This window comes from Hippoglossus stenolepis, chromosome 20, assembly GCF_022539355.2.
Source record: "Hippoglossus stenolepis isolate QCI-W04-F060 chromosome 20, HSTE1.2, whole genome shotgun sequence".
NCBI lineage: Eukaryota > Metazoa > Chordata > Actinopteri > Pleuronectiformes > Pleuronectidae > Hippoglossus > Hippoglossus stenolepis.
The window spans coordinates 10,702,473-10,814,664 of record NC_061502.1 but is presented as its reverse complement, the minus strand read 5'-3'; the positions used below and the strand labels follow the sequence as shown (position 1 = coordinate 10,814,664).

Sequence of the window (112,192 nt, the reverse complement as noted above, 5' to 3'; positions counted from 1 at the left end):
AACCTTTTCTGCTGAGGGCGTGAGGAGATCTTCAGAATCACATCTTCATAATACAAAACGTTTAAAGTTGATCCAAAAGAGAAAAAAAAGAATGCAGCTGTATACGTCCATAGCTGAGATATCAGTGTGATGTGAATGTGCAGACAGCCGCAGAGAGAGGGGTCGGAATGTACAGTGTAAACTGTCGATTGAAGCCCCTGTGATATCACACTGGAGTGACCACATCAGCCCTGGTAAACAGTGATGCCAATATAAAGTAGTGTCAGTAATAAGGGAACAATGAGGGCCGACATGATGGGATCAGCTGGAACACAGTGTGATTTCTGTCCTCCCCTCCGTCTCCGGACCTTTTTCACATCACAGTTTTGGGCAGTTGTCCAACAAAACAATTAGCAAGTATGGGAATCCCGGCCCTGCTCTCATACAGAGGCCCTCCCTCCTTTCTCTCTATCTCTCCTCCTCTCTCTCTTTCTCTCTCTCTCTCCTCCTCTCTCTCTCTCTCTCTGTTTTCTCTCTCTCTGCAGCTGGCCCCAGGGGAGAGGCGGCCAAGTTTATTTTCACCACGGTGGTCCCTTTGGGGTGGCGGCGAGGCCTCTGCCACGCCGTCGCTGATGTATTAGGTGCGGGTCCTTGAAGAGATGTCGGTGGGACTCTTTTATTACAACAGCACTCAATCTTATTGTTGCTGTTGAAGGATACTTGGTAGTGTCCTTTAAGCACGAAGTAAACAAGTGTGTATAAAAGTCCAACATGCAAAATCATCCTTCCTATTGTCGGTGAAGAGAAGCTTTAATGAGTAAAGCAACAGTACAACTTGACTGGTGAATATTAATGTGAATATCATAATTGCAACTGATGGGAAATCTGTGGGCGAAGACCATGATGTCAAAAGGCTAAAAACAAACTAGTTAGAGGACCTTGAGGGACTATTTTCCATAGTCACAAATGAAATGTCAGGAAATGTGAATGGCTGTCAGCTCAATATGGAAACATTTATTCAACTGATCTTCTTGTGCTTCTTTTTTCTGTTTCAATAACCTGATAAAAAAAGTGCAGGATTATCACCTTTACTAAGGAGGTTATTTTTCCATCTGTATTTGTTAGTTTATTTGATTGTAAGCAAGATTATGCAAAAAATACCTGATACGAATTATCCCAAAAAACTAAAGATACGGTATAGGACAAAGAAGAACGATCCTTGGTGGAGGTCTGTGCTCCACTGAGTGCAAGAAAGTGTGTTTAAAGTCTCAAAAGCAAATACTAATTTGCTCAAATCAATGTTAGATTGTTGTATAATTGGATTATCATTACTGAAGCATTACTATAAGCAACATTTTCATGTTTTTCCAGGGCAAACAGTTTCCCTGGGCTGTTACCGAAGTGACCTGAGGCAAGTTTGCTACAAAATAGCTTGACTCTTGGAATATGTGAGCTAATTATGGGTTAAAGATACAATCCCAAATATAGAATAAAAGTATCACAAAAGAACTTGAGGAAAGTAACTTAAGCAATAAGCAATTCGACATCTTGGTGCTACATGCATGCATATACTGCAAAGAAGAAGCTCTTAGCTACTCCCTTAAACGTGGTAAATGTATGTGTTTTGGAGGATGAGCTCTGGATGTAAGAATGAATAATAAACTGTAGCCAGGTCAAGGGATGGAGTGACAGAGTGTGGGAGGGATAGAGCAAAGATCTGGACCAAAAAAATGTTGATCCATGTGCAGTCCAAGGTCCACACATCTTCAGCAGTGTCCTTTACCTCCATCCCAATAAACCACATTGAGAGGGGAGAGAGAGAGGGGGGGAGGGGGGGGGGGGGGGGGCGTGTGTCAGACTGCATAAATAACTGTCTGCATGATGTAAACACAGCGGTCATAACCCGAGCGAATTAAAACAACTGGTCTGGGCGGGATTAAAGCTCAGCGCGCACTTTTTCTACCACTTTTTTAAAAAAAATGGTCCCGGGACAATAACTCACACTGCTCCTCACAACAAGGCTCAACTCTGATTGGCTTAGTATTAAATATAAACTGTCCAATCAGCACTAAATAGATTATGTGTATACCTAATGTTTTTTAGTTTTCTTTTAAATAAAAATATGAAGTTATTGTTTTAATCAGATAGGCCTAAAAATCGTCTGACATTCTTAAACATTAAATTAAATTGCTCCAGGATTACCAAATTACATCTCCAACTTTTTTGGGGACTTGTTTAAATCATTCGAGAACTTTAGTTGCATTTCAGGGTCCCAGATAATCTCTGAAGGCAAATGTTTGTTTGCGTAAGGACCACGGCGTCTACTGTTATCTATTAGAAACAACAGAGGGAGACTTATCTGCGCTTTGTTGGTGCTCAGGTTCTGCTGATTCTGACGGAGTGGACTGACGAGAGAGGTCAGGTCAGAGCGTCGGCCCACACACAGAAATAAAAACAACACTAAGAGAAAGGTGGGAACAAAAGACATGCCGCACACAAGGTGTAAAAGTGGTACAAATATATATTTATACACATGGAATCTGTACAACCATATGGAAATTCGCGCGTAATTGCGCACAGCCATCGTCCATCTCAATGCAGCTGCCAGAACAGGTCTGCACCGGTAAAAATGCATCTGCAGAGTATTAACAACAACAACAAAAAAGCAATTTAATGCACGTTAATCTTTGAACCAGCAAAGACAACAATGAGAGACGTAATGCATTTAAATAAATTCATCTTGGTTTTATACGGGAACGAAGGAGAGAGAGGACGCACTCTCTCCGTGTTATTCCCACTCAGAGTCTGCAGAGATGAGACGTGTTTCAGTCAATGTTCTGTCCTTTGTTTTCTTTTCTTTCTTTCTCTTGGAAAAATCATCGTTCCTTTAACCAAACGTGGCCCGTGGAGGTGTCCGTCTTTCTGCATCAGGAGGCCGTGGTTCCACATAACCTCGTCGCGTTCAGCATCTCCTTCAACTCGTTCTCTGGTTTGCCTGCGACCATGAAAGGCCACGTCTGCGGAGGAGAACGCAACCAGGTTAGGTCAAACACGAAAAAAGAGAAAAGGGTAAAAGAATAAAGGAATAAAAGAATAAAAAGTAATTGTCCCAATAATTTACTTGAATTCTGGGTATTGCTTTTTGGAGCTATATCACCAGTACTACATTGTTTATGCAGAAATATACATAATATTAATATATATGTTCTAAATTACTTTATAATGGTGACACCTGGTTTAAAAAACATTTTCTATATCACAATAAAAGTTCTGCTGGGATATTTCAGATAGAATAAATCAACAAGACCTAGAGTTTTTCTATATTATTGTGTTTTTATTCGCTGCTTTACATTGGAGGCCTTTATTTCTTGGTCTGTGCATTGATTATTGATCATGCAAATCGAATATTGGTAAGTCTAAGTCTGTCTGTATAAATCAATCAGGATGAGGTGAAAAGGATTATTTTCTCCCATCCATGCACCTGCTTAGTGATCCCACACATTTCTCACCTTGGTGCTGAGACATGCGGAGGCCTTGTGTGAAGGCCACATTCCAACCCTGATAACTTTGAAACCTCTATTTGAAAATTAAACTGAGTAAATGAGATAAAGCCATAGAAGAAAAATAATTCAATCTTTCTTCAGAATATTGGGCCAAATCTAATGAATCTTAAAAAAAAAAACATTCTTATCATAAACTACCAGATGTGTTTCTCTGTGTCTCAGATGTGTTTCATCTCACCAGGTTTACAGGATGGATATATCCGTTTTCATATTTGTCGTTGGCCAGTATCTGCCGGAGGTGCGCGATGTAGCTGGACGCGAGGCGCAGCGTGTCCAGCTTGGAGAGCTTGGTGTCCGATGGCACCCAGGGCAGGGTGGTCTTCAGCCGGGAGAAGGCCTTGGACAGGACGCGCATCCTGGCTCTCTCCCGCGCGTTGGCCGCGTTCCTCTGCACCTGCTTGCCCTCCTGTTGCGGCGCCACACCCTTGGGCGCCGTTTTGCGCGACCCGGTCTTCCTCTTCTTGCCCGGCGCGTCTCTGCGCTCCTCGCTTGCGCAGGGCCCCTCGCAGTTGGAGCTGTCCTCCGTGCTCTCGTTGGAGTCTTTGCCGGAGGAGGCGAACTTGAGGATGCCGTCCAGGAGCTCGTCGTCGACATCGCTGAGGGAGCCGGTGGACATGGTGAGCTGTCTCCGACCGGAGCGGACTCAAAGCATGGGAGCTAAGGCTGCTGCAGGGTTATGGACAGGGTGGGACGACGCACGCCTGCGGGGGCGATGATGTGTTCGTGGACTCCTGACCGTGCGAGGAGAGGAGCAGGACTTTTTATCTCCAGGAGCAGAGAGGGCGTTACCTCATGCTGGGAGGAGACATGGGTGCTGGTCTCTCTGGTTTTCCAGGGCCCCAAAGGAACCCAAAACACAGAACATGCGGTTTATTTCCAGCACAAATGTGACCTTAGCCAGACCCTTGATTATTTTTGAAGAGATAACATGGCTTCGTCACTGTGATTTCTTATTTTTAGACCCACTTCAACTTTTTCAAAAAGTCAGGGGTCCTTGAATTTTACTATTAGAGGATTTGTGTGAATGATCTATAGGCTATTAGAAAAGAAGGAATTAAAAAAGAAGTAAAGAAGTATTGGTTTTACAGATTAGCCTCTAAAAACCATTCAACCATGGAGCGTAAACACGACAAAGCAAAAATCACATTAGGGTTCAAAATAAAACCATTTTAATTTTTTCTGTGTATTATCTTGTTTCTCTAAGTTGTCTTATATTATCATAGATTTTTATATAAAATTAGAAAATTCCAACATTTCATTTACTATTATATTAGGTTGCATTGCTTCTTAATGTCAAAGTTATAATCGTTAAAAAATAGGAAAATCTAGTATTTTTACTTTTAAATGAATCGATTCATAACAGTACAATCGTATTTTAGACTTTATCTTATAACAACATATCAGAGTATTCAGTAGCCTCACAGGAATCATGCAACTTTCAGCACATCTCTCCACTTCAACAGGATAAAGTGCAAGCACAGGGGGGTGTCATGTCTCAAATCACAAAGTGGCGCCTCGGTCCCCTCTGATGTAATGGATACCCGGCACCCACAATCCCCTGTTTGGCCTTCCACATCATTCCACACTGATGCTCAATGCACTGGGCCACTCAGGGCCAAGTCCAAACAACACGGCCTCCGCATGGAGCTGCCTGAAGTGGAGAAGGTTGAGGGGCAACAGGAGAACACGGTTCTTAGTCGTGTGCATCTTGTTCACTATATTAATTATTGTAAGCGATGAGACATATAGTGGGTCTCTGAGTAACATGAAGCTGCAGATTGTACTTGCTGCGATGCAGGATGGTGTGTGTGTGTGTGTGTGTGTGTGTGTGTGTGTGTGTGTGTGTGTGTGTGTGTGTGTGTGTGTGTGTGTGTGTGTGTGTGTGTGTGTGTGTGTGTGTGTGTGTGTGTGTGTGTGTGAACACGCTGCCTTCTCCTGCACAGCTGAAGCATGTGCAAGGATAAGAGGTGTGTCTCTTGAGTGTTCACCTCTAACCCCTTTGCTTCCGGTGTCACAGTGGATTTAATCAGGCACCACTGCTACGTTTTATCCACCACAATGACCCGAGGAAATGCAGCAATGTTTAAAAGTGTTGATGAAGGCCTTTTAATCCGACTATCGTGTTCGCCTCCTTGCTGATCCAGCGACTCATTTTGTGCAGTCAAAAAAGCAAGCAGGCCCCCTTCAGTTATTCAGTGGCTTCAGGAGGTTCTGTGCTGAAAGTGGAAAACATTGAAGTGCTGTGAGTGGATCGTACCATAAATCTGATGGATCATGGTCTCCGTTTATCACACATGTAGAAGTTCATTTATTTCCTGTGAATTCATAATCTGTTACTATAATACATATAAACTGGTTGACTGAAACTGATATATAAGACTGCATTACTCTGGATGTAGAATTTATTAAGTCATATATCATCATTATTATTAGTTTTCTTTTATAATTACTCTACAATCTTCAAATTGTACTCATATTTTTAATATTTTACTTTTTTTGTATGTATATCTGTGTATTTGTATGTTTATTTCTATTACCATCTTCTTTGTTATGACTAATTTTGTATTTGTGTGACCATGGAAGGGGGTAGGGGCGTGGGATCTGGTCAGTGTTGTGAATTATTATTAATAATAACAATAACAATATTAAAACATGTATCCTCATGCTAAAATGTAGGTGGTTTGCACCTTGGAAAATCCTAATAAAAAGTGTTGACAAGAATAGAGGAGCCGTAAAATCTGAAAGAACAAGACGTTCACATGAATGTGCTGCAAAAAGAGAGAGGGGAGAGAGAGAGCGAGAGATCGTGCTACACTGAGCTGAGAGAAAGAGCGAGGGAGAGAGAGAGAGACAGAAAGGTGAGGCCATGGTGGGAGAGGGAAGAGAGGAAGACAGCGCTTAATCTCCTGGGTGGGCTGGAAATCAAAGCACTTAGTGGAAAAGTAATAATAGAGTCTGGTAGATTGATGATCACCTCTGAGATACATGGATACACCAGAGAGTCACAGAGAGAGTGAGGGAGAGGGAGGTGAACTAAAATAGCTCATGAAAAGACTCTGCACAGGCCTCGTTTTCTCTCTCTCTCTCTCTCTCTCTCTCTCTCTCTCTCTCTCTCTCTCCCACATGTGTCGATAAAACACAGGCCCTGGCGTAATAAAGCCATTACTATTATTTGTACTCACAAAGGTTTTAAATCTCATATTTTAACGTCCTAACTGAGCCAAACCTGTTTAGGCCCCAGACGTGTTTCAGCTCTTTGTGTGAACGATAACAAATGTAGCACAAGTGTTGAGGAAACTTCCCCGTTGACCGTTTTCTGCCTCGGTCACACACACAGTGACATGAGGCAACAGGTGGAGAGAGGACGAGGGAGAGAAATGGGCAGCGAGGGGGAGAAAGAAAGAGGGGACCCTGGCAGTTATGGAGGGACGTGCTGCTAATTAGCCGGTTTGGGGTCAAAGGCTAGGCCGGTTGTGTGATGTCACCATGAAGGGACGGGTTCCAGATGTTGCTCGCAGGGCCACCGAGGGGGACACCTGACTCCTCGGGGTCATTATCATTTCTCACACACACACAAACACCTTTTGAACATGTGAAGTAACTGCATGCGCTGAGACAAAGACATTTGAAAACCACGTGAGAATGGCAACAATTATCTGTTTGATTTGGACACTATTATTACACTTTTGCTAAGAAAACTGTGTATTTGTGCTTGAAGAAGGAAACTTCTGAGACAGCGCCCCCTTCATTAGTGCTTTCAAGGCGCTGCTCAAATGTCAGTGTTGGTAATTTGTTTAGTGCTACAGCATGTGTGTGTTTTTGTGTATTTGTCATAGACTGTATTCAAAGATGTGCCCCTCAAAAGTGAAGCGAAAACCTCTTGACTGGCCCGTAGTGGCTGGCTGCAGTATAGGTCATAACACCGGCCTCCACCATGTTAGTGGATGGACATTAACTAAAAAGTACATGTTGTATACATTTTTAGGTTGTTCTTATCTCACTGGTGTCTGTTCAGTGCGTATGTTTAGTTTTAATTATTTATTTGATGCTATAAAAATGGGGTACAAGGTAACGATTGACAGTTGAGACTCACTCATGATTGGCAGAGCGTGCGTATTGGTGGGACCTTGATACCACTTGCTCCACTCCTCGATCCCGACTGTGGCTCCAAATAATGACAAAGGTGCAAGATGGCGGTAGCCTACCCATACCTGGGAGATTTTAGCTTATAGCTAGCTATACCCCCCTTTTTCTGTAACGAGTGTGCAAAAGCTGTTGATTAAAAAGATGTCAGGTAGAGCACTGGGCTGTGTTGGGTTTTTTAAATGATGGCCATCTTTGGTATTGCAACTTCCGGCAACATTACATGACTAAAGGATTCATAGTTCAGCGTATCCACTTCTCATAAGACGTCCAAGCTGATGAGTTATCAGGAGTTAAAATAACAAAAGTAATGTCTAGTGTGATTAAAACTGTGCACAACAGCTGCAATATCGTTTTATTTCCTCACAAGAAAAGTGAAGAGAATTTCAGCTTGACTGTAAAATGTAAAAAGAGTCCACACTTTAAAGTTGAGATCGAGGGGAATTATTCTTTGGAGCAAAAAAATGGAAAATAAAAACAGCTGTGTTTCAAATGAACAATATTAAACGTGGTTACAGAGGAAAAAGATTCAATCTTCTTCTTTATCCTTTTTCCTCACCCATAGTTTTTTACCACCTTGTAAGTGTTTTTCTGAAAAAGGCAAATAAACGAGAGAAGGAAACATTTAACTGTGGAACAACTGACTAATGTGAGAAATTGGGGGAGGAATGAAACTAATGACACTAAACTAAATAGAGTTTTATTTACTGGAAAAACATTCCACATGTATTTCTCCGTGACTCAAAGAATGAAAGAACAAACAACACTAAAGTTTCTTGGTTGCGGCACAGAAACAGACTGAGGAACTAATCTTGGAGTGAGGCTTGGGGTGAGAAAAACATCATCCATCTTTGTCTAAGTGCGGCAGTTCCCTGTCCCTTATCACAGCCGTACTCCCCCAGCACACGCACACATGCACTCACCCACGTTTGCACAAATTGCTTTTCACCTCAGTTCAAGTGGCTCTAAACTAAAGGAGGAAGAATCAAAGCAAAATAACTAAAACAGAGGTTGTGGAGAGTGCAAACACACAGCGGGGAGAGGAGAAAGTCATTGCGAAAGGATGTGGCAGACAATAAGGGAGAATTATGAACATGTTTATGGGAGTGGAAATATCATTATTATATTTCAAAAAGACTACGCTCCTTTGATATTCTGTGACAGGAACATCCGGGGGAACAAGGGATCCTCCACAATGAGACTGATATTCTGTCAAAGTGTAGGCTAATGACCTGGAAGTCTTGTCCTTACAGAGTGAGGGAGTTGGAGTGTATTGGTCTCTGGACTACGTGCACACATGCGCACTTATCCGTGTGCATCTGTGTTAAATGTACTGGATTTCACAATGTGTGTGACGGATGGATATGGATCATACAGAATTAAAGTGGAATGGTGGAATCTGGGAAATGCCTACACGGGATTGGCTGAATGTCCGTCTCTTCCATCACCCTGACAACCAACCACATGACTCAAGACCAAATCTGGGATTCTTTCACTGTGCTCAAGGAAATTGTGTTGTACTTCTGGACTGTATACAAAATGAATATAGACTCCAGGCCAGGAGAGTAAAGCCAAAGAGGAAAAATGCCTGAAACCTGTATAATGACCAGCAGGGGGCAACTCCACTGGTTGGAAAACTAGTACATTTCTACGGAGGTCTATGAGAAACATTACCTTGATTCTCTCTTGATTGATAACGTCAGTAAACATTGTCATAGCTCCAAGTCTTCTTCAATGCAGCATGAAGTTCATTTTGTAAATTATGGTCCCATTTAAAGTAAAACAGACGATAAAGTATGGTATGGGGTGTGGATACCCTGTGACTGACACATAGCACCGTCCAGTGGGTGAGGTTTGCAGGTGTAGGTGGGTGTGTTATGTCCTCATGCTCTCAGTCAGGCTCCACCCCCTGCTCCTCCAAATATGGTTACTTTCGGCCAAAATGCTGAACCCGAGAATTCAAAACGGCAGCTCGCGAACCAATTGAAAGTGTTCATCAGCAGGTATGATAAAGTACAAGCCAGTTTTGATGTATTTTCAGATTTAGCCAGATGAGTGCGTGCAAAGTTTTAAGTCGCTGTTCCTGTCGATACAGATCAGTTGCCGTGCAGCTTGTTGTTAAAGATAAAAATGATAACCAGACAGATGGAGATGAATAACAGCCCTGCAGGAGATGAGGCCTGAGAAACAGACAAACGAGTGCAGACAGCCGCAAAAACAATAACTTTACAAGGAGAAAGATTCACAGTAGCAACCTGAACTAAGTTGGTTGCTGAAATATCCATTGGCACTGCTGTCTTAGTGGTTCTATACCCAAAATACACACACACACACACACTTAAGCTGTGTTGGCTGGAGGTTGAATTGGCTGCGCGCCCAAAGTGTCCTGTCGGAAGTAAGTGAGATGTGATGCAGCTGCAGTTTGAGTGTGTTTGTGTGAGTGTGTGTGTGTGTGTGTGTGTGTGTGTGTGTGTGTGTGTGTGTGTGTGTGTGTGTGTGTGTGTGTGTGTGTGTGTGTGTGTGTGTGTGTGTGTGTTCTACGGCAGTATATGGCACTTTTTAAACCTCCGCTGCAACCTCTGGACTAACTTGTGGCCTGGTGATCGGATGCAGAGATAAAAGCTCTGTGTGTGAGTGTGTGTGTGTGTGTGTGTGTGTGTGTGTGTGTGTGTGTGTGTGGCTTCCCTTTGCAGGAGTGGGCAGCGGGGCAGTGTGGGACAGTGCTGGGTTTCAGAGTCAGAGGTCTGGTCTCTGTCATTGTGACTGAGGCTACAGTTTATAAACAGAGAGGGAGAGGGACACTGCTCAGTTTTCCATCTCACACAGTGGTATGGTTTAGACGTGTGTGTGTGGTTTGATCCTCTAACAGGCCAGAGCTCCCAGCACCCAGCTAAACCCTTCGCAGCAGCCATCCGTGCTTCCTCTCCTTCAGCCAGACCCCACTCCTCAACCGCGCGCCCCCAGTGTCCCCGCTGCTGTTGTTGGATGTCTGGTCAGTCCCGTGCAGCCAAAACAAATACAGTCAAAATTGTTGAGGGAAAAAAACAAGCTATTTAGCCAAGATGCATTCGCGCACTTCATTCTGTTTAAACACTAACATGTATTACAAAGTGGTATTCACCTTCATGTCTACAGACCAGGTTAAACAGACTCTTCAGTGTCACACAAACATGAGTAAAACTTAACATCAATAATGTTAAATACATTCATCTCCCCTCCTAACCAAGGTTGTGAGAAACTGCATATGTCTGCCACTGATGCCATGGACAAACATCAGGTCTTACCCAAATCAGTGGACGTGGTTATTTCTTGTCTGATTACTGCGATGCCCCTCAAGAGGGCCTCCCTTCACTGTAAACAGTGCATAGTTAAAATCCTTTCAGATGGCCCAGAATGCAGCAGCACATCTGCCCTTCAATTTGTCATGTTGCTCCGCTGCTCATCAACCTCCGCTGGCTGCCCATGGCTGCCCATGGCTGCCCAAATCAGATCGCTTACTGACGTCTTCTCTCAATCATGCATGTTTATGCTACTTGTCGACCATTGCATTCATCCAAGGAACATCATCTGGTCACTCCTGCACACAAGATAATCGCAGTCCAGACTTCCCCTTGTTTGTGGTTCCCCGATGGTGGAACAAGGAACCTGGTGCGATCAGATCAGGGGAGTCCCTCGATCTTCAAGGACCTCTTTCAATGTATGTGTATGGTCATCTAAACTAGAGAAGGTATCGCTTCTCTTTATCACAGGCAAATTTCACAAAATCATGAGAGGACACAAACTATCTGACTGATCTCTGTAGATGAACGGAGATAAAATGTCAGGATCATCCGTACACACACCTAATTATCAGTGTAACGCTGGACGGTCGCTGATATTATTCACACCTGATCAGTCAGACTGTTGTTATAATGGAGGCCGATGATGGAGAGGGATGATAAACAGAGCTGCGCTCTCATTGGCTGGATCAGGTTCTACGCTTTGATCTTCTTTCTCCTCATTACTCAAGGGGGAGCGACAGTGTGTGTGTGTGTGTGTGTGTGTGTGTGTGTGTGTGTGTGTGTGTGTGTCTGTCTGTGTGTGTTTATATATGTAGAGATTATTGTAATATGTTAAATAAGATGTGCAAATTCCTGAGTTGCTATCAAGAGGGGAACATCTATTAATGAAGGAGCCTGTATTTATATTTATTATCAACATTTATACTCCCTGCAGATGCTTGAATTGCTGCATCTCTTTTGAAAAATGAACTGTTTACCACCCCTCTCCGGAAAAAAAAGGAAGAATAGAAGTAATGACCTCATCCCATCATATCTCGAGACTGTCTCAGCAGTCTGGGTTGCTCACGCCTGCACACTCACAAACAGGCCACTGATACAGTGTGAAACACACACTGATTATCTGTAACTTTGCTGGTAATTACTGCAGCCTCTGGTGCAGAGGGAGACAGACAGAATATTATCCGACCCCAGGAAGAGAGATAGGAGCAGTCCCTAAAGACACCACAGTTTTGAACAGTTATGCATTTCTTTGGGTCAGCGTTCTCTTGTGTGCACGAACAAACTCCAGGCTTGAGTGCGATACACCCACGTAGCCTGCCGATATCTCTGGATAAACCATCCAGAACCGCTGATAGCCGGGGAACGTGTTGACTGCCCCCAAACGCAGGGAAACCTCTGCCTTCCTGGGCGAAGAGATTACGCATGTTAGCTGCTTCCCTCCAGTCCAGCATTCCCCCACCCCCAGGTCCCACAGGGAGCCGTCACCCCCACCGGTCCGAAGATGGAGGCTCCTCCTGGGCTACTCCGCTGATACTCCCTTCATACTCGGTGTGGGTCTGATGCACAGGGAGGGAACTTGTACAAACATTGCACATTTGACGTACAATCCCTTATACACACCCTCACACACTAATATACTGTACACACACACACACACACACACACACACACACACACACACACACACACACACACACACACACACACACACACACACACACACACAGACCGGCAGGCTTATAATATATAGCAACATATCTCCTACACTTGTAATATAAACATGAAAAGCCATTGGTTTTATACATGAGAGAAAAATAGAAAAATAGGATTGCAGAAATCAAAAAAGCACGACAAAGAAAGGAATGTGAAATTATGAAATGGAGCAGACGTGCAGGGATGTTCAAGGGATTTTGTTTTGGCGTATCAGTAACTCTAGGGTGTGTGTTTGTGTGTGTTACGATAGCACCTTCTTTTATGTATCATTTCAACCCTAATCTGTGTTTGTGCCAGTGTGTGTGTGTTTCAGTTCTCCCACTGGACACAGACGTTATGCTACCGGAGGCTAACAGGAGATGACAAAGAGGTGAGATGGGAACTGTGATAAAAAAAGTGCCCCTCACACACACACACACACACACACACACACACACACACACACACACACACACACACACACACACACACACACACACATTCACAACATTAAATCTCATGAGACCCCTGATATCCCCTGAACCCCAAGTCCCAGGGCAGGAAGCGCGTGTGTGAATTAGCTCATTAGTGTGTGCACGTGTTTGTTTGTGTGTGTGCATGTGTGTGTGCATCTCCAGCTCCGGTGCATCTAACAGACAGGCCCACTTAGTAGCAGAGGACAGACACAACAGCACCTCACCAACCCTGTAATCACAAACAGATGTCGGCTTACCTCTTTGCTAAATGTTAGCTGTAGCATTTCATTATTGGATTTTGATTTGACCATGTGATTCTAAATCTTAACACTGAGTGCAAGTGCACGTCCGTGCATATTTCTCTGATGACAAAACTCGGCGCAAAGATATCAGTGCAATATTTATAAACTGACCTCCGTAGCAACTGAGAGTTACGTGAAATGCTGCACATCCATTCAGAAACAACAGTTTGAGGGATACTGAAATTGATTGTTTAAAGTTGTCTAAACAGATGACAAGATTTAACCGATATCTTTGAACTGTACGAAAGTAAATCTAATAGTTTAAGTACATGTTTGTACACAATCAGAGGATCAATGTGCAGTAATTCAGAGAGACGTCCATGTATATGTAAAACAACATAAATGTAATTGAGAGAGAAATTTACAGTGGAAATTTGTAATAAATAGTGTGAGAAACACAGGAAGAATCACTTACTAACTGTGAAAGGCATTATTATTAAGACATAAACTGGATTATGGGAAGGTCTGAGTACAAAAATAAGATTCATATTCCTTTATCGCAAAATGACACTGGCAGTGCTGAAAGTAAAATGTTACTTCCAACCAAAGAATTACTATTGTTTTTAAGTGTAAATACTATTTAAATAGGTGTATATTTAGAGCTTGATGAAGGGCAAACCATCAGTTCTCTTGATGATCACACGTATACCTTACACTCATGGCTGACTTTGCACCAAACTTTTATTTTACTCTCGCTGTTCTGCACTTTTGTTGTTTTCGGTTAAAGTCGTACGCGAAAGAAGCGTTGCTGCTTCTGAAACTCACAAGCAAACACAACATGCACAATATGTGAATCTTTCTTTTTCTCACTCATCTTCTTAGTTTATTTCTTAGAAACACTCACTCACACACACACGTGCACACCATTTGGTTGTGCAAAAGGCGACGTGTCCCTGTGGGGAATCAGCTGTTGTCCAGCTGTTTTATGCATACATACTCATTGGCTTATTTATTTGACATCGGCGATGTGCATCTTCAGAGGTGAGAAGTGTGGCTGTGTATACACAACTAAACATCCTTAATGCCATCATGATGTAACACACACACACTTGATGAAAAGTGTTTCGTCTTCCAATATTGGCAAAATGTCTAAATGGCTCTTGGAAAGAAAGTTCTCGTTTAATCCAAAATCTTTTCTGCTAAAAGCCGGACCGCACATTATTTACAACGAAAACAATACAATGCCAAAGAATGTCTTTTGAGTTCATTTGTCTTGAATCACTTCTTAACGTGTGCTACGTTAGTTTCACATTAGAGGAAATACACTAAAGGCCTGACTTTTCCAGGACTGATCATACCTTGGTGAGTGTTTCCTGCTTTTTTACTGCACACTTTGGTTTGGATTTTTTTTTTTTAAACACAGAGTAGATCAGTCAGCGAAGTGGTGGTCCTTATCTATCTCTTTCCCCCTGGATACTAATTAAAGACAATAAACCTCGCAGATCATTTCTCTGCTGCTCCAAACTCTCCGTCACCTCTGCTCTTCTCGCACCCAGACACACATGGTCGGATTGGCTGAGAGCTCACACACACACACACACACACACACACACACACACACACACACACACACACACACACACACACACACACACACACACACACACACACACCAACACACGTATGGCTTTCCCTCAGGCTGCAGGTGTGTGTAAATTCTGCTTGTGTCTCTGTACGTGACAAATTTGCATTATATGTTAAAAACAGTGTCGAAGGCTTTTAAATACACATAAAGCTACATCTTTCAAACATGTGCCTGCACACACACACACACAAGATTCATCTCTCTGTGTGTCCAAGTTTAAACCCCTCGTTTATCTTCAGTCTACGCCTTAAACACAGGTGTTTGGAGAGTTTACAGATGATGATATCATGCGACTATATTCAAGTCCACTCTTTCTCTCTCTTTTCACACACATAATTGTTTCCCACAGAAAATCCCCCTGTTCGCCTCACTTATCACAAACACACAGACCCTCTCCAACATTTGTTTCGAACCCACTCACCAGCTCGGTCAGCACACACAGATATTTATCTAGCTCAGAGACAGAGAGTCTCATGAGCCGACGGCGGACGTAAGATTTTTATTGAGCAAGAAGATAAAAAGGCCGGTTCTGCTCTGTGTCCATTAGGGCTAAAATGGCCTTAGGAGCGTCTGATGAAATGGAATAAACTGTTGTGCTTATCTTCTTTGGCTGCTGCGGTGGAGGAGAGCCAGGGAGAACGAGGGAGATGACACGCTCACAAAAAAACTAGACATTGCTACACAGACGTAAAATCATTCACACACACAGACACACACAAAATCTAACCCTCCGTGGTATTGCCCTGGTCTGTATTTATCCCTAACCATAACAAAGCAGGCAGATAATGGCTGATGGGACAGTCGTAAAAATATCCTGGCACGGTTCTGTTTGGATTAACCTCCTCTCCTCACCCCTTCTCCATCCCTCCATCACATTTTATTGCTCTCTGCTTTTCCTTCCCCTCTACCAATCAATCAATCAATCAATCAATCTATCTATCTATCTATCTATCTATCTATCTATCTATCTATCTATCTATCTATCTATCTATCTATCTATCTATCTATCTATCTATCTATCCATCACCATAATTTCCATGAATACCACATTCTTTTCTTGCACTATTATTCATATTTTGTGTATTTATTTTGGAAGAGCAGGAGCAGCCTTATCAACATAAAGCAACAGCGGCTGTTTATTTTCCCTCCAAACTAACCTCTATGTTTGAGTAGGATATAAAATACTTGTTCAAATATGTTGAAAACAGAATCGGAAGGAAAGGTTATCGTCACATTTCAGGGGTTTGAACTCACAGACGTGCACCTGGTGCATATCCACGAGTTAAGTCAAGTTATCAGTTCTCTTTTTGCTCTATTTTTGGTCTCCTCCAGCTTTTGAGAAGAATATCGTTAACTGTTCCCCAGCTAGTCGGTAACTAGTCAGTACATTTTTAAAGAGCCAGTTCTGAAGTGACAAATATCCTTAAAACCTTTGTGTTACCCAGGATGCCCCTTTTCTTGGGAGGCATGTTGAATCAAAGCGGAAACAATAACGCTGAAACCCAATAACAAGAGAGGACATTGTGGGCCTGTAAAATGCTGATCCTCATGTCCGATGAGGATGGGAGGCAAATATTTTGTATCTCTGCGGAGAGCGTTGCAACAATATATCTGACACAGCTTTATTGCCTTATACTCTTTAATGACTTCCTGCAGCGAGCCTGGAGGAGGCCGAGGGAGTGAACTCGCTGAGAATTAAGATCTCTCTTTTCTTTTTTCTCTTTCTCTCTGTTTCTGGACTTGAACCATTTAAGGTCTTTACCTCCGTACCTGTGTCTGCTCCTCACACCAAAGTCCGACTCCACGTTTGCCTCTCTCCGTCCACCACTTTCACCACCATTTGCCGGGAGTGTAAATGCCTCATCAACATGATAAGTATGTGACCTTGTCTGTGTGTTGCTTGGTGCACCTCTCTCGCTCTCTGAATGGCTGAGATGGGGTTACTAATGAGGAAATGTTCAGATGATGAAGCCTTTTTCCAAGAATCTTTTCTCCCAAACGCTGTGGCCTTTGGATGACTCCCCGAGGAGACCATTAATTTAGATATCAGTGTGTGTGTCCGCGTGTGTGTGTGTGTGTGAGAGACAGTGTGTGTACATGTGCGTGGGCATGCCTTGTGTGTATGTGTGGATTTTTGTTGCTTTGTTTTATCACACACAAAAACAAGCATGAGCAAAGGCAGGTCAATAAGAGAGTGTGTGTTTGTGCACGTCTGAAAAAAGGCAACAATACCGAGCGCCGTACAAAAAATTACCCCTAACAACTCAACAAAAACACAACTCCCCCCCACCCCACCCCTCTTATCACACATCCCTCCTTCCTGTCATCATTCTACACCTTCACCCCGATTCGCTCCCCAAACACCACCCCAAAACATCCTTCTATGTCAACACTTCCCACCCCCGCTCCACCCCAATTCAGGCCTGCACCAGCAAAAAGTGGAGGGGACTCCTCACATACACACACACACACACATATATGGATACAGGAAACAAGTACCACTTTTGCCACCCACCCACCCTCCTCTCCTCCTATATCAAACAGTACCCACTAAGCCACACGATGACAAAGATGCATGAACGCACACTTTATCTCCGAGGGCAACCGGGTGTGTAATTGGAGTGATCTGTGATGAGCCTCCCCACCACGACGTTGGGTGCCCTTTACAGGCGGACGCCGCCGCGCTCTCACAGCAGCTCGTTTTTGGAGTGCTCTGTTTTCTAGTGAGAGAGGAAGAATCCACTCCACGGGGCTTACAGCAACTCCTTCTCTATCCAAACACTGTCTGTCTGAGGTGCTGACAACCCGACCAGCGGGCCCCAGTTCTGTGGCGAAAAAAAATACAGTGTTTGCTCTTCTTCGTGAACAAGGAGCCACAATGGAAGATTTCACAACCAGGGATTTTAATGTAAATCTAATCGCTTTCATTTTAAGGCAGCTGAAGCACATCCACATTTGAAAATGTAAATAATGGCCTTTGTTGTTATAATATTTTCTGACTCATCTTCTCATATGTGTATTTACAGTAGCTGACCACCCCTGAACAGGCTTTTACTTTGTTTTTCACTTATTATTTTTCATTGAGGATAGCAGGGGCTTCATGTTAAACAATCTCTCAAGCTCTTTAGGAAAACTTCTCATGTAAAACCCTTTAGATGTAAGAAATAAAGTGCTGAATTATATTTAGTAATACTGCTGATTGACGAAAATCTTATCTCCCAGATTAAGTATCAGAAATTTAGGGGGAAACTAATCTGTGAATGATCATCATGAATCTTCCATCCAAGTGAAAGCATTTGCGATCGAATTTTTCATTTTGCAGCATAAAAGAGTCAAATAGACAGGTCACAGAAATCAAAAGCAAAGATGAGATCTGACAAGTGAATAATTTAAAGACACCTACACTGCACAGTTTGCATATGAATATAAAAAAACAAGCTGCTGAGCTCCACTGCTTCAATACATCTGTCAACAAGAGAATTTGATTTCATCCTGCTGTGGCTTTATTTCAGTTGACTGATTCTGCAGATAGCTGGTGATTTCTCTGCAGACTGGAGCTGCACCAGATAATAATAATGGCAGCATTACCATTTCCAAAACCAGTCTAAACATGGCTATGGCAGGGAACTCCAAAACATCTGTGCAGGTGTGTTAATGTTAGTCCAGTAAATCAGACATAATGAGCGTCAGAGTGATCCTCTCTCTGTCTGGGTTCAGGCTCACGTCTGGAGAGAAGGTTTCACTTCTCAGAAACTCAAGTGAGAAACTGGACCGAGAGAATCAGCTGCCAAGATTCAGACTGTTAGAATCGAGGCACATAAACAGACTTCATATTGCACACAATCACCTTTCATTTTGTGACTTAAAGGTTCAGTGTGTAGAATTTAGTGACATCTAGTGGTGAAGTTGCACGTTGCAGCTGAACACCCCTCACCTCACCCTCCCCTGCCAAACACGAAAGAGAACCTGTGGTGGCCTTCAGTTGTCACAAAAACTCCAAAGTTGTTTAGTTTGTCCAGTTTGGGCTACTGTAAAAAATTACATCCGTCAAGGAAGTTAGGTTTTCACCACGGTTTGTTTTATTGTAAGCAAGATTTCACAAAAACTACCGGATGGAATGATGCATTATGGGTGAGCGAAGAACCCATTAAATTACAGTGCCGAACCTAATCATGGGGCCCATCCAGGATTATTTTTTAACTACTTGCATTTTTTCTTACATTTTCATTGATTTCCCATGAAAAATGAATGGATCTTGATGAAAAAATCTGGCATATTTAGGGAACTGATATATATGTGTGAAATTCAGTGTTCAGACTGTGGGGCCTCAGTGGAGGTTCAGTATCAAAAGCAAATGCTCATTTAAATCCAGTGCACACCATGATTCAAGTTATATCCCTGTTTTGATTATTATGTATATATTATATATTATTATAATATCTATTGATTGTTGTTATCTGCTGCATCATTTAAACTTGTAAAATGCAAAACATTAGATCGACAGCATTAATCGCTAAATCCAGGATTTTAAGGATATTATGCATGCGTCTACAAATCCTCTTTCAAGTACCTCCAGGTATCTGGATGAGTGTGTTTGCACACTGCCGTGCCCCTGAAGCCTGGCTGACTGGTCCCAGTAAGAATGGGGCTGATATAAACAGGCTTGGCCGTTCCCACGTCTCTGTTTACACTGGGAGACCCCGGAGCAGCACTACCAGAGCACTGGATTCCCTCTGCACGGCAAACTCACACACTATCTATCTCCGTCTCGTACAGAAACACTTACTCATAACTACATGCATTCAGTGTCATGGACTTGCAGATACGTTATTTTGCACATTTTTGCAACAATGCAGCCACACACAGACCTGTTCGATCCCAGAGGGGACTATAGCACACAGGGCTGCAGGATGCGTTCTTACGTTTTCAGTATTTCCTCTATGGTCTTTTCTTCTTCATCTCACTTTTATCTATTAGTTTCTTTTTACTTTTACTTTTGTTATTTCCAACCTGGTCAGTGCATCCCACCTGACCTCATCCCTGCTGAAGAGTTCCCACAAAAGCTCCTCAAACTAGCGCTGACCTCAGTTTTTACAACACTGCCGCAACGACTCTCAAAAGCTTAAACTCTGCTCTCTAAGTCCTTTTGAAAAGAGCCCGTGATGGACGCCCAACATAAACAGAACTCTGGGGTCCTGACAAATACGCCGAGTTTACAGGCAACAGTGAGGTCACCTCGACAGCGCATCTCGGCAAAAAGACGCATCTGCTGACAGGGACGTTTCCAGATTTTAAAAGAGATGGTCGGTGGTTTTGTAAAACAATGAGGAAAGATTAGGGCAGAGAGAGACTTTTTGAGAAGGATGTGTGAGAGTAATCCAGAGATTTTGGAGAAAGTTATGTGACCTTGTCAATTTTCTGTCAAAAAATATTAAACTGACCAGATCATCCCAATCAGGTTGCCTCATAATATATAGATATGCGGCCCCAATCTTCCCCTGGTAAATATTATTGTTCCACCCAATAACAAACCGTTTTATTAATTATTTCTGTGTCAAGTTTGATACATGTGAATATAAAACGTAGAATATAAAAGTTAATCAACAGCCAATCGAACACAAGTCAGATCAAAACTATCTTCACACACAAGCAAGCGCACAAACACAAAGATTCCCAGACACAAACAGAAGAAAGATTTATCTCTCACTTTCCCCCAGTCACTCTCTTTTTGACGCACACACACAACGGTTACAGTGATGGAGCGTCTATTTATTCTTAGTCATATCTAAATCTATTATGCCACAAGTGCTCACATCTGTGTGTTTACATGCTGCAATCTTATGACCTAATGAAATTAAGAGCATTGTTCCCCTGGGAAGCAACTTCCCCCAGTGATGTGGAGCCCAACAAACTGTAAACACACTCCTGTGCCCTGCGTCAGTCTCCTCGCAACACACACACACACACGCACGCCAACAATGCTTCGCGGCCTGACTCTTCTAACCTGCTCCAAATCTAAACCTTTATAGTAAACAACTTGGGACATCTGAACAAGGCTCTTGTGCCGGATGGATGTGAACTACAAGGCTATATTTCCCCCAGGAGGATTAAATGAGGGGAGGAAAGAGACAATTTGGTAACCAGGGGAGGAAGAACAATAACAACAGGGCTGAATCATAAAGAAGCTATGTTTCTGTTTTGCTTGGACGGGGGCCAGGAGGGAGAAGTGTTTGCAGCGGCCTCGACAGAAGATCTGGTTTACCAAGCGCAAATATATATAAGCAAGAAATAAGTCACTGATGTTACATGCACAGAGAAGAGTGTGTGTGTGTGTGTGTGTGTGTGTGTGTGTGTGTGTGTGTGTGTGTGTGTGTGTGTGTGTGTGTGTGTGTGTGTGTGTGTGTGTGTGTGTGTGTGTGCATGCGTGCGTAGACTCATACACATCCAAAGCTGTGTTTAGTTTCCACAACTTTATCTCATAAAGATTGTATGTCATTCTTATCAGTGACATGCAGCGTTGTGCAAATCCACATAAAGCAGAACGAATCAGATCAACTCAAAAACATGACAAACGGACATAAAGCTGTGATCACTCCATCTAAAGGTCACAATCATCACAGGACGTGGCAGCAACACCTCAGGGCAGCGCTCATTCACTAAATTCATTCATGAGCCACGGTAACGGCTGCAAATTCTCTCATTGATAACACAAACATTCCCCGGCCGCCTCCAAACTTTACTCCTCTCTTCTCTTTGTAAGCCCGTCCAGAATTCCCAGCGGAGCGCTTACTGACCAGATGTGCTCGTTTTCCTTGGAGATGTTACTAATCCAGATAGCGTAGATGTCAATACACCGTAAACATTGAAAGAAGTCACACATTGTTGTCTAGAAATGGTGTTAATATAAGCCTGTTAAGTGTAATATTGGCAGGCAGAGACGACGGCAAAGACAAATTTGTGGACAAAGATTTTGGTTGAAGTCAACGAACACTTTAACCCTCACTTGGACTATGATTTTTAACAACTCAAGGTTTATTGTTAACATTGAGTTAAAAGCCCTTTCAAATAATGTTGACATCCCCCATTCACATGGCAGCACAGGATACTAAACCTTACTTGTTGCTGTGCAAGGCCTTCTGGGTAGGCAGCTTCATCATATATCAATCATGTTCTGGATCACTTTGTATATAGTATGTCAATTGAAGAATTTATGCTTGTTTTTTTTTTCATTTGGTTTTATTGTTGTTGTTTTTTTCAACAAATATACATTTTTCACTTAAAGGACTCAAGTATCCAAACAGAGTGAAAAATTAAATCAAATAGGAAAAAAAGAACGGTAAAACCAATAACAAGTGGTGAGATGAGACTCCATAAGTATCCAGCCCTACAGCAATGCTGGGAATTTATGGTTAGTTTTGATTTCCTGCACCATTATATTTAAACAATAAGGAATGAGCTTCCACCTGATTTCATATTTTTATGGATTTAATGCAGTTAATTGAATGTCATCTTGAGAGAAGGGAAACTTTACCTCCCCTTCAGTTTAAGTCCTGCATTGATAACATTTGCCTAAAATGCATTTATAAATAGTTCTAACAAGCCACTTTAAACGTTTACATAAGACCTGTTCTTCTATGTGGGTTTTGGCCTACCTGAGATATTTTTTTTTAGATTTGGCGAGTGTCCAAAAGACGGCAATCTTTACAAGCATTTAAAATTTGCTATCTCTAAGCTGCAACGGATTTATTGCAGGATAATACTTTATTATGAAATCATTGGACATATATAGCTTTATTTTTTTTCTACAAACCTCTGATGTATTCTCTAAACATCTTAAATCCTGTATCTTTTGGCTGATGTGTTTATACTTTTGTGTTTTCTATATTCTATATGTATCACGATATAACGCCGTCTGTAGCTTATGTTTGTGCTGTTGTTCTTCTCTCGTTTTGCATCCATGTGAGCAGCGCACGTGTTCTGATATAAAAAACATTCACTTTTTAAATAGTCCCCTTAAATTCTGTTCGCATAGTTGTATTTTGAAAGTTGTGCCCGGAAGTTGTCGTCACCCTGAAGTTCACCAGGTCACCCGGCTTTATTGTGAAAGCTGAAGGCGGAAGTCCCCGGACGTGCGCTCTGTGTGAGGAGGAAGAGGTTTGTCCACAAAGATTCACCGTTAACTGGTTAGTTTTTTGTTTTGGTTTCACTACAATGAGCTGAAGAGGTAGCGAACCATGTAAAGATAACATTTCACACGCACACACCCGGGCAAACACGCACAACCGGCGGGCAACAGCGGAACTAGCTCGCCCTCGGTGGGACGGTAGACTGCTAGCCCGCTAAGCTAGCGAAGCTAACAACTTTTCGTTCATTATTGCTGGGGCACTTTTCTTTGTTGCTAGCTAGCGGGTAGCTTGTCTTCACAACAGCAGCAGTGTTGTGTGGTTGTTTATTGTTTGTCCCCCCCACCTCCCCCTCCCCCGCAGCCGTTTGTTGTCACCGAATCGGACACAAACACAGAGAGGAAGTTGATTCAGTTGTGCTAAATGAGTTTGTGAAACATGACTCGCAGACGCCGGGCAACATTAGCTAGCATCCTTTCCCCAAACACCTACATCGGATGCGTTGCTAAGCAGTACAGCACAGCCCCGGGAGTGGCTAACATATCCAACAATTTAAACACTTGCATTAGAGAGGGTTTTTATTTAAAGGTGATTCTGTGAAATGTTTGAAGCAATTGCTCGTATGTGTCTTTCAGATGCACGTGCGATTCGTGTTTTGAGCCCCACTTCCCGAAACCTCCAGTAAAGGAGACCCACAGAGTTGGAGAGACCAGATCAGCTGGTGCTGCAAGACCCGTCCCAGCATTTGTGTACTTTGATGCAGGTTTACTGTAAGTACAGCTGCTCTCACACAGGGACTGTCTCTGTGCTGGTTCATCACACTGCATGTGCATTTCTCAATGAAAAGACAAATCAAATGATTTTTTTATGATAAATATATTATTAAAATAGGTACTGGGCTGCACTAGAGCGGCTGCTGATAGACTGATGTCTAGGTCCCTCAGGTCTTATCACACTCATCTGATCATCCTTACACTGGCTTCCCATCAAATTCACATTTCATCTTAAGATACATGTTTTCACACACAGAGCACCACATGGTCCGGCCCCTGCTTCATCCATACAACCAGAGACTCGGGTCCTTTGACCAGGGCTTACTGGTTGTCCCACGTACCCAATTAAAGAAATATGGTTATCATGCTTTCAAAGTTGTGGCCTCAACACTGTTTTTACTGTCATTCCGTTGCATGTTGTTAACCGACTTTTATTGCATGTGTTTTTTGTGCATTACTAAATTCTGGTGTTATTTACATTAAATAAAATGTATTTAGCTGACACTTTTATCCAAAGCGACTTACAATTAGTGCATTCAACATCTATGAGGGGCCGTTTTTAGGGGTTCAGTATCTTGCCCAAGGACACTTCGGCATGCAGATGGGGAAGAGTGACGATCGAACCACCGACCTGGTCGGACGAACACTCTCCCCCTCTGCCACAGCAGCCTATTTAATTTATGTGCAGCACGTTGTGACTTTGGTCTTAGGAAGGTGCTATATTTAATAAACTATACTTATTGCTAACTAAATCGCTTTTGTATTCAGTGTGTTTAAAAATACTGACTGAAAAAAAAAGTTTGTCTAAAGCTGTCAAGTTGATTATTTCAAATCCCTAAAATACTAATCAAGCATGGGCCCTTTCCTTTTTAGAGCCAGTCTTGTCTCCCTGTCCGACCGTCCATGAAATGGTGGTTATGGTGGTGTTGCTGATGGATGCGTGAGGAGAAAGCCCCTGTGGTATCTTGGCTGCACCACACAACTTCCACATGGATTCCGGCAATGATGACGCACTTGATATCATTATCACTAATGTGGTGGCGACCTTCAGGACGAGGTGTCACCTCAACTTACGCACCATTGCCTTAGAGGGAGTCAATGTCATCTATAAGCCAGAATGTGGGGTAAGGAAGCTAAATGCTGCAATGGAGAGATTGTTCCTGTAAAAACTAGAGAAATGTAATATATTTAAATGTTTACAACTGCACTGTATTACCAAATCTTTTTTGCTCCGCTTAAGAATCGAAAAAATGGACCATGTCTTACTGTTTTCAGAAAGTCCTGATGAAGCTTCGTAAGCCCAAGATAACAGCCTCGATTTGGTCCTCAGGGAAAATCATCTGCACTGGAGCAACAAGGTAACACCTACCACACAAAATGCAATGGCTGCCAAAGGTTTGCCATTTCTCTCTGGACTTGTATTGTTGGTGCAGTTAATGGCGGTATTGGCACAAGAGGTAGAGAGGTCGCGCACTAACAGAGTTGTTGATTCGATCGCTCAAATGTCCAGTCCTTCCTTGGGCAAGATACTGAACCTCCACTCAGCACTGTTGGAATGTGTACGTGAATTTGACTTGTGCCACAAAGCACTTTGAGTGATTGATGAGACTAGAAAAGCAATACATAAATACAATCTATTTACCATTTAATGTTGACTTAACCGACTCATGAGATCCCCAATCAACTGCCAATAATGCAATGACATTATCATTTGACTTCCCATAGATGCAGTGCTGATATTAGAGCTAGTGATTACATCTACTGTAAATCAGCCACCACATAGTAGCACAGTGATGATTTTGTTTGCTGAACCTAAAATGATTCTAAATGTTGCAACTTGCTGTTTGTGTTTCATTTCTTGCATGTTTAGCTATATACATCATGTATACAATTCTGAATGTTGATTCTCACTCCTGGTCTTCTCTTTCAGTGAGGATGATGCGAAACGTGGTGCTCGCAGGTTAGCGCGCTGTCTCCAGAAGCTAGGCTTCAAGGTGAGGATGATCACATCGCTGTTTGTTAACAACATTAAAATAGTTTTAAAAAATGTTTATGTGCAGAAGCATAAATACGATGCTAACTAGACAATTATTTGAAATTTTTAAAGCTGATACAGAGTTTATTAAAATTACTGTTGATGTATTGCATTGCAAGAGTTAAATTGGGAACATTCTGAAAGAATAATTGTGAATAATATTTATAATAATTGTTTATTTACAATTCACAAAAATCTAAACCCCAAATAACACAATCTGTTATTAATGATATACAGTACATTGATTTCTAAATATTTATTTAAATCATAGGCCCTGTGATCAAGAATATGTCTCATTGTCATAGTAACATAAATTCGGTTTTTCGAGATCATCAGTTTTTACGAGGGAAACATTTTTCATGAAGAACAAAATCCTCTTTTTGCTTCATTGAACTCTGTTCAGCACTTTGTTTTGTTTTAACTCTCATTTGCTTAAATCCAGTCAAGTCTCATGACTCGCTGTTTAGAAAACAACAGCTTGTGACCAAGGCAACCTGCAGATTGCTCTACAATGTAAATGGCTGCTCTCTGAGATTTGCATTTGTTTAAGTTGAAGCTTTATTCAGTAAGTCACTTGTTAAGGCTAATCTTAAGAAATCTGAGCATCATTAAATCTTGAAGAAGTCTTTTAAGTTTTGGTGCTATAAAGTGTGCATCCATATCAAGTGTCACAGTGTGTGTTTTGTGTGTCCAGGTGAGGTTTTCAGCCTTCAAAGTCGTGAACGTGCTGGCAGTTTGCTCCATGCCCTTTTCAGTCCAGCTCATAGAGTTTACGCAGAACAACCGCCCCATTGCCAGGTAATCCAGTTCCTTCACATCACCACCACCCTTATATGATAGAATAAGAAAGTTATCACTATTATCTTCATCAACATTTTTATTCTTATTATCCAGATGTTTAAGTGTTAAGAAAGCTTAAGATTTAATTTAATGCACTGTGATTTTGCTTGTGTAGAGCACACAAGCAAAAATAGACTCTACCCCCTCAGTTATCAGTCCAGAATCTCCTGTGCTTCATGATGTTTACTTAAGTTCAAGTTTGAGTCATGAATTATGATTCAATAAAGTCAAAGAATAATAATTTCAGACACCCTCAGTACATGTCTTTAAGATCTTAGACTTTACTAGTGCTTCCATATTTACTTGTATAGGCTGACCTCTAGTGGTGAGAGCAGGAAGCCAGATGCCAGCCAAACGGCTGACAACTCGTTTAAGTCCAGTTATCTTTATTTACTCTGTGCTTTTCACAGTAGAGCCGTATCCAAGGCGCATTGGAAACTCACAGTAGAACAGGCAGTGTTGTAGGAGGAACAGGTCTCTGTCATGTGAGGGAAATGTCGCTATACCTCAGCCTTGCACTGTAATTTTACAGTATAAAATCTCGTTTGAGCAAACTAATGTCCAATACATAAAATCACTTTTTAGAAATGAATTACAATGTATTAGAACTTCCTACTGTACCATATTTGATCAAAATGACATGTTTTTCCACATCATGCATGATTTTTCTGCATGATGTTTGGTCACTGAGTAATTTCCTCCTGCTTTGAGTGTATTGAATGGAAAGATGGTTCAGGGAGAGGACGAGCAGCTCAGCAGGACTAGTTACCTGCTTTCTCTCCACTGGATGGCGAATCCATGTTGTTGCGGAAAGCCCTGATCGACATACTAGTGTAGAACAACCTAATTCTCTTGTTTACATGACAACAGATTGAATACTGCCATGTGACATGTTGTAAACAGACTTAAGTTTTTGGTGTCTTTGCTGTACTCATCCATGTGTGTGTTTTTTTTTTTGTGTTAGTTACGAACCAGAGCTCCATCCAGCTGCCACATACAGGATCAAACATATCAAGGCTACTATTCAAGTGTTCTCCACTGGCAGCATCACAGTTACAGGTATGAATTTCTCTCACCGCCCTTATAACACACAGCTAGAGGGCACACAAGCTTAAAGGATTGACGTCATGCAGTTGTAGCTTTTACAGTCTGCTATGCCCCTAAAAGCACTTTGTAAACAACCTAACCCCTCTTGGAATTTTGCCCTAGAGTGAAATAGTTTATTAATCATAACGTAACCCCCACAAGGTAGTTCTGTTCTTTTTTCTTTATGTGACCTTTCTGCTTTTTAATTGTGCTCAAAACCTTTTCTTATACCCACCCTACCCCCCCCCCCACCCCCGACCAAATGAAGGACCAAATGTGCAGAATGTGGCCACGGCTGTGGAGCAAGTCTACCCACTACTGTTTGAGTGTAAAAGGGCCCTCCGCAAATAAAGGAATTGCAGGCCCAACAAGACGGAAGACGGAAGTGAAAGAGAAGACAAGACCGAGGAAGCACCTTATCTGTGGAGATTATTTCCTTGATTTTATGACTACACGGCAACAGCCCATCCACAAATGTCTTAAACATAACCGACGGGTCATATTGAATTACCTGGAACCTCAGCAGCCCCACTTGAAATCTTAAACTCTCACAAAAATGTCAGTGTTGTTGTGGATTCTGTGGCTTTTGTGATTTTTTTTTTTTAACAGTCGACGTGCAAATGTCTTCCAATCCAGAGACTGCTCCTCTGAAGCTGACTCGCACTGGAGGGTGGTGGAAGTATTTTGCTCTCGCTCTTTACCTGCTCTGGGTGCTTCTGCATGGACACAGAAAGACCAACTTTTTAAATGCTTTAGTCTCAACTCTTACCCTATACACAGCAAGACGTCCAATTTACTGCTTTTTCAGGAAGAATCTCCGTCCACAATTTATTTGAAGAGGTGTTAACACTAATACAGGACATCACTGTATTGTGCACGTTAATGCATGAAGAGAAAACGGCAGTTATCACCACGGACTGATGGTGGGGGGGGATGTCCTTTTTTAAAGCTGCATATTTCTGCTCACAATGTGTTTTCATCTCTGATTTTAATTGTTGCACACTTCCTGATTTTCTTCGGTTGTCAGTTCCCTATTAATGCGTTCTTACTTCACAACTGTGGCGTTGGATCAGATTGCACACACATCATGTCGATATTTTAATTTCTTGTCATTTCCTGATCATTTTTAATATTTAACTGTTCTTTTAAGATTAGGTTTGGACACTGTACAGAATAAGATTGATGTCCTAAGTGTTGGAAGTTGTGAACAGTTTTTAAAAGGGTTTCGAATATTTTATTATGAAGCCGCAGACCTGCTCTCGCTAAACACAGCTTTGGAGTGGTTACTGAGGAATAAAGTGGCACTGAGAAAAAACCCTTCCAAAAAAAGCTATGGAAACTGTCCAGAATTGTTCAGGACGCAGGTCAAAGTGGAAACTCATTGTGAAAAAAGCATTTTAAAGTGATGGTGTCTGCTCTGGTCTGTCATACAAAGCTGTACAGCAGTTAGAAATGTCATCCGTCTGACCTGTGGTTTAAAAACTGCAACATCATGTATGATTACTAACAGTGTTTTAAAGAGGATGTGTTGATATCATGCTGATGCCAAACCTTCCATAGTATATCCTCCTTTTAAATGACAGTGAAACAAAATACTTCTCAGTGGAAACTACAGTCTTTGTTGTAACTTGGCTGCTGACACTTGTGCTGACATCCATCGAGGTAACATGCGTGTATATATATAATAATGCGAGCGATGAGAAAGATGTTGTAAAATATCTTTGTCATGTTGTTTGAAATATGTGGGATGGTGTCTTTTTGAACCAGTGTCAACCGAGGATTTGTGACACTTGTTCGGAGTTTTGTATTTTGTATAAATTAATAAAGGTTAATAAAAAAAAAGCCAAACTCTCTCCTAAGTCCTTTTAATCGTTATTTTTCCATTTATCCTTATTACAGGTTGTATTCACCAGTCTCAACAGAATACTCTTTAAAATGTGTTTTCAATGTGACAGACTTAAATACATCTCTACATTCAAAAGTACAGATTCAAATGTGCATTATTCTTTTCTCGCTGCAAGACATTCAACTTGTTGATTAACTAAGTTTCATTTTGGCATCAATGACAAAAGTGAAACAAAACTTTCTCGTACCACAACAGAACTTGTTGATAAATGATTTACCCTGATGGATTCAGTATGTTTTCTAGTTTGAGGATTCAGCAGTAAACCAGTGGAGCCTGTTGTGTTCATTCATTATCACGAGCTTGTTCCCATAAAATGTAAATGACACGCAGCTCTTCCTGAGACTAATGTGTACTTATCATACACTCACAGACACACACACGCACACACTACTGTGTCATTTCAGGTCACAATACATCCTTGTACATAAATGGTGTGACTCGTTTGAGCCTAAGGTGGAAAATCCCTATCAGCATTAAAGTATATTCAAATGGAATAGAGTTGTAAAAAAACATGTGAACCCTGAGCTACTTTTCCATTATCCTATTCCCTACTGAATTGTTTGTGTAATTTCCACCATCATTAATGTTCCTTATCTGAAGCTAGAAGCAACTACCTGTATATGACCGAGACAATACAGCTCTTTTCAGACATGAAGTTTGGAAAATGTCCATAAAATTGGGTCTAGACATTCTCTGGAGTTTTTATACATATGAAGAACATAGAAGGATTTTATCTTGCGTCACGTCAACAGGAAACTGTCCGGAACAATCAGGCGAAGGGCCGGCGTCTAGGTAGAACGTGCAGGAGGCAGGACATGATGTAGAAATTCGGATAGAGAAATCACATGTTTTTATTTACAGCACATCTACACCCGCTTCAGTTTTATTGTCTAAAAGCTCTAAAATCTTGTCTTTCCAAGTTGACACTGGCGTCTTCTACGTGTTTGGCACTTCTTTTTTCATCCTGAGATATTTGTATTCTTCCAGTTTTGCATCTCTTGCAGGTTTTCCGGACATTTTCCTGCTGTATTCTCACGCGGGATCTCTCGGACACTTTCCAGACATTTAACTGAAAAGTTCCGGGAAATATCCAGAGCAACTGACTCGTACAGCCCATCTGGAAAATGTCTGGAAAATGTCCGGAGTTCAGTGCATGTCTGAACAGCTCTACTTAAATGTTTGTTTTCCTCAATGCTTCAGCTCGACTGAGGTCCACAGTTGGTAAAAGGTCTCAGATGTTCACCGGCACCTCTGGCGACGTGGTGCCGCTGATCAGACTCTCCTTAGGCTGCACCTGCCGAAAGAGGTTCACCTGGAAAGGCTTCCTGACAAGGCCGAGGGAGGAGAGAGAGAGAAGATAAAAGAGATGGATTTCACAAACTTAGTTCACGAGAAAAAAAATGATAACGAGGTCACGTGACAGCTGATGCTCACTTCTTGGCCAGTTCCTTAGATATCTCCTCCAGAGTGCGACCTTTGGTTTCAGGCACGCAGAGGATGACGAACACCAGGAGAACAAAGCTCATGGCGGAGTAGAGGAACATCACATTGGGAACACCGATCCTTTCTGGAAAAACAGAAACAAAATGGCAGAGAATGTCTTTAAACGTCTGCTTATAATCTCATATGTGAAAACGTATATGTGTTTTGCTTGCTACAAACTTGCTTGCTTTTTTTGTGACACACAAGACAAAGAAAGATGACAAATATGACTGGTAAACAGTCACCTTCACTCTCTGGTGCTGCAAAATCTGACAAACTGTCAAATATCCCATGTTTCAATAGTGACGAACTTTTTAAACATATAAATCCCAAAGTGTTATGACTCAGCGTCAGATGCAAAGTGTGACTGATGTGACTACTTTTAATTTTAATTTTAATGTGACTAATCTAGTTTCCTGGCAGTTGTCATAAATGTGTTTAGTACATTCAACTTTTCTTTCACAGGTATTTGCCTGACCTGGATGAAAGATGAAAATACAAAAAATCGGTTGAATGGTTATTCAATGGGAATTGGTTGAGTAGCTTTTGCGCAATCATGCAAGATAAACTATTATTACCACACTGGGGTTGTATGCCTCCTCAACCAGTGCGAGTTTCCATGTACATATTTCTACATACTTTTGTATCAGATTCATATCAGGTCACTGTAACGTAATCACCTTATCTGGAATCTTAGTCCAAGTGAGTCAAGTATTTTACATTCAAGAGGCCAAAAACACATTTGTGTCTTTGACCTTCAACCATCAAATAATATACTAAATTAATCATTGAATCCAAGTGAATTGCAGCAGATTGAACACAGACACTCTGTGAGGCCACCGTGACCTTGCCCTTTAGCTACCAAAATCATAATAGTTATTCATTGCATCCAAGTGAATGTTTGTGCCAAATGTGAAAGGATTCCCTGAAGGTGTTCCAAAGATATCACCTTCACAAGGCAAAACAATGTGCTTGTGAGGTCATTGTGACCTTGACCTTTGACCACCAAAATCTAGTAGTTTTTTTTTAACCAAATTTGAAGAAATCCCCTAAAGGTAATCTTGAGACGCAGAGCACGAATGGGACAGACGGACGGACAGCCAGAAAACCTAATGCCTCTGGCGCTGAGGCATAAAAAGCCACGTACCAGTGAAGGTGAGGAAGGTCATGGAGATGAGCAGGTTGGTGGCCCAGTTCACTGCGGACACCACAGACACGGCCCTGCCTCTGACTCCCATCGGAAAGATCTCGCTGAGAACCACATACACCACTGGAAAAGAAATAGCATGAACCATTATACCACCATGTGTCTCATAGAGACAGTTTGAAGCTGTAAAGTCGGGGTTCACACTGAGTCATCTGGGGAACTGGAGCATTGTTATCGTGTGACAGCGACATGTTGTACTTTGTACTTAACAACACATGTTTGTGCAAATTCAGCAGACGAATGTTAACAGGTAAATAAATGGATATGGATCATAGCTGGACTTCTGCATCATCATCATCATTACTATTATAACTATTATGTTTTCACCCCGTTCGTATGTGTATTAGCAGGATTAAGCAAAAACTGCTAAACCAATTCAATTACATTTTGTGGAGGGGTGGGGAGTGACCTTAACATTGCCTAATAGGGCAATTATTACTTTAATTAGCAGTAATACCTCGGTGTGTGTTAAGCTTCAGTTACTTTCTTCCCTTGACACTTCCCTATTGGTTAACAACTGGTAATACAAGTCTGCCAAGTTACTATGGGCAAGGCAATTGTATTTATAAAGCACCTTTCATAGCACCTGCAGTGTAAGAGCTAATCATGCAAACCTTGTTTTTCGAACACAAGAGGCCTGAGGGCGTCTAACTTTAATGCGTTGTTTGTTACCAATTGCTAGTTTGATATCTGTGTGTGCTCTGATAGCAGTGTAAGTAAACCGAATGGGTGCTTACTTGGTCCGAGGCTAATGGAGAAAGCTGCCACATACACCAGCAAACTGATCAGTGACGCCCACTTCAGCGAGGGAGACACTTCTACTCGAGTCCTCCCTCCTCCCAGCTCCCCAATCCCATCATCCTCTCTGTTAGTCCTCTGCGCCTCCTCGCCGCTCCACTGGCCGGGGAGGCCGGTGGAGGAAAACTCAATGTCGTCCAAGTCTGTCGAGGTTCCGTTTAAATCCCACAGGGTGTGTGTGAGGTTTGGTGTCGTGTGACTTTTACACAGACTGGTGAGGTGAGTATGGCTTTGCAGCGTCAGTGTGCCGAGCACGGCCAGCGAAATTCCCATCGCAATGGCACCCACGCACAAAAAGCTCTTGGTTCCCAATCGGTCGACCAGCAGCACAGCGGGGATGGTGCCGATTACTTTGACCACTCCGAACCCTGTGGAGGCCAAGGTGGCTGCAGCGTCACTGTTGAAGCCCACACTGAGGAGGAGTGGTGAAGCGTAGGACAGGATGTTGGGCTGACCCGTGACCTGCTGGAGGAAAACTAAAGCTACACCCGTTAGCAGCCGGGAACGTAGGTTGGATTTGGCACTGAACAACTCCCAGAAAGAGTGTTCTGACTCCGCTTTTAGTCCAGATTGGATGTCTGTGAGCTCCGTCTCTATATGTTCCTTAAGCCCGCCCCTCATTCTGAGCAGCACTGCCTTGGCCTGCTCCACTTTGCCCTGAGTGACCAGGAAGCGCGGGCTGCACGGGAGGAAGAGGAGTGCACCTATTTGCAGCAGCGCAGGGGGGATCACTAGTCCAAACGTATACGCCCAGCCACGAGGCAGAGTGGCGAAGGCGTAACTGCAGCTGAATCCCAGCATGACGCCCACAACCAGCATCAGCTCATACAGTGTCACCAGCAGACCCCTCCTCTCACTCGGAGAGATCTCTGCAATGTACAGACACGCTGCCGTCCCCGACAGCGCCGTGCCCATGCCGACGATCACCCGGCCGAGTGTGATAGCGACAAGCGAAGGCACGGCGATGACCACGATGGTCCCTGCGACCACCAGGGCGTCGCTCAGCAGCAGAGAGCAGCGGCGGCCGTAGCGATCGAGCACAGGACCTCCGGCCAGGCAGATGAGGAGAGCGCCGAGCAGGTGGGAGCTGACCAGCAGTTCCTGTTCCCGGCAGGAGAGGGAGAGGAGTCCGCGCAGCTGCAGCAGGACCCCGGAGGTCAGGCCCATTTCATAACCCAGCATCAGGCCACTCAAAGAAGCGGCTACAGCTGCTACCACCACCAGCCAGCTGCAACCTGGAGACAGGGACAGAGACACAGAGTCAGAGGACACAATTACAGATATCACACTGTATAACCCCAACCAAGGAACAGTCTGGTGCCATTGTCCGTCCTCTGGGACTTAAAGAACAAGTTGGAAGGTTTAACACAACTATGTCAACTTTTGTCGTGTCATATCAGAATTTACATTTGTGTTTGCTTGAAGGGAAATTTCTAAGTAAATTCCAAGACCATGTAGGGAGACTTCCAGTTCCTTGTTACGACACAATACCCAGGAAGCGCAATCGAGTCGCTCAAGCATGACGTTTCTGACTTAGAGGAACTATAACAAAACGCGCGAGTGTTTTTTCCCCAGAGTTTTTGGGTTGGTAGACATGCCAGATACCCACATTAACCTGTAGAAGCACTAACAAAGTGGAATTTGCATGCTATGTCCCCTTTAATATATGTTTTTATATATATATATTTATTTGTATCAGAACTCTTTACTCCCTTATATCAATACATGAAGGTTCTGTATTTCTACTAGAGGCACCACAGACTAAGAAAATTTACATTTTTTGCTCTGGCGCCTTAAACCTAACCGCAGGTTTCGTAATTAAAAGGTAAACTTTTTTAATCTAATATTTTTTCTAAGAATAACACCCGTTATCTTCCAGATCAATCATGTTAACGTGTATGCTGAAGTACGGCTGACTCTATCCTACGACCTCTCTGGAATGGGGTCAACGAGATGATTAATTGTTCCTTCTGGTCAAACACGTGTTCTTGTTTACAGCAAGTCGACTTTTAAAAGCAGCTGATAATCTCACGTGCAGTTGTTGAAACCAGGGTGAGATAACATGCAGCAGAAAGGGGGGGACAGGCCACACGTGGAATTGGAATCAATCACAGAATCTCATTGGATGAAATGGAAGACTGCCATGTTTCAGCTTGGTGCACCCATGTGTCTTCGGGTTAAAAAGAGTCACAGAAAAATGTAGTGCACAGTAAAATGGAGGATTCGGCAAATGCCACTAACATGATGCATGATGAAAGAGGAGGAACGATGTAAAAGGCCAGATTGCTTTAATAAATAATTATAATATTAACAAATATATATTTAAAGAAGTGTATGACATAACGTTTGGCAGGAACACAGCTTTTCCCCCCCTGTAGGTTTCCCCCCTCAACCATGAAGTTGTCTTAAAGTGATGACTGTGTGGAATCAGAGGTCAGAAGTTCACAGAAAGAATGCTAAGGCTATCTTACAAGCAATTGTGTGTGTGTGTGTGTGTGTGTGTGTGTGTGTGTGTGTGTGTGTGTGTGTGTGTGTGTAGGGTCTTGCATGTATCACAGTGAACTAACAGATTCATTATCATTAGAGTGAGGCAGATAGAGGATGATAACTGATGAGCTCATCATATAGACGCTGATATGAAAAACGTTCCCGTAATATTCAAAAGATAGAAGAACACTCAACAGTGATAGGCCGAAGATTCAAATACTCGTGTGTTAAACTGCAATTGTGCTGATAACATGATAGGAACTCTTTTTCCTTTTCCTTCTAATTTAATTATTATGGTGCCACACACACACACACACACACACACACACACACACACACACACACACACACACACACACACGCCGCACACGCGCACGCACAGTTATTTGTCTTGACTGTTGCACTGCACACCCTCAAACTGTCTCTCTCCTTAAATGACATTTTCACAAAGTCTTTCGGCAAATGTCAGGTTTCTTAATCCTGAAACATTCAAATATGCTGTTTACACCAAACACTTTAAGAACACCTACACTTGCTTATTCATGCAAATCAGCCAATCATGTGGCAGCAGTGCCATGCATAAAACCTTGTAAATACAAGCCAGGAGCTTCAGTTAATGCTCACATCGAACATCAGGGGGGTAAAAATGTGACTTAGTATTTGTGAAACTACTGATCTCCTGGGATTTACATGCACAGCAGTCTCTAGTTTACTCAGACTGGTGTGGGTCAGCGTGAGCTGGTTGCATAAACTCTGTTGTGCGCTACTTATGCATTTCTCTCAAATGCTAAAGCACATTAACTAACTAACAGTGAGTCCACACACACAAATTGCAAATCCGGGTTAGATCACACATTGTACAACCACTGGGTGTACACAGTGTCAAGCATCGTGTGTATTTCTCAATAGCAGATCAACATTTATCAACCTTACACTCCGCGTTCACTTTAACGAAGAGAGGTTGGGCACAAATTTTAATTAGTACAAGTAATGCCAGGGTGAGGTTATATGACCTGTTGTTTTTAGCCAGTCTAACAATACAGATATGTCAGAATGTGTGTGTGTGTGTGTGTGTGTGTGTGTGTGTGTGTGTGTGTGTGTGTGTGTGTGTGTGTGTGTGTGTGTGTGTGTGTGTGTGTGTGTGTCGATGTGAGAAGGAGAGAGAGGGAGAGAATGGATCAAGGAGAAGCTTGGTCAATCAATGCTGATGTGCAACAAGATTTGAACCAATAAATCATTATGTGGTCTGTGTTGATATTGTGTCGGTGACCTCCAACATCCTGAGACAAATATGCCTGTATAAACCTGTGAAACATAATTTAATTAGATAACGATAGTTTACCCGTACAATGCACGACCGTAAGCGCCTGTGAGCATTCAACATAAGTTGTTTTCAAATTGTATTTGGTTCATTTCTGTCTAAATGGAAGTGAAAAACACCCCAACAAGAAATAAAGAGAATAAAGGAGCTTGGTCCCGACCGACCTAAAATACAGATTCAGCAGCAAGTGATGAAGACGAGCTTACACCCGGGGGCTCCTCTCGCTCCTGTTATGAAAAACAGAGTTGACAAACTGGATGTGGTGTCAGGAACGCCTTTTACTGCTTGCTGTTTCAAAGTGTCGGCACGGAGTCGCTGTGGACAACAACCTAAAACATCTCTCTGAAAAATACTAACGCCCTGAAAGTTGCCACAGCCACAATGAGGCTACATTTACAATGAAGGCTACAGGACTGGCACATTGCATGTTGTGTTGTTTTTGTTGAGTCTGGCTCCAGTTTGTGTCTTCACTTGTGATCAGACCTCACTTATACCCACTCTAATAAACATGCACATTATTTCTGCTCACAAAGACCAAGTGATGTAGTTGTTAGACATTAGTAGCTGTTTGTCCGATGTCGCTGTGTTAAGGTGTGGTGGTGTGAGAAGAAGAGAGAGAGGGAGAAAGAGAGCGGAGCCAAAATAAATTGAGTGAATCACCCACCACCCACTTCACCCCTACGGGCAATTTAGAGTCTCCACTCAACCTGAGCTGCACGTCTCTCGACTGTGGGAGAGAAAAGCCACCTCTGTCAGTGGCGTCTGCGTCATGTGAACAGGAAAATGTTTTAGTGTGAGGTGACATAGTTAATCTAACCATCCGGAACATCTCTTCAAGACAGGTTCAAGGTAAGTTATGTTTTCACACAGATGACTTGATACTCGGTCATGTGCAATGTCACATTTTTGGTTTTGTGCCACTCAGGTCAGAGTGACCAGCACACGACCATTAAACCATTAACAACTTCTGGTTTCAGGTTTCAGATTAATCAGAGCTCGAGAGACTTCAGTTTTTTTGTTGCAGTTGATTGATCTCTTATTTAAACACCTTATCCAGTTTCAGGAGAAAAGTTTACCGAGTTATCTCTGGATAAACTTTGCTGACTAAAACTCTTTATGCAGTAAATGCAGTCCAAGTTCCAGATGGGTGGGTGGTGTACTCAGTAAATTACTGAGATAACTCAAGTTAAGTAGATTCCTGGAACAGACCGAAGATTAGCGTTTGACAAACTGATCTTGAGGTTGATCGTGTTTTATAGAAGACTCACTAGTTTACGGAAGCTCAGTGGTGGAAGCCAAGGGATACAAAAACTCTAGTTGGGGGGCCCATTGAATCCAAATGAAATAATCAGAGCCACCCTCCTCTGACCATTACATTTGTTAGTTCTAAACAAAACACACACCTAAGAAGATGTTATTTTCTTTCAGTAAGAAATTGACGTGTTTACCTGGGCCTCTGGGTGGAGACAGTTTCTGGGTCTCAGAGGTGGAGCTGTCGGGGAGGTAAGAGGTAATCTTCCTGGTCTCAGTGTTGTGGTCCATTGTCGCCCACCACTAACAGTAGCCCTGCAACAGACACACACAGAAACACTGCACTGAGAAACAAACATTTTGTCATATGAGACCCGAGCTGGATTCTGCATCTTTCTCGAAGGAGGACATTTTCCATTTTTTTGGGGATGCCTACGGTGGATATCAACATCTTACCTTAGGATGGCAGTGCCATCGTTTATACTTACGTCCAACAAGACTTTCTTATTTAACCAAAGTAGCCAAAGTTCTCAAATGTTTAATATTATTTTAAATCAAGCACAAGATCTTTGCCTAAAAATAGTCCAAAATGGACAAATGTTACATTCAAATGCATTTTCCTGTTGACTAGATTAAATTTGATGCCATCTCTCAGTGGAGAGCAAACCTCAACTCAATTAGATAATTAAATATTCAGAAGGATCCAACAGAACAAGTTTCAGCTCCACCCTGTGCCACATGCTTGGTTAGTACCTCAGAGTACAAGCACGTCATGGGGGAAGCGTGTGCTGTTCAATTTTGGATTCAGAAAATCAGGCCTAATTTCTCTCACCCAAGAGTTCGCCCATATTTTCACTTTTTCCAAGTGTCAGTTTGTGCAGGAAAAAAGGTGAAAGACAAATAATAGTTCGAACCTCTTGGCCGTCCAGGATTCATCTTTACGGGGGTTGTTCTTTGTAAAATGACATGCCACAGGAACAAGCTACTTGCTGCACACTTGCTGCAATGTGATCAAACTGGGTTTTGTTCCCCGTCCTCAAGAAGGTACATCCCATTGTTTTGCCACTCGCAGTATAGATTGTAATTATGGGTGTGTGCCGACATATTTAATAGGATTCCCAAAGATACCAGACTCCCTTAACAGAAGAGTTAACCTGAGTCACACCCCGCCTCTCCCCCACTGTCAGCTGGAATTGTCTCCATAACCCTTAAGAGATCAGCAGTATAACAAATGAAAGTATTTAGATTTAACATTACAATTAAATAAAAAATGTATTTACAAATATTGTTGTAAATCTGGCAAGCGAAAAAACTTTGGTTAGCATTGATGAAATGTGGTGAGATGTCGCCGTTTATTCCAGCATGCCCCACTTTACAAAAGGTGCCCCATAAAACCAACGGATGCCTTTTGGATCTGGACTGCAGACAAGCCTCCAAATGAAAGCCACGTCATAAATACCAGCTCACAAAAGGACACTACTTGCAGCTCGTTCTGTGACACTGAGACGTTGAGTGAATTTAGAAATACTTTCCAAGACGGTGGTTTTGTAGTGTTTGGCACTGATCCTGTACTTCAACTGCTCAGCTCTAGATTTTTTAAACGTTCCTGTTTGGCGTATTGCTTCCACCACCCCTGTTAGTTCGCTTGTTGGTCTGTTGCTTTGTTCGATTGTCAGCATGATTACGCAAACACCATAGAACAAGATTCCGAGGAAATTTGGGGGAAGGATGGGCCAAGTAGGAACTCCTTTCATTTCAGGCACAGATCCGGACTAATGGAACATTTTAACCAATTTCCCCAAATAATAATAAATCATGAACCTTGATGAAAATATTTATATATCTATATTTAGATATCTATGAGTGTGTGTAATTTGGTGCGGATCCAAATAAAAATCTGTTTATTTGTTATTACGCTGCGATTACGCAAAAACTAGTGGACGGATTGCCCACGAACTTGGTAGAAGAGGTATATGGTGTGGGTCGGGGAAGAAGCCAGTACATTCTGGTGCGGATCCAGATCAGGGGGTGGATTCAAGAAATAGTTTTCAACATTTTTGTTGATTACTCAGAATAATCGAGGGATCTTAATTTTAAAACAATCAGGCGTGTTTAGGGGGACTGAAATGTATGAGTGTGTGCAATCTGGTGCAAATAAAAATCCAGATCTTGTGAAAGCAAATGTGGTTTTATAAAGGGGACTCTCGACTGTTGAGTGCCATCTGGTTTGTTTTGTGAATCAACCCATCATTCTTCCACATTGTTGATTATAATTTCATAATCTGCTTCTTTCTACGAGGCTTGCATTGAATGCTTTCATTGAATGTGTGGCCCTGGTGTTCGCTCTCCTGAGAGTCAGTCTAGCTTGTTGCATGTGTTCTGGACGCTGAACCCCAACAGTCCACCCATTGTCCTGCACCTGCAGTGGCATCTCATTGGTTGTTTCACCACTACAGAGTGGAGGAACTACTTTTCAAAAACAGATGTTTTAAAGTCCCCTGCTCAACTTTAAAAAAAGTTGCAGGGGTGGGTGGGGGGGCGGTTTCCTGGAGGCCAGAAACCACAGACCCCCCTGAACCGAAGGAGACAAAACAGAAGCACTTTAAAAGCAAAGGCCACAACACTGACTTTCAAGTTTGGGCTTGTCCACTATTTTACGTGCAAATGAAGCGTGTGTGGCTGCAATTAAAAGTCCGGATCGCCGTGGATATAAGCAGCAGGAGAGACTCGGTTCCTACCTGACAGCCCTGCCTTGTTTCTGCTGGAGGCTCAGGCCGGGGTCGGTGGCTCCATTCGGTCGAACTCTCGCTCTGCTCCCGGACTCTGGTGACGCTCGTCTCGGTGCAGGCATCCAGCTTGTTTTGGTGAGGACGCACGCTTAGGCCCCGCCCACGCCGGCTCACAGCACCAATAGGAAAACGCGCCTTGGCTTTCACTAGTCCCAACATGGAATCCCATTGGGCCAGTCCTGCCTGTCTTGTATTACCTGCGAGGAAACGCGTTTATGCAGAAGTAATGAACTCCCGTGCGTTCCTATGTCTTCATTATGCTCCATTAATAGTTTATAAAGAGCACGTGTCGACCTTTGCGTCCTGCTGCAGTGACACCAACTCACTGAAGTCAACCGGCATTGGCACACACACACACACACCTGCATCAATAGCGCCGTGTCACTACTTCTGCCTGTGAAAACAAATGGAGGAGCCCACCTGCTGGCTCAGCTGACCCTGCTGGTTCTGGGAAAGCTGCAGGCCCGAGCTGTCGCACCTAACCCCCGCCGCTGCGCACAGGACCGAACAGCGCCCGTGGAGCTGCCGCGATGTCTGTGCTCCACACGTCCACGCGTCCACCCAGATGTTCGGTCTCGACCTATAGGATCTATAGGAACCACTGTCATTTGAGCCTCAGGTTCACCAAAGGCGTGTGTGTGTGTGTGTGTGTGTGTGTGTGTGTGTGTGTGTGTGTGTGTGTGTGTGTGTGTGTGTGTTACGTAATGACTCAGTAACAGATAACTCCTATGCGGACTACTCGTCAGAAAACCAGACTTTCCCATGTCAACAAGTCTTCAACCAGACAAATCGCTCTTTGGAAAGTCACCACTTATCTTATCTGCTGTTATTAATGCTCTGGTTTAATGCTTAAGCACCACTTTTTTAAAACAGTGTTGCAATTGTAGATGACCCCCAAGCTTTCAAGCTGCTTCGCCTTGTTTCCGTTGTGATGAAGATAAATCTTCACATGAGCAGCATGAGAGACACAAATCGAGTTTATTTCAAGCCACTTTTTTTTTTTTTAAACTACTAAAAAGATGAGAGTTTCTAGACAGTTTGAACTCTCAAACAGTTCATGCTTGGGAGTCTGTTAATGTGCGAGCTTTCTTTATCTTAAAACTTGATTTAATGAGTTGAATCAGCTCATCATTTCAGCTTCAAGTTAGATTGATTCATGTTTTATAAGTTTGCTGAAAACTGGCCTTCGGGCTACGTGAAAAATGGAATCTAGAGCCTCCTTTTGGACTCATACCGGTCCTTGTAGAACTGACACCTGCTTAGCTATGATGGTCTTGAAACAATTCAGGCCACAGGGAGCTGTTGACGTATCCGACAACTTCCATCACAATTAGGAGATGTTTCTCCTCAACAGTCACGTCCAGACACATTTCCTTCTTGTTCACCTTTGATCTAAATACTAAAACTGTAGTTGTATGAATTAAATAAATGCTCCATCCAAACGTTTTTCACCGGCGCTGAACACTTCATACAAGAGGGTCAAACCTCACTAACCCAAACCCTCAGACTATGTACCATCCAAATGTCTGTTGAAACAAGTGTTGAAACATAAAAAAAACTATGTTTTTCTTAAACACATCATTTATCACTAGTTTTAACCTCAAGAGCTCAGGAGATATAAAAGTTTGGAGCGTCGTTCACATAAAACACAGGCTGTGAGTTGTATGGATTGACATCAGGCCACTGCACAATTGTCCACTCCTGACCTCTAGTGGCTGGACTTGGTATCACACGCTGTCTATTGCGTGAGAGGCTGGGAGTCGTTGAGAGTCGTTGACTCACTCACCTCTTGTGAGGCATGTGTCTGAAGGTGTGAATGTGTCTGAAGGTGTGAATTGACACAGGTAGCAGCACGAATCTCTGCCTGTCTGACTGACATCTCTCAGTGGATGTCTGCACACCACCTGAAAATTAACCTTGACAAGACTGAACTACTTTTCCTTCCAGGGAAAGACTCTCCCACCCATGACCTGACTATTAACGTTGACCACTCCGTGTTAACCCCCACTCAGACTGCTAGGAACCTGGGTGTGACACTCGACAGCCAACTCTCCCTTACTGCCAACATTACTGTAACAACACGTTCCTGTCGATTCATGCTGTACAACATCAGGAGAATACGCCACCTTCTCACTCAGAAGGCGATGCAGGTTCTGGTCCAGGCCCTGGTCATCTCACGCCTAGACTATTGTAACTCCCTCCTGGCAGGTCTACCTGCTAGTGCCATCCGACCTCTGCAGCTCATTCAGAATGCAGCAGCTCGACTGGTCTTTAACCTACCTAAATTCACTCACACTACTCCGCTCCTCCAATCCCTTCACTGGTTACCGGTGGCTGCCCGCATCCGTTTCAAAACATTAGTACTTGCGTACCGTGCTGCAAACGGATCGGGTCCAGTCTACATCCAGGACATGGTCAAACGTTACACCCCAGCCCGTTCACTCCACTCTGCTTCGCCAATCGGATTGTTGCCCTCACTGCGAGCTAAACACTCATCAAAATCACGACTGTTTGCTGTCCTGGCTCCTAAATGGTGGAATGAGCTCCCCATTGACATCCGGACATCAGAAAGTTTACACATCTTCCGCCGAAACTTAAAACACACCTCTTCCGACTTTACCTTGAATAACATTTTTAAACTAACAATTTAGTAGCACTTAAATGGCACTTACTTATAGCACTTTGTAGTTTTGCTTTTTTGAAGAAATTGTACTTTCTCTATTCTTGTTGTTCTGGGTTTGTACCCTCATGGTTGAATGCACTTATTGTAGCGTCAGCTAAATGAAATGTAATGTAATGTAATGATGAAACTTCCTGTGAATGGAAGTCAGGACTGTGTTGTATGGGGCTGATAGGTGGTGTCTTAAAGGGATAATTTAATTCAAAATGAAAATTCACTCATTATCCACTCAACACTATGCCGATGGAGGGACGGGTGAAGTGTTTGAGTCCACAAAACACTTTTGGAGTCTCAGGAGTAAACAGTGTTGCAGCCAAATCCAATCCAATAAGCCCCGACATTTAGACAAGTCATTACACCATGTTTTAAGTCTAAAAGGCCGCTTCCAAGAGGATCCCTACCACTTGGAGGACACCACAGGAGCAGCATGGAAGCATGTTGTGTTTTTTCCTGTTGTTTTATTACGTTTGAATAAGTGGTCACCAGTTACTTCAATTTTAAATATCCTCACACTGCATATATTTCTTCCTGTCTTTACACTGTATATACTAGTTTTATTACATGAATATTTCTATACATTTTTGTATATTCCTTAGCCTTAAGTATTGCATGTTACTTATTACTTGCTGATGTTTTTTTTTTACTCTTGCCTCTGTATTACTGCAAATTTTCCCATTGTGGGACTAATAAAGGAATTCTTATCTTATCTTATCTTATTGAATTTTGCTGCAACACTGTTTACCCCTGAAACTCCGAACGTGTTTTGTGGACTCAAAAACCTCACCCACCCCTCCATAGGCAAAGCGATGAGTAGATAATGAGTGAACTTTCATTTGTTGGTGAACTATCCCTTTAAACCTCCTCCTCTGTTCAGGGATGGTTTTTCCTCTTTGATGTAGATGGCTTCCTTCACTCCACTTGTGGTTGGTTCAGCCATATTTCTGACTCAATATGATTCAGTTTCTTTCCCCTCATGTCAGATGGTTTGAGGTTGTAGTAATATAAAAAGTGTCAGTGACTGTGGTCTGTTTTCATCTGTTTAAAGGTTAAATATTCATCATCCGTCTGCATCTCAACTCAGGCCTTCAAATTACTGTCCAGGCCACAAACACACTCATACTGATCACTTCAGTGCTTGACCAGCAGATGGCAGTGTATGACTGTGGCTGCTGAGCAGATCTGGAAACATCCTGCAGCTCAGCCCAAAGACACTATAAAGTACAGGAGATATCATAAGAATCTAATAGTCCACTGATGATATTCAAAGATGATGATGATTCTTACTTTTAATATTATTATTATTGCACATCTGCCCCATGGATTCATCTTTATTTTTTTTAGTTTACGTTTATTTTTTTAATAAATAAACAATAAGAAAGATGACAAGAGGAAAAAGTACTGTGACAGTTTTAATTTGGTGTTTAAATAATAGCAGTGCATCATGTTCGGTGAAGGGCAGTGATTAGAAGACTCTGTCATCTCAGGTACATAATGGCTCTGTGTATACTATCATTATAAAAAGGGAAATGGCCTTTTGTGTAATAATTGTTACACAACAACAGCATTATTTAGAACCAGATTGGCTGTATTTACAAGCAACTTCTTAGAGCAACAGTTTCAAACTGTTGAGTCCATTGAGTCAAATCTTCCTCACAGTCCTTTTTTATAATGCAAATCCTTATGGGACAGGAAGTAAGAGGTCAGAGCTCACGTACACAACAACCCACTGTTTCTGGCAAACAGTCAGGATTCACAGACACTATTAACCAAGAACACAACCTTGAACTTCAGCTGCTCTAATATTATACTGAGGACATTGTTTTTATAGGTATCTTTTATAATATATATATTCTGCATTAAAAAAACAATGCTCCATTAGTGCAGTGTAAAGCTTCTCTACTGAGGGTGGTTGCTTTATTTTTTGTCAAACAAAATTTTCCATTCACACACTTCGGACGTCACAATTGTTGTGCAAGTCTGCTGACGTATGGAGCGCGATTAAAGTCCATTCTACTCTGATTTGGGACGTTTAGCAGGGGTCAGTAGCTCAAGCCTCTTCCAACCAGGACTGGTAAATGTTTAATGTTTCTACCTGTACTCTTTATAAAAAATGCTTTGATGTGCTTATTTTCACTGGTAGATTTCCACTAGGTATTGTAAAAATGACCAGCATTTTTTTAAATAAAAGCATAAATAAAAAGAATATAAGTTAAAATAGAAATATAAATTAAGACAACATTAATAATTTATAAAAATCTGTATAAAGTAATTCAAATAAATAAAATCAAAATCAAATGAAAACAAAACAATCAAATCAATAAATCAGTAAAAAAAAATCTATGAAATGAATACAATTTGTGTTCATGTAGTTCAATTATCAGTCATAAAAAAATAAAATCACTTCTTAAGGTGTAATAAAGTTAAACTTTTATTGCAAACCGAACATGGTCACTTAAATTTTGAACAATTTTACAATTTACAGTACATTTAACATGGATTGTTACATATATATATATTTAAGCATACCTTTAGTCGTCTTTTGTTCAATATACATTAAAACTAGTACACAGAACTCCAAATATACAAACAAACTTAAATACCATCAAACTGCATTACAGCAATATTAACATGGAATGTTCAGTTTCAATGTTCGCCGGCCTGTCTGCATGCCGCCATTACATTGTTGTGAGGTGGATGGAAGACTACGTGAGGGGGACACAGTTGGCAAGCAGAACTACGCAAACACGTTTCTCTCTTTCTCACCTAGCAGCAGTGCTCTCTCGCTCTTTATCAGCATTATCCTCGTTGTTTCTATGTGCAAACTAAGACATGAAACGTCCGTCGAGTTCCTACGTCTCACGCGTTTAAAAAGACAGAACGGGTGCGGGTGAAATTTTAGTGCTACGTCGTCGTTCCTCTCCGGTGACGTTATAAGGTTGGACACTGACAAAACCTGTAAAGATGTGAGTTCTGATGGTGAGAAGAAAAATAAAGGCACCTCTGAGAAAATAAAATGTCCCCCTCTGTAACATTCAGCTGAAAACAGCTCCCTTTTTCTATCACCCAGACAGGAGATTAGAAGAAACTAAAGCACCAAAATGAATGTCATCTCCGAGCTACGCGTTCAGACTCAACAGGAGACGTCCCTGTGGGGGTGGGTAGGACAGAATCTAAAATCGGAGAAGATGTCTTCGCTACATAGATGAAGATGGTATTCATTTTCAGAGCTGGTGCAGTGCAGCCCAGCTTTTAAGAAAAGAGGGTGGTGTGTGCTTGTCAGTTGTGACTTCAGGGTTGAGGAGGGGGGGCTTTTAAGCTGCCTGAGCTATGTGCAAAGGACCTCCACTATCAGATTAAAGACGGGCAATCGAAAGGCTGGAGAGGGATGTTGGTTTGTGTCCGAGGCAGAAGGAGGAAGAATTTGTGCGTTGGTAAATCGTGGTAAAAATGGAGGATTACAACCCCGGTGAGTCATTTGAGCTACAGGGATCCTCTCCTAGCAAGTCATCTCAAAATGCATTCAAGAGTTGGAGAGATTATGGCAAGAACACATGTATACATTTCATTTTGTAGATGCAGAGCTGTTGCAGGGGTTGGTTTAAAAACATCCATCACCATGACGTTGAGGAAAAGTCGGGTGGGGTCAAGATGCAGGTCCGCGGACGCAGTTCATGCCCGGTAAATCTAAAACTGGTGTCCTTTTGATTGTCTTGTGTTTAAATCCTATAGGTAGGAGTCCATAGAGGGGGCGTAGGAGAAGCCCACGAAGGCCTCCGCCGCCTCTTTGATGCTGGCCGTGACGAGTGCGCTGTCCGGGGAGCAGCCGATGGAGCTGGGCACCGGCTCGTCTGTGAACTCGGGGTCAAAGTGCCGCAAGTCGTTGGGCCCTGTCTGTGGAGAGGAAGGCGAGATGGGACACGTGTCAAATAACAAGACATCACTGTTTTAATTCACAACATGGATGCTCCAAATACTGAGGGCTGTGACAAGAAATGGTTATTCTACTGTAGAAAATCATAAATCTGCCGTCATCAGCACAAAAAAAGGAACGTACCACGTTGGGGTTGAAGGGAGGGGTGATCTTCTTGGCATTGAGTTCATCCCAGCTGATGGGAGAGAAGAATATGTGGTTCTTGATTTCAATCTGGAAAAGACAAATCAGAAAACGATTAAATGATGAGTTTCAACAGGGTAAACAAGTGAATAAAGCACATAGATTCACACACATAACCGCATAACACTTACAAAGTCTTCTGTGCAGCCCAGCCTCTTGGTGCGGTCCTTCTGCAGCAGGCCCTCCAGCAAGTGTCTGGCCGCGTTGGAAATGTTGGGTTTCAGCTGCAGCGGCTTGTTCAGGATGTTGTCGTACATCTCTGCTGTGTTGCGGCTGTAGAACGGCGGCTGAGGAGGGACAAGAGGAAGTGATTGTGATCAATCAAACAACAAAGACAGAGGAATCCACGTGACGATCACTGATTGTATCTCTATTTGGACTTCTGTGCATTTTGTTCTTCCACGTGCTACATGCCTTTGTCCATGTGTTCATCCGTCACACAGTGATGTAATTGACTATTCATGCGTGTCGGTGCACGTGCGTCTGTGTTATTTGGATGTTTTAACTAAGAGATAAAAACTCGCATGCATGGCTAAACCTGGAATGAATCTAGGTTTTTCCGCAGTTTACAATATCATGCATTTGTAGTATTCATTACAGGATTCAAAGATTTTAATTCTTTCAAATGCACAGAAATGCAAGATAAAACATGCATGGAGCCTCGTGAAATTTGGGGAAGAATAAACTGAGGGTGACGTGTAACTTTATATAAAATGATGTAGCGAAACCTTGAATGTTACTCACCAGGCCATAGAGCATCTCGTAGAGAACAGCTCCTAAACACCACCAGTCCACCGTCCTGTCGTACGGCTGCTTGTGAAGCACCTCAGGAGCTAAATACTGCGGATCAGGAAAAGACAGGGGGACGTGGTAAGAGCTACTGAATCTTACAGAGTGACGTCAAAACACAGAAACCACAGGAGGTCAGCAATGCCGGAGATCTCATCCTCACCTCTGGCGTACCGCAGAAGGTCGACGTGGTCCCGTTGGGCTCGATGTTCTCCTTGCACAGGCCGAAATCTGTGAGGATGATGTGTCCCTGGGAGTCCAGCAGGATGTTCTCCGGCTTCAGGTCCCTGTAGACGATGTTGAGCGAGTGGAGGTAGCCCAGGGCGCTGGCGATCTCCGCAGAGTAGAACCTGGCTCTGGGCTCCAGGAAGCAGCGCTCTCTCTGTAGATGGTAGAACAACTGCAGGGAAGAGAAACATAACAGGAGAGCAGAGGTTATTCCTGAGTGTGCCATTTGTCTTACATTTATCTACAGGGGCTCTGTGATGACAGAGGCAGAAAGAAATAGGAAATTAGTACAAGAAAGACCAACAATAAAAGACGAGATAGAGAGACACAGAGGAAACCGGATGGGAGGAAAATAAAGAGGCAGGAAGGCAGCGGCTTAAAGAGTTTGACAAGGGAAGACAGATGAAATGATGGGCCAAAGGTGGAGTGGGAGACGAGTGGGATGGAGAGAAACAGAGGGGAAGAAAAGAGAAAGGGAAGGAGGGTAAATGCGTCCTGTTTCCTGACGAGGCCCCATATTTAATCAGCGCTGTCTCTGCTCGTGCAACAATCACAGGAAATTAGCGCGATTAGAGTCAGTGGGTCTGAAAGCCGCTGCTAAATTTGGCCCCCTGAGTTTCTCCCTCTGTCCCAGCCCCACCGCATGATTTCCTGAGAGCTGCTTCCTTTAGTGAAAGAACGATAGAAGAAGAAAAAAAGAGAACAGAGCGGCCTCCTGCTTAGAGCTTGTCATGACAGGAAATCCCCTCTGTCTGTCTCTGCCTCATCGTTATGTCTGATGATGCTGCATGTGTCTCCCCTTCTTCTTTCACCCATCTTAAGGATCCCCCCTTCCTCAGTATCCCTTCGGCTCTTTCATCTCTGCTTCCTATTTCTTTTCTGACTCACCTCTCCTCCATTGATGTAGTCCAGGATGAAGTAGAGTTTGTCCGCTGTTTGGAAAGAGTAGTGCAGTCCCACCAAGAACGGGTGCTTGACATTCTTCAGCAGCACATTCCTCTCTGACATGATGTGTTTTTCCTGCGGAGCACAAAGAGCAGAGGGTGAGACATGTCGATGAGGCCACAGCTCACGTGGTGTGAGCGCGTTCGAGTCTGTGTTTCTAGAGCGAATCCCTGCACGCGAGTTCCATTTACCTCCTTCTTCTTGAGGATGGCCTGCTTCTGTAAGACTTTGACGGCGTAGAACTGGTCGTCCGTGCGGTGGCGCGCCAGCAGGACCTTGCCGAAGCTGCCCTTGCCGATCACCTTGAGGAAGTGGAAGTCGCTGGGTTTGGCTGAGGGGTTGGAGGACGGACCGAGGTTGATCTGTTGGGATGGACTGGGCTGCGAGAGGGGAGGAGGACGAGGGCGAGGATGTCAGGAACCACAAAAATAACATTTCTGCATCTCTGCAAATGTCAAAGTGTAAACAAAGGAAGAAGCACACAATTCTTCTGTTTGATAGAAATATACTTACAGGGGGAGAGGGGTTTGTGTTCATGAGCTCAGCATCCTGAGGAGGACTCAAGTTCAGAATAGACTGAACCTCCGGGCTGAAAAACAAGGAGTTCAAACTTAGTTCATCTAACAATAAAGCACCAAATCTGTTTTTCTCAAATATGAAGTTGCTCATCTGTGAGTCACATTAAGCCACAAAGTTTCTCAAGAGGTGCAGTAACTGGTATTGCAGCTTTTGTTCCTGTCCTCCAGTGAACGCGGAACAATAACACGAGTCAGACTGTACTCACTGCTTGCAGGCGTAGGAGTTCGTGGCGAGCCTCTGAATGAAGTCGTTCAGACCCATCCTCCTCTGTTTCATGAAAGCTGCGATGCAAAAGAGAAAAACAAGAGAGGAAAATATTGAGTTTTTTTTTTTTAAATAATAAGTTGATCGTCCATCTGTGAGGAATCAGATTAAAATATCCGGTTGTGCTTCCATACCGATGACTAAAGTCACGAGCCCTCTGCATTTGGAGTAAGTCAACACAGGCTTCTCAGTTTCTGTCTGGATCGTCATGATGTGATGAGTTGTTCTCACCAAGAGCCAAAATATAACTCTTTTTGCTTTTGGCTCTTGTTTTATAACAAGCCAGGAAGGGGGAGGAGAGGCGGAGCTGCCCAACCCCCATACACGCCCACAACCCTCTTTGTGGGCGTGATCCTATGCAAACATTTAGATCCGGTAAATAGACCGGGGTAGGATGATCGATCTGGTTCTCCACCAATTAGAGGCAGTTGCGTCCCCTGCGCGTCACAGCCTCAAAACCTCAAACCGTGGTTGCATCAAAAACACAGGAGAAATTTGTGGGAGGGGAAATTTGTTTCTGTACAAACACTGGCATAAAGGATACCGTGTACTATTTGCACATATGTTTGCGCAATGCCATGGCAACCTTGCTTAACATGCCATGAGTCCCACACACACACTCACAGAGAGAAAATGGCACCAAGAAAATCAACACAAAGGAAGACAAATACATATGGGCCAGGGACATCCAGCTGTGTCCAGTATTCTATGTAACATATTGAATGACGTCCCTTAAAGATCCAGTGGTTCAGAATAAACTGCAGATTGTGCACATGAGGAGAAAATGCTCCTTAAATTGTTTTGTCTAAATCAGTGATCGTTATTGTGGCCCTGTGTCCACACTCCCTGCCCAAACCCCCCCTGGTGTCTGCAGGTTACACTCCTGTACAAATAACCTGAGAGCCTCCCACGACTGGGCCTATCAGCTCCACTGTTTGGCTTCGTCTAAATTAAATCGCTCGCGAGTGACGCACGTTGCGGAGCTTTACAAAAGACGAGAGGGGAGAGCCTGAGCCGAGGGGAGGCCAGATGCCAAGAAAAGCCGCGCCGGTATAGTGGAAAAGTACAGACTGGAGAGAAAGTCCTGCGAGTGCACCAGGCTCGAGTTTAAAAAAAAAAAAAATAGAAGAAGAGAAGAGCTCAGATCCACAATGTGTTTGAACCCAGCTCTAAACCTCTCAGAGCAGCCAAGAAAACCCTTGAATGTGAGGATTGAGAGATCTTGTGGGAAAACGCCGCTCTGCGCTGCGCTTTTGGACGCTGGCACACACACACACACACACACGCACACGCACACGGAGGAGCAGACGGGCTCCGCAGGGCACGGTTATGTAAGGCACCTGGTTTTATCAACACCCCTCAGTGGAATGAGAGAAGCCTGCGTGAGGCGATACCACCTTTGAACGCCAAATCCGCTGAGACGGAGCATTCATGACCGTGCATGCGTAAAAAGGAAGGAGCAAGGCGCAGGAAAATCCCCAAATTGAGTGATGGGGGGGTGGGGGGGAAATCACTTACTGGAATTGCCACAATGTGAAAATGGAAGCAGTAGTGGACTTCACTTTGGAGGATTGCTGTGCTGCACAATACAAACTGTATTTCACAAAAGAGCGTGCGTAAAATAAAAAGAAAAGAAACCTTAATCTTTATTCCCTATCCTAACCCCACAGCAGATTAGGTTTCCATGAGAAACAAACAGACCTCTCGGTTCTGAAGGAGTTCTCATGTTGCCAAAAAGCAAAAGAGAGTGGTCACGGTTTTCCTGGGCACTTTTAACAGACCCCCCCCACCCCACCCACCATAGATAAATCCAGGTCACAGGAGCATAAGGGTGAATGGGGCGCCCCTTGAAGAGGCGCCACAGGAAGTGGGCTAGGAGCTATAGCTTCACACTTACTTTATGGAAGTTTAATTATACATTTAGTAATAATAAGTTACTGCAGAAGTTTATAAATAAGGGTTATTATCTGCCTACAGTGTTCTCAGAGGATTAACAACATTTCTCATCCATCCCTTTCAGATCAACATGCAGTCTACTTACAAGTCAAAGCGGTGGTTCTGTCTTTCATAAGGATGCTGTATGTCCCAACAAGCAAGAGGGGCTGTAGGTTCCTCGGCAGGGAAGTAATCGAACTACACTGCACTTCTTCTTCTTCTTCTTGGGGAGTTTCATCAAACTGATTTTTTTTTTCCACTGCCTTCCTCTCAGGGCGGAGACGTCCCGCCTCTATTTCCTTCCACTCTCTCCACGGTTGGATGAGTGTTTTTTTCCCAGGGCGGGGGATAATGCTGCCTTCAAATCCTCCACATGAGCTCATGCTTTAGAGATCAGCCCCTGAAAACACTGCAGTAGACTTATACTTAATTTCAAATGAACAGATAACTGATTTATTTAGTTTTTCTTGTAGCTTCCTCCCAGTGCAAAGACATGGAACTGGTGGATTTTTTTAGCCAAATATTAGTTTTATGTGAAGCTGGTGAAACAAGGGGTTGGTTTTCACTGTTCGCACATAATACCAATAAATGCATCATCATTTTGGATAAACAGCTCCTCATTCATCTGTTTTTCACTAGAAACACCACTTCTCTTTAACTGTGATGTTACGCTGTAATATCACAGTTAAAGAGAAGTGGTAACTTCTGTCTTTTGTCTTTTCTGTGCAATGAGAATGGATACAAACGTCATTTACTCCAGAGTCACTTAACTCTGCAGTAGACACAGGTGATGGAAACATGACATGAATGTGAACACTTCTTCTTCTTCTTTGCTGATTCTGCAACATTTCTGCCGTAATGTTATGACATGCATTGAACATCTGGGCTTTGGTGCGTAAAGCCATTACGCCATTAAGTTTGCAACAATAATCTTTTCTTCGTATCCTGCAAAATGCAACACTGTTGGTTTTCCCACATGTTGGTTTCCCACATGTTGGTTTTCCCACAGAGTTGGAAACAGAGTTTACCTTAATTCAAAGTTGGCAGCAGCCAAGAAGTTAGGGCCTGTGAATTATCCCTGGAATTTCTCTCCCAACTATTCTGTGCATGAGCAGACCGTACACCCAGGTATTTTCTCAAAATCCTGTTTGGCAGACTTTATATTTGTTTTTGTCTTAGTCTCATTTTATATTGTATTTTTAAATGTTTTATAAACTGTTTTATCACGTTTTATATCTAAAGCTTAATTTTGTGGGTCTTTATTCTCCTGTTATGTTTTTATTATTAGATTGGAAGCACTAGGTTTATAGATGAATGAACTGAACCATTGAACCTTCCAGGTTTTTATGACAGACAGTACTGTTGTTATGAAACAGCCTCCGCTGTAACAGATTCTTTTTAAATCCTTCATTTACTCTGGGAACATTCATAGAGAGCAGTGCTCTCATTTTTAGGAATGCCTTGATCACACTCACACAGTTGCTCCCATTCAACCCTGGGAGCTGCCCAGTGCGACCACAGTTTGATCCAATGGCCACCGAGCAGGATGAGCGGGAGGGTCCCTCAAAGATGGTAAAAAGGGTCAAGTGCTTATTCTTTAATCTCATCAACTAGATTTATCCTGACAGTCTGGGTTCCAATCGGCAAGTTCAAAGGTGAGCACAGGCTAGTGTGTGATTTATAGCATCTGTCCGACAGCTAGCCTCTGTGTAATCGTTCTCAGAATGTGATAATGCAGAGCCAAAGACAAGCAGAGATTAAGGCTCATCCACGTGTGTGAGAGAGAGAGTGTGTATTCTTAACCTCCTGACCCCAGGACTCTCTCAGAGAAAATCTCTGTGAGGCTGAATGTATGACTTTTCAATTTTTAAATATAGCATCCTTTCCCCCCCACTATTGTCTCTTGTACTCCCTTGATGTACATTGAAAAAAGAAAATTGTTGGAGCAGCTTTAAAAAAAATCTTCTTTTCGTCACACACAAATGAATTTAGTTTGTCAAACGTAAAGGTTACAAGTTCAACTAACACAATTGCAAACTTTTAATTTGAAAAAAACGTAACTTGTGCATGACTGATTTAAGTTGGTCCGACAATTTTTGACTCAGATTTATCATCGATCTGACCCACACAACCATATGATGCACACACACTATCTACGGATACACACATGCAGAGCTGGAGGCGAAAGGGAGACAGAACACACACTCATTCACTCACACACACACACACACTGCTTTATATAACAGAGCGAAAAGGAACATCAGGTATTTCCCAAACTCCCTAAAGGTCTGAGCGCTGCAGTGACATCCTCCAGCAAGCATTTGTTATCTACAACATCCGACCACTGACTCTACAGTGGCAGCCTGGGTGTGACACAAACCGACATCTCTTGTCAGCACTTGAAAGCATCATGAGCCATAACAAGCGAAAACCTTGTCCATGGCATATTGCTTACCCAAAAGAGAGCAGTTAGACGTGGGGTCGTGAATCTGTAGCAATGGCGATGAAGAAGATGTTACGTTACCTCTGCAGGGATGTAAGCAGCGCTCTGCCTGCATCTGTGGTCATAACCCAGAGTTGAATGAAATGAGAGAGGGGTGCTGAGAGATGATCAGAGGAGAGGAAGAAAAGAGAGAGAGAGAGAGAGAGAGAGAGAGAGAGAGAGAGAGAGAGAGAGAGAGAGAGACACTAACAAAAGCTTCACTCAGTGTTTTTCCTCTCTGGCCCCATTTCCCTTCTGGATTTAGAGGCTGCTCGAGGCTCGGACCACGAACAAGAGGAGGCTCCACAATACTCAATCTGTCTGTGTGTGTGTGTGTGTGAGAGAGAGAGAGACATTACATTTCATACGTTATGTAACCTCCTAGTGGCACTGCCATCATTGCCAAAGACAGCACTGACTCATACACACACACATGCACTCCAGGGGCCATTTCACTATTCCATAAAAGTACAGGAGGGGGTTCACTGCACGATCAGAGGGGTAGGATTGCAGGATATTAGAGTTGTAGTATAAACACATACAAACAAACACAAACACACTCCCTCAGCCCCCTCTCAGTGTACCCACACATACACAAGGACCTACACATGCCCATTTCCACGCTGTCTCCGGCAGATGATATCCATCCATTAGGTCCGTCCAGGTCTGCCGTCCCGCTATGTTTTAGTGTCCATTCTCTGTGCCGGTGGTGATGCGCGTGTTTGCGGCTAAAGTTGATCTGGTGATGAATGTGAATGAGCCTCTGTAAGTGAGGAGCCAAATGACGCCGTTACATAAAGGCCTCGGCTATTCAGAGAGGACAGCCGGCCTTTTATTTATCAGTGTGGCCTGCTTGGCGAGCGAGGCTATGCCTAAAAGTGACACACTTATGGAGATGTTGTGAGAAAAAGACAAATTGCTTTCTGAAATCCAATCATCTTCTCTACGGCAGCCAGAATGGGAAACTTACAGGTATACCGTGTTGTCGACCTGAAGTAAGCAAGTGCACTGTTCATAAGACCTTCATCTGATGTGGCAGCAGGAAGGAGCAGATGCAGACAGAATAAGCATGTACAACAAGGATATCATGCAAATATAAGGACTTAATTACATGCACATAAGGTGAATTAGATTGCCATTTGTTTAGAAGTCGAGAAGAAGTCGGTGTTGTGAAACCAGTTGTGGCTTGTTCCCTATTACGTAGATGAGGTTCTGGTCTTGTTTGCCCAAAATAACAAAATGGTGCCAGGTGACAAGATCTCTGATTCTTATCCCTATACATCTACCTACCTGTACACAACTGGGCAAACTAAAATTGTGCATTGTGTGCAAGAACAGCAGCCTTCTTTGACATTTCAATATGCTGGCAAGTTTGCAAAACTCCCTGCAGCCTGTGTCGAGAGGATTCAGGACATGACAACTAAACAAAGGAACCAAACAAGTTTAATAAGCCGTTTAATGAGGAACCAGCTGATGTGTCCGACAACCAGCGACATGAAATCATTGAGCTGCGAAACGACCACAAACTCCGAGCTGAGCACAACAACCTCCCTCTGTTCAATAAACTGTACAACCACAAAGTACTGAAGTTTGCATCTGATCCTCATCTTCATCATCATCATCATCATCATCATCATCATCATCATCATCATCATCATCATCATCATCATCATCATCATCATCATCATCATCATCATCACTACCATCTGACTTCTTCTGACTTCGAATGGCCCTCCAAGGATTTTATGATGTTAAAATAATATCTTTTGTCTCTGTCATTTTCTCATGAATGAATTCTGAATTTCTGATCGTCCAGTGAAACACCACAGGTTTAGTGAATTTAGGATTTAGGGGTTTTGAAGATGAAGAATCACAAGCAACAGATGAATGAATGAACTTTATATACATAACACATACAGCTTCACAAACACAATGCTGCTGCAGATCATGGTCAACAGAGTCAAGTAAATATCTGAATAAATCTGTCTTTTTTTCCCTCCGAGGTCTGACTGAAAACTTTCAAGAATATCATTGTGAGAAATGTGTTTGTTTAATTGTGTAAAAAATGTTGATCTCAAAAACCTTTGCTCAGGAAAATCAGATGCAAGATGGAGTGGTAATTACTGGGAGAGGAGAGCTCTAAGTTCTGTGTTGCAGTTGTGGTCTGGAAAGGGTTAAAGGGAAATGTCAGATCCCGGGGAGGAATTGCTAATGAGGAGTGTATTTAAAGACATTGTATGAAAAGTGGTGTTGAAAAGGTCAGCTGGGATCCGGTCAGGAGAGCAGGAGGAGGGTTTCATTCTGGATTATGTCAAAGAGGACGAGGGGTGGCCAGTGTTTCCTGTTAAATGTTTAGCCTCACATTCTTACGTTTCTCTTTAAAGAACAAAACAAATTGTTTGCGTTTAGTGGAAGAGGCTTGGGCTAGTGGACGTCTGTATTCAAATGCTATTTTATGTGTTTTATTTATTAAGTATTAAGTAGTAGTTATTTTGGGCTTATTTCTCTGTCACAATGTTTACATTTGATCCGGTCAACTTCCTGTGGCCATCACCTATACGTTGGCTGCATCTACTTGACACTGATTGGTTTGTAGACGGCGTGTGTCTGTCGCGGGCGTGTTGCCAATCTGCCCGGTGGTCGTCTTTCTGTTTGAATGCAGAAAACGAATGAACCCGTTCATTATGCTAATTTCATTGCTACTGTGATGTTACAACCAGCATCACCAACTTCAGACACGGTACTTTTGAATGCACCAGATGAACGTCCTCATGGTTCCAACGTTACATCTGCAGAGGTAAAGACTACAAGAAACCCTGCGAGCCGACAGAACTCAGTTTCTGGAGAGACCACTAAGGCTTCTGCTTCCTTTTCTTCTTCTATTGTGCAATGCTGTCTCAACTTCCTGCAGTTGGTCCGAAAGGCTGAACTATTCCAAAAAAATGTCACGCTGCAAACGAATCGAACTAATGATTCAGTTTGATCTGGACCGAGACTGCACATTTGGTCCAACTTAATTTCAGTCCGAGGCACCTTTAACACCTGTTATTTTGGCTTGGACTAAATGGGAAAGTCAGAAGGACAGGACCAAACGAAATAGGTGGACTACTAGGTTGTGTATGCAATATTTTTGCATTTATACAGTTGCGTGTCTGTGCTAAGGTGTGTTTGTCCGTTAAGCTCTGAAGGACAGGTTGGCACAGGTGAGCGAAAAGTCATAAAGGATGACAATCAGGATCTTGGGATCACATTTCTTTTCTCTGAGAACAACAAGGATGAAGTTTGACACACATGCACAGACACAAGCAAACCGAGGCTAATCACATATTACATAAACCTGTTGGCGTCTGAGGGAAAGAACAGCTGAATAAGTCAGTGTGTAAATGCTGATTAGCGACACCGTAGCAAACTGATGATCATGCTAATGTGCTTTAATCAGGGAATCCGCAGCAGATGCTTTGTTGAGAAAGGCCACGCTGTAATTTTTTCTGAAGGAACACAAACATTCTTTGCTGTTTGTTGTTCATACTCCATACAATTATTGTTAGGGGATCCATACCTCGCTCTCTACTGCTCCCTGTGTCGCACACAGCTCACTGCATCACGACTGCGAGCCGCGGCGCTCGTCACGTTATCTGCTCCGAAAGCCAGTAATTGCTGAACTTGGAGCGGCGGGGTGTAGCGGCATCGCGGCCGAGGCTACAGGAACAGCTTGTCACCAGCTCGGCTAATTGCTCGGATTTCTCTCCGAAAACTCCCATAATTAACGGGGGCAGACTACTCCCAGTGAAAAACACGTTCGTCAGTAAAAGGGTTCCTGTCACTTTTCTCTCTTGGCGATGCTCCAGCAGCCATCAGGTACCTGCACAACTGCCAAGTGTCCAACTGTTCAGTACTTTGAATATCTCCATTTAATACCTGTATTTTACACATAAGCTGCGTCACAAACACATCGATTATCGTAAGGATATTTTGCTGAAAATAATTATGACTCCTACTTTTAAAGGGGCATTTTTAAATACAGTGTTTTACTTGTTATGGATGAGTCAAGGATCTGAATACTTCCTCAACCACAAAGCCATTGGATTTGTCCATAAGAAATGAATGGTTTCTATGTGAAAAAACAAACTAATGTTGCACTAAAGCAATGTAGGGGAAATTACAAGGTGTTAAATGTTAGTTTCCATTTGCAAAATGGGGTTTACAGGTTACAGTTTTTGCTTAAAATGATGTAACAGTGAGCTCTCACACACACTCCGACATATATTCATGGCACACACACACCAAGTTGTCCCAATATCGGACGAATAAAGTATTATCTTATCTTATACAGTCATGAGAAGAGCTCATGTCTGCAAGGTGCCCTGCAAAGGTAAAGGTGCCAATAAAAAAGGGAATACTGCAGATAGGCTCTCTGCCAAAATGTGACACACACACACACTGTGCCATTTGGACTGGACTCTGATTTGTGGAACAAATCATGAGCATGATGGAAAATTAAAGTACAGTCGTGTTGGCTATAAATCCATTCTGACCTCTCACCCAGTGCCACACATGCGAGCAACAAGTACAGAAACATTCACATGATGGTCAGTCCCGTATTTTCTGCTTGTAACCACTGTTTTACTGGTTTCTGCAAAACAACAAATAGTAATATTGGTTTGAAGACACTGGTCGTTATCCTGTGCAGAGGTTGGATTACAGGCCCATGTGGTGAGGTAAGTGTGTGTGTGTGTGTGTGAATCATTTCTGCTCCCACGGCCATCAGGTTTATACGGCAAGGAAAGGACAAACAAGAGTAATAGAGGAATAAACGACAGAGGATAAATTTGAATTGATGTGGAAAATAAACAAAGGTGCAGATAATGAAGAGAAATACGACCCGACAGTGACGTAGGGACGTGACGGAGAGCGAGTGAGTAGAGGACTCTCAATGTAAAGTAGCAGGAGAGACGAGAGGAAGTGGAGGAATACAAAACAACAAGCTTAGTTAGGCGGTGACTTACTGTTGTCGCCAGGGCAACAGTAGCTGTCTGGGTCTGACTCATTGTGGTAGTACAGGTCCATCGCCTGGGAAAGAAACACAGTTTTACTTAGTCAAAATAATTCACACTCTCAAACAACAAAAACAAATGAAAACTTTAATTCCATTTCACACTGTTAAATTGTGTCCCCTCCTTAACTTCCTGGTGTCCTGCAGTTTCCTCAACTCAGGAGTTATGTTCAATTAAATACAAGCCAATATGAAATAAAAACAATATAATTAAAAACTATACAACTTGTAGAAACCTACATAAATCACTTATTGATTCATTTTACAACGACATTAGAGTCTGTGCATCCAACCTTACAAATCCAGTTTGGGCAATTTTCCTGCTTGAATTCAGTTAAGTGGTCTAATAGACTTCTTGTGGAAACTGTAAAACCCTTTGGCTTTGAAGATTTGTTCAATTACGTGGCCATTAAAGTAAAATGATAAAGGCTAAACACAAGACACAAACAAATCTGAGGTGAATTAAAAAACATACTTTTGTTGCACTAAATTATATTTGATTTATTTGGTTTAATTTTATTCTATCTATTACCTCTCCAAGGAAAAGTTTGGAAAGCACGAATCTAAGCTGCTCTTTCTCAGCTCCTTCAAAGTTGTGGTGCCGCAGTGACCACATGAGACCTTTTTGAACAGAAGAACCCTAAATCAGCATTTCCCGACCCGGACTGGTCCGTGCCCCATTTTCAGTCGGTTCACCAGTGTGACGTGTTTTAATGTGACCGAGTTTCCAGGGTGAGTCTGTGTTAAATCACTCGGGGGCACTGTGCTGAGAGCGGTGAGAAACCTCTGCTCTATAACATGACGACACTGTGTGAGACCTAGCGCCAGTTTGAAAGATCAGCTCGGGCCAAATGTTGAAGAGGATCATCTGCCACAATGTGCTCATTTACCCCCTGTATACTAAATGTGCAGTATACATTATAAATCTATCATACAGCTTTAACATCACAAAAAAGTCACTTCAATATAAATAATTCTAGTTACACCATTTATATTACTTTCAAGTGTTTTCTATTATTATACTGTTTTGGTTTTAATGTTTTATTTCTGTATTGTTTTATTCCCTAATCTTATTTACCTTAGTCCTGAAATGTTTCGACCATCTAAAGCACTTTGTTTTGAAAAGTGCTATATAAATAAAGTTTATTATTATTATCATTATTATTAATTTGTTTTTTATTTTATTGTATTGTATGTTCCCAATTTACAAAATGTAATTTTGTATGTTAAATTTTCAACTGCAGCTGTTAAGTAGATGAAGTGAACTAAAAATAAATATTTCTCTTGACATATAATAGAACAGAAGTATCAACTCAAAATGTGCACTTGAGGGAATGTATGTACTTTGTATGGCTGCATGTATGCGTGTCATTGTGTGTGTTTGTGTTTGTGTGCAAGATCATTGCTCTTTCCGTGGCTAAATGACTCGGTAACATACAAGTAAACATGTCTCAACAGGAGCTACTTCAGTTTGCTCAACTTTTTCACTTCACAAACACTCACAGTGTGTTTGGCAGCTGTCACAGGACCAGCAGCATTAGCATCTCAGGACACTCACATGAAAATGCTCGGTCGTTTTTTTTAGGGGATTTCGTTGTCGGGCGTCAACTTTTCTAAGTGGCTCTGTCAAATACAGTCTTAGCCTAGTTTGCTGTTCCCCGTTGCAGCTCGGAAAACTTATCGCATCCCTCAGTGTTCTCCCAAGGGTGTTTACTGAGAGTGGTGCAAGCTGAGGCATGTGCGTGTGCGTCTGTGTTTGTCGGTTGTTTATTCATTCGGAGGCGCTGCTGTCAATAATCTGCCCATCATGCTGGCCATTCAATCTCTGTGTAAGTCATATAGCTGACAGTGGCCTCGTCTGTCCATCTTTTCCTCTCAGATACCCACACATAAACAGACACACACACACACACACACACACACACACACACACACACACACACACACACACACACTCAAAATCGTTTGTCCTTTCCCTTTGACTTTGCCTCTCCTCCGTCACTCCCTTCCTCTCTCTTACTCCAGGTTGTTTATCGATTCAGTAAAGAGACTGGATGAAGTTTTGATGGTGAATCTGTTCATTAATATTTCATGACGGATTTATTTTTCCAAAAGAAGAAGAAAGGACAGTTTGGGTTTTTCTGTCAGAGGCAAAGAGAGACAGAGGGAGGAATAGTTTTGTCTTTGTAAAGGTCAAGAGGAGGTAGAGGCCCGAATGACTGGACTGTGAGTCATAATATGAACATGAAGCTCTTTCAATTTAACCATAAAAGAAATTTGCACATTTCTCTGAGATTGTCATTGGTTTATGTCGATGGAAGCACAAGTTCAAAGAACGACAAAGAGGTGCAAATGTAAAGAGTAAGAGACAGGAAGGAAAGTAAGAAACCTTTGTTTAAAGTTATCAATGTGGAAATGTTCTTTTTTTTTATTAAGATCTTAAGATATTTCCAATATCCCGGAGTCATTAAGGTTTCTTACTTTGCATATATTGGTATTATATTTTAGGAAATAGTTAAATCACCATTGTTGAATGATTACACTTAACTTAATGATTTCTAATGTAATGACGCAAGAACGTATTTTCCCAGACACATTTTGGCTGTGTTGTTTGTTAAGAGAGCAACGAATGATTTATATTACCCCGTCCATCTGTTAGTCTGTCACACCTCATTTGCCTGCATTGTACTTAAAACGCACATTTTTCTTTGATTTGCTCAAATCAAATGATTTTCTGTCGTCCCTCAGGGCAATGTTAAAGAGTTATGTTAAGTTGAATGTCAGTGACCATTTTCAACTGATCTGTGGTGAAATCGTGGGTGAAACAGACAAAAACTGCCTTTAAAGTAGCGTTCTCTAAAACCAGGACACACAAACTGTACCATGCAAGAAGATCATGAGCTGAAATGAGTGTTTAGACATAAACACACAAAGGTCTGTGTCTAGTATTTGCGATAATTACAAAGTTGCTTCAAACTTATCATCCCGTGACGTGTTTCCATCCAACTTACCTTCAATATTTTGTCAACCGTCAGTTTGTGTTATCATATAAATTTTGGCTTCTTTACTCAACAATTTCTTTCAAAATATTATTATTTTATTTGTTTATTGTGCAATGTATCTGATTCATAATATTCATGTAACCAGACATTATAATGAGATCATTTCTCTGTGGATTCCCTGAAGTCCCCTGCTTCCCTGTGCTGTTTACAGTAATAAACGAGTGTTTGCTACCTGTAATTTAATTAGCAGCAGAGAGGGCGAACTTGCCTGTGTGCGTTGGCGCGGCTGCCAGATGTCCTCCATGGTGTAGCTGATGTAGGGTCCGCTGCAGATGGAGCACTCCAGCATGACGGGGCTGGCCAGGCGGGGCGAGGCGTGGAGCCCCCAGGACTGACAGCCCCCCAGGTGGCCGTCCGACTCGGCCTCCTTCTGCTTGGCTGTGCCGTCCTCGTGATGGCGACCCAGCATCTTCCACTTCCTGACCTGTGAGGACATGATGTGTGGAGAACACGACTCAATATCGCTGAGAAAGGTATCCAAACAAAACAATATGTAATCACATAAGCACATAGCCACAATCCACAGTGAGAGTTACTTCCAGCACAAACCCCCAAGTGGGAGTTTAGATTGAATTTAATGACGAGCTCATACTGTTTAACACTTACAACAAGAATCTTAATTATCATCGTTATCCATCTGCAAAACTGAACATCTACTGGAATCAGATCTCAACTTGCTATCAAATGAAAACACGTACAGATAAACTTCCTCCTGTATTTATTGTCACAACTTGTCCTTGAGCTGATTATGATCTGTTTTCCTCATGAAAAGTTGGCGTCTTTCCTAATCTTAACTTTCTCAGGTTATTCCCATGACCAAAATAACAAAAAACCCACACTTGACAGTTTTACAATCGGAAAAATACAGCCATACCCAATCCAGCTGTGTATTGTTAAAACAAAAGCCAAAAGCTAAACACCAAGACCTCTGTTGTAGTTTACAATTACCATTACATTGCCATAACATTACCATGAATCAAACCTGGCCTAAACAATCCCCCACAAATCTCCCCAATAAGCATACCGTCACACTGAATGAAAAAACTCAACTTTTTTAAAACATGATAAAATGGATGGTTTTTCTCTCCTTTCTCTCAATTTAATTTGCAGTTTTATTGTAGCTGCTTTTTCTACAAGCTAGTTGCTATTATCTGGCAAGTATGGCGTTTTAAATAGTATATTGGTGTATCAATATGAATCGATGTTAAATCCAAAGTCACGCCCCCAAATAAGACTGAAATTACCTAATTGTAGTTCAATCTCCATTTAAATTTTACAATATTGACAAAGGTCATTTTATTTAGAATCGCTGATGAACCAACCCAAAATATCAAGGACATAACAAAGAAGGAAGCAAATATGTTGCAGTAAGATGTGAAGCCGACTCACAAAGGTCTAATTTGATTTAAAGATCAGCAAACAAAATAACTAGCTTCAGTCAACATCATCACTTTATGATTGAGATAAACAAGGCTCATTGTTAAAGTGCACAGGAGGCAGAGAGTGAGTCAGTCTGAGCCTCAGCAGTAATCTCCTCTCATGTGACACACACACACACACACACACACACACACACACACACACACACACACACACACACACACACACACACACACACACACACACACACACACACACACACTCAGTCTTCATCATTATTTAGCATATGACTTGCAAAACTGACAAAATATTTATCGCAAGCATAAAAACACCCTCAAAGCACACACACACACACACACACATATGCACAGAGAGAGAGACAAATATAAGGAACAGGGAATAATGGAAGATAAGGTCAAGATGCACATAGTTCTTCAGGGAAGCCAGTTGCACAGATGGATGTGTTAGTGACCCAGAGTGGCTGTTAGGAAGGTAAATGGTGTCCTTGGCTCACAGAGCGGACAGGTTCAGTGTCTGCAGCCATTTTAAATGACTCTTATCAAGGCCTCTATCAGCGGCTGCTGCTCTGCCTTGATAGAGCTCTGCCGGGGCCTCGACATTACCACAACGCAGCATGCATGGGGAGAATGCAAGCAATGTTGTGTGTATTTTAAGATTGCGTGTGTGTGTATTTGAAATTGTGTCCCGTGTGCACGTGTTTGCATTTGAGTCCAAACCTGCAACTTGGCAAAAAGTCGCGTGAATAGTTGTTCCCTTGACTTTAAGTATAGCTCAGTGCTAGAAGGACAGAACGGTTTCAAGCAATTACAGAGGGCGGCTAGTACAACATGATACTATAACAGTGTGCGGTGAAAATCAAATTGTCTTTGTCATTGAGCCAAAGTTGAATATATTGTAATTATATTAATACATTTAACTATTCACGTGTTAAAAGGGTAGCTCCACATTCTAGGAAACCACAGCTCACTACTGTTCTTTTAATTTATTTATATGTTGGTTTTTGAATGAGAGAGGAGTGGCAATCCTAATTTCATTGTATAAAGCACTTACATGATAACTCTCTGTTATTTCTGTTATTTCATATCTCATTTGATTGTATGCCTTAGCTTGTAAAAAACGTTTATTTGTTTAAGCTTTATGTAACTAGTAAAAGTAAAAGGTTAAAGACTACAACCGGTAAACACACGTTAAAAATAACAATGACAACAATAAGACAGTGGCAGTTGAAAAGTATGTGGTTGTGCCGCACCCCTTCACAAAAAAAAAACCCACCAACAAACAAACGGACAGGGGTGAAAACATAACCTCCTCAGTGCAGGTAAGTACAGAAGAGGAAGTCATCAGGGCACAGTGATGGTGTCTGTGTGTGTTTATGTATACAGGTCATAAATGTATGTATATAACGTATGTACGGAGCCATAAACTGTTCTTTATTAAGATGAACTGCAGCTACAATACATCATCCTTCAGTCTGAGGCCTCTTTCTGAACCTTGCTCCAAAGAGGGAGCCATGTATTCTTTCAGTGGGTAAGAAATATGTGCACAGGAAGTACAACACTCACCCATTAACACACACAAACACACACACACATATATTTGCAAGCCATGTCCAGACTCCCCTTCCTCTTAACCCCTTTCCCTGCCCTTTGACCTAGTTTCATGCAGGGTATTATTTAGATTAACTAAGACCTCTCCTCAAGATCTGTCCTCTCCCCTCATTAAATCCGGATGTAATATAGCGCAGGGAAAGTCTCATACCCAGGCCAGGATGTACACATCAGCCACAGAGTCCCATAAATCAAGAAATGAAAACATCACATGCTCCGTATCCAGACTTAATCAGACCCCTTAATTCTGTCGTCTCCTCACTGACCTCTTTAACAGCTCTGTGCCTTTTTGATACCAATGTTTTAGTCGCCAACAAAGTTATGTAAAGCATGTAAAGAGTTGCACTTTGCTCTAATACAGTAGATTATAAACAGTAGGATAAAGCTAAACTCTAAATAGTGTAATCCTGTTTGACAGGGTTTTCTGTGAAATTAGGCACTAACCACAAAACAAAGTAGACAAACATGAAATCATGAAGTCTACTTATTTGATATAGAATTAGTTGAGTATTATTGAGTAAAGAGAGCCCTGATACCTAGGTCAAAGTTAGCAGCTGCTAATGTAGCCTCAAGTAAGGATAAAGTGTGAAATTCGTTTTTTTCTCAGACTCTTTGGCTTCAAGTGATGCTGACGCTGCCAATTAAGGCAGTTTGTCAAATAATTTGAATTCACCATTACTGTATTGAATAACACTTGTGTTACTTTTTCCATCCTACACGAGCAACACCCCTGCATGAGGCCTTAGTACAATAAACAGCAGATAAGGAAATCCTCCATGCAGAATGGCCCTCTATCCTGGTAACCTCATTTCAGTCTCGTCCTGCCTATCCCCCCGCCCGCCCTCCACCTGCTCCCCTCGATGCATAACTCTATACCTCCAGCACGATGTGTGATGTCCCACATATGTCTGAGCATCAAAGGGTGATGAAATGTGGGGGAGAAAGCGAGAGAGAGTATCTGTGGGGATTGATGAAGTAGAATGAGGGAATAGGGGTGCGAGCGGAGACGTGAGAGACAAAGAAAAATATGTTTGAGAGACAAAAAGATAAACGGAGAGAATGGAAGAGCAAGATAGTCTTACATACGCCGTCCTATTCTCTGTCAGAGATAAGACCTGTTCATTAACACCAAGGTCAGTCAGCTCCGTTCTTTTTCTTTTTCTGCTCTGCCTCTGTTCCTAGATCGCAAACGCAGCTCTTAAAATGAACGAGCAAGGGGAAAAGTCGGATTGCAAAGGTTGCGAGGCAAAGAGCTATGAGGCAGTGCAAATGGAACACAAACACCAAGTATACAGTATCTCCCATGAGAGATTAAGGGCCTGCCTCAATTCAGCCCTTCGCCCTCCCACTTAACCCTACCCCTTCGCTTTGAGCGTGGCCGTGAAGAGGGAGTGTTGTCCCGTTTCTCTATTTGATGTAGAGGTATTGGCCATCTAGCCCAGCAAACACCTCTTCAACTGTAGTGTATTCAGGACCAACCCTTAAAATGAAGGGGTAGAGGGAAATTCCTGAATGCTTCACGAATGACGAAGCAAATCAACATAGCGACTGCTGCGGGTAAATTGCTCATAAATATAAGTATTACATCTTGCAAAATAACCATGAAAAAATCTTGAAATCCAGCGGAAAATCTTATTTTAATCCAGAACTGGATGTGTCACTATATAATGTTGGTTGATAATGGTTTTTAATATAGTAATATCACATTTAATAATAATATTTATTTGTTGATGATGTAGAGAGTGGTGTCCCAACTCCTGGGGAAGATTTTCCAGCCCTACCCCTTGTTGCTCCGTTTGGAGGGGACGCTAACCCAGCCAGGGGCACTTCATATAGGGGTACAGCAAAGGGAGAGGAATATTTGTATTAATCATATTGGGATATGGACCCTAAGCTGCTTTTGGTTTTGCAGAGACATTCATCCCCCACTGTCAGACTCTGAATGTTTTCATCTTCAAACCCTGACTTTCTAGAGAAACATTAATATTCATGGTCGGCCACTGTGCCTCAACCCATGCAAGTCCTATTAGAAATTAAAAAGCCTCTGCCCTCTCCCTGGACTTCTTTTCCTCCATCCTCTCACACATTTCTCTCTCATCTCTATAAATAGAAAATGACTATATCTGCGTGGCATGGAGCCTATTTGCTCGCTGCAGGGGCTATTATGAGGTTTGTTTCGCTCTCCTTTGTTTTGACACTAAACCCTCTTCTTCCTGTCTCACTGAGATAGTCATAACAACCCAAACATTTCAAATGGCACAAGCACAGTTTGACTAAATTGAAAACATCAGATCACTGACTTAAAAAATAAAACCATTACAAAATACGCACACAGACCAGGCATTTGAGGATGTTTGAGGTTGAAATGATTTGTTACAGGAAATGAAACTTTCTCTTGAATAATAAAATTGTGTGTTAATGTCACAGATTTGCAATTGAGCTAAGAAATCAACAAGTCAAACAGTGGATTCACACACATGGAGTTGGCAGTATCTGGCCTCTCATGAATACAGTGCTGGGGGTAAATTACGTTTAATACGTAATTTACTCCAACCGCCAAGTTGTTTTCTGACGTATCTGCTGCTGCACAGACACAACAACAACAATGTCTGCAACTTGCTGGTGACGCTAGATACAAAACCAGGGCATCTTCAAAGTCTGTAGGATTCATCCTCTGGGGAACACGAATGTGATAGCGATCCTGCAGGTGATGAGCAATTTCAGTCTGGACCAAATCTAAACTTGAACCAAATCATGTATTTCTACAATTAACAGTTATATTTGTTTCAACACATCTTAAAACACAGATTTTAACACATTTGTTACCTATGTTATGATCATTTCTCCGTTTTTGTTGCTACATTGTAGCTTGTTCATGGTCTTGCAAAGACTTTGTGACCACATTATGTATCTATTATGTTACTGGAAATGGAATCCCAGTAAGTACCAACAGAGCCTTTTTACAGAACCACAGAATGCAGTGTGCAGAAACAAAGCTCAACCACAGTAGCCTTGTTGTTGTGCTTATTGTGAGTAAGCATATTATCCACGTGGAAGCAGATCAGGTCAGCTTAAAGCTCGATTGTCAAGTGTGTTCCATAAGCCTGAAAACCACAATGCACAAAGCAGTTTCAACAGAGACGAGTATGAGTATATGCACTGCAGAGTCCGGGTGCTGCTGAAGCTCGACCTGTGGTGCAGCGGTTTTAGAAGTTTTGGCTTCAGTTCAGGAACATCAAGATGGAAGATGGGATTAGCCGGGTTCTCAGGGTAGATTAGAGCGACAATAATTCCCAAATTCCCTCAGAATGAGACTTGGGACCGAGGGTGAGAGAGAGAGAGAGAGAGAGAGAGAGAGAGAGAGAGAGAGAGAGAGAGAGAGAGACAGCTTGGAGGTATCGATGCCAGTGGAAGGTTTAATCCACAGGATGTGTAAAAACTGATACAGCATTTTTTGTGCTTTGTGAACATTCAAGTCACTGATTAGACACTGAATATATCCTGTATTAACGTCCATTTTACATCAGTTAATATAATTTAGCTTATATTTCAACAAGTAAAAAGAAAATATGAATAGTCTCTAATGTCAAAATGATAATTCCTAACGTTTCTCTAATGTTTAACCTGTTTCTTCAATAACTCTAGCATTGAATTCTGAAATAATTGAACTTTTATTATTTCCTTAAAAAACCTTTCCTTATATTTCAACGCACAGCCATGCAGACATGTAGCTTCAGACAAATTATTTAGGATGGTTTTTATCATCTCAAAAAACCCCAAACCCTGTCTTACTTTCCCCTCCTCCGCTCTCCTCTGGCTTCTTACAGCTAATTCACACATCCGGCTGCATAACGATAAATAATCGGAGAAACTTCTGGCAGCAGAAAGAACCTGTGTAATCCTGCGGAAGCAATTTTGAAACAAAGGCACTGTGGCGTTTTGGGATGTATACGTAGACAGTATATCGACTGTGAGCAGAGAGGAGAGCTCAGGGAAGAGAAGCAATTCCAAGTGTATAACTCCAAACCACATTCTTCCACTGCCAGAGCACTTGGCTTCGAAACAAAAGCATAGCTAAAGGATTAGCGGTTTTCCATTGCTAAGTGTATGCTAAACAGTGGTAGCTTAGATCTGCTTTCCAGACCAGAGCCGAGTTCCCTCATGTAAACATGTTAAATCAGAGAAAGGTTGGGACAATAAAGAGGAGAAACAGCTGATTACAGGAAAATGTCAATATTGTAAAGGATATGAGGGACGATTGATTTTAAGCAACTGATACAAACTGATTTTGATAACACAAGAAGCTCACCAGTTTCATTGCTAAGCACAGAAACTGGAGGATATTCCGGCATCTACATGGAGAGAATGTGAACACCTGCTGAGGCCTTCAACAAAGAGAGAAGAAAGTTTGAAGTCAATTAGCTGATGGATCAAATGAGCACAAACAGACGTTAAGAGTGAGAGGCAGTCCTCCCTGGTATTGCTACAGTATGCATGACAAGCCTGGAAAGGGATTTTGGCTCCCTGTGCGCTCTGTGTAACTCTTTGTATAATTGGATCTTGTGGGTGGTTCCTCTTAATTCCGTTTTATTCCCAGTACTGGCTAAAAAACTGTTTTGACAGTAATGCGATTCATGGCAGATACTTTTTGCAAGGCTGTGTTACATGTTTAGCAAGTGTTCTCCACTTTATCAGCTATTCTGTTGACTGCAATTTGTGGTGTTGCACTAGATGTCATTATATTGAAATATCTTTCCACAATCTTGATCTAAACATTGGTTGAAAACCATTGACTGATGCGTTTTGCTGATCAAGATCTTTCCTCCAGTGTCCAACAGTTCAGATTTAAACAATCCATGTGGGAGACGGCTGAGGTCCAGAGTTCGTGGACTTGCCTTGAAAACGTCACCGGTAACCCGGCGCAATCTTTGACTCTGACGCGCAAGTCATTAACCATTAGCTCCATCAAGAGTTGAACTCCCTGAGATCTGTTGCTTCTCAGAAGACATCAGTCAGATAAGGTGACATCAGGGGTCAAAGACTGGAGAAGCCAAGGTCCAGCATCTATGCAATTCCTACAGCAGACTACAGAGAAAAACTGATGCACCTTGTGAGATGTATTTTTATAAGAACACAAAAGCTAAAATGTTAAGTTGTCTTAAGGTGTGGTCGACTCAGGGGTATTGCAACAGGGTAGGCAAAGTAGACAATTGCTTGAGACCCAAAGCTGAGAGGCCCCCCCCCTCCCACAAGAATATGCTGATCCACGGCAACAACAATTTTGTAAGAACCGCTTTCAAATCTATAATCGGCTTTTTACAGGCGACTGCAACAACACCAGGTCTCTCTTGCCTTCTGTTATGATGCACGTGATCTGTGTTTTATATTTGTAATGGTCTCGAAGTCTCATTTGACGGGATCTTTGTGGGACATTGGCTGAACAACACAACCCCTTCACCAACTCAGACGGACAGGTCGTCTCCTCCTGTTTTCTTTCAGTGGCCCACTCAAGAGAGGCATTTAAAACACTGCTGACCCACTGATCATCTGAGCGGAGGCCACTTTTACTGTCTGGACAAAGGTGTGATCGCCCTTTGGCTCGACGCTGACTCGGACAAAACATTAACGAGATGAGCTTAACCTAGCTGACAAATGAGGTGAAAGGTTATTTTCTGCGTACAAACCAATTTCCCAAGAATTCAGACTCAATTTTTCGTGCCACTCCTTTGAGCTGAGGTCTAATCAATAGTCGGCCACGTCTCGCAGGCTGCAGGGGGAGTAAATAAAACTCACTGTTCTTCTTGGACACGCTTGGCTTCTCCCATCTCTTTGGATTGCTTCACTCATCGTCTTCTCTGATTCACTTCCTACCGTCCCTCCTCCCTCTGTCCTGTCCTCTTTCTGTCCTTTTTCTCAGTAAACACACACAGGACCAGAGAGGGGCAGCTAAAGTTGGTGTTTAAACTAATACAGAAAACACTGACTGATTAACACTATCACCTGATCCACACCCAGAGCAGACCACAAGGAAATGGGATTACGCCAGTAAGCAACTTGTGTATTGGCTGTGAGCTTGTATAATGTATAATATAACTTACTGGTCCTATATTCCATTATAAAAGAAAAATAAATAAGGAGTAATTTAAAACATTTTAAATTGTATAAGTGAGGTTAATATCACAGCAGGTTAGGGATAGGTGTGTTTTAGTGTGAGGGTGTATGTGTGTGTGTGTATTGGTTAACTGCTTTGACGGCATGATGAAAATTAGTTATGTATCATTTACTTTTTAATCTATGAAGAGCTTAAAGGGGTCAGAGGGAAAACCTTTAGGCAAATATACAAAAAGTACAGGTGCACACGAGTGTTCTTCCAACATCAGGAAGTTAATAATTGTAGTTTGGTGGTTATTCAGCGCATCAACCTGGTCAGTGAGTTTGAGCAAATCCTCCACTTCCTCTCTGACTCCCAACCCGGTCAAATCTGAGCAGACGTGATCAGAAGAAACACATGTTCTGAGTCAGTGTGTTTGAGACCTCTGGAGGTTATCAGTGTCAGAGTAATCCAATCTGAGATGTCTGAGTCCAAACAGGACCGGCTGTAAACTTCCTGTTTAAGTCCGCCAAACCACAAAATTATTGGTGTAGTTTTAAAACTGAGAGTGGGAGTAGACCCCAAACCAAAATAAGACAAATAAGAATTAACACAATTTACACAAAATAAAGGTTTTAACGTGGGGGTGGAGGGTAGTTACCTCAGTTTTGCCTGATACGCAATGAATGATGTTTCTATATCTATTAGGTATATGTGCATGTCATTTCTGTGTTCTCTGTGAATAATGTCTCTACATGCAGAAAGCCCAGCTCAGGTAAAGGCTATTACTCTCAAGTACTTGGGGAGGAAGGCTGCGAGTCTGTCACACCGCTCCGCACTCTGCATGTGGTGAAACAACAAATGTGGAAGTGAGTGGTGTGTGGGTGGGCTGAAAAATAAAGCTGTCATTTTTGCACCATTTTTAGCTCCAGTTGGTATTTCGTTGGTGCCGTGTAAGTACAAAATAATTACACTGGTGGCCTGTAAGTGTTACTGAAGGTCCGGTAAGATTGCAGGATAAAAATATAAAGTATGACGACATATCTGGACAAGTAGCAGTCAGCAAAAGTTCATGTTCTTTTCATTTTCTGATTAAGTAGAACAAGAACAGAACAGGCTTGATGTGTGAGATTAGTGGTGAGTTTATGTTTGCATTAGCCATACGTGTGTGTGTGTGTGTGTGTGTGTGTGTGTGTGTGTGTGTGTGTGTGTGTGTGTGTGTGTGTGTGTGTGTGTGTGTGTGTGTGTGTGTGGGGTTAGGGTATCTGACAGTGTGTACATGGCACAGTACAGGACGTCCTTATCCAGAGGATTTATATGCTTTTGATTTCCTGGCGCAGCTCAGCCAAGGGGGCGGCAGATGCTCTCACCTCATCTCCTCTATCTTGTAATAAAACTGTCCTCTCAGCTCTTCTCCTCTCTCTCTCTCTCCCCCCACTGCTGCTGTTCCCTCTATTTATGTCTCTTCCCCCTCAGCTCTATCAATACCTAATTTCTCATGTCCAGCCATTATGTTTTTAATTATAATTTCCCCCAAACACTCTTGCCCTTTCCACCTAAACTTACAGTAAACCACTCTGTACACAACACTGTTATCATCACCCCCAGGATTAAAAAAAAAAGATGGTGTCATAAATGGAATACACCGATTTCATCATGAAATGACCAGTGCTATAAAGCTTGGCAAATACAGGCCTATATTTAGCTGTGGCTCTGATAGACTTATCGAAAGTGGCAGCGAGGTGAAGGCTGTGCAAAGCGCTGGGTCAAGGCTAAGCTAAAAGAAGAGGTGCTGTGATAGATTTTTAATAAGACGACGGCGGCAGAGGAGGAGGAGGAGGAGGAGGAGGAGAGGGAGGTGGGCAATCTGTCAAGGACTTTTTGGAAGGAGGACAACACTCAAGTGTGCAGGAGGGTTGAGCAAATGTCCTTGTATTAATTCAAGTATTGCCGAGTTCATATTTTATGCATGGCGTGCCTCTCAGGGAGAACTTTAATTTCAGTTCCGATGCAGCTCCTCTGGCAGCGAGCAACTGCAACAACGTTTCGCTGCCAAGTACAGATTAACAGTTTCTTGAACAAAAGCCCCTGCGCGCTGCGAGTGTAATGCGGGAACGCTACAGAGAGCAGGACAAAAGCTGAATGCTCAACAACACAGGGCACTTAAGGCGAGATGATATGCCTCTGCTTTAACGACAGTGAAAAAGGGAAAGAATAAAGAGCACCATATGAGACTGGGACACATATCCCCAGAGCTTTCAGAGTCTGACACTGTCTGTCATCATCTGACGTCTTCGTCATCTCCCCCTCCTCTGAAACGCGACAGCATCATCCCCGACACTTGCAAGTCCGAGACACTTGCTTGACAGCGACTGATGCGCTTCACTTTGACGCGGCTGACAAATATCCCAGTTTCGAGCATTGCTCATTTGCATTTGAGTCAGGTCGTGGGTGGCCTCCCCGGTGAACGGAGCGGCTCCTTCGGCGTGCAGTGCGAGGGAAAATGTTTGTGTGGCTGATCCATTTGTCGAACAAGTGTCAAGCCTGTTTGACAAACCAGCGTTGAGAGCTGTGAAGTGTTTGGACAGAGTGTGCCGAGATATGGTTCAGCACTGTGTGTAGGGGGGGGACACTGCGGAACATGACGTCTGAGCGCTGAACTTTGTCGTATTTTGCAACGCCACACAAGATCAAACACGGGAGGAATGTGTTTCGGGCCATGTTGCTGTCTCTGGTGTTGTAAGTTTCCACTTTAATCATTCATGGAGCCTTGGTTCACAAAACATAAGAGAAATGAGTCAGCTACTGTAGGTCAAGTCTGTTTAACTCCACATTGGATTTGTATTGACACACACACACACACACACTCTGCAGTGAAAAGCAGCTGTGACTCACCGCTGAGCCCCCTCCTCTTTAACCCGTCAGCCTGCTCCCACCGCTCCACAACGCCCATTAATTCTACACACACACACACACACACACAAACACACACACATCGGTTGTCTCCACTGAGACATTGGTGACAGATCTATTGGTTGGGAGGGCAAGAGGTGGAATTGATGGAGAGATAGAGCGATGCGGAGCAGCCAGGAAGAAAAACAGAGTCTTAATAACATGGAAGAAAAACTAAAAGGCTGCAGGGGAGAAAACAGAGTGACGGGCAACTACACGTCCCTGTTCTACATTCGTACCCACCTCAGTGTCGTTTCTCAGTACAGACACACACATGCAAACACACAGAGTAGACCGTGTGGCATTGTCTTGCCGGGCTGGTGATGACTCATTCTCTTCTGATGGCAGATTGGGACGGGATAAGTAAACACACACACACACACACACACACACACACACACACACACACACACACACACAAACACGAGTGGGGAACCCAACAGAAGGGTGTGATGATTGATAAGGAGTGGGATAGCTATTGTGTTTGCAGTTGCATAACCAAGGACAACTTGGACACCTGCAGCATTAGTTAGACTCTAGCGTGTGTGTGTGTGTGTGTGTGTGTGTGTGTGTGTGTGTGTGTGTGTGTGTGTGTGTGTGTGTGTGTGTGTGTGTGTGTGTGTGTGACAGCTCTGTCTTCCTGCCAGGTTCTTATGTTTTCTTTCTTTCTTATGTTTAATTCTTTAGAATTCTTATCTCCACTGACGATCTACCTCTGTCTCTAATTTCCAAAACACCAGCTCATGGTGAGCAGCAGCAACAACGGGATCTTTGAAAAAAATAACAAATAAAACCGCCCCAGTGGCTTTAATATTGTTACGCAACAACTGCACAGTCGGGTGTTAAAGGCAGAACAGAGGCAAAACGGCACCAGTGTCTATAGAGTCCTGTTTGTACCTAATTTACTTGGGCCAAGAAAATAACCCATTGAGATCCGGTGTGGATGTGATTAAGGGTGGATCCAGGATTTGTTTACTGTCAGAATGAAATCTGAGATCCCCGGTGTGAGGATTTATTGGATAGGAAAACATTAAGCTGCTCAAAATTGTATTTATTTCATTATTTCAATTGTCTTCGCTTTTCTTCTTGTGGATTGTTGATCATTTTGCATCTCTAGGCATCAAAAATAAGAACATAGGACTCAGGGGAATTCAGTGCAGTTCGATGTAGGGCCCCAATGACAAATTAGGTACAGGCAGTTGATTGTGTGCCACTGGTTAGAGTGTGACTTAATGAAAAGGTAGTAACACAAGTACACACTCATCGACACGCACACACTCTCTGTCGGCTTTTCCTTTTACCTTGCAGCCCTTGCTCTTGTCATGGCCGCTGGTTTGGCCACCGGCAGGGCACGGCGAGCACGGCTCATGGTGATAGTACTGGCCACCCTGCAGTCCGGCGTAGTGACAGCAGCCGTACGGCGAGGGAGTGTGCGTGTACCACAGGTCCTCGGCCAGCGGACACTTGGGACAGGGGTAGAAGAGGCCTTTCCCCTGGGCCTTCTCCACGCTCACCTTCGGGTTCCGCATCCATCTTCGTACCTGCGCGGGAAAGAGGCGTCCATGTCACCGTGGTTCAAAAAATATCTTTAAAGTGGAAAGATTTGATCTCATTCTTTCTCTTTATTCACGTGCACTCGCACAGGTGCTCCACAAACACACATATACACACACATACAGTACAGACTGTCAGCCCTGCCATCTGCAACCTTTGATCTGAGAAGGAGGAGGATTTTCTGTTATCCCTAATTACCTGTCAGTTTAAGTGGGGCACACACGCACACACACACACACACACACACACACAGTCGTGCACTTCAAAGAGCCACACACTTTGCACTGCCACACTTTGAACACATGAATCCGAGGGGGAACACGCGCAGAATGACACACACACACACTTGTCACATATGTTGATGACACAATAAAAACACTGATGGCACCTTCAAGACTGAGAGCAAAGTCTGTGTTATCTCACCTGATGTAAGTTCCTGTGAAATATTACCCTTTGACTGACTTTAATGTCAACGACACCACTTGTGGAAACTGGTGCAGAGAGCAGGCAGATCAATCTATATCTGTACCATGATGATAAATGATCACAAGGTAAACCCCCCCTACGATGTTAATGCTATAGCAGATGTTCACATTATGCAGCCATAAGGCAATAACAGTGAGTGAGACATCGTATTTAATGGTGTAATATCACCCACAAAGACACAAGTTGATGCACGCAGAGCACAATTCAAACTGTAGGCACATCACTCCTGTGGTGACTAAGACTCCCCAGTCACTCCCTACTGGCACAAACAGTAAAACCGAGCGTGTGAATGTGTGTGTGAGTGTGTGTGTGTGTGTGTGTGTGTGTGTGTGTGTGTGTGTGTGTGTGTGTGTGTGTGTGTGTGTGTGTTGGGAACATACAGGTACACACACAAACAGGTGTATTAATTATAACTGTTATTTATAATAAATTTATATAACATGGCCTCATGTTTTTGCCAGCAAGGGGAGAGGCCTTGGCGTTTGGGAGAATTTTTATAAGAAACAAAGCGAACCTAAGCCCAAACCCTGAACCCTCCTAACTAAGTCTAAACCCTCAAACAACCCTTTGACCTCCTCACTTTCCCAAAATGTCTGACCTCCATAAGGACTATCCTCAATGTTGTCCTCACAGAGATATAAGTACAAGTACAAGTACAAGAACACACACGCACACTGAGATTAACTGCCTGAATCGAAGGGCAGCCTGACGACACGTCGAGGCATGTCCCTTCCAAAGAAAAGCACACTTGTAAAAATGCTCCAACAGCTCAAAACAAAAACAAACCAGTCAGTGTCGACATCACATTGGTTCAGTGACACACACCTCAAATAAACTAACAACACTTCCACACATTTCCTCACATTGAACACGCACTGAGTGAATGTGTGATTGACGCATGGTCCAATTAGACGACTTTTCCTCCTGTTGTTTATCATTCGATTTAAAGACGGAGAACTCTGGAGTCATTATCTCGTGGATCAAACAGTGTGCCGTTATACAACTTGTTCATCGTGTCAGTCCAGCAATAAAACGAACGACAAAAAGCTCAACACTTACTCACCTCCTGCACAACAACACAAGTCACGCTGAGCTCACAGCGGCAGCACTGTGTTTTCTTTCTATCTGGCCCACTCTCAAATTTAATGACGAGCCATACGTTACCTCTGTGATTTCATTTAAGGAGGTCTGTTGCTTCCTTTTTATTTCTAACTATGCAGTTGTGCGTCTTCTAATGAGGCGCAGACAGAAGTAAGCGCTTGCCCTCGCGGAGCCATTGATTTTATATTTCCTCCCATCGTTTCCTTTACTCATTTATATGATACAGAGCTCAATCTGGTCCCGAGCGCTCCCCATTATGAGATTAGGTTTATTTAGACACAAATAGAGAGACGAATAAACCCTGAACAGCAGCACACATTCACTCGGATTTAAGTCTGTGTGCTGCTGTTCTGTTGGTTTTCTTTCCTCACAAGGGAGAAAAGTGAAGGGAAAGACAGATTTATATAGAGGAAGAATGGATGGATAGTGTGATGGATGAATGGATGGATGGATGGATGGATAGGTACAGAGGTAGGTAGGATTGGATGGTTGGTTGGTTGGTTGGTTGGTTGGTTGATTGATTGATTGATTGATTGATTGATTGATTGATTGATTGATTGATAAATAGAAGGATAGACCATAGTGAGATAGATAGATGGACAGATAGAAAAACAGAGTGTGCCTGCGGAGAACATGTGTGTATTTGCATGTGTTTGTGTGTGTCTTTGTGTGTGTTTGTGCGTGTGGGCGTTCACAATCTGCTCATATCCACCAGGCGCCTCATCAGTGATCCACACCATACTGTACGCCATCTGAGACCGACACTCGCACACACTCAACACAACACACACGTAACACAACGCACACTGAAGACATCCATACTGTGAGAAGCAACATATGGTAATACATCCACACTCTAAAACTTTTTTTTTAAATCTACCCAGCATCCCCTAAAGCAAAGAAATATTTAGCAAGTACGAACTAAAAACGATTGCTGGTTGTGGCCAGTTTGTTTTTATCCGGGAACATTTTCACTCCTTGAGGCTGAAAATGTGTTTTGCATGGACCTGTGCAATTAAACCCTTTATTTATTATCTGCTTTGTTTTATTAAATGTGTGTGTGTGTGTGTGTGTGTGTGTGTGTGTGTGTGTGTGTGTGTGTGTGTGTGTGTGTGTGTGTGTGTTAACAGAAAAATAATGTTCTGCTATATCTTCCAAGCATATATATTGATCAAAGATTGAACACATCAATCCGTCCTCTCCTCCACAAGCTGGAAGGTAATGTTACTCATTTCCTCTCAGGTGTTAAACCCTGCAGTCTTATTGTTCTGTGTTTTCTGTCATAAATCTACTCCAAATTTTTCTGATCGAAGGAAGCAGAGGTTTTTTAAGGCTCGCATGTTCTGAGTCAGTGTAACGAACTATGACTAAGTGTGAGTATTTAAAAAAATTAAATGGATTCCTGGATTGTTCACATTGTTTCAAAGCTACATAAGCTGACATACAGTTTCACATAGTTTTTAAGTGCATTGCCAATTATGTGCTATAACAATAATAATAAAGTAAACTCTTCTATTATAAAGTATTTAACAGTCTCGTATTAATTGGTTGTGTTTTTATTGATTCGTGTCTATTAAAGTTGTTAGGGTTAGGGCTAACCCTTTTTTTTACAAATTATTCTATTGTATTGTATTCTATTTGCACTTCTACTTAAAGAACGACATATGCAATCACGAAATCAATCAAACTTTATTTGTATAGCCTATATTAGCAAATCACAATTTTTCTCATTGTGCTTAATATGGTGCAACATCCTCTGCCCTTAACAAAATAGTTAAGCATCAATTGACTTTTTAATGTATCAATGTATTTTACATATGAATACACATGTAAAAACTCCTCAACAACATACTGTATGTGAACATATTATTGAGACATACAAGACTCTTGAAAGACTTTGCAAATTGCATTTAATTACATTTACCAATGTTGGTTATTGATTTATTGCTTTATAGAGCAGTAATAAGCAATTATTGATAACAACTTTTTGATGCCTGCCAGTGAAAACCTCCATATGGCTGCTGTGTATCACCCTCCAGCAACTCGTACCTTTCCCTCTTTGCTCACTCTTTGGTGTCTCATTTAAAAGAATGGAAGCCATTAATTACCCTTTATCTGAGACTTGAAAATAGCTGCCCCCTTGATGGGATGTTGGAAAGTGAGTAAGTCATTAATAAGGATTAATGAGTTTCTCGTTCAGAAAGAAGCCTCCGGGCGTGCAGTTAGAAAGGTTATTTGATCAATAAAGAAAGTGTTATTCCACTATAACAGTTCAGGAAGTCTGGAGTGTAATAATTTGGCCATAACTCTTCAACAGAAACATCTAGGATGTATAAAAACTGCAAAACTGATTCTAATATTAAAAGTATCACAATAGTAATGAAAGAAAATTCATCTTTTAAACAGTGTGATACGAGACAAAAAACTCTGCTACTGTTAAGAATACACTTTGCTTTGAGTATTCTGCAGCAGCATTAGTCAACTGCATATCGGTCGGATTTGATAACCAAATCATATTCTGTAATAAATTATACATTTGCCACTGATAAAACTATTAGTTCTAACTCCTACATCATGTTAAAAGTGGCACTTAACGAAACCTCAAGTGCAGTTTTGTCGTCCAGTTCATTGCTGCTTGGTACCTTTGTTTTGGAAAAGGCTGCACACACACATCTATCACACCAACACACCAACTAAGGAATCCATTTAATGCAAACCATTAACATTACACAGGAAACGAGCCTTGTGACAGCAATGCAGCATAATGCAGGATGTGCTGAGTAGATCCTGAACTAAAATGATGTCATGCTTTCTGCACAACAGACACTTGTAGGTCTTGTAATGTAAGTGCGTGTGGACACACACACACGGACACACACACACACACACACACACACACACACACACACACACACAAAGAGACAGTAAACACAGATTCACAGGCAGATACACAGGGAGCCGATTCTTGCGCCTGATTAGTGCAGCTTAGCTTCTACAATGACATCATCTCTGGCACACGCACACACATGCACACACGCACACAACACACGCACACACACACAGAGAAAGAGAGAGGGAACACTCCGGCTGTGTCACCTTCTCTCTCAGCCAATATACCTCTCCCTCTGTGTGTGTAGGTGCATGTGTAGGCACAGACTCGCAGATGCACCCATTGAATATTGTGTGTGTGTGTGTGTGTGTGTGTGTGTGTGTGTGTGTGTGTGTGTGTGTGTGTGTGTGTGTGTGTGACCCAAACTCACCTTCCTCTTGACAAACTGGAAAGCAGAGCACTTCTTAAAGGAAAAGGCAGTCTTCTCGCCACCTCCTCCCCCTCCTCCTCCCCCTCCTCCTCCTCCTCCGCCACCTCCTCCTCCTCCGCCACCTCCTCCTCCTCCCCCGTTCACCAGCTTCATGGCCGACACCGGCACTCCGCTTGCCTCTGTAGATCCCAGGATGACGGACAGACTGGCGGGGAGTTAAAAGAAGACAAGACAAGAGGTGGAGAGTTTTGTGTAAGGCATGAGGAGAAGGTCGTGGCTCCTGTGGAGACAAGTGCGGGACTGCGAATGAGGGAGGATGCTGCTTCTGTGTGGCAAAAAGAGGATGCAAGGAGGAGAGAGGGAGAGTGCGAAGAGGTGGAGTTGGAGGAGGCAGATGGACCCAAAATGTGGGGGAGAGAGAGGGAGGATGCTGCAATGAGAATGAGTCTACTGGAGTGACGAGGTGTCAGGGCAGAGATAAGGGTAGAAGTAAGGGAGGAAGTGAGAGAGAGACAGCAGAGAGCGAGAAAGATGCTCTCAAAAGATGAAGAGAGGAGGAGGAGGAGGAGGAGGAGGAGGAAGATGGAGGTAGGTGCTCGCTCCTGTTGCTGTGAGGAGGAAAGAGCTCTGTTTACAGCTCAGAGGTCTCAGAAGGCATCTCTTTGATGTGTGTGTGTGTGAAGTCTATCATTCACTTTGAGCCGATACAACCTGAAGAGTGAGGACATTTTGGTCGGTCCTCCCTTTCTGACCCACCTCAAATGGGCTGTTTGAGGGTTAAAGGGATAGTTCACCCAAAAATGAAAATTGACTCATTATCCACTCACCACTATGCTAATGAAACACTTTTGGAGTTTCAGGGGTAAACAGCGTTAGAGCCTAATCCAATCCAATTGAAGTAAATGGCGACCACTTCTTCGAATGTAAATGCCTCTATACTGCTCCTGTGGTGTCATCAAAGTGTGTGTAAGCCCCGACATTCGAATTCGACTCAAAGCAGAATCATTTACTCTATGTTTTTAGTTCTGAGTGACTAGGAGGAGGACAACATGGTGTAAATGACAACATTTCGAGTCAAATTTTTTGGTTAACTAGGGTTAGGGTTAGGCAATTAGTTTTGATGGTTTAGGTTAGGGTGGGGGGCTAGGGAATGCATTGTGACAATGAGTGTCCTGAGTAAGATAGATGTATAATGTGTGTGTGTGTGTATGAACTCATGCACTGTATGCACACATGCTCGCCTCCATCTGTACCTTTATGCCGGTGAGATGGTTGGTCCCACTGATTCTGCTGCAGCCTGTTTTTGTCCGAGCACTGATCCCGGATCAGAAGCGCCAAACCCCCACTCCTCAGTTACAGGTGTCCCCTTCCAAGTTTGCACTGAACTAAGCCCACGTTAATTGTTGGTGGGGATGATGATGATGATGTTGTTGTCCGAGAGCATGTCGCTGTGTGATTGTGGTGTGTGTGTCTGAGTGCCATTGATTTGTGAGTGAATGCTCTGTTGCCGCCGTGGTGTCAGCCTGTAAACAAACCAATGAAGTGTGCGTGCGTGTGTGTGTGTGTGTGTATGTGAGAGAGCATGATGAGGCATGTGTGCATGTGTCCAGTTCCAGCGCCACTTTATCAATGAAAGGCTCTGCAGTGAGCAGATGCCGCCTCCCCTCCCCTCCTCTCCTCTCTCCTTCCATCTTCCTCTCCGGCTGCCTCTCTGTCCCTCATCACCACTCTGCCCTCCCCCTTATCCTCCGCTCACTCATTTTTCCGCTGCAGATGATGGTGGCTCCTCCCTCCCTCACTCTCTCTCTCTCTGTCTCCCTCCTTCAATCTAATAACACAGCTCACCCCTCCTATGATTTCCTTCTCACTTCAATTGTCCCTATGAGGATGGCAGAAGACGGGGAACCCCAGAATATGTCTTGTCTACTCATTACACTGTGTTTATTGCAGTTAACCATTCCTGACAGCTTTAGTCCACCTGGAGTTGACACACAGACACACACACACACACACACACACACACACACACACACACACACACACACACACACACACACACACACACACACACACACACCTCATCATATCTGTGTGTGCCCTTGCCTCAGTACCTATAACACTGGGGCAGTTTAATTTCCTGATGTGACATCCAAACACGATAAAGCTGAATCATGATCCTGTTATCAATCCCTGCACATCACATGGGCAGTAAATGTGGCCACAAAAATAGAACAAATCTTCCATTTGCGAGCTAAAGGCTATATATCCTTGAAAATAAAAGATAGTAAATGAAATTTGAAGCCAAAGGAAATGACAGTTTACTTTTGGTTACAATACTTCAGTCCTTTTTTTGGTCTTTTCCATCGAAAATAAATATAATAGAGTTGATAGATGGAAGGATGATAAAACAATTGAAAGAACTGCAGCAGTTTTTCTTGTATCATCTGTCTGTCTTTATTAGAAGATCCGTTTATGCTTCTTCTCAATCAGATTTGACCTTAATTGGGGAGAAGTCTGGTACATTGAAATATATCTGGTCCATGTGCCACTTTATCTTACTCAGCATCATACAACTGTGCAGAAATTACATGTGCACAATTCGTCTGAAAAACATGTGGATGTTATTAAAGAAATCAGTTTGCTGGACTCTTTTATTTGTCGGAGAACAGTAGCACAATAGTCCAATTACACAGGCTGGTAATGTATTGATCACGCCAGAATCCAAAGTAAAGGTTAAGAAGCTGATAATTCAATGATAACAATCAACACAGTGCAAATTAAAAAGGTATTTGTGAAGAGCGCTCTGCTGCACATGTGTTGAACACCCAGTGAAATGAAAGTCTCATTACACAGCAAGCGAGTCAGTTTGCCCCATTCTCAAACAATGACTGTGCTGTGTTCACTGTAATCGGGATCAGTCAGAGGCCCAATCATCTGTGACTCAGCAGTAATGGCATGGGACAATGATTGGTGAAATCAGCTCTGCACGCAGCTGCTTGAAAACAGAGAGGAGGCTGTAATTTGCAAGAGAAAAGAAAAAAACGGTGCATTTGCTTCTTTGGGAAACCACAAGATTTGTTCATGGGCTTAGCAGCATCTCTTGTGCTTTATGCCTCCAAACTATTATTTCAAAGGAATTGTTTTTTATCCAGGATGATGACCAAGAACTCCATCCTCGGAGTAGTTTCATCTGAGGCCCTCAAAGGCTTTTTGGACAGAATATAGACCTATGGCAGGAATAGCAAAAAAGACATAGGTTTGAGCTTTTGAGTACATTATTTATATTTCCCTCACTGCTCCTTGTAAATACAATAAAGGACGCCAAAGTCTATTTTGACTGTTTGCATTTAAGCACCAGTGGCATGCTGCATTGAATCCAGTAAGTAAAAGAAGAAAATAAAGGCTATTTTTCCCCAAAACAATCTCGTCTTCGAGCTGTGAGGGCTCCAGGGTGCGATTACATTGTGTGACAGCGGTAACGCTTCTTACATAACCACAAAGAATTCCTGTCTTGAATATATAGCTCCACATCACATCAATTATTCTGTGATCTCCCAAAAGACCGCAAAGATTCTCCGCCGCTGCTCTTGTAAAAATCCAAATGCAGCCAATAAATAATTAATTAGAAAGTTTCTTAAATGGTTTCAGAGAATCGCCAAAATGATCCGAAAGTCAATAAATTATGGATTTTCTTCTGGCAGCTGGACACAGCGGAGTATTATATGTAACCAGCCCCCCTCCTCAAAAAAAAACTCTCCAACTGACATGAGATGTAGGGGTCGGTGCGTTCATGTATTTCCATGCTTTACATGTACATCAGAGACTGAGAACTTTTCATTTGGAGCCAAGTGAGGCTGTATTCCGCCTTTGTGATGGTCAGAGATGATGTGCTCTTACTATCTCAGACTGCTAATGAGGTCCACTGGGCATGTTTTGATCATATACCAAACAAGACCTGAAAAAAAAAGTTAGATTGAAAAAAAAGGTCATTACTTTAATCCACTCTAATATAATCCAGTGCATCTGAGAGATAACACAAAACTAATTTTACAGAGTGCATACATCTATGTCCAACAGTTCTCTTATACAACCACATTTAAATTCCCCACATCCAGACTTTTATGTAGATCTGCAGCAAATAGCCCAAACTTAAAAACACCAGTCCTCTAAATATACCAGATTGTTTTTCATCAACACCCATGAATTATTCTCTGAGAAATCAACGAAAAAATGCCAAAAGAAAAAAAGATTGCCTGTATCTGCAAAAACATTAAAAAGTATTTTCCATGACCCATATTTCATCCTTCTCCCAAGTTTTGTGGTAATCCATCAAGTAGTTTTTGTTTAATCTTGCATAAAAACAAACACAAGGACAGGGGTGAATACACAAACGCCCTGCCGGAGGTAAAAATACAAAAAACATCTAGTTTTCTATTCATAACATGAGCGATTCATTGTTATACGTGGACTCTTCTCTGCAGCCAAAAGTTGAATGGCAGTGTAAAGGGCAGTGAAGAATCATCAGTGGAAATCGATCATGGTTCTGTTCATCCTGAGTCATAATACTACTAAAAAGTATATCAAACATTATTCAGATTTTCACCTTTTCAAGAAAGGAGCTAATCAACCTTGCAGATGAGAAGATGATGAAAAGACGTCTTTTTTTTTCACTGTCTCTCTCTATTTTCGACTTCGCCCTCTGCCTCCATTGTATCAAACACAATCGATTCCCACTGTCCCTCCCTGCTGCTGTCTCAGGGACAGGCCGGCGACTGACGACCCAAATGTTTGCCACCACATGCGTCTGACTGTGTTGTGGGAAAGCGGTTCTCTGAGACAACTTCACACCCACAGCCTCTTCGCGCTCGCTTCCACTTTAAGGAACCTGCTCTTCACTCCGAGTCACTTTCATAAATTAACCATATTCCTGCTCTGCTTCCACCGGCTGCAGCAAAGAGCAACTATAGGGAAAAGTGTTTCTTCCTCACGGCTCCAACTTCTCTCCCACGCTGAAAATAGTAACTCTGACATGCACACGTGTTGCCGCAAAGCTCCAGATTTCTTCAAGTGTGGTTCACTGGGTTAGAAGGTGTCCATGTCTGTGTGTGTGTACAGGTGTGACGCATTGTGTTGGTGTGTATTTGCATGTAGGATTATTTGCATATAAACACAAATTGACTTTGTGGATGAGAAGAATGTGTCCGTCATACTTTCTCATTTGGTGCAGTTTACCTCAAGGCTCTCCCAGGACTCCCTAAAGTCAAGCTCACTGAATCTATCAGCTCCTAATGAGCACCACACACGTGCCTACTGTTGGTGCGTGTGCGTGTGCGTGTGCGTGTGCGTGTGCGCGTGTGTGTGTCTGATAGATGCGTGGGAGTTTGCAAAATGGAGGGAGGAGCTCTTCAAATTTTGTGGGGCGCACACACACCCTCCCGTGCCATATATGCGGTGCATTTGTGTGAGGTAGTTTACTTGTGTATTTCTGTTTGCCAGGGTACAGTATTGTGCTGGTGTGTGTGTGTGTGTGTGTGTGTGTGTGTGTGTGTGGGTGTGCGTGGGAGGGAGTGCAGCCACGACACAACTCCCAGTGGGACTGACAACACTGCACTGCTGAGCTAAGGAGACAGAGGGAAAGAAGTGGAGAGCAGAGAACCAATTACAAAGGCTCAGTGGCCGACTCTCATCACTGGGCTCAGTCAGCTGAACCGGGAGCAGCGATTGCGCCACGCGGCGAGCGAGGCTCACTCGCACGGGGCTTATTCTACACGTCTCATTTGGCGTGACGCTTCAAAGTAAACATTTTAGCTTCGCCACTTACCGGAGGCCTGGTGATGAGCCTCTTGACTTGGACTTGAGTCACAAATCAAGAAAAATGAAATGCAAATCAATTTTCAAGGTTAGGGGTTGTGAAATATCCTGACACACTGAGAAATGGCCTTTCTTTAAAGTTTGTAGGTCTTAAATCACATATATGACGATCGATCATTACTTTATAACAGGATTCTAGAACAATACAAGGACTGTTAAAAAAAAAAGTATCAGCACACATTAGGGTGATAAGATATTATTATTATCACCTTAGCAAATTGAATGTGATGTAGAGCTTCCAATTGTAGCACATGGTTTCATAAGGAGACAAGTTGGTCAGTTGCAAATGTTTTACATGATTCTGAGCAACACACTTGTGACCATGTGATATGGTCAAAAGCTTTGAGTTAAGATAGTTGGAAGTGGATGGACCACATGACAAAAGTAAAACCATATCTTTGTCTTTACCGCCCCCTGTGGCTGGCTTCAGTACAGGTCATTAACCGCGCCTCATCCACGTTAGTTGACGCAAAAAAATCAAAGTACAATTTTTCTTAAAGATGATTTCTGCCACTTTTGGTAGTTTGTATCACACAGATTTATGTTCAAGAGTTTCCAGTAAGTTTGATCTTAGTTATTTGATGCCATAAAAACGTTATGATTGACAGCTGAGACTAGCTTGCTATCGGCCGAATGTGTGTATCGATACCGCAGCTCCGTATCCAGAATATTTTAGCTCAACTTTTCGTGTAATGGAAGGAAGTGGAGATGCGATGTCCATTTAAGTTATGTATGAATGAACATATCAATGCATTTCACACTATTTACACTTCGAAGCTTCCCTTGCAGAGCCTTGTGTACAATGTAAAACCAAACTCACCCCAGATAGAACTGGGGCAAGTGAGACGAAGTTAAAAGAAGAAAAGCATTAGAAATTCATGGCAGTGAGGTACGGTGTGAAGTCTTGGATGGGTGACAGAAGTGTCAAGGTTGAGTCACCTGACGCCTACATACCTCGGGAATGTGACTTGGTTTGAGATATGTGGCGTGAGCAACAGAGCAAGTAGTTCACAGGGTTGATTTTGTCATATGAAGAGGGCGTCTGAATAAGGTTTTCATTGATAAGTACTTTTGTAGCTCCAATTACATGGAACACCTTGTTCCACTTCCTCCTTTTATTCTGCACATGTGCAAAGTGGATGTCAGGGATCTCAGCCAACACGTGGGGTGTGTGCTTGTGTTTGTGATAGAAGAGCTGCTCTACCCTGTGACTTGGCTCACCTGCCTGTTTACTACCTCTCCTGTCACCAACACGGGAATCTCGTGGCCAAATGGACGCAAGACATTGGTGGCGCTCGGCTGGTGCCACATACCTGAACACAGGTGACTCACGTGGTGGGCGGTCTGGATTAGAAATCCCAAAGGTACATTCTGTTCTCGGCAGACGCGATGTTAGACAAGCCAGAAATGTGGAGAAGCAGCTTGTGAAGTGTCGTCCGATGAGTTACAATCACAAGGGGACTGTTCTTTCAATTTTAAGGTCTTGATCTTATGTTAAGATTTGGCATTTAAAATTGAACTGAAGTGACTACCTTTTATTTTACCTTTACTTATATTTTTATTCAATTGCACCGTTTTTTAAGCCCAAATGTCCACTGTTATCCTCCTGAAAATAAACGTGCGCACGTGGATCACAGCGGACAAGATAAATGAGTAGATTTTAATTTTTGGGTGAACTATCCCTTCAAGACATCTGGACGAACTCAAGGAAGGAACTTTGTAATTCTGAAACAAAATGAAATTGGGTTAGATTTATTTATTCTTCTTTTTGTTGGAGGCGTTCATTCCTTTTCTTCTCTGTCTAATTAGGTTGCAAAAATATTTAAAATAGTTCTCTCAGTTTCTCCCTGACTGTGTTTAGCAGACACCATGTGACCTTTTCACTAATACAGTCTTCAATTGATGATTGACAGGAATGAGCCAGGGGACACAGGGACATATTACCTGCTCGTGCACACACACAGACACACACACACACACTCAAGTCTGTAAACCTGAGTCACGTGTCTCCAAGGACACAGTGTAAAGGGCATTTTATCATATCCTTTCATCTTTGGCTCGATGCAGATCTTATTTTGCCCAGAAAATACAAAAGAAGGAATGAGGTCATATATAAACACCTGTTGTTTGCACAACATGCAACTCCAGATTTGGGTTTTGAACCTTAACCGTGAAAAAAATTGTAAATGTTTATTTTTTCATCGTTTTTTTCATCTTGTGTAGTTTGGAAACAAGGCAAGAGCAAGAAAATCGGGGAAATACAGCGTCAGAAAACACACCAGCTCTACTTCTCCTCTTTAAGAGCAGCAGACTACTTCCTAATGAGTTGAGGAGAGAGTCCAGAGATTATATTACAGCCATATTTATAACATCTCAAGACCCTCTGAAAAAGTTATGAGGCTGGAAAAAGTTTCTCACCAGACATGAAAAAGTGTCTTTACTCAAGTGGCAGGGGAGTAGAAAAGCTCAGCCTGCGGTGTCTCCTCTTACAGTGAATATTAAATCTATGTGTTTGTCAGTATCTGGGCGTCACAAGTTCACTGCTCAATAGTGTCATGTGATTTATAAATAGCTGTGAAGTAAAAAATATTATAAGATGATCAATAATATTTTAAGTATTACTCCCATTGTCCTCTTTACATCATTGTTTTTGGCTTGTTTGATTTCAAAACAGGAATAGAATTATCACGTCATGTATTTCTTATTTATTATAGTGGATTCAGGTAAGTCTACACACACACACACGCAGGCTTGTGTCTAATGAAACCCTAACCTTTACTATAACCACATTCACATGTTACCTCTGACCTAAAGGACTTCAGAAATGAAGTTTTGCCTCATTAGGACCAGGCTTTGGTCCCCATGAGGTCTACTGGTCCTGACAAGGTCAGTGTTTATGCTGGAAAAGGTCCTAAAGAGGTAACAGAACGAGTACACACACATACGCCCATCTGGCTCATAGCTTGCTAAATATGGACCACAACACATGGCTACAATCAACCGTATTGAGCGCTCAATACTTCCCCTATTGTCTGCTCTCCTACCATATATGGCCCATATCAAACCTTAACTTTGCCCCGTGTCCCTGCTCTGTCAGTCCCATTGTACCCGCAGTGGAATTCCAGTCTTTCCAGGAACAATGGGAAGCGTTGACTTCAGAGGAGCAATCCACGTGATGCCTCTCAGATAAGGAAGTCTGCAGGAGCCACAGGCAGCACACAGACGTACGGCAGCACTATTTACAGACGCGCTTTGTTTCTGTCTTTTGTCATGGCATGCCAATCCTTTCCCCGAGCCCGCTCTGTGTCTCGGGTGAGAAATCCCAGTGGGTATTTACTCTGTTTCCTCTCAGTTCATCTGTGAAACTCTGCATGCACTCGTAAAAACGTCTATGATGATTGACAACTGATGTTAGTTAAATTGAAGTCAGGTTAAAATATTATGTTAAAGGTTTTAAGTAATTCTGAGCAGTTTAGATGCACATTGTGAATGAATGGCAACACCATGTTGGGATTCTCCCTATTTAGCATTTTAGCTCTATATGTATTTAAACATACTATAATTTGACAGTGAATAAATGGATACAGGAACAAGTCATTGGTCTGTTCTCATTAAGGTTGTGTTATTAGTTGTTTATACACCGAATAACATATTATATATAATAATATATTAATGAATCAAGAGACATTTTGCTGTGAAATACATGAATAAATAAACTTAAAATGTATTTATTATTATTACACTATAACCATATATTACTTTATCCAAAATGTGTAATTGTGTGACAGTAATAAAGTTGAGTTAGTTTTGCCCTTCACTGACTCCATAAATGGCACCAAAGAAAACAATGGTCTGCATATTAACACACTGTGACTCTCCCTCTCACACACACACACACACACTTCTCTTCTAGCCTGAGGTTCAGTGTGTCCTTTATTGTCCACTCCCTGCACAGCGGTCAGCTGCTTCCTATCTGGCGCCAGACCAATGAGGAACTGCCGACCCCCCATCGCCACGCTAACACCATGAGGAGGTCCAAAGCAGAGCGGGGACCAGATGAGAAATGTTGACAGGAAGTGAGGAGGGACATTCCCTAATTCAAAGTTGTGTAAGTTGCAGATATTGCCGGGGGATTTTTCATTGCAGCAGGTGCTTGGGCCCTGAAAGTTATTAGATCATGTCCGAGGATAGAAAATCCACACAAATTGGTGATTGTTGTGAGAATTTCCCTTTGTTAGTAGAAACAGGATCATTCAGTGATTCACCAGTCACACTCGGTGCCATCATTTATTAAAGCACACAGGTTATTAACTCATCTTCTACTTTCTGGTGTGATTTTTATTCGGTGTGAAAGATAAATCATAAGTCAGCGCATCTGTTCTAGCCACAGGGCAAGAATTTCAATTTCATCATGAATACCACAGACATGTACGGAGGGAGAGGGGAAACCAGTTCAAAGTGAAATCCTGATAGATTCGGAGGGAGAGATGCGGAGAGCCAGATGAATGAAATACAGGAGAGTGTGCTTGAGGGGCGAGTAGATGTGAAAGAAAATAAAAAAAAGACAAATATAAAGAGGAGAGAGAGATGAAGGCATGGGGGAGAAGAGAGATACAGAGATCTGACAGGGGAGACGAGCCTCTTTCATAAAGAGCATTGAATATGAGCCTCAGTCTGTCTCCCCGGGGGATGAAGCCTGGTTTTTCCTTTCACACACACACACACACACACACACACACACACACACACACACACACACACACACACACACACACACACGTATATAGTGAGCTGTCAGTTGAAGCCAACACTATATTAACTAAGAGAACACAAACAAAATATTTGTTGAGAACCTTCTGATTAATTCATGTATTTAAGCCCGGAGCCAAATTAGTTTCTCTTGCGCTTCTATACCCCACCTGACATATGGATTAACCAAACACTTCTACAAACTTAAGGCAGACAAACAAGCAGCAACAGTAAATGTCAGCCTTTGGTGCTTCACCACTTCAATAGGGTGGAGGTAGAGGTTGGGTGATGGAGGTGGTGGGTCAACGACACACACTTGGCTCGTTCCCATTGTCCTTCATTTATGTTCGTTACTTTCTTACCTGCTCATAACTCCGCCAAAGAACTTTGTGATGCTCTTCCTCAGCGACACCATCTGAGAAAAACTCTTCATCGTCCACGTCCGATCCCAGCGTCTCCATTTTATCCAGAGAATCTGCAAAACTGAATGAAACACATTACCTCAATATACAGGTTCCAACTTCAGTGTTAAAAGACCACTGCCAGAAATTCATGCTCTCAATTACTGAGCTACATGTACAGGACCAAAGCAACACTAATAGATATTTACAAACTCATTGAATCCCACCAGAAACACTGCATTTTACCAATACTTAATATATAAACTGAAAATGTACCATTATTATCATTTCTCATTATATTTTCTCTTAATAGTAATGTATCAGCACACACACTGGCCAGAGGAACTGCGTTTTTATTGTTTGAATGTTGATGAACATTAGGGCAACGGCTGCACCATTTATCCAGGGACTATCCTCCCTTGTAGCAACTAACAAATCACCTACTGAGATCGACACACCACATTGCCACATATACAAGTAGTGTGTTGTTATCAGTTCTGCTCTCTGTGGTCTGAATGACCCTTAAGAGTCGACCTAAAAGTTTTTTGTTCTGGTATTTCCTGTCCTTTAAATTCCTCTCAGGCTAAAAATTCTAGCTGAGCAGGACAAATCCACTGCCTGTCCCCGGGGGTCGACCGGACTGATTTATTATTGCCAGTGAGGTACATCCTGTAAAGTGCAAGGATTTCACCCGTTTCTTCTCTTTCTTCATCGCACATCAACTGAATTATTCATTTCAAAATAAAACACAGAAAATGAATACACAGCACACATAGGGAATGGCATCTACCACAATTAATAAAATAAGCTGAAAAGATAAACACAAATGTATTTTTCTGGGAAAAATTCAAGACGGAGAGAGTTGAGCTGCAGCCCCCCCAGCGGAAAACATTTCATCTCTTCCTGCTTCCTTATTCTCTCTCATCTTTCAGGATCACTGTTTTACTCCCTCTGTTTTACATGCATTTCTTATGTATGCAGTTTTTTGGGAGTATTGGGGAGGGGGTCTTATATAACACACACTCCTACCTCCGTTTCTCACACATATATTTCTTGTTCTGCTTCAGATCACGCACACACACACATTCATATTTATTTTGTCAACACCTTCACCATTCAATCATGTGTATTTTGGGATTTCCGCTGATGGAAAGAAAAGCTTTTAAGTGCTGGATTATTCACCATAAAGTTTTTTTTGTCTACTGAATTGAAAAAACTAAGCCATATATATATATATATATAAATATATATTTATTTATTTATTTGAATCATTAAACTCTTGCTGCATTTACAACAAGCAATTTCAGGTGACCTGGGCTCGACACATCGGGAAATGTGAATGTGATTTAGACTTTTAACCCTAAATAAACCTGACTGGTTTTCCACAGACGGACATATAGATATTTGTGGATTGAATCAATAAGTACATAGATGATGATGAAATAGGTTTTCCCAATCATGCTTGTGTGCCTCCACCAATCAGGAAATATGATCTCAAACAAACAACGTATTGTTTTATATGCAAAATTGACTCAAGCCTTACCAACAGGCAGAACAGGTCTTACTGTAGCATGGACAATGTAAAAAGATCACTGAAGCTGCTTTCAGACATGCACTGAACTCCCTAGAAGCTCCCAGGGCTGGAGGTGGGAACGCACATGTCCATGAGAGAAAACAACAGGAGATTCTCCACAGGATCCACGAGCGAGTGGCTGTTTTCATGACGTGTCTAACAAGTACCAGATGCAACAATATAAAAAAAACAAAAAAAACAAAATATCTCAAGAGGAAAAACTCAATTCTGTGGACATCCTCTAGAATTCATGTCTGTAAACGGCTTAATTTAAATAGATAAAGCTGGTCCCAAAATAAATAATCCCACTGAATCAAGCTTCCAGCTCTTTGTGATGGTTTCACTGCAAGAAAAGAAAAGCTGACTTGAAGAAAACATTTTTAAAAGTCTGGAAAATAAGTTGCTTTGGAGTAATAAAATAAATAACTATGAGAGAAAAGCATGAACAAAAGCAGATTTGTGACTTTGAGCTAAACATTTTATAGCCAGGGCATGTCCAATTTGTGTCATTAGCTCATAATCCGTTCATGGCTGAGAACGTAACCTTCTGCATTCGTCTTGGCCGAGCCATATAATGTGCATTTAAAGCACTAATTTCATGGCCATTCATACACATGGTTTGTTCCCAGGCCGTGAACCTGTGCTACTGTAATAACGCATGCAAGCGCCACTCACCTACAGAACTCCTGCAGACACTCGTTTACCTCTTCACCTTATTGACTCTCTCTCTCTGGGGGGAAAAGTGCATTTCCTCCTCCTGTTTCTTTGAAGAGTGCATAAAAGAAAACAGTTTTGCTTTTGGGGTAAGAGGCAAACAGAGATGTCACTTAACATTTGAGCAGGAAATTTTCCGAAAGCTGTCCTCGTCACGGAGTTCAGCCGTCTGACACACATGCATACTCGAGCACGGATGAGCACACACACACAGACACACACGGACTCACAAAGACTCACACAGACACACCGATATAGACACTCCACCGAGGCTTTGAAATGGAAATGTTTCGGCCGTGTTCCAGTGAATACGGAGCCGAGCAGGAGAAAAACACTCCCCTGACACAAGCGCTGGAAAACAAAAATACAAAAAAAAAGAAGGGAAATGAAATGACATGAGAAATTCTGGCACATGCAAAACAACTCCTGAAGTCACTTTGTGAATTTGTAAGATTTGCAAGATTTGTTTGTCAAAGTACAGTACGCATCAGGTTTGCGATGAATCATCAGGATATTTTTGCAGGATCTGCTGGTCTGAAATAAATAACTGAAAATGTCCGTGGGCCCTGAAGTGTCAATACAAACTCCAAAGCTGGTCATCCTCTCATTTCTCTAGCCGCTAATAGACCAGTGGGCAGTGCACTCTCCTGTAGTGGCAGAGACTTTTGGTGTGGTTGACTCCCCACAGCGTGAACAAAGTGAGAGTGTGACGGTTGTGTAACGCTGTTGTCCTCTCGCATTCTGAGAGAACTTTGAACAGAGCGGTCGAGACGTTGACCTGATCTTCCCCCAAACTCTGCTATTTCTCATGATGTTAATGTGAACTGAAATGCACTTTAAGTCCCGTATTATTTCAACGCTGCCTGAACAAATGAGACTCTTTATATACACATGTCAGGATCAAGAGATTACAGGTACTGTCCCTCAACAGCATATATATGTACAGTGTAAATTACTTTAATTTTCAATTGTTTGAGAAAAATACTTTTGAGGGAAAACACACAACACACCTTGAAGATGCTGAAATCTTTGAAAAGAACATTTTAAATTGGATATTCCAGCAGGTTAGCACCACCCTGACATGAACTTACTGTGCTGTGTACTTTGACTTTTTAGATTGGTCCATGTCCCATCCACTCACACGGAGGAGGTTTATGACCTCTACTGCAAAGACACTTTGGCCTCACCTTAGAGGAGCCGTTATGTCGTCCATATTTACATATAGTCTATGGTCTGAACATCTCAATGATGCAAATCTTGGCACACGGTAATAAAACTTCCAACAAGAGCAATTAGGAACTGATAACATATCTACTATGAAGTGTACGACTCTGATTCATATCTGTTGCACTCAACCTATAGCTTTTACATTTCATCCATTTGAAAAACTTGTTAAATTCATTTCTTGGAACCTGCAGAAACCCTGTTTTCATTTGCACACATTTGTTTTTCCTGTACTGAAAAGACTGCAAGGTGTATCAATGCAGCAAAAACATACTAACCACTGTCTTCATAACATCTGCCCACCTTATCTTACTGGCATAATTCTTAAGGTCTGCACTGGAAGAGCATTTGCCCCCTATTAACCCACAGAGACCCCACAAGTACAGTGAACAAAGCACCAGATACTGCCGACGTCTTTAAGCCCCGAGGTCAGTGGGACTCCGGAGGAGATTCTTTCTTCTCCTTCCACCATTAATAGGGAGGGAGGAGGGGGAGGTAGAGAGTCGGAGACAACTGCGTGCTGCTTGTTCCCGGTGCCTCAGTGGAAGCATTACATTGCTTCTAATGTCTCATTATGCAGAATATTATCTCTCTTTCTCACTCCGAGTGTCCACAGTGACACAAACAGAACATTTGGTACAAACACAGACCGGTTTAATAATGTTTGGACCATTATACTCTCCAGGCTCTCTCTCTCTCTCTTTCTCTTTCCACACGCCTAACTCGACTGCACACACACACACATACACACAAACACACACACACACCAATGTGGCCATAAAATCCTGCTGCAGTGTCATTGGCTGAAGCAGTACATCCCTGGAACCAATGAGGGCACTGAACAGGTCTGCGGACCGGTGGCCTGGTGAAACTACTCGGCGACTGAATCATCTTGGTATGCTGATGTGTGTGCATGTACACAGCACACACACACACACACACACACACAGGACAGATGAGGGGAAGTGGGATACGTCTTGCATGCAGATCAGCCACATTCATCTGAAAGAGGAAAAGCGATACAGATATTTCAAAAAGGATGAAGGAAATGTGGACATCACTATTATTACTACTGACTTCTTGACTCTATCTGCATGTGTGTGTGTGTGTGCATGTGTTTGCTCCCCGTCTCCTGTCTGCTCTGTCTCCTCCTGTTTTCCTCCTCCTCTCATCCCCCCTCACTAATTGACTCCTCAATGTCAGCAGCCATTTCTCTCCTTCCCCCTGCGTCGATCTCTATATTTCTCTCTCCCGGCCTCATTTTTCCTCCAAATAGTTTATTGTCTTGGCTTAAATCTCCCCTATGTTCTCCTCCAGCAGCACTCTCCTCCCAATAGTCATTAGCTTTTTTTCGGTATGATATATTAATTAAATCTGCTTTATCCTCCCCTATATCTCCTACCTACAAGTTTCCCTTTTCCCTCTCCTCCTCATACCCTCCTCTTCCTCCTCCCTGCGTCTTGCATGTTGCTTCCAACCGTCTGAGTAATGAGCGTCTCTGTTCTGGCGATCAGCCCATGTTCCCTGCGAGGATACACACGTTCATGATTCAGCTTGTGTGCCTAGATCTGCAGAGGAAACCCAGATAGGGGAGATGAAGCTGTAGAGGAGTAGATGTAGGATGTGAGGGGATGATAGAGGGAGAGAGGCTGAACGGGATTAATGTGTGTGTGTTTTATTTTGTCAAAAGGAAATGATGTAATCTAACTCTTCTTCTATTCATCACCTGTCTCTGTGTTTGTGTAAAATCCGATTGGATGCAAACAAATGCAGAAACGCCACTAAATTACAATGATATTCAAGTTGAATCATTTAGTCACTTTGTCTCTCTCCTTGTTAGTTAACACTGTGGGTTTTGAAAGAAATGGCTGCAGTTACTGTAGCATTACATCACTGCCCGCAGGGTTGCATCATGGGAGCAGGTTGGCTGGGTCTCGGGTCACAGAGATTGAGCCATGTGTCTGCATATGTCTGTGAGAAGACGGAACAGACACAGCGCAACAATTTGGCAATCGTGCCGTCTCCGTCTCCATTTGTCTTGGTGACACGCTGGTACCACTTTGTAATCAGACACCATTTCTGAAATATTTATAAATTTCAAAGCTCTTAACATCTACATGACAACAGTTTTTAATCTATTTATGGATGTCAATTTTCCGCAATAGCCAGAACACGCACTCTGATTCTACCATTAAATCAATTTGCACATTATTCTTTAGCTGAGATCAGGTATTTTACATTTGACTGGAAATTGGACAATACATTAATTGCAGACTATGCAGAAAATTTGTTTAATTTTGTTTCAGACTATCCCTTTTATTAACACCTGTTTTGTAAGATTTAGAAAAAATGATTCAGTGCTGCAAATATTGAGTTGGCTGTTAATTAATAACACTAGTCAGTTATCTGGAGAAAACCTGGGTGAAGAGAAACAAAAGCTTTTACATGTAAGAGTAAGTTTTTCTTTCCTTTTAGTGGGTGTCTTTTTCCCATGTTTTGTATAGAGTAAGTAATATGGGAAGTTATTATGAATGAGGGGTGTCTTGTAATCCCAAGGTGGGATGGGCCAAATGCATCGGCATGACACAGAACTAATACAAATATATGCAGACAAAAGCATATCTTCTTTGGCAAAGGTGTCATAGATGTATGTATGTTCTTCACCAATTGCTTTGCCTCAGTCGTATCACAGTATTTCCCATTGTTGCTTAATATTAAACGTATTATATCATCAAGAAGTTATGAAGCAGTCACATGAAACACAATCTATGTTACATGTCCTGCTTAATAACATTCAGCCTATTGAACAAGTCACCAATTATTGTCAACATTTCTCATGTTTGTTCAATCGTATCAGTCAAACAGTTAAAAAAAGAATTTCCTCCTGATAGGCGCGACCTGTTCCGTGTGTGTGTGTGAACGACTGTTTGACTACTGAGGTCATTTATAAACCAGCTGCCAAAAAGGGCACAGATGTTATTTTCATATTCTTTTACAAGCCTCCATTAATCCTCCTCGTGGTCCAGGTGGGGGACAGTTTGCTTCTCGGACATTAACAATGAGTCATAAAGACGAGACAATCGCAGGAAAGCGCTTAATAGTCGATTTATTTATCACACCTTTCTCTGTGCCGGCACTCAGAGGAGATTTTAAAAAACAACAAACAGAAATGAGTATTTGAAGTGGAGCTCGGTTCAAGTTTGAGTGGTTGGTTTCCAATGGCAGGATGACACCTCTGTCCGGCCGGTTGTCTTTTATCTAATCTCAGAGTGGGCGGCAGGCTTCTGGATGAAAACACACTTTTGTAACTCAGTCATCCCCCAACATTTTCTCTTTGGTATCTGCTGCTGCTTATGGAAAGATTAGAAGTGGTGGCGCACGCGCACGCACACACACACACACACACACACACACACACACACACACACACACACACACACACACACACACACACACACACACACACACACACACACACACACACACTGCATTTCGGATAGTGTGGGTGTTCTCCACAATCTTGCCACTTTTTATCTCTCACTCCGTTTTGCTATTGGCTTTTATGTAAAGATATAGAGCTGCAGTCACAGACCCACTGGACCTATGATCTATTAGTTATATCAGACCTGGGTCATATGAGTGTCAGTGTTTAGGTAAATCTTCGGGCTCAGAAAACTCTGCTCGGCTGAATTTTGAGTTGAGTTTTCTGCAACTGAAAAAACAACATCTCTTGCTGCTGCTGCTTTCGTCAAAAAAACTTTTTGACACAAACTTGTTCGTGGCCACAGGGCTATACAAGAGAGAACAGATTCCGAGACAAACGTACACAGATTCTAAAGGGAGAGAGAGAAAAGTCAGATAGCCGTCAGCACTTCTTCTCCATCCGTCACAAATGTCAGACGGAGAGCTGCAATATCTCAGCCGCTCAAAACTCAGAGCCTCCGATGGACAGAGGGTATTTTAAGGATTTACAGCTTCACAGCTGAACCAATGGGCCGGTGTCCTGCAAGTGTTTATATATATTGTGTTGTGCTCAAAAACGAATTTCAGATTTTGAAGAATTAAACTTAAGTAATATGATATGTATCACTGGGGCCCATATATAAGAATATTAAGTTGCTTATAAAACATCTACAAAGTTCATTTTTGGAAGAATTTGACACCAACATTGTTCGCTCCACTTTTCCACCACTTGCTTGGTTTGTGTGTTTGTTTGTAAGAAAGTTTATGCAAAAACTATTGGATGGATTACCACGAAACTTGGTGGATGGATGGAATGGATAGTCCCATACATTTTTGGTGCAGATCACGATCAGGGGCCGGATCCAAGATGTTTTTTCCTTTTTTTTGACATTGCAAGATTTTGGCAGGTATATTAAGAGAGCTAATATCTACGAGTGTGGGAAATTTGAGTTTTTTAAGGAGATTGTTGGGCGTTGGTTCAGGTGTGCCCATAGCGTGCCATTCTAGTTTTAATCTGTGTATGCTTAGTAGTTTTCCTCTGCCATGCCACATGTGACACATGAGATTAACGAGTGTGTGCTTGAGAAGATTCAAACAAAACTCACAGTAAATCTCAGTGGACAAACACGCAGGACGTCTCAGTATTTGAGCACTACGACTTAAAAAGGCATGTCCATTAAGGGGGAAATGTGTGTGAGTAATGACACTCAGCACTGTGACCGAGCCAGAAATCCTCTTACCTGCTGTATCAAAAGTTACAAAATAGTTTTGAGGCTGCAAATCTGTTTTTGTGCATGGGCTGTGTGTGCAGGTTATGTAAGCACTGACAATCCATGATGACTCCCGTGTAGAAGGTTGCAACTTCAAGTAGGAAAGGTCATTAGCATTCCTAACATGCCTCTGATGATGAGTCATCTTCAATGCTCCACGGGGGGAGAAGAGGTCAAACTTTGGACTGATGTTATTGAAAAAAAAAGATGCTGTATGTTGCACTTGTAATACACTGTTGCAGCACGGTTGAATGCAACAACACAGGTATAAAGACTGCAAGTACAATAACTATAGAGACTATATACTAGTTTGCATGATTTAAAACCTATTAAACATTATAAAACACAACAGAAATCTTGAGGTAGATAAAGACTAAGGAAGACTCAAGGAAGAAGACTGTCTATAAATTGAATCACCCTCCTATTGTCCTTTGCCAACGTCTTACAACAATAGCCATCCTCAAAGAATAGCGCGCAGCACAATAGCTTCCCCCCCTGGTGCCTGTGTGTCTGCTGTCCACTCGGTGTACTGCAGTGGTGTGGCGAGCAGGGGAGGGAGCAGTCCGCTGCAGGAAAAGAACAGACACTGGAACGGCTCAAACAATGGCTTTGGCCTGCATTTGCTATTTTAAAAGAGGCTTCCTCCACCTTTAGCCTCGCCCCAAACTTCACCCAGCCTCCGATGCTCGACTTGGGCGCTATCGCTTTTTGGTCTCGTGCGAGCAGGGGGTCTAATCTCGACATGTGGGTGAGTCACAGTGCGGCCTGTGGATTGAAACGGCTTCCCGGATGCTGTTTCTGTGTCCCCGACCTGCTGCCACGCGAACAATAGGGTGAAGAATTGACAGGGTGGTTTCTTGGATCAGATTTTATATTTAATCTACTGATGCATACGCTCCTTAATAACATTTAAGTTCCATAATGAGATTCATATATTTTTTTATTGTTTGTAAATGCCTACATTTCCCTTCTATGGTTCTGCAATGTCTCCAATGTGAAAAATCTACTGTACACACACCAAGTGTAACGGCACCCTCAGCACAGGAAGCCCAGCTTTCCGATGACAGGAAGCAGCCCTCGCCATGGAGACAGCAGTCTGAGCTGGTGTCCTGCAGGTCAAACACGAGCACACACATACACACGCAATCTGACGCCTTGTATGGTCGACGCAGCGAGGTAGAAATCTATGAAGCGAGAAGGATTCAGGAAAGAACTGATGCACAAATCCCTTCCCTGTTTATACAGACCATAACCTTTAACCAGTGGAGAACACACACACACACTTTCACTCTGACACACTCTCAACCCTGTGGTCAACGCGGGCGCTTTAAATAGACAGGAAGCACAGAGCCTCTGTCAGAGTATGAGGAGGTGATGACCCGTTCTCCATCCTCTGCTGTCTCATTGTCTTTTGATCTTCACTCTGTTAATCCTCACTTATTTTTATTCCATTTTAAGCTGACTGCATGAGGCCATGTGGCTTCTGTTGTTAGTCAGATGACAGTGCAGAACACGGACATGTTTCCCTCAGCATCTGGGATGACCGGCCAATTCAACTATGGACGTGTAAAACTCAAATAACGAAGTCAGTAGTGTGTCCTTCCAAAATTAAGATTTAATTAATGAGACAATAAGCTTTGATTGAGGTTGATATTACATTACCAGCCAGCACCATATACACCATACTACATACAAGCACACCAAACTCCACGGCCACAGCATATTACCATAGTACACTACCATGCTGTACAACAACATACTGTACAACACTATCATATATTATATTACACCTTCACAGACAATATAATAGTTTACTGTACCATGAATTACCATATTTTATTTATTCATGTGTTATTTATACCACAGTTATTATGCTACTTATGATTACACAATACTGCAGAAAGAAAGAAGTAAGGAAGGTAGGAAAGAAAGAAAGAAAGAAAGAAAGAAAGAAAGAAAGAAAGAAAGAAAGAAAGAAGGAAAGAAAGAAAGAAAGAAAGAAGGAAAGAACTAGGTTGACACTCGGTAGAGCTTCTGGAATCTGGAAGCACAACTCACATTTAATTTACTTTTATTGCTGATCATTCGAGAGCGTTCCATGATGAGTTTTTTAACTAAACTCTTCAATATGTGGGATATACATTATGTTGGTTTCAACACTATTAGTTTGTATTACATTGTAATGTAAATATCCTGATTACTGGGAGAAGTAAACAATCCCATGAAGACCATTGTTCATGGTCTCTGAATGTTTACAGTCAGTGCTGAAACATGTAGCGTGTCAGTAAAAGTAGATCAAATGAAACCTTGACCTGTACATGATTAAATGCAAACATATAACACATCTTATTATTATGCAACTTGTGATGAGAGTGTGACTTGTGATGTTGCAGTAAACTTTCATTGTTTTTCTCTGCTGCCTTAAGCACTTTCACTTATGTAACAAAGTCAATAACTTGTTGGAACATTAGGCTTTAAATTAGCGTAAATGATTGCATGAATGTGTGTGAGGGTGTGTGTGTGTGTGAGGGTGTGTGTGTGTGTGTGTGTGTGTGTGTGTGTGTGTGTGTGTGTGTGTGTGTGTGTGTGCGTGTGTGTTTGTGTGTGCATTTGCACTATAGTAAACTCAGCCCGGTGTTCATTCATCCCTAAATAAAGGGCGTACACACGCCGTTTCCTCCGGCATGTTTATGCTCATGGCTCCACGCTGACCCCCGAACCTCACACACACTTTCCTCACACTCCCTCCAAACCAAAACACTCACCTCCTTCTCCTCCTCCTCCTCCTCCGCTCCTCCCTGTTCACCTCCCTCCCTCTGAATCCTCCCCTTCCACCTTGAAACTGTTCTCCCACACACGCAGCAGCTCATCACTCAGTGACGTCAGGGCTGTTATTTGACTTCTTCAGGGGAGTTCTGGGTTGTTTGCGATGCAGCAACACGTAGCAGACGCAACAAGTTAATAATCTACTTGGTGTCCGGGAGGAAAAGCCACGATTTGGACACATTAAGTCGTATAAATAAACACAAACTAATACCCAAACGTGGCCATTTATTTGGAGATCAAATCAATTCGAGACCTCGCTTCAATTAGAAAACCCATGATCATGAAAACAAGCGATGGGTTCAAAGCATGGGAACCTCCTTTTGGGATGTTATTGTGCAACCCCAGCCAATCAGAGCAGTGAGGTGGAGTCAGTAAGAAGGAATAAGGTCAATTGATTCTAACCCGTGTGGAAAAACATGTTTAATGCTGTGTCAGAGATGAGTGGAACGCTGTGGAAATAACAAAGTAGTTTACACGGACATGATGCGACGGCATAACACTGTTGCATCAGGTCCGCCTTGAGGAAGAAAAATATCATGTGACGTGTGTTTGTCACGGAGCTGCACCTCACGCTTGTGATGTGAAACAACCAATTTCAAGAGTTAAACCACGATCTTGTAATAGAAGCGAGTGGTTGATTTGACCTTTTCATTCTCTTCCCTTTCTTACTCAGTCTCTGTGGTCGTTGCCCACACATCTCTCCATCTTGCTCACCGGCACCAACAGTGACATTAGGACCAAAGCAGCTTTGTTCATCTCGACCTCCAACAAGAAGAAAATGACACAGCATCAAACCACAGTGCAACAACTGGCTACACAAAGTTTCTGTTTGTACTCTGAGACACTGATATGTCAAAAATGTATGTAGAAAAACAAACAAACGAATAAATATGACTTAATGCCTCTGAAAACTTTGTATTGTTTATCCTTTGAGGGTCACCCTGGACAGATTGCCAGTCCATCACAAGGCCAACATTCAGAGACAAACAACCATCCCACCTACAGTCAATTTGGAGCAGTGGAACCTGAACTAGGGGTCCCGGACCACCTGAGCCATCGCAAAATACAGGACCCAGATGGCATACGGATGTGGGCCACTTCAGGCAATGATACGGCATTTCTGGCCTCTTGTGGCCCGGACAAAATGGATGTGAGCCTAAAGTGTCCCACTTGTAAAATAGCAGATTTGGACCAAATATCCCATCACAAATGTGGGCGTCAGAGCCATCATTCCAAGCGGTATGTAAACTGGATGACAGCGTGGCAGTGTGAGCCAAATCTGGGCCAAAACATTGTTTCTATGTGGGAAGGAGTGCAGCAAGAGGATTTTCAGAAATCAAAGGATCTTAAAATCATGTTTTAGCTGCAGTTGTTCCACAAGCTGAAAAAATACTAGTTAAACTTCAAATGAAACCTTTGTGTCTCCATGTGACTCCTGAGGTGATTATGACAGATTAGCGACAGCATTAGTTGCAACAGGTTGGAGATGATTTAGAGTCTCTGGTTAATCCAACCTACATGTCGATGGACTGTAAGAGGAAGCTGGAGAACATGTGAACTCCACACAGAAAGACCCTGGAGGACCAGCAGGTCTGCACCCAGAACCTTGTAGCTGTGCCCCCCCCCCAACAACAATCCAAGTTATCATGTGAAAAACTATTACGTAAACTGTATAAGTGTGATTTGATCAGATTTGATTACAGTGACCTGGGAACACAAACCACTCTGAGACCCAACTCAGAAATATGTTCAAAAATACTTTGTTAAGCTCCTTTACGCATTCCTTAAACCCAATAGGCTCTTAGACGAAACAAAAAACATATTGAAAATTGTGACCATTAGCCCTTAATGAGGTTTAAGCAGAATGCAATGTTATTGTAATTAGACTAACGTGAGAAAATTAATACTGAAAGTATAATTTCATTACAATGGGGCCTTAATACTGACGTGTGGATAGCTGGATATGCAGCCCAGTTTAATACAACAGGCCGACCAGGGGACTGAAATGCACATTACACCATCCATCCATCCATCCATCCATCCTCTTATCTGAGATCGGGTCACGGAGGCAGCCAGCTTAGTTGGATATTCTGGACATCCTGCTCCTTGGCCACTCTTTCCACCTCCTCCTGGGGGATCCCTCTGTGTTCCCAGACCAGATGGGATATTTAGTCCCTCCAGCTAATTTTGGGTCTACCTTGGGGTCTCCTCACAGTGAGGTACGCCTAGTAAACCTCCAACAGAAGGCACCCAGGAGGCATCTTGATGAGATGCCCAAACCACCTCATCTGTCCCCTTTGGACGTGAAGGAGCAGCAGTTCTATGTCCAAAGTCCTCACCTAATCTCTAAGACTGGCCCAGCTGACAGAGAAAATGGACGCTTGCAATCGCAATCTCATTCTTTTGGTCACTATCCAGAGCCTGTGACCATGGATCGGTAAATCGAAAGCTTTGCCTTACAGCTCAGCTCCTTCTTTACCCAACGAATAGCAGCAAAGAGACTTTAGTTTTCTCTGCCATGTGAGACCTCATTATAAAGGACGTCACTAAAACTCCAGGGATGAAATGTAAACCTTGTAGCTCCTCTAATCTACAGCTACCAAAACTAATCCAATCCAAACCAGTCTAATATCGTATCAGTGATATTTGACATGTATCTCCCTCCAGTTGGTCTGTGAACCCTGCAGCGACTGCCACACAACACATTGTGGACTGTAGATTGATTTTAATGAAGCTCTGTTTGAAAAAGTCGCCCAGACTTCAGTTCGTCACTCCTCTGTGTGTCTCTGCCACTTCCTCCCTCCCTGCCTTCCTCTTCCTCTCCTCGTCTCCCCAGCTGCTCCTGCTGTATCCTGAGCTCAGCATCCCGGTGGGCCGATGCACTGGCAGGCCTACGGGTGTTGTGACACCCTGCTGTGCATTTACACAGCCTTTTTTTCTTTATGCATCTCTCTCTGGATCATCTCTTTCTCTTTTTCCGTCCTTATTTAATCCCAAAGTTGGTTTCAGTGGCACGACTGAAACTGGCTGTTTTCAAGCTCTCCTCGAACAGAGGGTTACGCAATGAACACACACAAACTCAATGAGGACCAATACATATACACATGTCCAACTAGCTGCAGAGAGGAGAAGAGATGATTACATTTTTTTGTTTTATAGTAATCCACAGCTGAAAATAGTCCGCAGTTCATTATTTAATCCTGTTTGAGTACTGCAGTGCCTGGCTGTTTAGAAAATTATTTATTCTTAATAATTATAAAAGAAGATTTTTGTTTTGAGGAATAACAAATGGGATTGAAGCTGAGTGTCCCCTACAGGCTATTAGAAGCATTGGAAAGTATGTAAGAGTGAAATATAGAGTAACAGACTAGTTCTTTAGACGTGCTGTGCAACAACATCAGAAATGAAATGCGTTCTGAACAGCCACAGCAGAGGGGGATGATAAAAGTTTGCCGTTATAAAGAGTAGGGGAGATGCAAAATTGACAACAGAGCTAATTTTCTCTTCAGGGGAAACAAACAAAGTGAATCAGTTGATCACATTGAAGTACAACAAATAGTTGAGTAACAAATTTAAAAGAGAGAGCTAGAAAGAAAAAGCCATGCCTGACTCTTCTCTCACCTCAGCACAGGGAACCAATCACAGCGGATGCCGAAAGATAATTGTTGTCGGACATACATGGAGACACCCAATACATGATGTCACAAAGGTGAAGACAGAGGGTTTCCAATTCAATCCAACCAGTCCACATGCAGTTTGGAGGGAGTAGAAATATTGCCTAATGCTGACTTGTCACTCAAACTCTGCGTATCAATACACACAAGTGCAATCATTTGCAGTTTGATAAAATGTACGGTCAAATTGGTGGTGTCAGGCAAAAGCAAGTGTATCATGTTATTTACTTTCACCCTCCAGCCATCATCAAGAGTACAAGTGAATAGTATTACAATTTTAGATGAATCAATTAATCCAGCTAAACTAAATTTAGCTAATATCAGAATGTAGAAGCCAACCAAATTATTAGAGAGCTGGTGTGACACCAAAGGAAAACCAGAGTTTAGTGAGCATGGAACACGAAGAGGCTCTTTGTCCATCTACAAAGCATCTGTGACGTCATATGACTCATTAGTGAAATTTTAATCAAACCATTTTATAGTCCCATGGGGGTGTTAAGTGGTGGGCTGAGAACAAATGTGTGTGTGTGTGTGTGTGTGTGTGTGCGTGTGCGTGTGCTGTGTGTGTGTGTGTGTGTGTGTGTGTGTGTGTGTGTGTGTGTGTATCCATGTGTATGTTTCAAGGCCATTGCAGCTGAAGAATCCCCGGAAAGTGTCCCTTTCTCTCCTCAGCGAGTCAGGAAACACACGAGACGAGGAGCTATTGTCACGAAAAGACGCTTTAACAAGCTGGCGAGGTGTGTGTGTGTGTGTGTGTGTGTGTGTGTGTGTGTGTGTGTGTGTGTGTGTGTGTGTGTGTGTGTGTGTGTGTGTGTGTGTGTGTGTGTGTGTGTGTAAGAACAATGCACTTGAAATAATGTTATTGAACTGACTTTAGGTGCAGACAATCTCCCGTGATCATGTACCAATACGGTGTGTTTTCTGGCCTACATGATAAAGAGATAATATGTAACAATTCTTCAGTAAAATGTCGAACCCACAGAAACCTTCACAGAAATGTTATTCAAAGTAACAGGAAGCTAGGTCTTTTGTTATTGTTTTGATTCCGTAGAACCCCTGTGGCCTAAGTTACATATTGTACGTTTAAGTAACAGGTTGGACATGATATTAAATTGATAAATATGCGATCATTTACTTGTGTGCTTGGATAATTAACTCAAGTTATGTTAGGAATTTCAGTGTGTTCATCTGCCTGCGTCACCCGTGTGACCAGGGATCGATCGTGTCAGACGGAGCCCCGGTTGTACTGTCGGTCATGGACGAGAAGCAAATGTAAACAGACGGCGAGGTCACACAGTGCCTCTCTTGACATGTGTCAGGATGGGTCAGGAGCTTTTTTTGTGTGTGTGTGTGTGTGGTTAGGCATGTGTTTGATCTCTTATGGCTGCGTTCCCAGGGGTGGTGTGTCACCGGCTATCCAATGAAATGGCAGTAAAGGGGTGCAGGCCACAAAAACAAAGAAGAGGAGTAGGGCGAATGGACCTGTAGAGGCATGATGATGGAAAAAGAGGAAGAGAGGGGGGGGCGACAGGCCCATGACAGTTACTGTTTATTTGATAGGAAGAGAGACAGAGAAGGTCGGCCAAAGGCTACATATCAGAGCTCTGTCTAAACCAGTGTTTTGGCTCAGTTTCAGTTTTAATCCCCGTCCAGACTAGCACACCTAAAAAAAGGGATATTATTAATGTTGGGTTCTTCACTGGCAGCCGAGGCTAATGCTGTTGTTTTCTTCCAGATGGGTGTCATGTGATAGGAGACTGACGAATCAGCGAAGGCTAAGGCTAAGGCTAAGGCTAAGGCTAAGCTAAAACGCAGCGCCGGAGTTTTCAAACTAAAATGGGCTCAGCAGTGTCTCTAAACTTCTCCGTTTTAGCGCTTCTAAAACTCCAGAGAAGTTTTCAAATGAAAATGTCATAATGTGGATGTAGCCTGAGGGAGAATTATTTATCTTTGAAAACAGCACTTTTATTTGAACCCTAATCAACACTTAAAACAATAAGATCAACAAAGAATAATGCTATTGATTACTTTTGATTAGGTGGCACCATGAATCTTTCCTGGCAACAGATTTTCACATTACTGAACACTTGACAAGCTGAGAAGTTAAAGTGAATCACTAGTTAGAAATTAACTAGTGACATGAATTTACACACAAATCTAGTGATACATTTACAAATAGCTAACGCAATCGAGTTTAACCAACAACTTTTACTGGTTTCAGTAAAACCAGACTGCAGGCAGCACACACTAAAAAAATTTTGCCCAGAAAAGATATTTAGCCCAACAAGGTCTCAGGCCCGGGCCTCTGTGCTACAGGAGGATGTATGATTTAAATTCTCCACAATGGCTTCTTTATAAATATACTTCATGGCACTGGTGTCTCTCTAGAAATAGACTCGCAAAGCTTGATTTGATTTTCCATGCACAGGGGGAAGGATGACACCGAGTCCTTCGCCTGAATGTAGAAATAACGAAGCCAACATGTCACGGTGGAACAGTGTGCTGGGCATGTCGCCTCCAGCATGGCTGCCTCACAAAGGCCATCAGAGCTCCGCTGAGACCGAACAGAGCCGAGGCCTGTCTGTCAGCGCGTGGGTGGATGAGTGGATGCAAAAGGCAGCGGAGAGAGGGGGGGGGGGGAGTTGCCGACTTAATGCTGACTGGTCGGTTACTGGCTGTGGTACCATATGGCCCAGTTTGGCCTCTGATTCCTCAGGCCATAGTCCAGGTGGACATTCGTCTGCAAACACACACTCAGGTGGAAATGTTTAGAAACGCACTTTATCCCCGAGCTAATGTTTATTTTGTTCAGATTGACTGTTCAGAGTATTCATGGTGAATAAAGAGATCAAAAGAATAACAGAAAATTAAACTTTAAAGGGTAAAAGAGCTCTCTGTTGATACGTGTGTGTGTGTGTCTGTGTGTGTGTGTGTCTGTGTTTGTGTGTGGTTGTGTGTGTATGTGTGTGTGTGTTTGTGTGAGTGCGTGAGTTCAAAGCTCATAGGAAACTGAAAGTAGATGGACTATCTGAGGTCTAAAACTAATAAAGATTGGAAACATTTTACTTTGAACCTGCAATTTATTATTTATAAGCTGAATTCAATCAATACTTTTTATGTCACACTATAACGTAGTTACATGCATATATATATAAAATGACCTTTTAAAGTGTTTTATTGATGTTCAATGATAACGATTCCTGTGAAGCATCTATAAAGATTTAAGAAATTATTGATTAGTCAGTATAAGGTGATTTATCATAGTCCTATGTAATTATGTATTAAACACATACTTGAAAAAGTGTTACTAATCAGTAAGTACACATAATTAATATTCGTATACCCAGGTGGTTATAGCAGAGACGAGCAAAACCACAGGTTAAACAGATATGACGCAATTAAATGACGACCAAAATGAAAGGTCAGTAAACAGGACACAGTACACAAGTCAGAAAAATAAAAAAACATAGGTCTACTTGTTTTAATGAAGAATTGTTATATATTACATATTTAATGTCGTTATGCCTCTATCTTCAATTTGTTTGAATCTAAGAAGAGCGGGTACAAAGTTACTGTGGTCATGTGGGTGCAGTATAATAAAAGAGGTACATCTCAAAACATCTGCAAATCAGTGTAAAAGAAATGAAAGTATTTCTGGTGTTCATAATAATCCTTTTTTCTTATTATCTTATATCATCCTCATCAACTCTTGTATCTTTCATCTGCTTTCACCTTTGAAGACTGAGTAACTCCCCAGTGAAAAGACCACCGAAGCAAATATACTCACCTGAAAGGTCAGTCGTCTGCTTCCATTCACAGTCTTTAATTAAGGCTCGATAAATCTGGGTCACGCAGGCACCAAGGGCCACGGTCTCAGCGCTGAATAGATCCAACTGTGTTTGACAGATAAGAGACACTGATTATTGAGAGACTGAAACAGAGTCTCAATGATATTCTTTTATATTCAGATGACATATGCCGGGACTAACAAAGACAGGACCCTCAAAAACGAGAGGGTTTTTAGTCCATGACACATTTGTCCAACTCCTCCATCCTCTTATATGAGCCATTCAAGCACAGTTATGAAAGCAGAAAAAAAAACAGGAGTAACAACCATAAGGGTTTTGTGACAACCTGTACTGACATAATAGTATAAAATGCAGAATATAAGAAAACTAGTTTATGGGATTTTGAAAAAGGCCTCGAACATGAGGAATCTACAGCAGACCATCCCACGCTGAGAGCTCACACACACATACATACTTTTGTTACATATGAAAAATATGCCCAATAATATCTGTAACTCTACATCTGTATATTATCAAGTGACAACCCACCGGGATGTCACACAGTGGATTGTGAGCTGATGTTTAGAAGCCTCGGGGGTTGGCATTTTGTCTGGCGCCATCTTGGTTGCAAGGACACTGCACGCCCACCTACACCTGCGACCTGCACCTATTGGACGGTACTACCTATCAATCATATGGTGTCCACACCCTAGTTAGAGAGCGGCTTGGGTCCAAATGAACCAGAGAGAAAACTAACTGCTCCCGAGCTGAGCCCAACAAACGGTGATTACAGGCATGTGCGCTGTGGAAAAAAAGGATAGCCAACGTGACCTAACCTGACCCAGGCCTAAATATCATCTAAAGTTTGTTGTCCAAACCCCGCCCAAATTATCAGGTCCCAAAATGTCCACACTCTTGACCCAATGGATACCATGAA

At 42.5% G+C, this 112,192-nt stretch overlaps 4 protein-coding genes across 11 annotated transcripts; 1 reads left to right on the top strand and 3 right to left on the bottom strand.

Annotated features, from left to right (window-relative positions):
• Positions 1 to 2,482: 2,482 nt before the first annotated feature.
• Positions 2,483 to 4,289, bottom strand: tcf21 (transcription factor 21). Its single transcript, XM_035144154.2, has 2 exons — positions 3,721 to 4,289; positions 2,483 to 2,996 (listed from the first exon to the last, which is right to left on the bottom strand). The coding sequence occupies exons 1-2, from the start codon at positions 4,156 to 4,158 to the stop codon at positions 2,907 to 2,909; spliced, it is 528 nt and encodes a 175-aa protein (XP_035000045.1). The 5' UTR covers positions 4,159 to 4,289; the 3' UTR covers positions 2,483 to 2,906.
• An 18,798-nt stretch (positions 4,290 to 23,087) lies between these two features.
• On the top strand, positions 23,088 to 29,737 carry tbpl1 (TBP-like 1). Of its 4 annotated transcripts, none has more exons than XM_035144244.2 (8): positions 23,088 to 23,175; positions 23,780 to 23,914; positions 24,791 to 25,041; positions 25,193 to 25,275; positions 25,848 to 25,911; positions 26,647 to 26,750; positions 27,757 to 27,851; positions 28,147 to 29,737. In XM_035144244.2, exons 3-8 carry the CDS (start codon positions 24,907 to 24,909, stop codon positions 28,227 to 28,229), a joined length of 564 nt encoding a protein of 187 aa, XP_035000135.1. In that variant the 5' UTR covers positions 23,088 to 23,175; positions 23,780 to 23,914; positions 24,791 to 24,906; the 3' UTR covers positions 28,230 to 29,737. The 4 variants fall into 4 exon arrangements, with proteins under 4 accessions (XP_035000135.1, XP_035000133.1, XP_035000134.1 ...); XM_035144242.2 differs by having other exon boundaries at positions 23,102 to 23,204; XM_035144243.2 differs by having other exon boundaries at positions 23,154 to 23,245.
• On the bottom strand, positions 29,728 to 41,405 carry slc2a12 (solute carrier family 2 member 12). Its single transcript, XM_035144241.2, has 6 exons — positions 41,069 to 41,405; positions 38,528 to 38,645; positions 33,211 to 34,506; positions 32,414 to 32,536; positions 31,219 to 31,351; positions 29,728 to 31,109 (listed from the first exon to the last, which is right to left on the bottom strand). Exons 2-6 carry the CDS (start codon positions 38,619 to 38,621, stop codon positions 31,016 to 31,018), a joined length of 1,740 nt encoding a protein of 579 aa, XP_035000132.1. The 5' UTR covers positions 38,622 to 38,645; positions 41,069 to 41,405; the 3' UTR covers positions 29,728 to 31,015.
• Positions 41,406 to 46,203: 4,798 nt separating this feature from the next.
• Positions 46,204 to 81,870, bottom strand: sgk1 (serum/glucocorticoid regulated kinase 1). 5 transcript variants are annotated; one of them, XM_035144269.2, is made up of 13 exons: positions 81,703 to 81,870; positions 76,603 to 76,842; positions 63,459 to 63,674; positions 60,142 to 60,205; positions 50,660 to 50,735; positions 50,389 to 50,464; positions 50,067 to 50,255; positions 49,819 to 49,950; positions 48,866 to 49,102; positions 48,658 to 48,753; positions 48,045 to 48,200; positions 47,854 to 47,943; positions 46,204 to 47,690 (listed from the first exon to the last, which is right to left on the bottom strand). In XM_035144269.2, exons 1-13 carry the CDS (start codon positions 81,853 to 81,855, stop codon positions 47,523 to 47,525), a joined length of 1,893 nt encoding a protein of 630 aa, XP_035000160.2. In that variant the 5' UTR covers positions 81,856 to 81,870; the 3' UTR covers positions 46,204 to 47,522. The 5 variants fall into 5 exon arrangements, with proteins under 5 accessions (XP_035000160.2, XP_035000164.1, XP_035000162.1 ...); XM_035144273.2 differs by lacking the exons at positions 60,142 to 60,205; positions 63,459 to 63,674; positions 76,603 to 76,842; positions 81,703 to 81,870 and adding an exon at positions 55,178 to 55,299; XM_035144271.2 differs by lacking the exons at positions 60,142 to 60,205; positions 63,459 to 63,674; positions 76,603 to 76,842; positions 81,703 to 81,870 and adding an exon at positions 55,109 to 55,264.
• Positions 81,871 to 112,192: the final 30,322 nt, after the last annotated feature.

Bases quoted from the DNA above. Each gene is read 5' to 3' on its own strand.
- tbpl1 (XM_035144244.2), top strand. From the start codon at position 24,907: ATGGATTCCGGCAATGATGACGCACTTGATATCATTATCACTAATGTG. The intron at 26,751-27,756 runs GTAATCCAGTTC...TTTTTGTGTTAG, and splicing joins AACAACCGCCCCATTGCCAG to TTACGAACCAGAGCTCCATC. The intron at 27,852-28,146 runs GTATGAATTTCT...GACCAAATGAAG, and splicing joins TGGCAGCATCACAGTTACAG to GACCAAATGTGCAGAATGTG.
- tcf21 (XM_035144154.2), bottom strand. From the start codon at position 4,158: ATGTCCACCGGCTCCCTCAGCGATGTCGACGACGAGCTCCTGGACGGC. The intron at 2,997-3,720 runs GTGAGATGAAAC...TCTCCTCCGCAG, and splicing joins ATATCCATCCTGTAAACCTG to ACGTGGCCTTTCATGGTCGC.
- sgk1 (XM_035144269.2), bottom strand. From the start codon at position 81,855: ATGAAGCTGGTGAACGGGGGAGGAGGAGGAGGTGGCGGAGGAGGAGGA. The intron at 50,465-50,659 runs GTGAGTACAGTC...CTTGTTTTTCAG, and splicing joins AACTCCTACGCCTGCAAGCA to CCCGGAGGTTCAGTCTATTC. The intron at 50,256-50,388 runs GTAAGTATATTT...CCCCTCTCGCAG, and splicing joins ACACAAACCCCTCTCCCCCT to CCCAGTCCATCCCAACAGAT.
- slc2a12 (XM_035144241.2), bottom strand. From the start codon at position 38,621: ATGGACCACAACACTGAGACCAGGAAGATTACCTCTTACCTCCCCGAC. The intron at 32,537-33,210 runs GTAAGCACCCAT...TTTCTTTTCCAG, and splicing joins CTCCATTAGCCTCGGACCAA to TGGTGTATGTGGTTCTCAGC. The intron at 31,110-31,218 runs GTGAGCATCAGC...CGGCCTTGTCAG, and splicing joins TCTAAGGAACTGGCCAAGAA to GAAGCCTTTCCAGGTGAACC.